The sequence below is a fragment of the Dipteris shenzhenensis genome, chromosome 3, assembly GCF_047967505.1.
Source record: "Dipteris shenzhenensis isolate YYH24624 ecotype China chromosome 3, Dip_SZ_1.0, whole genome shotgun sequence".
NCBI classification, from domain to species: Eukaryota; Viridiplantae; Streptophyta; class Polypodiopsida; order Gleicheniales; family Dipteridaceae; genus Dipteris; species Dipteris shenzhenensis.
In genome coordinates, this window is record NC_141598.1 from 33,919,237 (window position 1) to 34,063,415 (window position 144,179).

Here is a 144,179-nt window from a genome sequence, read left to right on the forward strand (position 1 = left end):
AGCACACAAAATTTTCCTAATGTAAAATTTTGAATTGTTGGAAAAGGGTATATTGATGAGATATGTTAATGAGGATGAAAACAAATGGATAAAAACTATGCCCTTAAGAAAGTACAGAAGACCCCATAAGCCATGGTACAATGTTCCCCTACCTATTTTAGCACAACTTATATTTGGGGTACTTTTGACACAGTTTGTATTTAAGGTAACCTCACACCCTTGTCTTACTGGTTTAGGATTTTAAAATGCCAACCATGGTTTGGTATACTCAAGAATTTCCACTTCTTGATTTTAAAGGGAAGTCACAAAGAAGCATGATGAGGATATTGCAAATTTGACTGCCACACTCACAGCGTGGAACAATTAGAGGAGAGCCACACTATTACCCTAAGCAAAGTATAGGAGAAAGTGAAGACAAAGGGCTATAAGTTGGCTACAGTACCTAATCCATTCATTTGGTGAATGGTTCTTTTAGGCCTTGTTTTCTCTAGATTAGGAAGCTAAGGTCATGACTATTATGGAAGACAACTAGGCAGCAAAGCTGCTCCCAAAAAGTAACATGAATCTTTAATTCTATACCTCTTTGCTTTTTTAAATCTAGTTCTTAAGTTTGTCCTGATGAAGTTGGAACAAAGTAGTGGACATACTTTCAAGTGATCTTAGGACATGATCTTAGGACAAAAATCCTCAAGATGCCAAGAGACAACAAAGAATGGTAAAAATATATGTGCAAGGAGACTTATCAAACATAGATGATAGATCTTGCAAGAGTAGTGGTGAATCTCTCCTTGGATGTGGAAGAAGGACAAGTAAAAGTATGGGTAGACTGTGACGCTTTGATATATTTTAGCTATTGTCAATAGTTGCACTGTAAAGATTGAGCATGAGATGAAGATATCATCACCTCTTGAGAAGCAACCATAGTTGCCAACATCAATGTGTCGATTATTTTTTAGGTAGGATTCGTGGGTGTAGTAGTCATTTAATGCCATCTCCTATGATTTGGTTTTCTCTCTTAAATGATAGGCCCACTCATTAATTTTATACATACTTTCCCTACATCTGTAGGTGGATTATGAAGCTAATGTGAGTAAGACAAGGGAAAACTCTTCCAATTGAGTGTCATGACTAAATTACTAGGGGTAGGCCTTCTTCCATGTATCATGATTTGTGGTTTGAGCATAGTATTACTAATGGAAACCTTTGCCCATGGTAGCCAATGATTGAGAGGATATGTCCATCTGAGGAAGGAGCCAATATAAAGAGGTAATAACCATGCTTACATTTAATCCTAAGAGCCATTTTTCACACTTGGATATAGAACAGTACTTAAGGTAAAAATTTTGTCTTATCATTTCAAACTTTGATGCGACAATACATTGCTCCTTCACAAGGGTCTACTTCAAAGAAGAGTGAATTAAGAACAAAGCATAATGAGGGTAGAGCATTAATGTTAGAAGGGTCCTCTTAGACCTTATAGCTACTTCTACTCATGAAGGTGAGCAAGCAAAAAAGGAACAAGAGAATGATAGTATTGAAGATATGATCCACCCTATGCTTGGGCATGTATATAGATTTATAGGTAGGGAGTTTAAATCAATCATTACTTTGATTCCTATCATATCCACATGAGCGTTTGCATGATTATGGGTGCCTTCTACCACCAAGCCATGAAATTAGATTCCTTGGAAGTGCTTGATGCAATGGAGAAGGGAAAAGGCCACATGTAAATCTATTCTTACTTTACATAATGATGAAAGAAAGTAGAAGGGGCTAACTATATTAGCTACTCTTGTGTAAGATTCTCAAAAAACTATCCAATTTCTTGAAGAAAAATAGGGTAGCAAATTGACATCATGGTGTGGGTAGACTTTTCCATATCACTTCTTGCAAAATATGGGAGAAGAAAAGAGACCTCCTTCTCTCAGAACTTTGCAGGGAAACTTGTAGGGTTGCCACAAATTTATCGTGGATGAGAATTGGATTATCACCACCTCACTTCCACAACACCTACATGTTGTGCAAGCAGTAGCCACATCACGTGGTCTTAAGTTGTTCCACACAACAATGGTTTGCATATAAATTGGATACTTTCCAAAAGATTCCTATGCAAAGGTATGTGTACAATATAAACTTGTTTATGGTAAGTGTTGTGCAAATGAGGTAACACAGCCAATTCATCTCGTCTATCCTGAGATTAATTCCTTTTAATTTTGTAGATTAAGTGATTGGGATGTTTTCATTCAACCAAGAAAGCTTCCAAGTCATGATAAAAGGGAAGCAAAGAAGCAGTTGGGTAATGACCTTGTGTCCACCAAAAGCAAACTTATTGAGAGAGCACCCATCTAAGAAGATGGTGCTCTCAATTAAACAGGCAGACTATTCATGGTGGTGGAAGGGCCAAATGGTCTTAAGCAGGTTGGGCTTTAGCTCTCAAAATTAAAGAGGCAAGTCATTCGTGGTGGTGCAAAGGGCCAAATGGACTTAAGCAAGTTGGTTTTTAAACATATCGTGCAGCTATATATGCCATGCAAATCTAAAAACGTTGTACTTTGTCTATATATATTACAGTTTATGAATTCTGCACATAAGGGGACATCGCCTAGAGAAAAGTCAATGATATCAAACTCGGTGAATGAGAGGGCTCCAATCCCCTCCAGGGATAATATGGAAGAACGATGGAGATTGGGATTCACAAAAGGGTTGAAAACCACCTTGAGTATTGGGGAAGGCAATGTGTTATCGGAATGATGCTCCCCTTGAGTCTACCCCCTCAATCCCTCTTAAGATGTGGCCCTATGTCTAGTAAAAGGTGTATCATCAAAGGCGCCGTGATTGGAAAGAATAGGTGGAGACATTGGGATGGGAAGTAATGGAAGCATCGACCTATTGCAATCATCATTAGAACTGATCACAATAGTGGGTCAGAAGGAAGCACTCGGTCCCACCTTTTGCTATTTTGGACAACCCTCCTCATGTCATCTGGAATAATTTGAGCCTTCCATTGGAGGTGGACTTGGATAGAGAGGGGCACTAGACCTCATTGTGGATCAAAAGGTTGAAAAAATATCCCCTTCGGAAGTTTGGGCTTGTATTTTTCCTTCTTTCTACCATACCCCCACTGAAAGGGGCAAATCGACAGAAAGAAGTGAAGGGGATGTAATAAGAGGTGGGTTATGTACAACATCGAGGAGAAATGAGAGATACAACATGGGTTGGGATGTCTAAGGCAGAAGGGAGGAGTTTGGTTGCTCTCTAGCAGAGGGAGGGGCTTTGAGATCAAGAAAGAGGGGCGCGGGCGGCGAAAAGGGGGGGGGGGTTGCATTGAGATGGAGATGGGGGGATAAGAAGTAGGGGGGAGGGGGGTGGTTGATAATTTCACAAATTGTTGACTACATTATACTTAATTATGCTGCTAAGTTTATTGATTGCTATCAAACCTCTTTGGGTGCTTCACAGGTTATATCGCAAAAAGGTTGGCAATGTAATTGCCTATGGAGTAAATTGGTCTTGTTGTAAAGGAGTTCACAAGAGGAAAAATTCCTCACATGGCTATATGTTGAGCATGGTCTATGAGGACTTGTTGGAAGCAAAAAAAAAGCCTCCTACAATCAAGGAAAAGCAATCCATAGGAGCTAAATATTTCTTTCATTATTTTAATTTCTCAAAGGTTGCATGACAGTGGAGACAATCCATTTTGTTATTTTTGATGGAACAAATGTTTCTATGAAGAATGAGGGCAACTAAAATCAATTAGATTGAGTGTGACATTTTGGCGCTTTCGCCAATATGTCTATAAAATTTGGGGCTTTTACCTGAAAATGTGCTTTTGCAAACAAACACATTGCCATTCTCCAAAAATCATAGACCTACAAAGACCTATAGGCTCTTTTGTACGTGTTTCTGGGATTTTGCAAGTAATTTCTAGTGCTTTTCAATGCCTTTTGTATTATTTTGCATTCGTTTGAAATGGCACAGAATGCACATGATGTTTTGGAGTCTTGGTCTAGGAGGATTAAGTTGGATGGTAGCCTCCTTGTACCACTAAACCTAGGGGACAGCCTACGTCCTTGTACCCTTCCAAAGCTAGGGTAACTAAGACCTTCCTTATTACCTTGACCAAAACACCTTGTATTCTTCTTGTGACAAAAAGAGTGTTTGTCACATTCATGTAATTGAAAACTGGGAACTCTCCCATGTCACCAAGTTCAATGTTGCAACCAAGGTTCTCATTTGTCCCATGTCACCGTTGATGTTGTGTGTCCAAGGGTCTCGGTCAAGCTTTATCACCGAGGGTGACAAGGGACATTCGAGTGACCATGCATTCCTCATACTTTGCACTACATCGCTCTCTGTTAAGTGGCCTTAAGCCCTCAATAATACTTCCAAAAGCGTCGTTAGCGAGCCTTCGCCATCTTAGACATTTTTTGTGATCACGGTGAGACTATTTTGGTGGATGAGAAGCCAAAGAGTGGATTGATACATGCCACACAATACTATGATGCTAAGGAAGGAATGAGAAGACTAGGAGGTACCTAAGGAGAGTAGAGAAGAGGCTTCCTTAGTCCAAACAAGTGCAAGAAGTGACATGTGAAACGAAAGCTTGGGAAGCCCACAAGTGGGACCAATTCATAGAAGCTCTTGCTGACTTAAACCAACAATAGTGTCGAACCAAAGCCTCAATTCCAAAGGATAGGAAGAGGTACAAAGTGAAGTAAAACAGGAACAAGAAAAGAAAGACAACAATTCTTCAAATGCGGGAGGGATATATCAACGTTTGCTTCTTCAAGTCTAGTAGCCTTTTCCCTTCCTGGTGTGGCAGTGGTACCAAGTATGGAATCAACTTCACCTATGGTTCTCAATTCTAGCCTCTTTTCTTTCCTGAGCATAACTCTAGTCTTTCAAGCTACTTGCAATTCCAACATGAACAACAACTCTGGTAGCAACTCTAATGATTTCTACACTCTCCATGTTTCCACGTCCCCGCCTTTCCCTTCTCTTATCTCCATGTTTTCCCCACCCCTATCCTTCCATCTTCTCTCACGTCATCTTGGACGTCCACATCCTTATTGGTTCCTTCATCAATGTCTATATCGCTTGTTCCTACATCCTATAAGCCCAATACTTTCATGTTCTTTGTGACCATATCTAACCCACCCCCACTATATCCACATAATATATATCTTTTGCACCCTTTATGTCTTCTCCGTCAACATTTGTATTTGTAATGAATTATCTTCCGATATGAACCTCCCCATTACCTCACCATGGATCCCGTACCATCTTTCACCATGTTTTCTGGCCCTCTCAATGTTTGCATGGACCATGGTACCTCCCTTGCATGTAAGACAAGTTGTGGTGGTGCCATGTCCCTTGATTCCATGGAGAGGGGAGCTACTCAACAAGGTTCACATAGAGATACAAAAGTATAAGGGCCAGCTAGACGAGGAAGCACATGTGAGGAAATTTTTGATGGTGCAAGGAAAAGGGAGTAAAGAATGAGCATGCCTTTCTACACATCTTCCCTTCATCCTTGGAGAACACATCACAAATGTCTAGCAATTCTCTCCAAAATATTTTCAAACGTGGCTAGATTTAGGAGAAACTGAGGACTTTCAAGCTCGATGGAGTGATAAGTTGGTTAAACATGCCACTCTCTAGGATCTCTTAAAGAAAGTAGTGGACATAGAGAGGTCACAACTCAACTTTGATCCACCATTTTCGAGATCTCTAGTAGTGACAAAACCCTCATAATAGCAACGCATGAAGAATGAAAGGGGAAGGAAGAGGCAGTCATCCTAGACTAGATGAGGGCCTTAGGCTCCTTGTCAACCAACATGGTGAAACTGTGCCCGATGGATGACCACTTTGCTAAGCCTAGCATTATGCAGGACTTAGCCCAAGGAGATGTTTTTTTACCAAAGCGACGTGAATTGAAGACACTTTATGAGGTGCTAACCTTTGGTCTCTACAATGCACCAAACACATATCAGATGGTCTCACACAAAGTGGAAGGTAATGATGTTCATAGAAAGGTAGATGAGGAAGATCATTAAGGATTAGTAAGATGATGGATAGGTAGATGACAACTTGAAGCTTGTAGCCATGGCTATGGGATCTTGAAGAACTAAAAAAGCATCAAAGGGAGCCCATCTTTTCCCAACAAGAATGGTAGGATAGATAGAAAGCTTGGCATAACTGGAACTTGTGACATTGAGAATTCAAGGGAACCTTCATTGATTATTTCATACTTTTTACTATTTTTAAATTTTATTTTTAAGAGTTGGGACTTTGCTATATTTCCTTTCACGTGAGTTTGTATTGTTTTTTGTAAAGAGAAGAAACTTTCTATTAATGCTTGAAAAACCCATACAAATCAGCTACCAAACTAGGGCTGATGATGGTAAATACAAAGAGAAGACCTAGCTGTCCAATACTAGCCTATCGACAATCCTAGCTCATTGCCTAGGGATTGTCTGGAACAGGGGCTAACAACCAGGATGGTGGCCTATACATCCAACGGATATTGCCTGCAGAGAATGTGTAGAATACGCCTACAAGCCAAGCCTTGCAGAAACGTTCCTGCCTCTCGGCGGTTTCTCGTGAGTCCAGGATACCACACTCCCAACTGGCTCGCAGAGTGAATATAATGTCCCACCAAATGGCTACCAATGTAGCTATCGATGGAACCTGCTGCACTCCCATCACCTGGTTGCAACGGATGACCCAGATATTCCCGGCCGTGATGTTGGCCACTGTCTCCCAAACATTATCCTCCTGCAGAGGCTGCGGGCGGGTGCGGAAGGGGGTACTGCCTTGAGAAACTCCTTTCGGAAGACTTGCTCGCCATGAATACTGCATGTCGGAGACACTGGGTCGATGGAGAAAGTGGTGACCCTCAGTGAGCCACGACACCATCCCCCACGTGAAGTCTCTCCACATCCTCTGCATCCTGTCCACAATCCAAAAAGTTGTTGTCCAAATGCTCTGTGCCGCCGGATAGCTCCACAAGGAGCATGTGATCATCTCCAATGCTCCCTTCGTACAACGAGTGCATCTGCCATCCACTCACATCTGCTCCAGTAGCCAAGGACCAATCGACAGACTCCCATGAGCCACCATTCAAAAGAAGTACGATATGTTCTGTGGTCTCAAGCTGTGGTCCAAAGTCGTGGTGAGAAGCAGCTGACCACCTCCCTGGGAACCTACTACTCTAGCCAGTGTCGCTCCCTCGAGGGGGTCCAAGCTGCTACCCTAACTGGATGTGTCTGCCGATACGTGTCGTGTAAGAAAAGAAGGGCATCTCCTCTATCCTGTCTGAGTGCCCCTATCGTACTACCCAGAGCCACTCTCCTGGGTCCCACTGTATATCTCTAAGCGGCCTACCTCTCACAGCCAAAGATGCCAACAAAATTATATGGCACTACATAAATACCAATTTCTTGTTTTATTTTATATGTTTTCATTCATTTTATATAAATATTTTTTCCTCATTCCATTGGTATTATAGTCCCAAGATAAGGCACCAATTCTCTATTCAAAGTGAATATAAATGCTTCCTTTATTCTCTCATTTGTCTAATTTGCAATTAGAGCTCAACATTTATAAACCTTGGAGGCAAATGTTATATTTTAGTTTTTTACCATTCCATCCTCTGGGCTAGGTGGGACCGTGGTCGGATCAATATGCCACTCTCTGCTCAAGCGACCAACAAACCTGATCCTCTGCCACTCTAAATCCTCCAAGGCTGCCATCTCCTTCGACTCCCTCTCTGACTCACCCTCTAGGAGCCCACAGGTCCCACCCTATAAAACCTGTGGCGGCGGATAAATCCTAGATGCTCCCTAAAGAACTAGACCCTGAGAGACACTCCTCTCCGCGAGAACTGCTGGGTCCCAGTAGTGGGGTGTCCACGGGCTGCGCAGCCCCTCCCACCATGACTCAGGGATCGCTGAATAAATCTCCACCACTCGTGTACTTGTGAGAGAGTGCCAGCGTCCATCTTTGGGAAGCTGTCTCCAGGGCCCGAAGGATCTAGCTCGACCACTGTCCCACTGCGCCCACCCAATGTGTGTCCTCTGCCCTAGCATCTGTCCATATGTCTCATAGACCCATCGGTCTTCCGAAGACTTTAATAAACTTTCTTTCTTTCTTTCTTTCTCTGACCTCTGGATGCCAAAGAAGCGGCTGTCTCTCGAACTCCTCCCTGTAGGAAGGACTGGCCCAGATGAGTCTCCCTAAGACCCTATGCCAAACCCTGATCAAGCTCCTCATGAATGGGGAGCCTCTCCCTGTGAGCGGTGCCTTCGAGAAGATCGACCTATAAGACTCCTGCCACTGGCCATCAGGGTCCGGGGGGTGTTCCCGAGAAGTCCCCTCCGAAGAGTAGCGTCCAAGGCTCTGTGCCTAGTGTGAGGCCTCGAACTACCAACTTGCTTAGGAGGGCCCGACTATGATCCCCAGCCCACCCCTAGACTGTGGGAGGATCACTATCTGCCATGCCACTCTGGCCTTGGTGTTCCGAGTGCCATCCAAGCCCGCCCAGAGAAAGTTCCTTGCCAATCTTTTGAGCTGGCCCATGCATCCTCTATGAAAACACCAGCATGATACAATATACCAGGACGTTGCGAGTAAGACTTGGTTCACCACTAGGGCTCTAGCTGCAAGAGAGAGCTTGGCTGAGCTCCAATAGAGAAGCTTGTGCCTAACACTCTCAAGAACCGAGGTGATCTACTGCTCTGCCGAGATATCCACCCCCACTTGACATCCTAAGTATCTCGTTGTCCACCCCGTGGGATCCACCTGAAGCCAAGGGCTGTGGCCGTGACTTCTCCCATTGGTGGAATCTCTCCTCTCTACTCTCATTGGTTCTCCTCCTATCTCCTAATGACTTTGGATATCTGATTGCCACCGAATCCAATCACTTTTGACTCTTGGGTGGCATCATAACTCGTCCATGTGTATCTCCTACTGCCTCTGCTGAGGTGGACAGATGTCAGCAAACTTGTCCTCCACCATCTGCACCTCCATGTGCATCTCTCTAATGCGTACTCCAGCTGGTGGCTCATCTTGGTCTAACCACATTTTCTCAATTTATGTCTCAGATAAAAAGTCACATTACCAAATGCAACAGTGGGTTACAGTTTCTAAAAGAAAGATAATTTCAAACATCAGGATTTCAAGGCTTCTTAAGCAACTGCACCTTAAAAACAACAGTTAAATTGAAAGTGGGCTCAGTGAATTCATATTGCCTCACTAAGCCCAAGCTGCTCCAAATACTTCTTTCCAACATGCCAATATTACAGAAAAGGAAGACCAGCAGTAATTAAACATAAAATAACTAGACTTAATAATAGGATAATAATATTTTTTTGCTATTCTTAACATGCATGCCAGCAATAATTAAGAGGCTAATCTATGTACAATAACACATTGCCCTCAGATCATTTTGCGGCAACAGACCCTGACACCTCAGCAATCACAAAACGTCACTTTTTCTGTCATGGTCTGACACGTATTCTAGATGAGCCTGTGTGGTTCTTGGAAAAGCATTCTTTGCACACTGCAGCAATTCATGAGGAGTTTCCTCTCAATAAAAGTCAAAATACCTCCATCAGCAATGTTACACTCCATGCACTGTTTAAAATTCAAGAAAGGTCAGTACAGTGGAAGCTACTTTCTGGATCAAGACATATGCCACAGTAAGCTGTACATAAGAACTTTGCCTTCCGACGATGAAACCTCCTTAACAGGTATTTCTGAAGGTACCATGACCCTGTTCCCTATTTCCAGCGTGCAAAGCACCTCTGTAGATCGCACTTTGTTTATGCACTCTATGACCACCAAGCGACTTCAAAGGTAAGCTCCCAAAGGTCTGTTATTAAAAGGATTTTTTTGTTAGTACAGAGCATACAGTCATTTTCAGAATCCTAATCATCAAGAGGGATATATCCAAATCGGATTTAGGATTGACCTCTTTATCGATTCTCAACTGCTGTGAGAATTTGATTCTTTCTGACCTATTTTCTTTGCAATCATGGTCGTTGCATGACAGAAAGTCAAAGAAATCCTCAGCATAAAGAGGCTGGTATACAGTGCACAATAAAACTTCATGAGCTATGGAAAAATCACACCCAAATGCATAACATAGACATTTGAAATCTAAAACCACCTAGCTGCACAAACAACTCCACATTGAAAATTTCACCATCTGTTCATTCAACACCATGCAATGGGAGTATTTCAGTTTGACAACATTATCATTACTTGTTAGATCAACAACTGTTTTGGCACTAATGTCAATCCGAGATTTTGAAGATCTTTTTTTTAAGGTCTCTAGATCGACCCACTTCCGATAAACTGGCCCTTCAAAAAAGATGTGTATCTAGAGCTTTGTAAAATTGTATTTGAGAGGTCACTAATAGAGGCATTGTAGAGACCAACATATTTGACATGGTTCAATCCAGCCCTCCAACTACCATGAATAGACTCTGCTAGATTTGTTTGAGGTATCAAGTACTTCTCGTTATCTAACATACTCTGCAAACCAAGCATTGCAGAGATATTGTAATGGCAAAATTACATTATTAACATGATTAAAAAAAATTCAAGAGAAATACAAAACCAACCTCTATAATGTAGTGGCCCCAATGGGAAATCCTAGCATGCCACCATGCAAACCATTCTCAAGCCGTGGCAAGTCTGAATCACTTGCATGGCCTGCATTCCACCATGCCCTTAGGCTTCTCATTTCGACTTCTGCAGCTTGCTCTGTAGAGGCATCCTTCCAGCGTCTACATCGGATTTTAAATTCCTCTTGGCTGCCAACTTTTATACATGCCTTTGCATGGGAATGAAGACTTTGCTCCCAATGGAAAAGGCAAGAACGCTCTTTCCCTTCCATTATATTGTCAGGGCCACCATTGAAAGTGGCACGTACAGCTCTCCAGTTGGCTTGGGCCTCATCTGCCATGAACCCTTTGAATTCAGCATTGTCAAACCCTTCTGAAACCATTACTTTGTTGAGAGTTTCCCAAAATAGAATTTGTGCGTCAGTATCTTCCACTTTGAAGTCACAAGTTGCAATTGTTTGCAACTCTTGGATAAAAGGATTATACACATGGCAAGCCATGGTAGTCCAATCTTTCATTCGCTTCACAAAGTCAAACAACACACAACAATGACCCAATTCTCCTCCAGGTCTCATTTTATTTACCAAATCAACCCCTGAACCAGAACCTTGGATAGACATTTTAAATACATGACACCTGCTGAATGAACTATGTTGCAATTTTCCGAGAAACACTACACTTTGGAAATAATTATATCTACAATGTCTTTTTAAGTATAAAATTCCATCTAGCCCATCTGACATAGGTCTAGAGTCACGTCGACCCTCCGTTGACACATTTGCTGGGGCCACTCTAATCAATCTCCCATCCCATTGTGTCTCATTCTCTATCCCAATTCTTTTTTTATAACCACAAGTTGCATTTATACAACGGAGGTGACCTCCACATTCCTTTCTACGAACCACACTAGGAAATACTATATTTGTTGTAATAGGATCACTCCAAACATGACCATCAAATTTTGACTCCGTACCTTTTGTGCGATGTTTCATTGAAGTAGCTGGTAGCTCAAAGAAAACATCACCATCATAAGTAGAAGGCAACTCATCCACAGTGACGTGCATTTCAACCTTCTCATAGGCCTCACGCAATCTGTTCTTTATAGGTAGTTGCATAATAATCTCAATGACACTATGTTGTTTGTCATTCTCAATGTTGCTAGCTGAATCATGTTTCCTTGCCTCATCATTTTTGTTGCAAACAGAGTAGAAATCTTTTTTGTTTTCGTGCACTAGAGTCTTCTGAAGTTCATTGTCATCAAGCTTAAATCTTTCTCCCTTCACGGTGAAAGTATCACCAAACTGCGCATCAAGGTGAAACATTTTGTATCCATCGTCATGGACTTCGTATTGCAGCTCCATTGTCAAATCAGACCCATTATCACCAAAGTGCTGATGGACAGATATGGACCCAAGTGTGAATTGAAAATGGCTAGCAAGCACCATCTCTGACAACACTCCTCTACCTACGGAAGTGCGAACAAACATATGCAAAGATCTATCCTCATTCTGAATTGTGACAGATTCCATAAGAACGGAATGGTTGAGCTGTGCAACTCAATGAGATGAAGTCCAAAGGGTGAGATCAAGAGCAGAGTGTTCGTTTCAAGAACTCATTTGAAACAAGAGTCTGCCGCAAGAAAAGTTGCTCACAAATTCTTTGCACACACTGCCCATTGTTTTTACTCACAACTTTGTAAGATAGGTCTTATGAAAGTCGGCACAAGTAAGAAAGGTAGAGGCCAATAGACCCCTTTCTTCGACAAAAGGGGTCTATGGGCCTCTATCTTTCATGAACCATTAATTAAATATAGAGGCTAATAGACCCCTTTCGTTGACGAAAGGGGTCTATTGGCCTCTATATTTAATTATTTTCTCTAAAAGGGGTCTATTGGCCTCTATCTTCCATTAACAATAAATAAAAATTATTTTCTCCAAAAGGGGTCTATTGGCCTCTATCATTAATTGAATATTAATCAAAAAGATATTAAATTGTATGTCGACCTCATGCAGTAAAATTATCAACCTCACACAGTAATGATGTTTAATTAAATGATCACTCATCATTGCTGCATTCTCATTAGCAATCGAATTCGTATGATAATCATAAGTCATGGTTCCTATTAACATCATAGTTTGGTAGCATTTCTATAGCTAGTATGTCGTCCCGTCATGGTGAATAAAATAAACGCATTGATTGTAATGATTTGAAATAATAAAAACGAGTGCTAGCTGATAAAGAGGCAACGTTAAGTACTTGGGTCGATCGAGGACATGTGGTGGTCCCTTGCTAGCAAAGGTGTTCTTTATCATGGAAGAGGGATGATTATTTCTACAAATATCAATGTGAACTTTAATTTTTATGAGAGCCCTTAAGAAAATTAAAGGCCAATAGACCCCTTTCGTCGACGAAAGGGGTCTATTGGCCTTTAATTTTCTTAAGGGCTTAAGGACTCTCATGAAGATTAATTTTCTTAAGGGCTCTCATGAAAACGAAAGGGGTCTATTGGCCTTTAATTTTCTTAAGGGCTCATGAAAATGAAAGGCCAATAAACCCCTTTCGTCGATGAAAGGGGTCTTTTGGCCTTTCATTTTCTTAAGGGCTTAAGAAAATTAAAGGCCCCTCCCTCCCTCGCTCCCTCGCTCTGCCTCCCGCTCTGCCTCGCTCTCCCTCCCGCTCTGCCTCCCGCTCTCCCTCTCGCTCTGCCTCCCGCTCTCCCTTGCTCTCCCTCCCGCTCTGCCTCCCGCTCTCCCTCCCGCTCTGCCTCCCGCTCTCCTCCCGCTCTCCCTCTTGCTCTGCCTCCCGCTCTCCCTCGCTCTCCCTCCCGCTCTACCTCCCTCGCTCTGCCTCCTGCTCTCCCTCCCGCTCTGCCTCCCGCTCTCCCTCGCTCTGCCTCCTGCTCTCCCCCTGCCTTCAAGTCTCTGGTGGCCAAGCTTTTCGATACGATAAACAATGTAATTCATTGGGTTGGATGTCTGTCTGAAATGTTCAACTTTTATTTGGCAGCTTGATTATGCAGCAAGGAGCAAGAGTGTAGCGCAGGCAGAGAAGTATTACACTGAAGCAGTCTCCGCCCTCAACGACGTTCTCGCCAAGCTCAGCTAACTACAGTCTGTGCCGATTGGAGTGTACATATATATCATTCTTGTGCTCGCTTTCAATGCATTTTGCATTTCTCTATGTGGAGCATGGCTTTTAAGGACATCAGCTTTTTCATGGCTTTTAGAACATCAAGCTTTTTATTTAAAAGAGACGTGAGCTTTGAATGCATTTTGCATTTACTTTAAGAATATCACCTTTTCATTTGAAAGTGTCGCTCCCTCCCTTGCTCCCTCGCTCTCCCTCGCTCCAGAATCTAATAGCAAGCTTACACTATGTGGAGGAATGCACCTACCGCCAACTTTTTCTTCAATAAGAATGCAGCTACGTCCATCTAGCTACACTAAAGGGTGCACTTCATCCTGTCAGGCCAAGAAAATCTTGTTCAAAATCCCACCATATCTTGTAAGTTTTTCCCAAAGTAGGCACCTTAGCATCAAAATCCCTTAATGCAAACATGAAAGGTTGACTCACAACAACTTTCATCTTCCACTCCTTTCCAAAATATTGTGTTTGTAATCATAGCCTTCACATCCCAAAGATTTATTTCGTTCTCTTGTTCTCTAAATTTAAACCTCTTTCCCAAGTTATATAATCTTGTGAGTGGGATGTACCTATGATAGCATCTCGATTCTCTAAGATGGATTCCATTGTATAGAAATCAATAACTCTGCAATGTATTTGCCAATTTGGATCTCACCACTTTTTTTGTAAGACTTCTAGAGGGCTTCTCCTTTGGGAGAGACAATCATCACATTGGTGAGAGAGCAATCAGCTATATCCATCCATCCTTTAGAAACAAATGTATAGCCTATTGAAGCTAGATCATTAATTATGGATTCCTTCAATTTGTTTTGCATATCCTTATACGCGACCTCCAACAATGTGGTGCACATGGCATAATAGGATGGAATTATAGAGTTTTTACCATGATTGCAAGGATCTATGCCATGAAGGATAATTAAGAATATTAAATGATAACCTAGAGCAGCATACTATGTTTGCAGCATCAACTTGGATATTTTGAAGTTCGGTACCTCTCAAGGCTTCTATGATTGTTGGTTGCCTATTTTGAGTAGTAGAAGAGACTCAGTAGGAGTTTAATGATCAAGTGTTACGCTCTAGCTGAGGTGGCATGACCTCGGAAGAATCAGTCGACATTTCCCTTAAGGATCTACGTTTGTAATATATTTGTTTGCGCTTCATGTAAATGATCGGGAGGGAATTAATGTCAAGGTCCTAGGTGAGGGCTGATAGCACCAGACTAGGTGGATTTAAGGCTAAGGGCCTAATGCAAGAAATGTGCCTAGGGGCAAAGGATTTCAAAGTATCCCAAGAGAGGGGTAAAAAAAAGATGCATTAGGAAAGGTCCTATAATGATGGCATGTGGCATCTAGATCCATCTAGGGAGATGGGGCTTGTTGGAGTTAGTGAGAGAATGAGAAGGGACCTTCACGTATGTTTCAGATTTTGATTTTCTCTGTGTGTACTCTCATGCTCCAGCAAGGTTGGCTGGGTGGAAAGTTATGGTGCTAGCTCCCGTGATTATCAGTAGTTAGTTGTGAGTATTATTGAAGCGCAAGTTTGAGATGAAGGATTTGGCAGAGCTGCGTTACTTCTTGGGCATTGAGGTGATTAGATCCACAAGTGGAATATGGCTCTTGCAGAGGCAGTATGGATTGGACATGCTGTCCAAATATGGGATGATAGGTTGTAAGCCTATTTCAGTTCCTTTGGAGCAGAATGTGAAGTTGAGTGCAGATGCAGGTGAGCTTCTAGAAGACCCTACTATGTACAGGTGCATAGTAGGAAGTTTGATTTATATGACTATTACCAGGCCAGATTTGAGCTATGCTGTTGGGTTGGTAAGTCAGTTTATGCAGGCTCCAAGGAAACCGCATTTGGATGTGGCTAGACGCATACTGAGGTATGTGAAGTCCACATTGCAATATGGACTATTTTATGAGACTGGGGTGTGAACTACTGGGCGAGACACCTGCTCTCTATTTTGGTGGTGGTTCGTTGATCATCTCTATGGTATCATTGGCAAGATGCAGCTCATCATGGCTTGCAAGAGAATCAAATAGAGGCTACAAGATAGGAAAGCTGAAAAGCTTGGTCAAAGCATAAGCTAGGAATAGATTACGGGGCGAGGAAAGAAATGGCATGTTATCATAACGGAAACAAAAGGCACTTTTGCAACATTTGCAGAGGAAGAAACAATGAGAAAAAGAAGACTCCTTGTAGAGAAGCAGCATGAAGAAGTTGCAGATGCATGCATTTGATCATTCCCATTGGAGCAAAGAACACAAGCTATGGTATCACATTTAGTGGGAGCATTTGAGGCAGCAACATCCGGCCATTTAGCCTTGAGTCTTCACAAGCTTTATCTTGAACCTCGGAGCATCAACAAAGACTAAGGTCGGAAAAAAAAACACAGAATTGACGAATGCCAAAGAAAGCTCCCTGGTTGATTTGCCTTTGCACACAGCTCGCACTGGCTATCAGGATTTTGCTGCGTCAACCGTCACCGAGGTCTAATCACCAGCGCGGGAGGATCACCGAATATCGATTCGTCACCAAATGACACGATCGCTTCAGATTACGCTGCCATCAATTAGCAGCCTGCGCTCTACATATGCCTTGGATACGGGCCTCCCGCACATATGTGCGTCAATTGCATGCAGTCACGTTGTCACATCGTCCACGAGCTTCATGTCACGTCAGACGTTCTGCTCACCGATACCAAGATCACGACGCTGCTGGCTATTGCTCGACTCTCGTCAACCATCCTATGACTCAGTTCGTATGACTTAAGGAGTAGCGGCAAAAGTCTCCCCCATTGGCCATAGTGACTTGCATATCTTAATGTTCCAACACTCAAAGAGGTTTGGCCTCCATAGATAGTAGCATCCAAAGTATCCCTTATTGGCAGCTATACGAGCATGTCATTGAGGCTGGTATTCCTTTCAATTTAGCACAATTTCTCAAGATTTAATAGGGAGACAAGATGGCATGCTAGTTCTTTCAAACCACGAGCCACAACTCAATAACTTCAATGGTAGAGAGTAGATGAGGGATACATGCACTGGGTCTTGGAGATTCTAGGTTCATCCACCACCTTTTACAACCGTTTTTAATAAGTAGATCTCTTTGCTCAGGTGGAGACAGCTCATAGGAGGTCTAGTCACAAAGTTCAGGTGGAGACAGCTCATAGTAGATCTCTTTGCTCAGGTGGAGACAGCTCATAGGAGGTCTTAGTCACAAGTTCCTATGCTGGTCTTCCAAGATATGATGACACACTTGGATGCTAACTTTATGAATGTAAACATACTAGAGGCCTTAGAGCTCTTACTAGGGCAAAAATGCCCTAGGGACAATGTACCCTTCCCCTCTATGAACTTCTAGGACTGGGTATCCACCCCCCTCTGCCTTGCATTCTAGGAGATCACTAACACAAGAATCATGACCTTTCAAATCTCTAGGCTAGATATGCCGCTTCCCCAACAACCTCGACACCATCTACAAGATTTTAGCCAAGGAATTAAGCCTATGCCTCTAGCCATTGCTCCCAAATCTCATGACACGTAGACAAGATATCTTTAGAGGCATGGAAAAGTCATTGATTGGACACAATAGCTTTCTAAGAATCTCGCCGTGTTGCTCTTGGATTTTGCAAAGACCTATGACAAAGTGAAGGGGCTTTTCAAAGGGCACAAAAAGCAAGCATGGTTTCTTTAATCACTGCATTAGAGGCATTTTAGCACTATATTGAAGGAGTCATCTCCTCATTAGGTGAAGTCCTCTTTGTTTGGGACTTAAACACGAGGATGGCTACGTGACAGGTACCAATTCCTGATTTTGGAGAAGATTCTATTTTACAGCATGATGTTGATTTAGATGAGGCAAGGATATCCGAAGTATATGCAGACAGGAAAGCTCCTGCCACCTCACATACGGGCACTCTTTCTTGGACATGGGCAAGATATATGCCCTTATCATTGACAATGGTCTGGATCAATGGCCTCCTCAGTGGATTCACCTACTTTCCACATGAGGGAGGCTCCATAATAAGTTGACCACCTCATGCGGTCCCCTGCCTTTGCTCCACACGTCATTGACTTCTCTATCTCTTTGCCACCACACATACAACTACACACATACCAAAACTCATTAGCCCTAGAGAGCTTCTTGTTAAGTCAAATCACTACCTATAGATATTAGAGGTCTTCATTGACCTGCTAGGCTACAAATGGATCCACCTCCCCCCACTCTTTGAGGATTTTAATTGAGTAATTATGTGTTTCCTCACACCAATTATGCATTGAGAAGGGACGGGCTGAGGGTATACCTAGAGAGGGCCGCATATGTACCCTATGTGATCTCCCTATGTGATCTATAGAAGATTGATTCAAAGAAGTACTTCACCTTCAGATGTCCTGTGTACTATGAGACCCAAGGCTGTCACCGCTGTCTTTTCAGAGATGGATTCGGACCTTATCCAAGCCTATTGGTTCATCCATATCAGAGACGCTAATTGATCTTCATTCATGAGGTTGTAGGACATAGAGATCAACTACTTAGAACACAAAGATGGGATCAGGAGCTTCAGCCAGACTCCACTCGAGGCGTGATTACCAAGTTTTTTCAATCGGATAGCATGGACTAGGAGGATATAGCCGAGACCCAAAGTGAGAGACACGACGGGCCTGCCAGTGTGTTAATGCACAGATGAGGCTTGGGGATCTTCCCTCCATGCTCCCCAGACCAGGGACACGGCCGACAATGTGACAGTGGCACTTGTCCAATAGAGAGCTACTGCTAGGAGACTACAATGGACCACATGGATTGATCGACATCAACGCTCTATCACAGGTATCATGCCCCTACAACACCGGTCACCACTCGAGCGCCTCTCTCTCTGCCAAGATCCTCTTATCCATTCTCAACCACCCAGTGGACTTGGTTTCTCTGACAACATACAAAGGATTGTCACGGTGATACCACACTATAGATCTTTCCTTCTGTTCATGGGTTTAGATATTTAGTGCCCATGTTTGTATTTGTCTTGGGCCACTAAGTGGCTCCACCATATAGCTCATTGTCTCATAGATTTTCGTCTGTATTATTTAAGCAATAAATGATCAAAGCATTGTCAGCTTACTTGCAAATTTAGGTTCACAAGTCGAATTGCAGTGGAGAAATTACTTTTCATGAATAGTGCCGAATGTGGTAGCATTCTTAAGGGTTAGTTCAAAGATACAGTTGCTGAATCAAGCAGAGCCAAAAATCCTCATCCTTGCACATTAGGATTACATTTTAGACGAAAAAAGAACAAGGAAAACTAAAATCACAGGAGGGAAGATATCAACCTTCTTAGAACAATCACACATAGATGCGACCAAGCAATTGGAATTAGTCTCTTTTCCAGAAGTATCAACTGCACTGCCTTCCTCTTCCCTAGTGCTTCTTGGTTTTTTTTGCTCTTCTAATCCCAGCTCCTCCCATACTTCTTTTTTATTAAACTGTTCATTCATAGCTTCAAAGTCAAAATCTTTTGGGAAATTATGTTTTGAACATCCAACCTGCCAAGACAGACGAAAAGATGCAATTTAGGAAAGTCAAGAAGATACACCAAAACAACAATCCATTGTACTTTTCTGCAAAAAGAGATTCCATTATCACATGACTTTTGTCCCCATATGCTAGATCCCAATGGGCAAGGAAGCCATGTCTACCTCCATGAAGCACACAATACCTACTTTTCTTTAACTACAATTTGGAACCTTTTAGAGAACAAATATATTCGTGTTAGGCAAGATGAGATCCTTTTACACAAATAGAATTTGCATCTCTATAGAAGAACTACGAAACCACCGTACTTTCCCATTATCTACTCTTTCCCTTTAATCTTGTAGCCCTTTTGTGCTCTCACCTCTTTTTTCATGCATATCCACTCTCTGTGTTTTCTTCTATCTTTTCCCCTACTTTTACATATCTCTGTATTTCCCTTCAAAGTTGATTCGCCTTTCGTTTTGACGTGGCATCTCCACTCCCTAATCTGCTCTCTCTCCTCTCCATTTCCGAGCTTACACACACATCAGGGAAAAATACAGCAGCAATGCCACCAGCATAAAAACACTGCCGGGGATGCCGGCCCAGCAGCTAGGCGCCTAATAAAGGAAATCCTATGACACCACAACAAAGTCGTTCACAGGGCGCAGCAGCTTAATACATGCTTGCAGCATGGCATAGCAAGCGATATAAAATGTTTTCTCAGATTTTTGGATGTAACGAACCACTATCATCTTGATAGGGGCTACCAGTCCCATGGATCCTGAAGGGTCTCAAAGGACTTTGATACAATCATATCATGTCATATCTCTCTCTCAATCCCTAAGGAGCTGCTCCACCAGCAGCCATAGGCCTCGGGTCAAGGAATCACCAAGAAACATCAGAATCCGCAACGATCACAGATGGAGGACCAAGATTCTGTCAACGACTAACTCCAGCCCCTCCAAACTGACACAGACCTGTCTACATTGCCACAGGGCTGCTGTCCCATTTAGCAGTGGTTAAAAGAAGGCAGGACTGATCTGCTGGACCCTATGGATCATCACTGGCTGCAAGAAAACACACAAACATATGAGGAGAGCAAGTAAACAGCATACTATCTGGTATGTAAAAAAAGGGAGCCCTGTAAAGTTCTCAAGCTGTCAAAGGAATTGCATAACTGTTTTGTACAATGCCTACATGGGGGTGTGTCGAAGAAACATGGGAAACGAGCCTTGGAAGTTTCTATGACCTCCTATACAGCAAGGACACCGCCCAAGGGTCTCTCAGATGTCATCACCCACCTCAACAAAATCTGTCTAGTGCTGATTGAGAAGGTTGATGCCTGGAAGCCACATTGCTTAGAGAGAAAGCACATGTAGACAAAACGTTGGCTTACGCACAGAAACAAGGAGGGTGAATGCAGGAGGAATGGCAGAAGGAGAAACGTAAGAGGGACAAATGGGAGAAAGAGAGGGCACAATGGGAGTCAAAAAAGATCATCCTTAAAGATAAGATTGAAGCGATCGGGACTGACCTGCAACAACTAAGAGACATGCAAGGTGCACCGGAAGTGGCATGCAAAGCAATGGATGAACTAAAAGCAGAAAATGAAATACTAAAAAAAGAGATGGAACCTATGCAGGCCATCATGCAAGAGAAACATGCTGAATTCACAAAGCATCTTACCAAGGGGAAAGCGGGGATGCTGGAGTGGAAAGAGGTGGTTAAAAAAGGTACATCAGCCCCCAAGAAGGAGTTCATATCCGATGCCTTGGAAGAAGATAAGAGACGGAACAGCAAGGCCTTGAATGTCTTGGTTGGAGGACTAGTAGTAGGCGACACCCCTATGGCAGATGCCGAAGCATTGTTCACCAAGATGGGTGTCAACCTTACTTGTGATGCGGCTGGGGAGTGGGCAAGGCCGATGCACCAATCAGGCCATCAGTAATGAGATTCCGGACAGCAACAGATAGATCCGCTCTCATGAGTATGAGGGAAACAATGAAGGGTACTAGGACATTTTTCGATGATGATCTCACGCTCTTGCAACAAGAGCATCGGAGAGAGGGGATGGTACGTGTGATGGCAGCAAGATAAGAGAGGAAGTGGGCTGCCTACAGAGATGGCAAAGTGATTATTCAAGAGAGATCAAAAAGGGAAGAAAAGTAAGGGGGGAAGATGGACAGTCCATGATGGTGTCAGGCCTACGGAACAGGGGCAGAGAATAGATTAGTCTGGCAGTGTGGGACTGCAATGGCATCCTTTGGTCCCATCCAGGGGTTTTCCTTTGAGACAGAACTAATAGAGATGTGATCTGCTACAATGAGACACATGAGAGTCTAAAGAGAGGCTAGATATGTCTAATCATGTCCAGAGGCAGGCTACATATGTCTTCTCATGATATCCTTCAAGGGGTCCCTTCCAGCTAGTCAAAATTGCAGGCTATATGGAGCACGGTACAGATTCATAGTGGTACCTAGATCATGACCTATTCTTCCAGCTCTAAGTTCATGGATACTTTGGGTCTATGGAGGTATCCCCATCAGATCTTTGTAGTGGGACTCTGGAGAATGGGAGTGGTTTGATGAAGGCATAGTTACCGCGGAACGGGAACATTCCGGGAACGTCGGATGCTAGAACGGGAGCGGGAGCAGGAACGGGAACGGGAGCGGATCGGGAACGTCGGGGAACGCCATGTCATATTGCATGTCAGCATATGACATAAAATGACAAAACATTTAAAATATCCAAGATTAAACTTTAAAGTCTTAAACATTAAAAATTCAAAGACTCTAGAATCCAAACTCCAAATTGAAACTCAACAAGCTCAATAAACGAGCCAAAAAACAGTCGCAGCACCTTATCTAACCGCCGCCGCCGTCGTTGCGCAAGAGCACACAGGCCGGGGCGTTCCGCCCTACGTTCCGGCACGTTCCGCCTGATAGACACGTTCTGCTCCCGTTTCGCCCGTTCCGGGCACGCTTGCAGCTCCGGACCGGCGTTCAAGCGTTCTAGGAAGGCGGAACGCCGTTCCGCGGTAACTATGGATGAAGGGCACCTAGAGAAGAGCATCCCCTTCTTTCATTACACAGTTAGTAATGCTAGGAGCTCTTAGTGTAGAGGTTGGAGGCCCTCTAGATCTCCTCATCGGGACAGCTTTCACCTTTCTACAGATGTGCCGAAAAACTTTTGGATCAGACTCTGGAAATCCTTTAGAAATAGAAAACTCACTCTCTTCTTTTGGCTGTCTATTCACGGAGGGATTGCAGTGAACTTGTGGAGGTCTAGGTTCAGGGCTGACCCTACATGTCCTTGTTGCCATTCTGCAATGGAGAAAGTTAGGCATTGCCTTTGGAAGTGCAGACAGGCGAGCACAATCTAGAAGGGTGTTGCTAGGATCTTATGTACTTTCCATACTCCACCCTTCTTTATGACTTGGGACTTAGTTGCTTGGCTATCTCTTACGGGGCCTCAGGTCTTCTTCGAGGGACATGATTCAGATGGGGCTTTTTCGGTTCATCGACACTTAGTAGAGTCATGTTCCCTCCAGGATGTTTCATTCATTCCTTTTAGAGCTGCTCATGCTTCTGTAGACACTTCATGGGAGATTCTGGCTAGTATTGCAGCATGGCATATTTGGAGAGACAAATATACAGAGGCATTGGATAGATCCCAGGTTCACCCCTCTCAGACATTGGCCATTATCTGGACTGATAGTATACATGCCTTCATGGCCATCTAGGCGACGTGCAGGGGTCATCGAGAGCAGCCTTTGCTAGGAGGAACACTTTTTTCAGAGTATGGAGGGGATCTCCTTTCTTCTCTAATTCTATTTCAGGGTTGACATGGCATTTTCAGCCTCAACCCTGGTTATTTGCTAGCTCTTATTGAGCTTTGATTTCTCTCATGTATTATTGGCATAATGTACTCTCGCATTGAGCTTGCTCCCGCGGTTTTCTTTCATATTTAATAGAAGTACTTTTGCAAAAAAAAGGGAAAAAAAAGAGAGGGCTACCCACAGTGATAGGATACACCTTGGAGTTGGCTCATAGGAAGGACATGAGAAGAGAGAATGGGATGTGAGGCTCTTTTCATATCACATCTGAGACTGCATATTTCTATGATGTGGAAGGAGGAGCATGCACAACACATGTGGATATGCGTGTTCACTCGCTTGACACATGCCCGATTTTCATTATGGTATGCTACTTCCCCCCAGATACTGATATCATCCTATGTGCATGAGGTCACCCTAGAGGGTCACAACCCATACGGGATCATAAATGATGATATAATGGAGTCCTCTAGGCTAGGGGCGATCCTCCTTTTAGGTCACTTCAATGCACATGCAGGGAGTAGACAGGTGGGTTTACTTGACTTTGGGTCAAATCCTCTCAGAGTACCAAAGATAGACCCAGTTGAGCTCGGGATAGTGAGACATTATGTGGGCAACACTTATTGGAAATGGGAGCGGTACCTCCCATAGAGAGTCAACCGATGAATGAGCAGCCCTGAAGATAGAGGCCGGAACATCCTCTAGAGAGCACGACTCCACAAGGTGTCGTCAGATGTGAAGAGCCCAAGAGGAGTCAAGTCTCTCAAAGAAGATCTGGGGCCCTGAAAGAGTGAGCCAAGCCACTGATCCCCATGTCATATGGAAGGGTAGGCGAACAAAAGTGCTGAAAAGTCTTGCAATCCCCTTCCATATGATTCTCGCCTGTCTGCAATCCCAAAGGCAGTGCTGTATTGTCTTAGCTAGCATTGCAGCATGGCACATTTGGAGAGCCAGGTGTACTGAGGCTTTGGAGGGTTCTCAGGTTCACCCTTCTCAGATGTTGGCCAGTACTTGGACAAATACGGTACACACTCTGATGGCCATTTGGGCGACCATGTTGGGTTCATCTCGAGTAGCCTCCTCCAGAAGAGTTACTTTTCTCAGAGATTGGAGAGACTCTCCCTTCTTTGCTAAGACTTCTACAGGGTTGAGTTGGCATTTTCAGCCTCAACCTTGGTTTCTTTCTACCTCATTCCTCTGAGGTGTTTTTATTACATGCCTAGCATGTTGTATCATCGCACAGAGCTTGCTCTTGCGAGTTTCTTTCTTACTTAATAGAAGTCTCTTTTTTGCCCCCCCAAAAAAAAAAAAGGGAGCGATACATGACTTGATCATTACATAACGGTTTCTAGAGATAGCCGTTACAAGAAGGGATCACTTGATTTCCACATGGAGGGGGGCCCAGCACAGTGGACTGCTCCATGAGTACATGACTTATTGTCCATCCCCTCCCACTCGACACTGACCACTCCTATGAGGATTTCAACGTTTCAACTACCATGTTGATGTCAGCCAAAGCATGGGACCCTCCTTACCCCACCTGTATCCGGATAAACTTTGACCATGCTCTTGATGCGGTCTATTTGAGCCACATGTCTCATGGGCTACCGACCTTCCTTGCAGATGATGCAAACCGCCTCAACCACTCTTGTATGAGTGGTTCACAATGTGTACACTAGATCCTTCCCCACAACTTGATCCACACCACACCCCCCAACTGGAAAGATGCCACATAACCCATGGTTTGACAATGAGTTCCAAGAGATGAGATCTCACCTCATACCTGAGCGGGCTTTGGGGCACCTGACCACAATGGATCTCACGTCACCTAACAAGCCATAAGAGGGGAGATTTCTTCTCACATAGGATGGATGAGGTGATTAGTATAGCACTCAGCAAGGGCCCTTTGCCTCAGTCTACAGTGGCTTGTATAAGTTACTCTTTGATTGTACGTTTCTCTCATAGGTCCACGAGGTCTCTCTCTCTCTCTCTCTCTCTCTCATAAATAAAAGGAACATGCATGATACAGGAACACATGGCAGAAAAAGTCGGCCTTCATAAAGTGGACAAATACAAAAGATACATGTGGCTGAAAATAGAGCTTGGCAAATGCCCTGTCTTTCTTGCAGGTTGCTACATACCTCACCATGAGTCACCCTTTTACAGTAGACACGGAGTGGACCCTAGTGCTGCGTTTGAAGCACTATGTCTTGATGTGGCTGAACTCAGAGAAAAGGGCCAAGTCATAGTGATGGGAGACCTTAACGCAAGAATTGGTCAACTACAGTTTCAGCCCATTACGCATGATGAAATGGATAAAGAAGCAGTCACAGAAGCGGACATCATGTGGCAGAGAGGATCCGAGGACGACACCATCAACACACAAGGCAGAGCACTCCGATGCATGATTAATGGGCTGCACATGCTAGTCTTGAATGGAATGCAATTATTCCCTAACACCCACAAGATGACGTGTCTCTCAGCCAGCGGAGGACAGAGTGTGCTAGATTATGCCTTGGTACATGTGGATACTATACCCATTATCAAAAGCTTCAACATAGGGATGAAATATCCGGAATCGGACCATCTCCCAATATGGATGGATCTTGACATACACCTTGAACATAGGGAGCAGAAATTTTCAGCACATGCAGGAGGTTTCAAAGTAGACCCAGACAAACACCAAGTTTATGCAGACACTTTGGATGCAAAGCTGAGAGCAATAACCAATCCCACATGGACAGCCTTGCAGGAAGCAATACTTGCCTCAGCCACGCAAACATTTGGAGCAGCAACTACAAGAAAAAAGAAACAGGTCAAAGGCCTACCACACAAGAAATGGTATGATGAGGAATGCAAACAAGTACGCCAAGAGCTGAAATACATACTGGATGCAGATAGGCATAAACAACTGGAGAAGACATACAATGCCCTCACAAGGAAAAAGAAAAGAAAATATATTTTGGAAAGAGAGAAATCTGATTTGGTCACTTTCATCAAAAATCCAAGAAAGCTGGAAACAAGTGAAAGGCAGACGGAAACAGGTCATAGGGGATATATCAGATGCAACCATGCTTAATTATGTTACCAAGTTGTACAATCATGCACTTGCTACTGAAATGGGGAAGGAGGATCTATCGGTCACATGCACTAGTCCTTTCACCTTCGAAGACATTGAAGTTGGACTAAAGAAGATGGCTAATGGCAAAGCATCAGATCACATGAAGATACAGGCGGAATTTGTGAAATGGACAGGAGACCGAGCAAGAACATGGCTCTCACACATCCTAACATATGCTCTACACCATGGTTTCCCTCAGGAATGGCAAGAAAATTGGGTCCAGCCTTTACACAAAGGTGGAGACTAAAATTCAGTCACAAATTACAGAACTATAATGGTCAGCTCTACATTGGCCAAGCTCTTCAGTACAGTGCTTGAAATGAAAATCAGCTCATGGGCAGAAGAGGCACAGAAAAGAGCCACCGGACAGGCAGGCTTTCGCAAGGAGCACAGGACAGCCGACCACCTTATTACCTTAAGGGTCCTCGTGGATGAATGCAGACTGAGAGGACGCACTCTATTTTGTTGTTTTGTGGATTTCAAGAAAGCATTTGACACAGTTCCAAGAGGAGGATTATGGAAGAGAATGCAAGAAATAGGAGTCCCTTTGGCCTTAAGGGTTCAAATCTTCACCATTTCTTTGCAGGAATGCCTCACATAGAACAGAAAGACCTCAAGGGCCCCGACATGTTTTGTGCACATAGATCAATTGGCACCTACAGGCAACCTGTCTACAGAAGAAGAGGGAGCTCTCCCAGACATGTTCGAGGAATTGGGGGATGTGATTAATTTGGCTGACAGGATGAATTACAGCGATAGGTACGCCTGGATGAAGAGGTCCTTGCATCTTGCTCAGCGTATCATGGATGACACTTTCACGCAGCTGGGGACAGCGGTCTTCAATTCCACAGGTTATGCTCATAAGCTCCTCTCCAAGCAACAACATTTGAAGTTAGAATTTGAGAGAGCTCAAGCAGCTCAGCAGCGCGCCACAGAGGTGACACTTTGGCGACAGGAGGAAAGGTGGCAAAAAGAGAAGGACTCATCTATTCACGAGCATGACATCGCTTGGAACATTTAGCGGGCTGCCCTTGAGGATCGCCTCCACAGTCACAAGCAGGAATGGGAAGCAGAAATGACAACACTACGCAGCCAGCATGCAGCAGCTCTGGCAACTTTGCAAAGCCAGCATGTCACAGAGGTGACCAGATTTCAGCAGGAGATCACACAGTTAAAGGAGTCGTTGTCTTCCTCAGAGATTGCTTAGGAAAAAATCAGAACCTGCTGCCCCCCCTCCCCCCCCGCCTGCTGCCCCTGCCTTCCCCGCCCCCTTCCTTCCCCCCCCGCCCCCTCCCTCCCTCCCTCTCCCCCGCCCCCTCTTGCACCCCCGCTTGCTCTCCTCTCCCCCCCCGCCTGCTGCCCCAGCCCTCCCCGCCCCCCTCTCCCCCCTGGCCTGCTGCCCCATCCCTCCCCGCCCCCCTCCTCCCCCCCCGCCTGCTGCCCCTGCCCCCCCTGCCCCTCTCCTCCCCCCCCGCCCCCTCCCTCCCTCTCCCCCGCCCCCTCCTTTACCCCCGCCCACTCCCCTCTCCCCCCATACCTGCTGCCCCTGCCCCTCTCCCGCCCCCCCCTTCCCCCCCCGCCCCCTCCTACACCCCACTTCCTACCCGCACCCCTCCCTCCCTCTCCTCCTCCGCCCCTTCCTACCCCCCTGCTGCCTAAACCCGGCCCCTCCCCTCCACCTGCAGCCTACCCCCACTGCCTCCCCCTTCTCCCCCCCCCCCCCCCCCGCTTTCCTCTTCTCTCTTCTCCTCCCTCCTCACCACCTTTTCCTCCCCTTCTTGCGCCCTTGTTCCAGGGCGTCCTGGGCAGCATTTCCACAGACGGAGTATTTTCAGTGTTTGAATCAGCCTTTTCACTTCGATCAGTGAATGGTACCCATTCAGCCAATCTTCGTCCACTCCCACCAGCCGTGAGAATAGTCATATTTTTAGAAGACGAGTTGCAGCAGCTCAAAAAAGATGTGGAGCTCGAGGGCTCCACATCGCTTTTCACCTGCATCTTTGGGTCACACCCCTCCAGATCACAGGCTAGAGACCGGATGCTGGCGGCGTTACCAGGAGATCTCGCCCCACACCTCAGGGATATTCGACTTTTGGGACGAGGATTCTTCCAGGTGGTTTTTGACTCCCATGAGTCCACAGCCCTTGTTCTCAAAGCTAATCCTTTGGCTTTGGGTTCAAGGAGGATCTTTCTTTTGCCCTATACCTTGGGCTTTGATCCGCCGGTAGAGGAGGACAGTCAGGTCACATCTCTGTTCATCAAGTTCCATGGTCTTTCTCAGGTCTACCTTCGACTTCTTGGTACTATCGGAGCTACTTTCATAGTGGTCACTGAGATCCCCCCCCTTCCTAGCATGCCTTCTTCCTCGGCAGAGGCAGTCAGAGTGGACAGGGTGCCTCGAGTTAGGGTCATTGTATCTGACCCTAACATTTCAGATGACCACATCATGCTTCAGCGTCCAGATGGCTCTCTCTTTCGACAGAGAGTCGAGATTGCAAATAGATAGGACCAGTGCAGGATTTGTAGGACCCTTGGGCACTTTGCTAGAGACTGCCCAAGGAAGAGAAAAAGACCCAAGAGGTCTTCTGGTGCGGCTCCTTCACGTACTACCCCGACTGCACCTCCCCAACACCCTATACCACGCGCTCCAGGACCAACAGGAGCAGCAGGGCACCTTGCTTCACGCACCCCAAGACCACCAGGGGCAGCAGGGTGCCCAAAGCCCGCAGCACACCCAGTACCACGATGGAGAGCTATCAGAGCGGCTCCCTTACCTCAAGAGGAGACTATTGATCCGGTTCACACAGACACCATCCAGACTCCAAAGGTGGATGTTGCTGCAATCCCAAACACTACAGTTCCACATCAGAAGGGGCCTTTAGATGCACCAGCCCCAGTTTCAGACCACGAGGGGGCTACAGATACTTCTTCCCCACATACTATTCTTGCCACAGTCAGGATGACCGAGAAAGTGCATGCACAGATGAGGACTCTAGATTCCTCTTTAGCTTAGCCACAAACCTTCTTAGCCCCCAGCTCCAGTTCTGCTGATAGAGGCTTGGCAGGTCCTTCTCCTCCTAACACGAGTGCAGGTCTTCTTCGCACTCCTCGGCCAGACTTGCATCTCAGGAACTCTTTTTCAGCACTCGCAGATTCGGCGACTTTCATGGATGATGAGGAGTTTGTGCCCTCCACCTTAGGGGTCCCAGTCATTGGGATTCCTTTTGATAGGACCTCCCCCCAGCAGGTGTGGGGATCCTTTCACCTGTTGAGTTTCCTGTCCTCAGCAGGAGTGTTTTGGCCCAAGGGAAGCTGGTCTCCTCTACTAGGTCGGGTAAGCCTTTCCATCCAGCATCCTCCTGTCGATGAGGATAGTCAACTGGAACATACAGGGCCTAGGCAGAGTTCCACATCGTCGCCGTAGGCAGCTTATCCAGAATCAACTTCATCCAGGTGTCACTGGAGGTGCTATTGATATCCTTTTTATCCAGGAACACAAGTTGGATGCCAATGATTGCTCTAAGTCTGGAAAACTGCTTTTAGAACATACCTTCTGGTCGCCTGCTATGGGCACAAGGAAAGGTACTTGCATTTCGGTCTCTCCTTCTATTCTCCCCTTCGTTGCTGGTCACGGTATTATCTCCCCCTCTAGAGCTCAATGGATAATTATTTTGATTGGAGGGCATAAGATTGGTCTTCTCAATCCTTATGCTCCCAACAACAGAGGGGAGCGGGTATCCTTTTGGAAGGAGTTACTCTCTTGGGCCCCCATTGCAGATTCTTGGATCATTGGTGGCGATTTCAACATGGTGGAGTTGTCATCAGACAAAAAGGGAGGCAGATAGGGTGTAATTCATTCTTTGGAGGGGGCAGCCTGGGATGCCTTTCTCTTTCAGTACAGTGGCAGGGACAGTTGGTTTGATGATGCCTTTCATGTTATGCCACAGTCACTCCTGTACTCTTGGTCGAACAGGAGAATACACATGCCCATCCATGCACGTATTGATAGATTTTATGTAGACGATTGGGCACTTGACAGAGGCGGATCTGCATGCATTTCTACTGGGGTTTCCACCTCAAATCATTTTACAGTGGTATTGCAGATTCTTGAGCCTCACCGGAGAGGATGCTCTGCCAGTGTCAGGATTCCGGATGCTTTTTATGCAGAGGAGAGCCTCACGAAGGATATTTTACAGATTTGGGTTTCTCACATACAGGGTGGAGTTGTCTAGCCATCACAGGCAGCTGCAGCCATATCCGGATTTAGTGACTATTATCATACAATCGTTGATTCCAGGAGACGTGAGATTGGTATACGCCAGCAGTTAGTGTCCCTTCAGAGGAAAGAGTAGAAGAGGCCGAGAGATGCTTGGATTCAGGAGCGCCTTGCTACAGCAAGGGCTCATATGCAGACATTGTTGGATCAGAGAGCAAAGTATGCCTTTCATGCACGCGAATCCTTTTGGATTCAGATGGGTGGCAGGGTCAAGAAATGCTTTTTCTCTACTCATGGGCCCATACATAGTAGAGATAGTGTCTCGCAGGTTGTTGACTCAGACAGGGTATTACAGTCAGATCCGGATGCCGTCATGCATGTAGCTTCGGAATTTTTTGCATCCCTTCTTACTGCAGATCCGGGCACACAGGCCATAGATGATGCCAGAGATGTTATTTGGCAGTGTATCCCTGTATTGGTGAAGGATGAGATGTATGTCTCTCTTGATGCACCTTTCACCAATGCAAAATTTAGGACTGCATTACTTGCCCTTCACAAGGGCAAGTACCCAGGTTCAGATGGACTTACCCCTTCCTTTTTCATTACTTTTTGGGAGCAGATTGGTGATCACATTACATCAGCCCTGCAAGGCATGTGGGACTCTGGTGAGATGCCTGACTCACTTACAGATGGTCTCATCAGCCCTTCACAAGGGCAAGTGCCCAGGTTCGGATGGCCTCACCCCTTCTTTTCTTGCCTAATCTCTAATCTAAGCAGGAAATGAGAAAGATCAATTTTTTAGTAATCTTTCGTTTTGGACCGCCCGCCTCAATCCGAGTTATGCATCAAAAGTTATCACCCCTCAAAGTTTTGGCTCTATATAGTCCGATTGCAGCCCTTTCTCCCTGATCTTATTAATGACACTCAGACGGGATTTGTGCATGGCAGAAGCATTTTTGATAACATTTTCTCTTTCTGGGAAGCTTCAGAGTGGGCCATGCAGAGTGGCCAGAATCTAGCCATTCTACTTTTGGATTTTGAGAAAGCTTATGACAGAGTAGATTGGGGTTTTTTGGAGGGCACCCTTCTACGTTTTGGCTTTACTGATGCTTGGATCAGAGGTGTTTCCTCTTTGTACAGATCAGCACAGCCAGGTACTTATTGGTGGGGTAAGGGGTGAGAGATTTCAGATTTCGAGATCAGTCCGTCAGGGATGCCCCCTTGCTTCTTTCCTTTTTTTGTTCGTGGCCGAAGCTATGAGTATCTATGTTAGATCTCAAGCTGACATCTTTGGGCTGAGACTTCCCATCAGAAGGGAAGAGGAGCTACTTGACAGTGAGTTGGCAGATGACACAGCAATTTACTAGGATGCCACTCCACAAACACTCACTTCTTTCAGGACAGCATTGGATTTATTTTGCTTGGCGGCAGGGGCGCAGATAAATTGGCATAAATCCAATGGCTTTTGGATCAATGATGAGGACACTCCAGTTTGGGGGCTTGACATAGGATTCACTCGGGTTCAGAGGGGTGTGCCCATCAAGTATTTGGGCTGCCAGCTTGGATATTTCTTCCACGCAGCAGTTTGCTCCCGTGTTGGAGAGCATCCAGAGGAAGATCCTTTTTTGGAGCTCAGCCAAGCTGGATCTTGCCTCTAGAGTTGTGGTGGTCAGGTCCTCTTGGCCACGGCCTGGTTTGTTTGTTCATGCTGGTGCCGTTCTAGGGACTGCATCATTTAGCTCAGGAGACCGATCAGAAACTTTCTTTGGAGTGGGCTTGATGTGCCGGCACAGCAGATGCCTTAGCCAGGGTGGCTTGGGAGACACTCATCCTCCCTACACAGGAAGGGGGTCTCAATATTATTGATCCAGATTTACAGTGCAGAGCTTTACTATGCAAGATGGTGGTGCGGGGACTTATGCCAAGGCAGGAACCGTGGAAGGACTTTCTTATTAGCAGCATACAGAGGTGCACACCTTCTTCAGGAGGAGACTGGATGAGCAGTATTAGGTGGATCTTCACCACAGCACACCTCAGATCACCTTCGTCCCCTCTCATGGTTGCCATTCTGAAAGCTTGGGCCAGTTTCAGGAGCACTCTTTGGAGGATTCCTCCTTCCTCTCGTGAAGAGATTGATAGGCAACCCATCATGTGGAATGACAGTATTTTAGATGATCATGGCAGACCACTAGGTGCCTCACTCTACATGCAGTGGTCCAGGTGGGAGAGGGGACCTGCATCATCTATGGGGTCTTGGAGAGCTTTCCGCAGGCTTCCAAAGGAGACCAAATCAAGGTTGACAGGACATCTCAGAGGGAGTGCAGGGAGGATCTTGCAGATTGAGGCAGCCCTTCCAGAGGTTTGGGTAGACACAGATGATATGCCACTCACTTGCTCCACTTGGGCAGGTACTTTTACGAGAGGCGGTGTTCCGCTTTAGGTTTTGGCCTTTCGAGATGCACAGGAGGATGCTTTAGTTTTTAGTGTGCAGGATGGTGGCAGATTGTTCAGGTCCACAGAGGACATCTTGCTTGACTCTACTTTTCAGCCTATCAGGGTTGTAGGTCTTTTGGTGCAGGGATCAGATTCAAAGTGGGTTCCTAGACCCAGACCCCCGGCTACTCTCCACCAGGTCTTGGAGGCTTTGGCTCTATGGGGGAGTTCCCATCAAGTATTTGTAGTGGGACCCCGGAGAGTGGGAGTGGATTGACGCAGGGCATCGAGAGAAGAGCATCCCCTTCTTTTGTTACACGGTCAGTAATGCCAGGAGATTTCAGCTCAGTAGTAGAGGTTGGAGACCTTCCAAAGTTCCTCATTGGGAGACATTTGATATCACTGCGGATCTGCACAGGTGCTTCTGGAGGAGACTCTGGAAATCCCACAGGAATAAGAAGATCACTATCTTCTTTTGGCTCTCTATCCATGGTGGGATTGCAGTGAATCTTTGGAGATCCATGTTCGGAGCCGACCCTACTTGCCCTTGTTGCCTCTATGCTTCGGAGACTATTCAGCATTGCTTATGGGATTGCAGACAGGCGAGGATGATTTGGATGGGAGTAGCCAGGATTTTCAGTCACTTTGCCCAATCCCCATTCTTTATGACATGGGGCTCAATGGCTTGGCTTTCTCTTACAGGGCCTTGGGTATTCTATGAGAGATTTGACTCCTCTCGGGCCATTTCGGTTCGACGTCATCAGATTGAGTCCTGTTCATTGGATGTGGTACCACACCTTCCTTTTACAAATGTACATGCCTCTGTGGATACTTCTTGGGAGATTCTAGCGAGCATAGCATCCTGGCATATCTGGAGAGCCAGATGCACAGAGGCTTTGGAGGGTACTCAGATTCATCCCTCGCACACATTGGCTAGTATCTGGACAGACACTATACATACTTTGATGGCCGTATGGACGAGTATGCAGGGAGACTCCCATGCAGTCTCAGCTAGGAGGGCTTCTTTCTTCAAGGAATGGAAGGATTCTCCTTTCTTCTCTGAGACTACTACAGGGTTGAGGTGGCACTTTCAGCCTCAGCCTTGGTTGTTTTCCACCTCACTCTGAGGGGGTTTTATTTATCCTCATGATTTCATGATGTATTCCGCTTTGAGCTTGCTCTCACGGGTTTTTCCTCTTACTTAATAGAAGTCTCTTTCTTGAAAAAATAAATAAATACAATGTTTCAGAACTACTCGGCATAAGACCTCTCTCTAGGACCCTAGATCACCAATTCACTTGTGCTACTCAACACGAGCAGTGTCCCACCTGATCGCCATAAACTGTCTGAGGGGAGGGGTTTCTATCCTTCTGGAGGTGTTACCGGAGACCAAAGGCCATTGGTGTGAGAAGCATGAGTGTTGCAATGCTCTGATGCAATGGATTGTGCAGAGTGCACCGTGTAGTGGTGTGCGAGTATCGTATGTTGTACTGCAGTGAGCAATGACGTACGAGTGCACGTACGAGTGCACTATGCTAAATGACAATCACATGAGAACTCCACAACATAAGCAGAAGAAGAAAAAAAACCTCGTCATACACTAGTGAACAATCCCCATATCAGAAAGAGACAAGAAAAATGAGAAAGTGACCAAGATGGCCAAAGTACATATCACTGGACCAGCGTCTACAGGTCACAAGTCGCAAGTCACAAGAACACACATGTCTATACCCATAGTAGACAGATGGTACACACAAGTCTCTCCAAACTCTCTCCTTGGCGAGCTCGTAGCTCCAGCCTCTATCTCTCGTCACACTCTCCTTTCTCCCACTCTAGTACCGAACTCCAAATGCTCAATGCTGAATCTCCCCTCTCCTCTCCACCTTCACCTTCATCCTCATCCCCCACCTTGGAGGGTCCTTTCTTCGCTGAGAATCTCCCCCTTTCTTCCCATTGTTCATCCTCTTATCTCCTTAGCTGTTGAGGATAGCTGTTGGACCGCTGGCTCTCTTGATGGCTACGGCGACTTCCAGACTCCCTGACTTCCTAACTCGCTAGCCTCTTCTAGTTAGGATGGTGTAAATTCTCCATGTACAGGTGAGTTGGATCACGGCACACTGAACCACTGAACCACTGTGTAACTGTAAATACTCCTGACTGCTCCATGTGCTAAGATCACTCTCCATGTGCGTAGCTCTCGATAAGATCGCCTTGGGCATGATACTCCTGGTTGACCTGTGGTTGATATGTGTCGACGCATGGTTGTTTGCCTCAGATAGTACTCCTGGATGAACCCGTGTGGTCAACTCCTCGTGTCGTGCAGCTAACCTGTGTTGACACATGGTCAACATGTGGTCAACACCTGCCATCATGTCGTCAACGCCTATCGACATGTGGTCAACGCCTCGTCATGTGGTCAGGGATGTTTCTTTTTTTTTTTCCAAAAAAGAGACTTCTATTAAGTAAGAAAGAAACCCACTAGAGCAAGCTCTGTGCGGAAATACACCATGCTAAGCATGTAATAAAAACACCTCAGAGGAATGAGGTAGAAAGAAACCAAGGCTGAGGCTGAAAATGCCATCTCAACCCTATAGAAGTCTCAGCAAAGAAGGTAGAGTCTCTCCAATCTCTGAGAAAAGTAACTCTCCTGGAGGAGGCTGCTCGAGATGATCCTTGCATGGTTGCCCAAATGGCCATCAGAGTGTGTATCATATCTGTCCAAACACTAGCCAAGATCTGAGAAGGGTGAACCTGAGAACCCTCCAAAGCCTCAGTGCACCTGGCTCTCCAAATGTGCCATGCTGCAATGCTAGCTAGGATCTCCCATGGAGAGTCGACTGAGGAGTGAGCAGCCCTGAAAGGAGTGGCCGGAACATCCTCTAGAGAGCACGACTCCACAAGGTGTCGTCGGATGTGAAGAGCCCAAGAGGAGTCAAGTCTCTCAAAAAAAACCTGGGGCCCTGAAAGAGTAAGCCAAGCCACTGATCCCCAGGTCATATAGAAAGGTAGGCGAACAAAAGTGCTGAAAAGTCTTGCAATCCCCTTCCATATGATTCTTGCCTGTCTGCAATCCCATAGGCAGTGCTGTATTGTCTCCAAAGCAGAAAGGCAGCGAGGGCAAGAAGGGTCAGCTCCAAACTTGGATCTCCAATGGTTCACTGCTATCCCACCATGAATAAAAAGCCAAAAGAAGAGAGTGATTTTTCTATTCCGGTGGGATTTCCAGAGCCTCTGCCAAAAAATTCTATGCAAGTCAGCAGAAATCTAAAAGTTCTCCCAATGAGGAGCTCTGGTAGGCTTCCAACCCCTAGAGCTGAGCTGGAATTTCCTAGCATTACTGACCGTGTAACGAAAGAAGGGGATGCCCTTCTCTCGGTGCCCTTCATCTATCCATTCCCATTCCCCAGGGTCCCACTCCAAAAACTTAATTGGGACACCTCCATAGAGCCACAGCCTCCATGAGCCAAGGGCGAGGAGAAGCAGGTCAAGATCCAAGTACCACTGTGAAAGAGAGCCATGCACCATGAAGCCCACTATCCTGACTGGCTGAAACGGTACCTCCAACAAGATATCGTCTGTGGATCTGGACAGCCTGCCCCCCGAAGAAACATCAAATACTAAGGCATCCTCATGTGGGTCAAGAAAAGCAATCACCTGTAAAGGAACTCCCAATCTGGAAAATGCCCCCATCCAGGTGGAGCAAGTAATAGGCATGTCATCTGTGTCCACCCAATCCAAGGGCAAGGCTGCATCAATCTGTTGGACTCTCCCTGCACTCCTCTGAGATTAAGAACCATCTAGGCCTGTTGGTCTGCAGGAAGCTTCCTGAAGGCTTTCCATGCTCCCATTGTAGATGCAGGGCCCCTCTCCCATCTTGGCCACTGCATGTAAGGAGAAGCTCCAAGTGGTCTACCAAGCTCATCCAAAATCCTGTCATTCCACATGATAGGCTGCCTTTCAATCTCTTCACGGGTGGATGGGGGAATCCTGCGAAGAGTACTCCTGAAGCTGGCCCATGCTTTCAGGATAGCAACCATAAGAGGGGAAGAGGGAGACCTGAGGTGGGCTGTGGTGAAAACCCATCTAGTACTGTGTGTCCAATCCTCTCCTGAAGTGGGCGTGCGAGACTGTATGCATCTGATAAAAAAATCCTTCCAAGGCTCTTGTCCTAGCATAAGCCCTCTCACAACGAACTTGCAGAGTAAAGCTCTGCACTGTAGATCTGGGTCGATGATATTCAAACCCCCTTCTCTTGTAGGAAGAATCAAGGTCTCCCAAGCCACCCTGGCTGTAACATCAGTTGTGCCATCTAGACCACTCCATAAAAAGTTTCGTACAGGCCTCTTAAGCTGAGTGATACAATCCCTAGAGTGGCACCAACAAGAGCATACAGACCATGCTGTGGCTAGAAGAACCTGGTTAACCACCACCACCCTCGAGGCCAAGTCAAGTTTGGCTGAGCTCCAGAAAAGGAGCTTTCTTCTGATGCTTTCCAACACCGGAGCAAACTGTTGTGAGGGAGAGATGCCCACCCCAACCTGGCAGCCCAAATATCTGACGGAAAAGCCCCTCTGTACCCAAGTGAAGCCAATATCATTACCCGAATCCGGAGTGTCATCCTCGCAAATCCAAAAACCACTGGATTTATGCCAATTAATGTGTGCACCTGCAGCCGTGCAAAACAAAATCCAAGGCTGTCCGGAAGGAAGTGAGTGTCCTGGGGGAGGCATCCAAAAAAACAGCCGTGTCATCTGCCAACTCACTATCCAGGAGCTCTTCTTCCCGACGGATAGGAAGCCTCAGCCCATAAATATCAGCTTGAGATCTAATGTAGATACTCATAGCTTCTGCCACAAACAGAAAAAGAAACGGGGCAAGAGGACATCCCTGGCGGACGGTCGGATCTGGAAATCTGAAACCTGTCCCCTCTTACCCCCCTAATGAGCAACTGGGTATGGGCTGATCTATAGAGAGAGGATACTCCTCTAATCCATGCATCTGAAAAACCAAAGCGAGATAGAGTACCCTCTAAGAAATCCCAGTCTACTCTCTCGTAAGCTTTCTCAAAGTCCAAGAGTAGAATGGCCAATCTCTGGCGGCTCTGCATGGCCCATTCTGAGGCCTCCCAAAATGAGAAAATATTATCAAAAATACTTCTGCCATGCACAAACCCTGTCTGCGTGTCATGAATCAAATCTGGAAGAAAAACCTGTAGCCGCAGACTGATGGCTTTCGCCAGAATCTTGTAAAAAGTGCCCAAAAGAGTGATGGGTCTCCATTGAGACACAAGATTCCTATTACCCCCCTTTGGGATGAGATGAATGAGACCATCTGTGAGTGAGTCCGGCATCTCACCAGAGTCCCATACGCCCTGCAAGGCTGATGTAATGTGATCACCAATCTGCTCCCAAAAAGTAATAAAAAAGGAGGGGGTAAGTCCATCTGAACCTGGGCACTTGCCCTTGTGAAGGGCAAGTAATGCAGTCTTGAATTCTGCATTCGTGAAAGGTGCATCCAGAGAAACATACATCTCATCCTTCACCAATACAGGGATACACTGCCAAATAACCTCTCTGGCATCATCAATGGCATGTGTGCCTGGATCTGCAGGCAAAAGGGATGCAAAAAAATCTGAAGCTACACGCATGACAGCATCAGGATCTGACTGTAACACCCCGTCTGAGTCAACAAGCTGCGAAACACTATCTCTACTATGTCTGGGCCCATGAGTAGAGAAAAAGTGTTTGTTGACCCTGCCACCCATCTGAATCCAAAAGGATTCCCATGCATGAAAGGCATACTCTGCTCTCTGATCCAACAATGTCTGCAAATGAGCCCTTGCTGCAGCAAGGCGCTCCTGAATCCAAGCAACTGTGGGTCTCTTCTGCTCTTCCCTCTGAAGGGACGCTAACTGCTAGCGTATACCAATCTCACATCTGAGAATGACACGTCTCCTAGAATCAGCAACTGAATGATAATAGTCACTAATTCCGGATAAGGCTGCAGCTACCTGAGATGGATGGACAGCTCCACCCTGTATGTGAGAAACCCAAATCTGTAAAATATCCTCCGTGAGGCTCTCCTCTGCATAAAAAGCATCCGGAATCTTGACACTAGCAGAGCGTCCTCTCCGATGAGGCTCAAGAATCTGCAACACCACTGGAAAATGATCTGAGGTGGAAACCCTAGTAGAAATGTATACAGATCCTCCTCTGTCAAGTGCCCAATCGTCTACATAAAATCTGTCAATCCGTGCATGAATGGGCATGTGTATTCTCCTATTCGACCAAGAGTACAGGAGTGACTGTGGCATAATATGAAAGGCATCATCCAACCAAGTGTCTCTGCCACTGAACTGAAAGAGAAAGGCATCCCAGGCTGCCCTCTCCAAAGAATGAATTCCACCCTGTTTGCCTCCCTTTTTGTCTAAAGGCAACTCAACCATGTTGAAGTCGCCACCAATGATCCAAGAATCTGCAATAGGGGCCCAAGAGAGTAACTCCTTCCAAATCGGAGGATGCTGGATGGAAAGGCTTACCCGACCTAGTAGAGGAGACCCCTGGGCCGAAACACTCCTGCTGAGGGCAGGAAACTCAAGAGGTGAAAGGATCCCCACACCTGCTGAAAGGGAGGCCCTGTCAGAAGGAATCCCAATGACCGGGATCCCTAAGGTGGAGGGCACAAACTCCTCATCATCCATGAAAGTCGCCGAATCTGCCAGTGCCGAAAAAGAATTCCTGATAAGCAATTCTGGCCGAGGAGTGCGAAGAAGACCTGCACTCGTGGAAGATGGAGGAGAAGGACCTGCCAGGCCTCTATCAGCAAAACTGGAGCTGGGGGTTGAGGAGGCCTGTGGCTGGGATGAAGAGGAATCAGGAGCCCTCATCTGCGCCTGCACTTTCTCGGTTGTCCTGACTCTGGCAGGAACAGTCTACGGGGAAGAAGTACCTTTAGTCCCCTCGTGGTCTGAAACCAAGGGGTCAGAGACCAAAGTGACTGGGGCTGGTGGATCTAAAGGCCCCTCCTGATGTGAAACTGTAGTGTATGGGGCTGCAGCAACATCCACCTCTGGAGTCTGGAAGGCGTCTGTCTGAACAGGATTAAAAGTCTCCACCTGAGGTAAGGGAGCCGCTCTGATAGCTCTCCATCGTGGTACTGGGTGTGCTGCGGGCATTGGGCGCCCTGCTGCCCCTGGTGGTCCAAGGGTGCGCGAAGCAGGGCGCCCTGTTGCTCTTGGTGATCTTGGAGTGCGTGGTACAGGGTGCTGGGGAGGTGCAGTCGTGGTAGTACGTGAAGGAGCCGCACCAGAAGACCTCTTGGGTCTTTTTCTCTTCCTTGGGCAGTCTCTAGCAAAGTGCCCAGGGGTCCTGCAAATCCTGCACTGGTCCTGTCTACCTGAAATCTTGACTCTCTGTCGAAAGAGAGAGCCGTCTGGACGCTGAAGCATGATGTGGTCATCTGAGATGTTAGGGTCAGAGACAATGACCCTAACATGAGGCACCCCGTCTACACTGACTGCCTCTGCCAAGGAAGAAGGCATGCCAGGAAGGGAGGGGATCTCCGTGACCACTCCGAATGTGGCTCCGATAGTGGCAAGCAGTCGATGGTAGACCTGAGGAAGACCAGGAAACCTAATGAACAATGATGTGACCTGCCTGTCCTCCTCGACTGGATCGAAGCCCAAGGTGTAGGGCAAAAGAAAGATCCTCCTCGAACCCAAAGCAAGGGGATTAGCTTTGAGAACAAGGGTTGTGGACTCGTGGGAGTCGAAAACCACTTGGAAGAATCCACATCCCAAAAGTCGAATATCCCTGAGGTGAGGGGCGAGGTCTCCTGGTAACGCCGCCAGCATCCAGTCTCTAGCCTGTGATCTGGAAGGGTGTGACCCAAAGATGTGGGCGAAAAGTGATGTGGAGCCCTCTAATTCCACATCTTTCTTGAGCTGCTGCAGCTCGTCTTTTGAAAAAATGAAAGTTCTCGCGGCCGGTGGAGGTGGATGGAGATTGGTTGAATGGGGATCCATTCACCAATCGATGTGAAAAGGCCGATTCCAACACTGAAAAAGCTCCGTTCGTGAAACTACTGCCAAGGACGCCCTGAACGCGGGCACAGGAAGAAGGAGAAAGAGAGGGTAGGAGAGAGGGGAAGGGAAGGGAAAGAGAGGGGCAGGAAGAAGGAGAAAGAGAGGGGAGACGGAGGTAGGCTGAGGGGGAGGCGTGGGGAGCTGAGATAGGGAGGAAGGGGGCAGGTAGGGAGAGGGAGGAGGTTTTTTTTTTTTTCACCTTGGGGGGGAGAGCAGCGGGGGGGGGGGAGAGCGTGGGGGAGGGAGGGGGGCGGGGGAGGAGAAGGGGGCGGGGGGGCTGGCGGGGGAGAGGGAGGGTGGAGGAGAAGGGGGTAGCGGGGAGGGGGAAAGCAGAGGGGGGGGGAGAGGGAGGGCGAGGGGGGGGGGGGCGGGGGAGGAGAAGGGGGCGGGGGGGCTAGCGGGGGAGAGGGAGGGCGGAGGAGAAGGGGGCAGCGGGGAGGGGGGCAGCGGGGGAGGGGAGAGGAGAAAGGGGCAGTGGGGAGGGGGGCAGCGGGGGGGGGGGGGCTGGCAAGGGAGAGGGATGACGGGGGAGGGGACGAGGGAGGAGAAGGGGGGCGGGGGGGCTGACGGGCGGGGGAGAGGTTGGGCGGGGAGGGAGAGGTAGGGGGTAGCGGGGGGGGGAGAGGGAGGGCGGGGAGGAGGAAGGGGAGAGGGAGGGTGAGGGAGGAGGGAGAGGGGGCTGGCGAGAGGGGAGGGAGAGGAGGAGCAGCAAGGGGGGAAGGGGGGGGGGCAGCGAGGGAGAGGGAGAGGGAGAGGGGGCTGGCTGAGAGAGGGAGAGGGAGAGGGAGAGGGGGCTGGCTGAGAGAGGGAGAGGGGAGGGCAGTAGCTCATGGGGAGGAGCAGCAGCTCACTAGGATTGTTTGATCATATGCCTTTTTGATAGTTTTGGACATTTGATGCTAGAGTGGTCAGGGGTGTTTCTATTGTAACACCAACCCAACCTGGCATCCCAGATATCTGACGGAGACTCCCCTCTAAATCCAAGTGAGCCCAGTGTCAATCCCCCAGACTGGAGTGTCCTCATCACTGATCCAAAAGCCATTGAATTTGTTCGAATTAATGTGTGCACTTGCCGCAATGCAAAACAAATCCAATGCCGTCTTGAATGAATTCAGTGTCTGTGGAGTGGCATTAAAAAAATCAGCCATGTCATCTGCCAACGCACTATCTAAGAGCTCATCCTCCTGCCTTAGAGGAAGCCTCAGCCCTACGATCCCAGCTTGAGCTCTAATGCAATAGCTTATAGCCTCAGCCACAACAAGGAATAAAAAGGGGGCTAGGGGGCATCCCTGACGGACTGATCTAGTAATCTCAAACATGTCCCCCCTGACTACACCAATAAAAACTTGTGGCTGTGGGCTGATCTGTAGAGGGCTAACACCCCTCTGATCCATGCATCTGAGAAGCCAAAACGAGTAAGTGTGCCCTCTAGAAAGTCCCAGACTACCCTGTCATAAGATTTCTTAAAGTCCAAGAGTAGAATGGCCAGCCTGTGGCCATTATGCATGGCCCAATCTGAAGCCTACCAAAATGAGAAGATGTTATCAAAGATGCTCCTGCCATGCACAAAACCCGTCTGCGTATCATTAATAAGATCTGGTAGAAAGGGCTGTAGACGAAGGGTGATAGCTTTAGCCATTGAGACACTAAATTCCTGCAACCCCCTTTCGGAATCAAATGAATGAGACCCTCCGTAAGTGAGTTTGGCATCTCACCCGAGTCCCATACACCCTGCAGGGATGAGGTAATGTGATTCCCAATCTGATCCCAAAAAGTAATAAAAAATAAGGGGGTAAGTCCATCTGAACTAGGACACTTGCCCTTGTGAAGGGCAGAGAGAGCAGTCCTAAACTCTATGTTGGTGAAGGGTGCATTAAGTGAAACAATCATTTCCCCTGTCACCAACCCAGGTAAGTGTCACCAAATAACCACTCTACCCATCTGTGGCCTGAGTGTCAGGCTTTGCTGTGAGAAGGGAGGCATAGAAATCGGTGGCAACCTGCAACCTGCATAGAAATTGGTGGCAACCTGCAAGACGACATCTGGATGTGTCTGAAGAACTCCGCCTGAGTCAACAAGCTGTGAGACGCTCTCCCTACTATGTCTGGGGCCAAGAGTAGAGAAGAACTGCTTGTTGACCCTACCTCCCTTCTGTGTCCAAAATGACTCTCTGGCATGAAAGGCATACTCTGCTCTCTGATCTAAGAGTGACTGCTGCTGAGCCCTTGCTGCAGCAAGGCGCTCCTAAATCCAAGCATCTGTAGGCCTCTTCTGCTCCTCCCTTTGGAGGGCAGTCAACTGCTAGCGGATACCTATCTCACGCCTGAGGATCTCACCCCTCTTGATACGAGCAACTGAAAGATAAAAGTCACTAATATCAGAGAGGGTTGCGGCTAAGTCTGAAGGAGAAAGCTGCCCACCCTACAAATGAGATACCCAGGTCCTCAACACTATCTCTGTAAGGCCCTCCTCTGCATAAAAGGTATTTGGAATCCTAACACTGGCAGAGCGGCGCCTCACGTGGGGATCTGAGACCATCAAAACCACTAGAAAATGATCCGAAGTAGACACCCCAACTTTAATGCAAACAGTACCACCTCTGTCAAGAGCCCAATCATCCACATAAAATGTGTCAATCCATGCATGTATAGGCATCTGCAATCTCCTGTTCGACCAAGAAAACAGGAGAGAATGTGGCTCAGTGTGAAAAGCATCATCATGCCAAGCATCCCTGCCACTGTAATGAAAAAGGAAGGCATCCCACGCTGCTCTCTCTAGGGAGTGAATGCCACCTTTCCTACCACCCCTTTTGTCTGAGGGCATTTCAACCATGTTGAAATCGCCCCCTATAATCCAAGCATTTGCAATATGTGACCACGAGAGGAGGAGGCCAGATGGAAGATCCTACCGGACTTGGTAGCGGAGATAGCCCTCTCCTGCGAAAAATTCCTCCTATCAAGAGGAGGGAAGTCAACTGGGGAAAGCACACCCACATCTGCTGAGGGGGAAACTCTATCCACGGATGTCTGGAAGATGTGCTCCCCGAGCGTAGATGTTTGGAAGATGTACAAACTCCTCCTCAGCCAAGTCTGCCAAAATTGAAAATGAATTCCTGCGAAATACCTCTAGCGCAGGAGTGCGAAGGAGTATCTCTGGCGCAGGAGTGCAAAGGAGCCCTGTGAAAGGAGGAGTGGAACCAATAACCCCCTTACCTCTGTCAGGTGTAGATAGGCATGTAAGAGAAGAAGGGGGGTGCCGCTGCATGATCTCGGCATGAAACTGCATGACCTCAGCCATGATTTTGGCATTCCTTTCAAGTAAGGCACGGGTCTCTGCAGAAAGGTTCTCCCTAGGTGAGTGTTCCTGTATTTGAACAGGGACAGGAGCAGTCTCATCTGCACATGGAACCAGAACAGGAATGTCTCCTGCCTGAAGAGACGGGTCCACGGCCTCGTCAGTGGTAGCCTGAGGTACTGGCTCCCCAACTCTAACAGGCACCCAACGGGCGACAACCAAAGCAGGACATGCTGATTGTCCTGTTCACGCTGTAGAAGTACCAGGACGAGAGGCTGATGGTCCTGGATGTGAAGCCGGTCTACCAGCGCGTGAAGCAGTAGGAACTAGTCGTGAGGAAGGTCCGGGTCAGGTGAAGCTATGAGGCGCACCCGTGGATCTTTTAGGTCTTTTCTTTTTCCTTGGGCAATCTCTGGCAAAGTGCCCAAGGGTCCTGCGAATCCTACACTGATCCTGTCTCCCTGCAATCTCGACTCTCTATCTGAAGGAGCCATTTGGACGCTGAAGCATAATGTGGTCATCCGAGATGTTAGGGTCAGAGACAATGACCCTAACATGCGGTACCCCATCGGACCTAACTGCCTCTGCTGCTGAAGTAGGCATCTCATGGAGAGGGGGAATCTCAGTAACCACTCCAAAGGCGGCTCCAATGGAATGTAGCAATCGATGGTACACTTGAGGAAGGCCTGGAAATTTGATAAAGAGTGGCGTCGTCCAGCTGTTTTCCTCGACAGGATCAAACCCCAATGAAAAAGGGGTCAGAAAAATCCTCCTAGAGCCCAGTGCTAACAGACAAGCCTGAAACAATGTACGTGCCACCTTCGAGGAGTCGAAAACAATCTGGAAGAAACCTCGCCCAAGTAGATGAACATCTGAGAAATGCCCTGCCAGGTCTCCAGGTAGAGCGGCGAGCATCCAGTCCCTGGACTGTAACCTAGAAGGGTGGGACCCATGGATGCGAGTAAAGAGTGAAGTCGAGCTCTCCTACTCTGTATCTTTTTTGAGCTGCTGCAACTCGTCTTTTGAGAAAATCTTGGTTTTTGCGGCCGGTGGAAGTGGGCAAGGATTGGCTGAAGGCTAAGCCATCGTCAATCAAGGTGGAAAGGTGGACGCGAACACAGTTGAACTCCGTCCGACTAAAATGCTACAAGGAAGAAGAAGGAGAAGGGTGAAGGGAGGAGACAGGAAGGGGAGAGAGTTGAGGTAGGTAGGGAGAGGCTGAGGGGAGGAGAAGAGATAAAGGAGGGTGGAGGGGTGAGGATAGGGACAGGGGAAAGGAGGTGGAAGAGGGGCTGAAGGGCGAGGGTAGAGGAGAAAGAAAGAAAGAAAGAAGGTTTATTAAAGTCTTCAAAAGACCGATGGGTCTATGAGACTGTAAAAATCCTGATACAAGAAGTTGTGGTAGTGGAGCTACTAAACGAGTGTCCATACCAATGCAAAATGCAAAAATGCAGAATGGCAGTACTAAGTCCTAAGTACAACATAGTCATGTTGATGGTCGACTATATATCAATCTCAGCATCGTCATCAATATCATCATCATTATCGGCAGCAACACGATATAAGGATGGATGAGGTAGTGGAGGCATGAAGTCGGCAATAGAGTGCTGTCGGCCACTCAGAGGTGCGGTCCTGGCACATCTCCTGGTCGTAGCTCTGCATCTGACCAGGGCTACTGTGACCCCCGTCGGTCGGCGGGCTCCGACTCTAAACAAGGAGGGGATGTCCCCCAGCGTGATCTGTGTGTCAACCCTTTGTCTGAGTTGTCGGGTCACATGCTCCGAGTCACGATCATGTCGAGGCCTCGTCTCATGGGGGTCCATGTGATCTAGCTGAAAGAACTCCGTGGTAGAGCTCTGAGAGGGATCAAAAGGAGGAAGAAGTTTACTCCTGTCTCCGTGCTCGGAGTATCCTCTCACGGTGTCTAAGTGCCTCATGAATGAAACCTGCCAAACACCGCTGGTCTGGGTAGGAGAGAAAAAAGGCCAAAATCCCATACTATCCCTCAAGAGGTAGTGGAAATGCCCTCGGATCTCATAGTACACAAGACACCTGAAGATGAAATGCTCCTCTGTCTCAACCTCCTGCATGTCACACAGTGTGCATATGTGCCTCTCCCTGGGTAGTCGCTCTGCTCTGCTGCTCTTGATGCGAAGTCTGTGTGAAGAGACCCGGAACTGCCCAAGAGAGATCCTCAGCGAGTGGGGTAGGTGAATCTGCATGTATCTTGGTGGGTCAATGAAGCCCTCCGCTGTAATATGTAAGAAGTGATCTCTGTAGAAGCTAAGCTTCACTGGGAGTTCACTCGGTCCCAACCAACCAGGTCCAAAATGTGTGTAGCTGTAGTAGATCCTCACGGATAACTTGGTTGACCTCGTGTGATAAGAGGGGAGAAAACGGAGCATCCATGTTGTACTGAAAGGGAGGTAGTCTATCCATGTGGAGCCCCGATCGCTCAAACCATCTCTCTGTACGTGCATACCAGCACCTCTGGTCTCCTCCTGCTGCAAGTGTCATAGAAGAGGATAGAGCTATCCATGGTAGCTTGCTACGTCTCGAGGTATAATCCCCATATTCCCTAACTCGGTACAGATACGTGATGACCTGAAATGCAGCATCTAGTTGTAAAGGGGGTGACCCAAACTCAGCCTGAATGATCTGGTGAGGAACGGATGACTTACCACGAATCATCTGTGATAACATGAGAACATGTAGCCGCTCCACACGGGCCCACTCTGTATCCGACAAGTCTGGCCCCCAACAAGGGCTACCGTACATCCCCGCTGGACGAACTAAGAAGTCAAAAAACAACCCCTTGGTACGTGGATGCTGAAAGTGCGAGCGGAAGCACTGCCTCTCTAGTCTGGCCAATGAGGCATACCCTCTACTCAAGCGTGCCTGCATTGTGGGTCTCATAGTGAAGCTGGGTCCGGAGAAGATAACCCCAAGATAAGTGTATGATGAAACTATCTCAATAGATGACCCCGCAAATGTGAACTGCTTCTGACGCATGATGGCTCGAGATATATTGAAGATCATGACCTTGGTTTTACCCAGGTTGACCTTCAAATCATGAGACTCACAAAAGGACTGTAGTGCGTCTAGGTGTCTCTGAAGCCCCTCTGCTAAGAAAGACAAGAGAGCCACGTCATCTACGTAGAGCAAAATATGGATCAGCATGCCCGCAAGAGAGCAACCTACACCCCCCTGTGTTTGCATCACTGTCTCAAGCTCGTCAATGTAGAGGCCAAACAAGGTAGGCAACAAAGGACACCCTTGTTTGACCCCGATGGTACTCATGATCTCGTTTGTCCACCCGGGTCCTGCCTGAACTCTGCCTGAAACTCTCTCGTAAAGTGCCATGACAGCCCAAATGATCTCCTGGTCATAACCCAAGTCCTGTAGGTACCATATGAGGCGGGATCTCGGAACCATGTCAAATGCCTTGTAGAAATCCACAAAACAACAATAAACCCTCTGCTTTCGTGACCTCATCCCCTCGATGATACATCTGAGCGTGAGAATGTGGTCCATGGTTCCATGATCACGTCGGAATCCGGCCTGTCCTGCTGCTCTAAGTCCTCGGCACTCTGCAAGTCTGATAACCTTGGAGTCAAGTACTAATGCATAGATCTTGGACATGACATGTCCAATCATAATTGTCCTGTAGTTCTCCAGGCTCATGGGATCCCCTGCCTTGTCGATGGGTGAGATAGTGTTAATGGTCCAAGTGTGTGGAAATCCCAAACGCTTTGCTAAGATCAAGGCTAGGAGGTTAATCCCATATGCAATGAACTCAGTGCATAGCCCCTCATGATCCTTCGCTTGGCCATTATGAAGTTTCATTACGGCATCCTTTACCCCTCCTCTAGTGAAGAGGGTGTAGGATGTGGGACGAGGCATGTGTGAGAGGTTAGGTACTAGCTGATTTGGGATGTCATAAAGTGTGCGTGCATAATCAAACCAGATTTGAGTGTCAGTGAGTGGCAGAGGGGACCGTCCTTCTAGAAATCTCCGCCAGAAGTCCTTAGAGTTGTTACTAAACAAAATGTTCAGTAGCTCCTCCTCATTCTGACGAACGAAGTCTAGTTTCTTCCTCCGTACTAGTCTACGGTATTCAAATAGTGTATCTAGTGCGCTCGGAAGACTATTTTTGGTTTCGAATCTGAGTTGACGGCATAAAGCCTTACACTCATCATCGTACCAGCTATTACAAGGTACGGTTCCAGCCCTCTCGTACCACTGTCCACTTCTCCTCCTTCCGGGCCTAATCCCGCTGCTGCAGCAACGAGCGCCTCGGAGATTTTCTTTTCACCTCAACCTTACAAGTGTCTTTGAGACCTCTCATGAAACCCCTCCTCAACCTATAGAGGTGTGAGGTCCTCATCCATAGAGATCGCTGGCTGATCTTGAAGGATTGACCTACATCGTAGAGCTGAAAGTCATGCCTGAGTGTCATGGAACTGTATGATCAGGGGTTGCTCTCGGTTGGGATCTCTCCCTACCCGCCACGCCCTCTCTATCCTGTGCTCAACCACACCCAGGGTAGCGGCCACATGCTGGCTCTCTACTGCTGCTCCATGAGGGTAGCCGAAACAGTTACCCTTGCGAGTTCCCGTTTGGCCATGTCAACCCATCTGGAAGTCTCCTCAATAGCAGATTGCATGCTTGCAATTTGTGCCTCGACCACCGGGGTACTCTCTGAGACAGTGTGTATGGTTGTGACCTCCTATCGGAGCTGCATGATATCCTGTCTGAGTCCCTGAATAAGACCCGCCTGCTCCGAATGGCCCTAGCTTGCTCCTGTATGATGCGGCTCTGCTCCTGGTTGAAGCGGACCTGCTCCCGTGCGAAGCGAGTCAGCTCCATCTCACACTCACGGAAACTATGTATCTCCATGAGCAAGGTCTCACGGGCCTCTGGTGTATCAGCCCACCCATGTCCATGCTGAAACTGTGGTGACTGTGGCATGAAAGTGTGGAACTCGGTCCGAAAACTGGACGGTGGCTGGGTGAACTGGCTGAGGAACGGAGATGACAGTGGAATGGATGACACAGTCCCAACAGGGTGTGGGAGCGTGGGCTGATTGAGAGGGAGAGGGGAGAGTGAAGTGTAATGCGGAACAATGTATGACACCTCCGAAGTAGGGGTCATAAGCCGTGCGAGAGCGGTAACAGGAGAGGAGGGGAAGGGAACAACAACCGGCGCCATGGGCATGAGTATGTCATTGATTGTAGATGTAGAGGGAGCTGAGCCTCGAACTGGAGCTGAGCCTGAAGCGGGGGCTGAAGTCCAAGTAGAGATAGAGATAGAGGGAGCTGAGGCTGGAGCTGAAACCGAAACTGAAACTGTAGCGGGAGCTGAGGTTGAGGTAGAGATGGAGGCTAAAGAAGCTGAGGCGGGTCCTGCCTTTGCCTTGCTGTCTACCCCGAGTCCACTTCGGTTGTAACGTGTGTTCACATCCTCCAATTTCAGTTGTGGCGTTTGCTTTCTTTTGTTGTTGTTGTCGTCTTTCTTGGCTTTGTCCCCCATTTCTCTTGGACCTTTTTTTTATTTTTTTTGGTGTGGGTGCACGTCTTAGTGTTCGACCAGGAGTGGGAGCACCGGCTCCCCCCCCATAATGGGAGGCACATCCAGTGTGAGGTGGTGGCGAGGCGGGGTGGAAGCCTGAGGTGGAGAGGCAGCCAGGAGGTGGAGAAGGAGATGCTAAGATGGCGAGGAGGGTTTTTTTTTTTTAATGTAAAAAAAAAAGGGGGCGGTAGGTGGCGAAGGTGGCGAGGGGCTGAAGCGGGAGCGGGAGGAGCACAGAGGGGGGTGGCTAGGTAGGCTAAGCGTAGGGAGGGGGGTAGGGGGCGTAGGGCGTAGGCATAGGAGTAGGCGTAGGATGAGTGTAGGGCGTAGGCATAGGGGGCGTAGGAGTAGGTGTAGGATGAGCGTAGGGGGCGTAGGGGTAGGCTGAGCGAAGGGGTAGGCTGAGCGGGGTGCGTAGAGCGTAGGCTGAGCGGGGTATGAGTGTAGCTGAGCGTAGGGAGGGGGTGGCTAGGTAGGCTGAGCGTAGGGAGCGTAGGGGGCGTAGGGAGAGGCTGAGCGTAAGGAAGGGGCAAAGCGTAGAGGAGAGGGTAGGCGGGGGTGAGAGAGGGGGCTGTAGAGGGCGGAGTAGAGGGGGGCTAGGAGCGGGGGTAGGGGCTGAGAGTAGAGGTGGGGATAGGGGCGGGGAAGGGGCAGGGGTAGGGCGGAAGTAGAGGCGGGGGTAGGGGCTGAGAGAGGGGGCTGTGGAGAGGCGGGGGTAGGGGCAAGGGGGGGGGGGGGGGGGGAAGGTGCAGGGATAGGGGTGGGGAAAGGGGGCGGGGAAGGGAAGGTAGGGAGGGGGCTGAGGAGAGAGGGGCGGGGAAGTGAGGCAGAGGGCAGCGGGGAAGGGAGGCAGAGGGCAGCACCGAAGGCGGGGAGGAGCAGCAGCTCTCGTCAGAGAGTCTTGTTTGCATCTGCTCTATCTTATACTAGGATCTTCTCGTGATGTATTTTTCCACATCCTATTTTGGGATAGTGATTCTGTAATATAAAGCAACAAATTTTCTCACCAAAAAAACAAGTGTGTGTTCATACATGTCTATTACATACATACAAACACACATGCGAGTACAAAGAGTGAGTGTGCACATGGAAGTGTGAAAAAACAGCAAGGGAAGTACATTTTGGGGATAAGAGGAGCTGTTCACAAGTTCTGATAATACCTAAACAATGCACCTTACCGCTAGGTTAGTGACAGTCTCGTAAAATTCAGAAACTAGGAATCTACTTGAAGCTACAATTTTTCATCCTGCTAAAACAAAGATTTTGGATCATATCAGGTAACATTCCATTTAACTCAACCAACACGTACAACAATCGTACACTTTGTGGCCTTTCATTCAAGGTCTTCCTATTATCTTGTAACTCTAAATTTTGTTATATATATGAAATTGCTTGTCTCTAGAGGATTCACGCAACTTTTAAAAAATAAAACGAGAGATTATTAAATGCAATTACTGTGGTAATTGAGAACAAATCAAAGCAAGAACTGGGAACGACCTCAGTGAGCATTTTGTTACCACTGCCTGTTCTGCTTCTACTTCTACTTCCTCTGGCTCTTCCTCTTGTGCTGTCTCTTTCTCTTCCTTCAGTTCTTCCGTTTCTCATATACTTTGATTTCCCAAAAGATGTATTTTCCTATTCAGTCACAGATCGAGTGTCCAATTAGGATGAATTTTATGCAAAGAAGGCACAGAAACATCATGCAAGGACTAGGCAGTTGTGTTTCACCTTGATGAATCTCCTGTATTGAGTCTCAGAGACAGGGAGAGGCAGAAGAGGTTGCATTGATGGCGGAAGTGCATCTGAGACTTTAGGTTGTAAAATATTTTCTGTAGCCAAAGTATTTTGCTTCAGTTCTTCTGTTAATTGTTTCCCAGGAGCACAGACTGAAATAGGAAGCTGCTGTTGGATGGAGCACGCCTGTGGAGAATCGGAAAATCTACTTGTATTTATTGCTGAAATTTGCTTAGACTTCAAGCACTGTGCTTGAGAATGAGTGAGTAAAGGACTAAAAAGTATTTGCGAAGGTGCGGGCAAGACAGTGTGCTTGTCCAGTTGTATATCTGGAGAAAACGTTGTAGTTGGCAATGGATATCCAATCATTCTTGAAAATGGCAAAGGACGATCCCACGACCAGCTTGTGCCACCTTGTGAAAGATTGGAAGGAAACATTGCATCAATAATAGGGCCATCTGGATCATGTACACTATCGTTACTTGAGCCGGAAGCAGACTGTTACAAAGCCACCCCCAAAAACAACAGCATACTTAGTAGTCAACTCCTTAATAAGTTAAATGGCACAATTAACGTCAATCACACAGTACTATCAGTACTATCACTTTCCCCTCCTAGCTCTACGAGTCACAACCCATTTTTGTTAGGTCCCGACTCTTCTCACTTCAGCTGTGAAAAGTAGAAGAAGTCAGCAGGGAGGTCAGAGGTATTTTATATCTGTGTGAATTGAAAATATCTTCTTTACTGGCATCAGACCTTCAAGTAAGCTTCTTTTTCGGATGTAAAAACAGTAAACAAATGTTTAAAATGTGAGAAACAATTATGCTTGCCATATACATCAATGTCATTGAAAACACTTTATTGAGCCTTGCAAATATGTGAATTTCCAGATCTCAGGTACCTTCAAGTACGTGCAATTATTTATGGATCTCAGATATTTTTGAATATGTGCCTGATTCGAAAAAATATTGGTAACATATTCCTCTTTGTTTAATTTTTTATTATCTTTCTTTCTCGAGAAAAAGGAGCTTAGATTATGTTTTGTAGGTGCAGTAGCGAGAGGTGAGTGCCACAAGTATGTAGGAGAGCAAAGAACTCAGTTGTCTTTGGTAAAAAATGAAAGTACATGCACTAAGAACTTTCTTGGCTGCATTAACAGTGGGGATTCCTTTTGTTTCATGAATGAAGCCTTTTTAAAACTTCAAAACATGAGCTTCCTAGTACCCTAGCCGCTCGTACTGCTAGGTGGAGAGAAAAACGTCAATCCAAGACCTCTCAAAAAATTAGCTTGAAAGGTGGGAGATGATCCCAAAAAACCCTCACTACAACAATAGGGGTGCGTGAGTAATCTCCATCCCAAAAACCCCTCACAAAACCCCGCTCTCAATCCACAAACTTTTTCCCACATACAAAACCCTCTATCAGATAGAAGAGTGTGACGGATTGCCCCGAACGCAGCAAAGGGGAACCAGCCTTTTGGAAACAGCAACCTGCCGTCCTCCCACATTAGACCTGCAGGAGCAACAAGGGGTACTCAAATCAGAAAAACCCAGAAAGAAGGAGAAGATGCTGCCATTGACGAGGGCACCACCAAATAACCGGAAAGGGAGCAAGCATGAAGCCACCAAGAACCTCCAATGTGTTATGGGGAGTGGTAAAAACACAACCATTGTCACATCAGGAGCGATTGGAAAAGGAAAAAGGGAGGAACAACTTCTAGGAAAAAGGCTACAGGGGAGAGGAGGAGGAGGAGAGCGGGAGGGCCGGCGGTCGTCATTGTCACTTGCCCAATCAAAGTCTGTATATTGTGCTGTATATATTTTTTCATGTTAAGATGTTACATTGGGACACTTCATGAATTGAGAAAGCAACCTAGTGGCACATGCCATGTCATGCCTAGTAGAGCATAGATAAATGAGACTTCCCACCAACTGCCTGTAAAGAGTGCCATCAAATTTTTTTGCATCATCAATTTTGCAAGTTCGAGCCCCTTCTCCATAGGAGTGGAGTACCAGTCCTCCATTTTGAATTTCTGTAATGTACTCGAGGCATACTTAGATTGAGAAATGGAGATTCCTTCTTGATTTTGCCAAAATTCCAATCCTAAACAGTAATGTAGCAGACCAAGATCAGTCATCTCAAACTGAGAGAAAAGCATTTGTTTCACCACTGATTTTTTTTGCTCACCATTGCCTGTGAATATAGCATCATCCACTTACAAAATGAGGATGATAAAAACGCACTGTTCTTGTGGAACATATAAATTTGGCTCAGTGGGAATATTGCAAAACTGCCTGGATAGTAAAAAAGTGTGTATCATCTGATACCAAGCCCGTGCGGCTTGCTTTAGACCATACAAGACATTCTTGAGCTTGCATGCTTTGCCATCTTGTCCACCAATAACAAAACCAGGTGGTTGCTTCACATACACCTCCTTTTTAAGGTCTTCATTAAAGAAAGCAGTCTTGTTCCCTCCGGGATGTTTCCTTCACTCCTTTGAGAGCTGCTCATGCCTTTGTAGACACGTCTTGGGAGATTTTGGCTAGCATTGCAGCTTGGCATATTTGAAGAGCCAGGTGTACAGAGGCGATGGAGGGTATTCAAGTTCACCCTTCCTAGGCTATGGCCAGTATTTGGACTGACACAGTACACACTCTGATGGCCATATGGGCAAGCATGCAGGGATCCTCCAGAGCAGTCACTGCCAGGAAAGTTACTTTTTTCAGAGCTTGGAGAGGATCTCCTTTCTTCTCTGAGTCTCCCTCAGGGTTGAGATGGCATTTTCAGCCTCCGCCTTGGTTTTTTATTAGCTCATTTTGAGCTGTTTTTTCCTCATGCATTGCATGATGTACTCCCGCATTTGAGCTTGCTCTTGCGGTTTTCATTCATACTTAATGAAGTAATTTTCCTAGAAAAAAAAAAAAAAACAGTCTTTCCATCCATCGGGTACACTGACCATCTATGAATTGTAGGAAGAGAAACAATGCAATACATTGTGATCATTTTAGCAACGGCAGCAACTGTTTGCTCATATAGCCTTGCGCTACAAGTCTTTCTTTATACTTTTCCACTTCGCTACAGGCATGGTATTTGACCTTGTACACCCATTTGGTGCCAAACATAGAGCTTCCCATTTTAAGCTTTATAAGATCCCAAGTGTCATTCTTCCAAATAGATCACATTTATGATTCCATTGCATCCATCCATAATGAATTGCTCATAGCATTTTTTAAACATGTAGGCTCTCATAGAGCTTGCATCATTATGCTCATTAGTGCAAAGTTGACCTGATCTTTTTTTCTTTTTTTTTCAAAGAAAGGAACCTTCTATTAATGCTTGAAAAACCGCATACAAAACAGCAGCCCCAAAGGTGCTGAGACTGGAAAAAACCGAGAAAAGGCTGAAAGAAAAACCAGCTTGTTCCAGAGAAACCTAGCTCACTGCCTAGGGGATCTCTGGTATTGGGGCTAACAGCCAGGTGGGGGGACTATACAACCAGTGAATCCCTCGCGGAGTGAAATCCAAACCTTGCAGAATCGAGCATGTCTCGTGACAGTCGCCCTAGAGCCTGGGGTCCACGCTCCCAGGTGGAGCGGAGGGTGTAGATGATATCCTACCAGACATTAGCCACATTAGAAATCCCTTTTGCATTAAGAAAATAAGAGCGCCAGGGCTCCTGCAAGGCCAAGGGAGGAGAAAGAACCCGTGACCAGTGGATGCTCTCAGCTCGCAAAGAGTTACCCTGTAGAAAATCTCGTCCATTCCAGTGCAAATGTGAAAGAATATGCTTCCAATCCAGAAACGTCTGAGAAACCATAGGGCACCCTTTGATTTTTCCTTCAATGCAGCCCAAAAGAAAATACCACTGCGTGGGGTGCCAAAACAAACACACACACACACACACACACATGTATCTATAGATACATTTATACATACATGCATACATATATGTATATGTATGTATGTATGTATGTATGTATGTATGTACAAGCTTGTAAGAGAGCAGAAGATGCAGGAGCCACATCCTTCCCTTGATCAATGATAGGTGTGTAGAAAACTAAAGTGGAAGGGGGATGCTCAAGAGGGAGGCTAGCATCTGGAGAAGGATCTAAAGTAGCATCATCACTCGCCACCATGGATGAGAGAAGGGGCCTCCATCTATAGGTGGTGGAGGAGCACCAATTCTAACTAGAACCCAATGGCGAGCAGCAGGTACAGGATATGCAACCGGTGCTAGAAGTGCAAGAGGTGCCGAAGGAGAGCTACGAAGAGGGACCACACGAGAAGACTTCTTGGGCCTTTTCTTCTTCTTTGGGTAGTCTCTAGCAAAATACCCAAAGGTTCTGCAAATATGGCATTGATCCTATATGCCTACGATCTCAATTCTTTGCCAAAAAAGTGAGTTATCTGAACGCTAAAGCATAATGTGGTCATTTGAAATGTTAGAGTTAGAGACGATGACTCTAACTCTGGGAACCCATTAGACCTGATTGCCGAGTCCACCTGAAGAGCATGAACCAGGGAGCTACCTAACCTGCCTCTCAGCCCTTCCCCTCCCTTCTCACTCCCTCTCAACCCCTCCCCTCCGCTCTCTTTTCCTTTCAGCCCTCCTCTCAACCCCTCTCTAATCCCTCTTAGCCTCGCCCTTCAACCTCTCCTTCCTCCCCCCCCTAGCAGCTCCCTACTTCTTTCTTTGTCTAGCAACGGATGGATCTTCCAATTGTTTGAGTTGGCCTTCCACATCCGAAAGCCAATCATCGACCACTTATGCTGGCCATTGAGAACTTGTACTTTCTCAAAAGATGAGTTGATACAGCTCCAAAAGGATGTGGAGTTCGAGAGCTCCACCATCCTCTTTGCATGCATCCACGGGTCCCCCCCATCCAAGTCACATGCTAGGAACGGATGCTTGTTGTCTTCCTTCAAACCTCACCCTCGAGATTTCCAATATTCGATTATTGGTTTTCAGGTGGCTTTTGATTCTCTTGGGGCCTCGAGCACAATGCTCGAGGGTAGCCCCTTATTGCTTGGTTCCAGGAGGATCTTTCATTACACCTTTCATGTTGGGTTTTGGCCTTGTAGGGGAGGACAGACAGGGTCACATTACTCTTCGAGAAAACAGAAGGGCAGCAAGGCGAGACAGAGTGGAGGGAGCTAGCAAAGCAGGGAGGAGGGACAGTGAGGTGAGGGAGAGAGATGGAGTGGAAGGAGCAACTGCGAGGAGCAGGGAAGGCAAGGTGAAGGAGCAGCGGAGGAAGGTGCAGGCTGCAGAGGGGGGGGGGGGGGGGAGAGAGAGAGAGAGAGAGAGAGAGAGCAAGGCAGAAGTAGGAGGAGCGAGGGAAGAGAACAAGGCCAGCAAGAGGGATGGGGAGAGGTAGAGCAAGGGGGGGGGCACGACCGGGAGGAGCTGCAGCTAGAAAATCTTTTGTGCCATGTCTGCTAGAAAGATACAGACCTGTTTTTCCCCCCCAGAAAAAGGACTTCTATTAAGTAAGAAAGAAACTCCAAGAGCAAAGCTCAATGGAGGAGTACATCATGTAAGACATGAGAAAACAACCACCCTAGAAGGGTAAAATCAAGCTCCTATAAGAAATCTTTTAAAAATCCAAGGTTGAGGCTGAAAGTGCCACCTCTACCTTGCAGCGGACTCCGAAAAGAACAAGGAGCCACTCCACTCCCTCCATTAATCTGAAGCATGTGAATTTCACGGTTTGAGCTTGTTCAAAAATCTCAAATGAAAATGACCTAATAAATTATCCAAGGTATGTGACAAAGCAACTTGAACAACACAGACATGCAAAAAGTGTCACCAAGTCAACTAATATGGTAAAATGGGATTTTTCAACAAAAACTTCACCGCTGATTTTAACATCAGAGAGATTTACTTGATAACTGAAGTAAGCATATTATCATCTAAAACACAACAAAAACTACTTAAGGTTAATAATAAATCAACACTGAGATCATAAATCTTCGTCACCCTATAAACAACGTTCAGCCATAGAAATAATATGCTAATATCTTCTTACTTTGCTAGTATTAATTGGATTGCCGATCACATTGAAGAATACTTTTGCAAGGCCAGTACCCCCTAGAGGAATCGATTTAACGATCAAATCCTACAAAATAGCCACATATTAGTCTCATGCAGCTGAAGTCATTTGGAAGCTTACATGCCCGTGAGAGTGGCATGTGAAGGTGCACTTACTTTGATATCCGAGTCACGAAAGATAATGTATTCGTAAACTTTATCACCAGCTGGAATTTGTAAAATGTTGTTTCCTCTACCTTCTGTTCCAAATGAGCGCACTGTACAAAAGTAAGTCTTGGATAAGCTACATCTAATTGATCTTTGTAAGGGATGACTACAATATTGCTTAACAACAAATATTGCAATGTTCTTGTTGAAGAGTATGAAAAAAATCTAATCACTTGAGAAGTCAAGGAGCCAAAAGAACGTTTCTTCCCCTAAGGAGGCAATTAGAATAGGTGATCATTTGGCAAGACAACTACCAGCTTGCTGTTCATTGCTTTTCCTTTTTGGTAATCTTTGATACAAATTGGAAAGTGAATCTTCAATTTTTATTGGTGCAACCATAGAACACGTCTAAATTCTTTAAGAAGGTATGTTAAGATATATATGAGAACTTGAATTTGACAAATAAGTAAGCATCTAAGGTGCAGCTTCAGAAGCACACTATGATGTCAAAACCTATTATATGAAGTTTGGACAGTGTGCAGCGCAACCTGCTGCCCACCCCTTCTCTGCCCTTCTCCTCTCACCTGTGATCACCCTCCTCCCCAACCTCTCTACCCACCTTCCAAGCCCCCCTACCCTCCCTCTCCTCTCCTCTGGTCGCCCTCTTTCCCAGCCCCTCCTCCCACCTTCCCAGCCCACCCTCTCTGCCCCCTTTGGTCGCCCTCCTCTGCTCTCCTTCCAGCCCTTCTCCTCCCCCTCTATTTTTTCACTTCCCCGGCCGTCCAATTCTCTCCCCTCTTCTCTCCTCCTCTCCACCTCTCCCTCTCAAGCTACAGAGATGAGATCATGAGGCCCAGTTGGAGTCCAGATAGAGGGTGATTACTGATTTTTTTCAATCAAGGCATCGACCAGCAATTCCTAAGGAGGTGACGTAGCCAAGACCCGAAGAGGGTGACACAACAAACCGGCTAGTGCGTTGATCCACACATGAGATCTTTCCTGTATGTTTACCGGCTCAAGGAGACAGTCAACCAGGAGGTAATAATGGCACTGTGAGGCAGCCATAAAGGACTACCCAAGTCGATTGCTAGAAGCCTTCAATCATGGGTTTTATCTCTCAACGATGCCAGCCTTTGCCATAGTCAACGTCCTCCGAGACCCTCCTCCATTCTTAGCTAGCTAGTGGACCCAGTCCCTCAAACAACATAGAGAGGACCCACCACATAGATGGACAGCCAGTTTTTTTTGCCTTATGCTTCCTTCCCCTAGTAGTGAGCATTCCAGGGCATTTCCCTACTCATTGATGTGATATGATATGATACGATACGCCGTGTCCTCCCTCCCATGGTTACATCACATTGTATATCTACTTTGCATGGGTTTTAGATTTAGTATTAGTCTTGGGTGTGGATGCCCGCTTCGTGGCCTTACCCCTTCAGGTTTTCTCATTGTATCTGGTTTTTTTAGTCTTATCGACCCTTCAATCTTCCAAAAACTCTAATACACTTTTTTTCTCTCTCTCTCTTTGTAACAAACCATGAGGGCATTTTTGCTCTTCTCTTCCCCCAAGCCACCCTGTGGACCTATTGAAAGCTCCCTACATAAACTCTCTTCTCTTTTTGTTCTTCTTAGTTGGAGCTTCCTCTAAACCCTCCCTCCAATCCCCATACTTACATGTAGATTACTCCCATGGTGCTATGTATCCTACAAAGGACCTTATCGCATCACCCCTCTCATGGGCCTACCTATGCACCCTTCCATTATATATGCCTAGACAGAGAAATATTCTTAGGTCTTATCCCTTATTTTTGCAAGCACTATCAAGCTCTCTTGGTTTCCCCCTTATACCATGGTCCCGTTATTATAGTTGACATAACATTCCCTTGCTTTTAAAAAATGCTTATGTTCTTGAAAGCAAAAAACTCAAGAGATTACTTATCCTTTTCCATGTCGAACTCTCTTCTAACCTAACCTTCCAGTTAACTAAACATTCCTGATATACTGTATGTCTTATCCTTTATTCTTGTCTATCTAAATCCTTTTGGTAGGGCTAATTTATAAGCAATTTCTCCAATTCTCTTAAGTATTAGAAATAGTCCACAATTACCAACATCATCTATCTTGATGGTTTTTGAAAAGTTTGACAACCTAAGATATTCAAACTCCAAATTTCTACGGTGTGGGTTTAAAAGAGAAAGTGATATATTCCATTCAAAACGAATCATACAACAGGTGGGAGAGAAAGTACTCTATCCCTAGCCTCAACAATGTGGCAAAAAAGCCATGGTGGTGGTCTAAAATGCCACGACATCCCAAAAGGGGTCAAATGAAAAAATAATGAGCAGTCCCATGTCCTCATGAAGGATAAAAGTTTCCCACGAGCTGCCAAAGAGGTGCCTGTACACCGCTCCCACTGACTCCTGAGAGTGAAGATAATCTCCGCCCAAATGGAAGCAAGAGTGTCAGCCTCCGTGCATAAATGGCCCCCAAGGACAAAAGAACATCTCGAACACCATATCTGCCATAGGGTAATGCTAGAAATCACCTCCCAGGCTGACCCTGCAGGTGAAGTAGGCCTGGAATCCTGAGCTGGTACTGGTACCAAAAGTAAGTCCTGCGGCTCCATGATGCTAACATCTGTGGGACCCCGTCTCTGGCGACACTGCATGAAGAAACCATGGTCTCCTGGCTCTGACTCATAGAGGGCAAAGGCTCCAGAGCCTCTCCCCCAAAGGGCAGCACCCCATGTCATCAGAAAGGACTCAGATGTAACATATGAGAACAACCTGAAGATACCTGTCCAAACCACTCTAGAGTTGGGGCAGCTCCATAAACAATGCTTACTAGATTCCTCTGCAAGCTGACAACGCATACACAAGGAGGGTCTACCCATCTGCTGAAGCCAAGTACCCACAGGTATACCCCTATGAATAGTGAGCCAAAGAAAGTAGGAGACTTTCCTGGCTCTATCGATGCCCCAAAAGTGAGTCCAGTAGCTCAGCAAGAGCTCTGCAGTAAGTCCCTGTGCGTGCCAATGCTGTGAGGCAGATGGTAGGTGATGAGAGTCTCTCTGCTGAAGCCTGTAACCTGCCCTCGTAGAGTACTGGAAAAAAGAAAGAGGACGAGCACCTGCCACCGGAGCAGGCCACGCCCACTCACCTGGGTCCCAGTCGAGCTCCGCAAGAGGTCGACCCTGAAAGATCCAAAGTCTCCATCTAGGATCCTCTGCAATGGTCAACCTGGACGGAGCTGTAGCCCATTCCTTACCCAGGCAACCAATGACCCTGACTCTCTGCCAAAGGAGCTCCTGTCGATCCAGGGGCTGAGTGGGATACAATATGTGAGAGGAGTCCGTCTCAAAATAAGTAAACGGTGCCGGTCCTAAAAGAACTCCAATGCATAGCCCAGCCTCACTAAAACAACCTGACCAAGTAAAGATGGGATGAACATAGGCTGGATCTGTAAGCATGTCCCTCCACCCCTGAGGAATAGCTCTCATGATCAGTAATCTGGTGGCAGCAATCTGTCCAAGTGGCCCGTGTCTATCTCTGATCTCCTCCTTTGACATCTCCACACCTCCCCTGAACCAATCTCCAACTGTCACAACCCCCTGAGCATGCCATCTGGCCAAGGGAGTCCTAAGTTCTGTACCAGGGCAAGATCCCTGATACCGAACCAGGGGGTTATGATAAAGTGGCTGTTGGGCAATTTCCTCTTTGGAGGAGGGAATTGCTTTGATGAGGTGTTGACGAAAATGATCCCATATCTGAATAAGCCTTTTCACAAGTGGTGAGAAAGGCTGAGAATGCTGGTCCGTCAGGAAGATCCAACTGACTCTTCCTGCCCACTGGCCTTCTGCTCTGGGGGTGCACTGGTGAATCCCATGCAGTAGGAACTGCTTCCACGGCTGATCTCCTGGAGTCAAACCTCTAACAAGAAGTTTGACTAAAAGGGCTCTGCTCTGCATCTCAGGATCAAGAACTCCAAGTCCTCCCTGCGAGGCGGGTAAAGTGATAGTATCCCATGAAACCCTGGCCCTAGTGTCCTCAGAACCATCACCACCACTCCACATGAAGTTCTGGAGCAATCTCCTCACCTGACGGATCGAGTCAGCATGAAAGCACCAACATGACGCAACGTACCACATAGTCGCTAGTAGAACCTGAGTACCAGCGCTCTTCCCCTCTGATGATATCTGGCAGCATAGGCTTTAGGCGAAGAGCCAAGGTCTTCGCTAGGATCTTGTAGGCTGTCCCTAGAAGTGTAATGGGTCTCCAATTACGTAGGACTGTCTTGTCTCCCCCTTTCGGGATGAGACAAATCATACCTGTGCATAATGTCTCGCCCAAAGATCCTGTATCAAGAGCCTCTGAAAAGGCAGAGAGTAGATGAGGCCCAATCGTATCCCAAAGAGCTCTAAAAAGAAGTGGCGACAAACTGTCCTCCCCAGGGCATCTGTCTCTTGGCAGCTCATGTAACGCATCCGTGATCTCTAGGAGTGATAGTGGGCTATCAAAAACATGACTCATCCTATCTGAGACCATCAGGGGGACATGGCTCCAAATCTCCTCTCTGGCTCTGATCATCTCCTCGGTGACTGGATCAGCGGTGTAAAGAGTGGAATAGAAATCAGAAGTGATCTCAACAAGACGGTGAGGGTACATCTGAAGAGACCCGGCCTCATCCACAAGTCTACGAAGACTGTCCGAAGAGTATTTCTGACCCACTGCCTTGAAGAACTCTCTAGAACATCTATCCCCTTTCTGAATCCAGAAAGTCTGCTGAGAGTAAAACCTGAACTGGGCCCTCCTGCCCTGAATCTCCTCTAGTCTCTCCTGAGCCTCCGAAAGCTGCCCTCTGATGAAAAGAGAATGAGGAAAACTCTGAATCATTCTCTGAAGTCTGGATACCTCCGCTCTTGCATTCCGATCTCTGATTCTGAGCTTTTCCTTCTCCTCTTTTGCCCTCAACTGGCAGGCCCTACTGACTCTAGCCAAAGCCCCCTCTACCCACAACAACTAGCCCTGATCCAAAGGAGTGTCCACTGACAACCAAGTCTCTCTCAACCATTCCACGAACTCTGTATCCTGAAAAACAAAGTCCGGAACTCTGACAGAGCCTGTGCTCTCCAATCGAGAGGTAGGAAGAATCTTTAATAGGATTGGAGCATGGTCAGATAAAACATAACCCGGGTGGATCCCAATCTGTCCTCCTCTGGCCTGCTGACCCCAATGGCCAATATAAAACCTGTCAAGTCTGACCAAAGAAAGAGAGCCATGGAAAACCCCAGACCAAGAGAACTGAAGGCTGTCTGCCAACTGACGAAAGTCATCCAATCGAGCAGCATCATGAAGTCCAGCATGCAAAACAAAACTATCCCATTCCACTCTCTTCCTATCGGAAAGGCCACCCTCTGTCTGACCCGACTTGTCTTCAGCGAATTCAACCATGTTGAAATCACCTCCAACAATCCAGGTGTCTGCCTGAGGAAGGGACTCTCTAAGCTGTCTCCAAAAAGCACGTCTGTGAGCTGGATCCGTGGGAGCATACACATTGAGAACACCAACTGCTGTGTTCTCAATATGAAGAATAACATAGCATGCTCTGCTCTCCACTAGTGTACCCTCTTGGGTGATCTCTGAGGCCCACCTAGCTGAAACTGAAATGCAAACTCCTCCCCTCCTGCCATCCGCTGAGCTCCAATAAGTCTGGCTCTGTCCTCTGAGTAAGGATCTGCATCTGTCAATCCTGTCCTGGGAGAGCTTATGCTCCTGGATAAGCACGATGTCTGGAGGGGAACCTGAGGAAATAAACCGAAGGGAGTCCCTAAGCAACTGCAATCTAGGAACTCCCAATCTACGACCATCTGCATCTGAGGTAAATCTGCGGCCGTTCAGTCCTCTCACATTCCAAGAAATGATGGACAACCTAGACATCGGATGGAAGTGAGGGTGTGCCAGTGGCAACGGCACAAAACTCTCTCTCTGACGGTGCAATCCAAAGTCAGTCTCTGAGGCACCACCGGGTCCTCTGATTCCACTGGAGGCTCCCCTAGAGGAGACTCCTCTCGTTTTGCTGAATGAGTCGAAGCAGGCTCAGAGACCCCTGGAGGCTGAACTGAAGGCTCTGGGTCTTTCGTAGGATGAGAAGGATCTGGAGTCTCTGATCTTGGCCGACGACTGGGGCAATCCCTAATAAAGTGACCTCTCTTCCAACAGAAAAGACACTGATTAGGAAGCCCCTCGTACAAAACCCTCTGCTGCATCTGGACCCCATCTCCCGTGGAGTACGAAATCAAAGTAGGCAAAGGTCGAGGACGGGGGAACTCTGAAGTGAGTGTGACTCTCGTAACACCTGTACCAGTTTTAGTGTCCTCCATTGTCTCAGCTTGCGCTGTCCTGAGGGGAGGAGCTGCCTCTGCTGAAAAAACCACCAAGAACTCGCAACCAACCACTAGAAACCCCAAAAAACCCCCTGGTTAGAGAATGCTCCCAACTTCAGCCTGCGTGGAATGACAGCAGACCGCTCAAAACAGAAGCAGAAAGCTCCGCAATTGCCTAGAAGTAGCCCAGGAACACAACTCCCCGGAACACATGCAGAACAGTCCCGGAAGAGGGCCCTGAAGCCCAACCTGAAGCGCAAGGGAGGGGGCAGACGACAGCTACTGGCGGCCTAAAGGGCGGCCTAGAAGGTAGCCTAAAGGGGCGACCTGCAGGGGCAAGGGGAGCTCGACCAGCAGGTCGTGACCTGCAACAGCCAGTCGGGCTGAAGGGGGGGCGCAATGCGAAAAGGCTAAAGGGGGGGGCTCGACCACCAGGCGCACCTGCAGCAGCCAAACGGGCTGAAGGGAGGCGCGGCACGAGCAGGCAAGGGAGGTGACCTGAGCAGATACAAGGACGATCTTGGAGGAGCTCCGCCTGCTGCTGCCCCCCGCCTCGTCCGTCACCATCAGCCACCCCTGGCAGTGCCCTGCCCCTTGGCCGCGACCTGTTTCCTTGGCAGCACCCTGGTGCCTAGGCCACGCAGGTTTCCCTTGGCAGAGCTCCCTACGGTGTGGGTTTCCATAACTTCTTGCTCTATCTTGATCCTTTCGAACGCTATCTTCAGCTAAGAATTTCTTACCATACAAGCGAGGCTCTAGGTTAAATCCATGCATCATCATGAATGGACTAAAACATGTGGTTGAATTTTTGGCACTATTATATGAAAATTCTATTATGGGCACATATTTTGTTCCCACTGACACTTTCAATTTGACCACCGCTCTGTGGGGACAGTCCGCAATACTCATATTCAAAGTAGTTTTCAACCTCATAAAACAGCCTTCCAAAAAAAAAGGTTAAATTTGCTTCCCGATCATTAAAAATACCAGCTGGTAGCCCATACATATTACAATCTATAAATATGCTTCACATATACTTTGCTAATTCAGGAGTTTTAACCTTATCATTGTTTGGAATGATCGAGCCATCTTGGTCAACCGATCCACATAGAGTCATGCCCACTCTATATCCTAGGTAATCCAACAATAAAAGATACTTTCCCATTTGCCAGATGGGATCTCCAAGGATGTAGTGGATTGCCTACCTTACAACGTTTAGGTTTATAGACCTTGCATTTGTGGCATTTTAATATAATCTTGGACGTCCTTATCTATTCCAAGACAAAAGGATTGTCTTTCAGAAGTGCATGCATCTTCTGAATTCCCAATTGTCTTGCACTAGGACTATCATGATACTCAAAAAGAATTTTGCATCTAATGTCATCATTGTCCCGGACACATACTCTCCCTTTGTAGAGCAAGTATCTTTTCCACATGAGTCCTTTATCACCAAGCTATGGTGTGTTACCATTACTATGTGGCTCCTCAATGAAGCTCCTCGACATGTTGGACCCCTCCTCATAATTGCTTTCAATATTTCAGAAAAGTGAGGATCACACTTCATTTTTTTCATGAAAAAGACTTCTATCAAGTATGCAAGAAACCCGTGTGAGCCAAGCTTGAAGCAAAAATACATCATGCTGGGCATGAGGAAAATAAATGCTCTGGAGAAGTAAATAAAAAACTCTGAAAGAGCTGGAAAGAAACCAAGCTCTGTTTCCAGATCAGGGGAAGGTGTAAGTTGCAGCTCCCAAAATTTGCCATTTGTTCTAGAGCTTGCTCCATCATCAGCATCCGATTTGTGCTTCAACAGGTTGATATTCTCATAAGGCTAATCTCATGCAGTTCTCAGAGCAACTAGCTAAGCCCCTCACTCTATCTCAGCCCCTAGTCTCCCTGCCTTTCCCCTCTCAGCTTTTTCCTATCCTCAGCCCATCCTTCTCCCTCTAAGATTCTCCCTCTCCCGCAGCCCCTTCCTCTCCCTCTCAGCTTTTCCTCTACCTCATCCCTTCCCTATCCTTAGCTCTCCTTTAGGTTTCCACGTTTAGCCTCTCTCTAGCCTCAGCAAAATGACGGACGGATCTTCTTGATGTTTAAGTTGGCCTTCCATTTTTTTGAATGTCTACAGCTCAAGAAGGATGTGGAGGTTGAAAGCTCCACCACTCTCTTTGCATGTGTCCATGGGTCCCACCCTTCCAGGTCACAAGCCAGGGAGTGCTCTCTTCTTTACCTTCACACATTGCCCTCCACCTTTCGGCTATTCGAGGCTTCTTTCAAGTGGTTTTCAACTCTCCATAGGCCGTTACCACAGTACTACAAGCTAGTTCTTTGGCACTTGGTTCCTATAGGATTTTGTTCAGCCCATTCGCTTTGGGCTTTGATCTGTAGAGGAAGACAAGCGAGTTACTTTGCTTTTGATCAGATTCCCTGGTTTTTGCCTCAAGTTTATTAGCAACTTCTTGCCACAATCAAAGCATACTTTGGGCAAGTCTCAGAGATCCCCCCCTCTCTCTGGTTTGCCTTCTTGCGTAGCAAAGGCGATTACGCCTAATTGGGTCCCCGGAGTTAAGGTCATTGTTTTTTGTTCTAACATTATAGATGACCACATTATGCTCCAGTGACCAAATGGCTCTCTTTTTTAGCAAAGAGTTGAGATACTTGGTAGACACGATCATTGTCAGATTTGCAGGACCTTTGGGCATTTTGCTAGAGATTGCCCAAAGAAGAAGAAAAGGCCCAAGAAAGCTTATGATGAGGCCTCTCCTCATTTGTGATAGAGAGGCCCTGCGGCACCTTCTACACATTTGGCACTAGTGCACGTCCACCAACTTCTCTTCTTGCACCAGCCGCCCTACAATGGGTTGCAATCAAAGTTGCTACTGCTATTCCACCCGCAGATCAGGAGGGCACCTTCTCTTTCCACAGATACTTCATCTATCGGGGTTAGTAATATCCCAGTTTTGGTTGCAACTAGTGATGTCCATGAGCCTTTTCAAGTCACGGCCAACTATGCCTCAGGCGTAGCTGTGGACGAGTCCATTGATGCAGCTCCTTCAGATCCTCTTCAAGGCCCTTGTCCTTTGTCCGAGCAGCCCCCTTCCATTTCAGCTCATCATTCTCTCCTCATTGATCAAGGGAAGGGAGCAGTTCCTGTCTCCTATTCATCCTTACAGACAGGGATTTTAGGCACTCCAGCACCGTTCTTGGCTTAGAGAAACTCCTTCTGTCCCCCTGCAGATCTTGGAGAGATGGGGTTTGTACCCTCTACTTATGGGGACTTAGTTATTGGTATTCTTTTTGATAGGGCGTCATCCTCCACAGGTGTTGAGGTTCTTTCCCTCGTGGATTTCCCTTCTCTGCATTGTATGCAAAAGGGAGTTATTTCCATCACTAGGTCAAGTAAGGTGTTCCAATCTCCTTCCTCCCATCGATGAGGATTCTTGGCTAGAACACATAGGGCCTTGGTGGTGTACCTCATCAGCGCCACAGGCAGTTGATTTGGAATCAGCTTCATCCAGTTGTTACTAGAGGATCTATTGATGTTCTTTTTATCCAAGAACACAAACTAGATGCCAGAGATTGCCCAAAGTCTTTCAGGTCATACTTTTTGGTCTCTTGGTGCCACCAGGAGGGAACATCATTTCAATGTCAAATTTCATTTTTTCTCGTCATGGTCGGACATGGTGTCATTATACCCTCCAGAGCACAGTGGATCATTTTGTTGATTGGAGTACAGAGGTTTGGTGTTCTCAATCTTTATGCCCCGAACAATAGAGGGGACTATGACCTCTTCCGGTAGGAACTTCTCTCTTGGGCACCCATTGCAGAGAAGTCATGGATTATTGGAGGCAACTTCAACATGGTGGAGCTGCCTACAGAGATAGAAGGTGGCATTCATTACTAGAGGGAGCAGCTTGGGATGCCTTTCTTTTTCAATACAATGGTAGAGATGCTTGGATATACGATGCCTTTCACACTATGCCACATTTGCTCCTATTCTCTTGGTCGAAAAGGAGGTTATAGATGCCCATCGATGCACGGATAGATAGATTCTATGTTGATGATTAACAAAGGTGGTTCACTATGCATTGCATCAGGGGTTTCCACTTCATATCATTTTCCAGTGGCATATGGTGAATTCTGAGACTCACTTGAGACGCCACTCTACTAGTATCAGGATTCCAAACGCCTTGTACATGAAGGAGGGACCATAGAGGATGTTTTGTAGATTTGGGTGTCTCATTTGCAGGGTGGAGTGGGATTTCCTTCGCTTGTGTCACCAGCCCTTTCTGGCATTAGTGACTTTTACCACGCTATTGCTAGGACCAGAAGAGCTAAGATTCTCAGACAAGAAATTTGCAGAGGAAAAAGAAAAAACGGCCGACGGTGCTTGGATTCAGTAGCGCCTAGCTGCAACAAGGGCTCATCAACAAGTTTTGCTAGATCAAAAAGCAGAGTATGCTCTTCATGCTTGTGAGTCCTTTTGGATACGGATTGGGAAAGACTCAATAAGAATTTTTTCTCTAGCATCTCCTAAGGCATGGTAGAGAAAGTGTTTCTTAGCTTATTGACTTAGACAGGGTGCTACAATCAGATCGTGATGCCGTCTTACACATAGCTATAGGTTTTTATGCACCCCTCCTTTTAGCAGATCTTAATACACCTATCAGAGATGATGCCAAATATAGAGTTTGACAAAGTATTCCAGCATTGGTAAAACCAAATATGAGAGTCTTACTGAATACACCTTCACTAACCTGGAATTTAGGACTGCACTTCTTGCAAGTGCCCAGGCTTAGATAGGTTAACAACCTCGTTTTTCATTGCTTTTTTAGACATAATTGGGGACCATGTTATCTCAGCCCTGCAGGGTATTTGGGACTCTGCTTTTATCCTGATTCATGCACAAAGGGTCTGATTCATCTTATCCCAAAAGGAGGCTGCAAAATTTTAATCTCTCAATGAAGGTCAATTACTCTCTTGGGCACCTTTTATAAAATTTTGGCCAAAGCTATCAGTTTGCATTTGCAGCCCATCCTTTCAAACCTCATCCATGATACACAAGCGGGCTTTGTTCATGGTCGAAGTATCTTTGATAATATATTCTAATGTCGGGAGGCTTCAAATTGGGCTACACAAAGTGGCCAAGGGCTTGCCATTCTGCTCTTGGATTTTGAGAAAGCTTATGACAGAGTAGATTGGGGTTCTTTGGAGGGTACTCTTCTATGCTTTGGTTTCTCAAATACTTGGATTAGAGGGGTTTCCTACTTGTTCAGATCAGCCCAATATCAGGTGCTTATTCGAGGAGAAAGAGGAGAGAGGTTTCAGATTTTTAGATCTTTTCGCCTTCTTACCCCTCTCTTGTATTTATTTGTGGCTGAAGCAATGAGCATATTTTGAAAAACTCAGAAAAATGTTATTTGGCTGAGACGTCTCCTTAGACAAAATGAGGACCTCGTGGATTATGAGCTGGCTAATGATACTGATGTTCTTTTGGATGCCACTCCACAAAAGCTCACTTGTTTCTTGATAGTGTTGGATATATTTTGTTCGGCAGGCCGTGCACATATTGATTGGAATAAATCCAATGGCCTTTGGATCAGTGACCAGGACAATCAAGTTGGGGGGGATGATTTCAGTTTCACTCGGATTCAAAGGGGTGTTTATTTCAGCTGCTAGGTCAATATGGACATCTCTCCTTCACAGCAATCCACCCGTGTTGGAGAGTATGAGGAGGGACCTACTTTTTTGGAGCTCAGCCAAACTTTACCTTGCTTCCAAGGTGGTGGTGGTCAACCAAGTGCTGCTGGCCACGGCATGGTTTGTTTGCTCTTGTTGGTGCCATTTCTAGGGACTGCATCACTCAACTCAAAAGGCTGATAAGGAATTTTCTTTGGAGTAGTCTAGATGGTTCAACAGACACCGGAGCCAGAGTGGCTTGGGAGACTTTGATCCTACATATGTGGGAAGGAGGCCTCAATATAGTAGATCCAGACTTGCAGAGTAGAGATTTATTATGCAAGATGGGTCAAAGGACTCTTGCCAAGACAGGAGTACCAGGTGGATATTTACCTCAGCCCATCTGCGAGCTCCCTCCTCCTTGCTTATGGCAATCTTTTGTGGAATGATAGTAAAATTGATAATCATGGCAACCACTTGGTACTCTTCAATACATGCAGTGGTCTAGATGGGAGAGAGGTCATGCTTCCTCAGTGAGTTCCTGGAAGATCTTCAAAAGGCTTCAAATGATCGCAGACTCCAGTTAGCAACTCACTTCAGAGGGAGGGCAGGGAGAATTCAGTAGAATAGCCACGAAGGTGTATACCAATACTGTCCAAATACTGGCCATGGTATGAGTTGGGTAATAGCCTTTGTGCGTCCAGATCTACATATGTACTAGCCGGTGACACTCGCTACAATCTCCAAGGAAGTCTCCATTGATGCATATGTAGGTCTATACTCAAGGCATGAAGTTGACAGAACTGGTACCAAACCGTGATAGCTAAGGGGATTCTTGACTCTCATAACATACATGAGTTCCAATAATTGATAGCCAGGCCACTGAACCCCAAATCATTAAGGAAGTAGAGGAGGAAAATGCCCATAAGTTCAATGATTCCAATCCAGATGATCATGGCTTGTCTGAGCTCTCAACGGCAATGCTTAATAGACTCATTAGCTCAAAAGCACTGTGGACAAGAAGGATCAGCTGCAAAGATAATACAACACTTATTTTACTGCAATCCCTCCATGAACAATAGAAGACGAGAGTGACTTCCCCAAGCCTCCTCCAAAATGATTTCCATATCTCCAAGGTGATCTAAAAGCTCCCCCAATGGTGGGCTCTAGATGGTCTCTAGCAATCTGAAATTTTCTGGCATTACTAACTATGAAGCCTTCCTTGACTCTTTGAGTGGTTGTCTACTACAATCCACTCCCACTCCCTTGGATCCCAATGAAGATACTTATGGCAACACCCCCAAAAAAGCCAAAGCCTCCAAGTACCAATTGGGATATCCTTCGGACGAGGGTCTACGTACCAGCTAGAAGGCAAATGATAGTGCTCAACTAGGCCCACTACTCTGACTGGCTCCACATGCGCATCAAGAACCACATCGAAATCACGAGATTTGACCAATTTCCCTCTAGATCGCATGTTAAAGATCGAAATATCCTAACCCCTATCACACAAGACTCAAGTGACCTATGACTTGAGAGGGATACATTGCCTGAGAAAGCACCCATCCACTTGATACGTATATGATGTCCCCCATCTCTAGTGGCCCCATAGTTGCATTTATTCAGCAATTCTCTAACCATACCCTTTGAGGTTATTAGTCAATTCAGGTCTATGTTTTTTTCATGAACATCCTTGAAAACCTTCCAAGAACCCACGGATGAAGTAGAACCTCTCTCTATCTAGACCATTGTATATATCTTGAGGTACCAAGAGGTCTATCAAGCTCATCCATTATGAAATCATTCCACATGACGGGCTGTTTATCTATCTCATCCTACATAATGTGGGAAACCCTTCGTAAACGAGCTCTTGAAGCTCCAGCAAGCTCTAACAACGGCAGCCATGAGGGGAAGGAAGGGATTTTGATATTTGCTGAAGAAACGATCCTTCAAAATCCCATCCATACAATCACTGCCTAAAGAAGGATTGCAAGACTCAATGCATTGATGGGAAAAATATTTCCGAAGACTCCTAACCTGGCATAAGTCCACTGACCACAAGTTTGCAAAGCAAAGCTCTGCATTCACTATCAGGATCAATAATGTTTAGCCTTCCCTCTGAGGTTGGAAGAATCAAGGTCTCCCAAGCCACTCTGGCGCTTGCATCTATGGACCAATCAAGTCCACTCCAAAGAAAGTGCCTGATAGGCCTCATAAGCTATGAAATGCAGTCCATAGAGTGGCAACAACAAAAGCAAACCAGGCAGTGGCCAGCAACAATTGGTTGATAACTATGTCTCTAGAGGCGAGATCTAGCCTGGCTGAATCCAAAAAAGAGTAACCTCCTAATCTAGCCTAGGTTCAGATGGATTGACCCCTTCTTTCTTCCTTTTTTTTTGGGAGGAAATTGGCGATTATGTCACTTCATCCCTGTAAAGCATATGGGACTCTAGTATTATGCCCGCTTCAGTTACTAAGGTTTCATTCATCTTATCCCTAAGGGGGGTGCAAAAACTTGATAAAACAGTTGAAGACAATCATACTTTTGGGCACTGGGCACCACATACCAAATCTTACCAAAGGCAATCAGCTTGCATTGACAATCTCTACTCCCTGACTTGATCCATAACAAATAGATTGACTTTGTGCATGGGTACATAATTTTTTATAATATAATTTTCCTTTTGGGAGGCCTCGGAGTGGGCCTAAGAGACTGGCCAAGGCCTTGCTATTCTACTCTTGGACTTTGAAAAAGCTTGACAAAGTAGGTTGGGGTTTCTTGGAGGGTACACTTCTGCCTCTTAGTCTCTCTAATTCATGGATCATAGGTGTGTCCTCTCTTTACAGATCAGTCCACAGTCATGTTCTTATCAAAAGTGCCAAGGAGAGAGATGTTAGATTACTAGATCAGTCCAATCGGGATGCCCACTTGCTCCCCTGTTATAGTTATTTATGGCAGGGGCTATGATTGTCTGCATTAGATATCAGGCGGACAACCTTGGTTTGAGACCCCCCTCAAACGAGATGAGGAGCTATTAGATAGTGGACTTGCAAATGACATGGCAGTTTAATTGGATGCCACTCATCAGACACAGCGTTTAGGACAACTTAAAATTTGTTTTGCACAGATTAATTGGTGTATATCTAATGACTTGGATCAATGGTGAAAATTTCTCCTGGCTGAGGTTTGGATTTCAGCTTCACATGGGTTCAGAGAAATCTCTTTGTTAGAAATTTAGGTTGTCAGGTTGGCATGGGCATTTCTCATTCAGAGCAATCATGTGCCATTTATGGTTGTTCCTTTAGGAGAGAAGATGTCATTCTGGGAATCCCTTGGCATAACATAATCAATCCTTGCATGTATCACCAAAAGAGTTTGATCACTGCACAACATAGAGGCCATAACATTTCAATGTCAACAAGTCACAAGCAACACCATTTTATTGGTAAGTCTTAGCCAAGTTCTAAAAGTAATGGAAGGATGTTTGTTCACATTTGGTCTTTGTTCAAGACCACCCAATCTTCTCAACGAAGGCGAACTGTCTTTTCTTCAAGTCACCTGAAGTGTCCCTTGTCAGCCTCCATTTCAGAATTCAGGTCACATACCTTGGTGACAGAGAGCAAATTCTTATGCAACCTCATAGTAAAATATGTCAGATAGAGGCTTAACATAAACATCCAAAGAAGTTTGCATGTTCATCTGCAATCTCATACTTCAATTAATCTGCAATTTGTGTTGCAGTAAATGCAGATTTGGGGTCAGCAACATTGTGGGTGCATGGGGATGGGAGGGATTATCTGCCAGGTTTAGATCACAGTCACAGATCCTGAGGGAACCCATCTAGTTCTCCCCTTCAGGAGGCAAGCGACAAGGCCCCCAGTATAAAATGAGAGCATTCCCATCTATTTTAAAAAAAAAGCTTTGTACTTTATGACTTGTCATCTATTGACCTTTTACTAAATGTTGAGACAAGAATTACAGTGGTAAATTCAGCCTTTGCCAAACAATGGTGATAATCTGTAACAGGAACATAAAAGATTAATCATGAACTCCAGGAAGACCAGAACCTTCATTTGAAAGAACTGCTGTCCTGCTCTCTCGCGTATTTTAGTGAATTTGAAACAATAAGACTATACAATTGCCAATCGGCATCCTGCTGCCCATTTTGATGCTTGCTGCTTTCCTTATCTTTGCTCTCAGATCTCCAATCTTTCTACACCTTGCGTGCATCTGATAATGAGATAGGAATGTATACACTTGGAAGATCTTATCCCCCATCTCCTGGGCAGAGTGGGGAACCCGGGAAAGTGACACGAGAGTTGTAGTTCTTTCAAACCTAATCAGCTGAAAATCAACACATTCGAATGCTACAACCAGTGTTGGAGAATAAACACATTCCAAATCAGATATGACATGCAGATTGATCCAGAGCTCTCAAATAAAGTCTTCCACACTCCCACACAAAGTGCGTCCTATATCTGATTATCCAGATTGTTTTAACAAGTGCAGTCTTTCATTCTAGACTGTTTCGTCTTGCTTAAAGTGATCAAACCTTGGTTTTCCAAATCAACTAAGAAAATTGATTATAAAAATAAGTTTCTGGTTTGATGCTCATCTCCACATTAAAGTACATTAAATTGTCATTAAGTATGCCATTTAAAAACTCGCAAGCGAATTTCGGTTTCAGAGCGCTGCGCTGCTTAAATTATCGCCATCCTCTTCATACTTTGATGTGAGTAGATAGAAGAATTGGAATTGGTAGGGACGGACAAGAACAGAAACTATGAAATAGGGACGGACAAGAACAGAAACTATGAAATTTGGGTATCTACAAGAGCCATGGGTCGAAACCAGGATTATCGCTTATACTCAGTCTTTGTGCATGTGACTACCGGCTAATTGTGGGGTTATTTGTCTTGAATACAAAATCAGCGACACGTACCATCCTTGAGCACAATGGTAGACTTTTCAGGGTCGAGGATGAAGAGCTCGCCCTCGTAGCGAATCTCGCTCTTGGAAGTAAGGCTGATGACGCTACCAATGTAGGAATGAGCGGGAGCAGACACCTTCTTGTCCATGCCAATTAAGGGGCAATTAAGAATGAAGTGAACTGCATGCGGCAAGAATTTTATACTACGAGAGACAGGACACCCCCACCGGAACTAGCGCAAAATAAAGGCTTGTCGTAGTCTTACGATAGTGAGAGTGAAGGTAAGACGGCTGGACAACAGAGAGCCTATGTATCAGCATTCAGCAGGAGAAAGGAAGACTAATTGATCAAAAGTTTCTGATTTGGAGTGTACTGGGGTCAGTGCTAAGCATCGTAAAGATCAACGCCAATCCAAAAAGAGTGATCGGCACTGAAACATCAACGATGGGCGAAGTAAAGCGCTAGTGGAGCGCCGAATATAACAAGGCGGTGATTTGGAGAGAGACTCTTTCTTGGATGCTATCGATCTGCAAGAGGACTTTCTTGGGCGCTCTCTCTCTCGCTCGCTATCAATCTGGGCGCTCTCTCGCTCGCTCGCTCTCGCCTATGGTGTCTCTCTCCCTCTCTCCGCTGCTCGCTTGGATTTTGCTCGCTTTTATATCCTGTCTCGCGACCCAACTCTCCTCCGATGCTCTCGCTCTTCTAATACCAGTCTCTCTCTCATCTATGAGCTGCGTCACGTCCTGCTCTCCGCCTCTCTTCTGCTGTCTCTAGCTCATCGTATCGAGTTCTTTACGTCTCTCCACCTTTTCAGCTCATTCTATCAGCCTCTATTCTGCTGTCTCTTCACCCTTTCAGCTCATTCGATCTCTCTGCACCCTTTCAGCTCATTGTATCCAAAGATCCTTCAGTGCGCGTCCTAATTTAGTGGAAAGTAACAGCAAAAGTAAAAGAGGGAACAAAAGACTTTAAAAGGGAGTTGAGAATTATACAAATTTGAATCACAAAGATTACTTATTTATTTTTAAAATTTTAGCACTCCCTCTCCGGAGGTAGTGCTAACAAACTTTCTTTCCCCAACTCAAGATTCTTAAAGCAGTTTGCCAACTCCGGATTCTTAAAGAAACACTTCTTGTGACCTTTAATGAATTTCCAAGTGTAATTTTAAAATAATTTAATTAAGTTGTGTAAATAACTTTTGCTATCCAAAATCAAGTGTGGAGTAAAATGGTCTCATCATCGGAGCAAATGCAAGCCTAAAATTTTGAGCAAAAGTTAGCACAATACTTGAGGTTAATGATTTACCCTAATTCATTTTGGGATTCAAAAATGAGATCATCTATAAAATTGCCTCTTAATAGCCCAACTCCCTTTAAAAATCATTTGTGAAATCTTTCCCATCCAAAAGCACTTGCTTTATCACTATACTAGGAGGCAATGCCCTCTTGCTCTTGTGCACTCTTATCAAAGTATTTGAAAGACCTAAGGGTTCTTGTGTGTGTGTGAGATGCCAACTCTCAATTAAAGTGATTTTTTCAGTGAGAGAGAGAGAGAGAGAAAGAGAGAGAGTGTATGTGTGCATGTGCATGCTTACCTGCGCACGTCTCCTACCACCCGTATCTCAGGCCTAAGAGAGGGCAACCATACCTCTCATAACAGTATGGTTTAGCTCACATCCCTCATATCCTCAAGACAACTATAGTCTCTTACTATGGCAGTCTTCAAAACTGCTGCCTCCAAGATTTGAATATGTGACCTAAGCATTTGAAGCATCGGAGGTGCTTGTATAGGTTTTCATGGTATAGCATCCAAGAACAAGGAGGTCTTGTAAGCCTCTATTTGCAACCAAAAGCATTCTTTCCCTCAGGGTGCTCAATCTAACCCCACGCATCATCGGTCAAAATGCCATTATATTCCTCTTCCATGGGATGTATCATTCTTTGGACGTCAATACTTCTTACAAGCTGATAGATGCTTTAATAAAAGCTTATTGTCTTCATAGCTTCATCTCCTTAATATTGCCTTCAGCCTCATCCACAAGCTTCTTTGCCCATTTTGGCACGTCTCTCCTTCTCCTTGTTAGTGTTGCTCCAATTTTGTTGAACCTGCTTAGTATTTCTAACCTTTTTTCCTCCCCTCTTTGGACAACTAAGACTCCAAAATGCTATATTGAACACTATCGAAATCCAAGCAACAAAACTCTCATTTTAAAAATAAATTACATGTGAGATATTATTAGGGAATCCTACACCGTTCCAAATGTCAGGCTACCAAAAGTTCATCCCAAATGTCAAGCTACTAAAGGTTCATATCCCAAATTTGAGTTCTCATCCTTTGTAATTGTATCCTCTTCATAACAAACTACTTTTGTTGGCACTCTTACTCATCATGACAATCTCTTATTTCATCCTCTAGCTTATCAGACCTTTGCATCTCCTTAAGCTCTCCACTTTTTCCATTTTTAAAACCATTAAATTTACATTGCTTATTTGAGTTATGGGCACAACTTAGAATCCTACTTTGTTCGCTCTTTTTTTACTAGTGCCTTGCTATGAAGTTATGTCAAACATCTCTCTCTCTCTCTCTCTCTCTCTCTCTCTCATTCTCATTGTTGCACGTGTTGAGTTAAATCCCAAGGATTGAGGCCTGATGACCTCGTCAGGGACTTGCCTTATGGCCTGATGTTTAAAAAAATCTTCCTCTTCTTCTTCCTCTCTCTCTTTCTCTCTCTCTCTCTCTCTCTCTCTCTCTCTCTCTCTCTCACACACACACACACATACACACACTTATACATTTGTTGCCTTACTTCTTTCCCTCCCCTTTGTCCTTCATTTACCTTTATTGAGTGGTGGTGCACAATGTCTTTTCCTATGTTCTCATCCACTCCTTTGTGTTTGTCATCTTTTTCTTCCCTCTTTCCCCCCTTAGTTTTACTTTTGAATAAGTGAGTTGGTATCTCACTTTTGACTCTTTATCCCTTCAATATCTAATGATCTTTACATCAACGTCAAGTCATTGCGTGCTTCATACCTTATACCTCTTCAAACTACTTTGCACTGTATCCACTCCAATCAATGCCTCTTGCTTTATATCCAACAAAGATACCAAGCTACATTTGCAATTATTGTACTAGTACTGACTCGTGCATAATTTTCACGTAGAAGATGCCCTTTGAAAAACCGAGCTAAAATATGGAATCTTCCTAAAGCATCCAAACAAACTCTCTTTGCCTATAGAGCTACAAAGGTATGCTAGGTAGTTCACCTAATCAAGTGAGTAATGTATGTTATGGCATTTATAGTCCTCTTCATGATGAAAATGTCATATGGAGTTGAAAGTTTAAGCCACAAGTTTTTCTTAAGTAAGAAAATTATGCACGGTCCTCTTCATGATGAGAATGTCATATGGACTTGAAAGTGTTTTTCTTAAATAAGAAGATTATACATGTTTGGAGACCTTTTAGCTCTTAGCATGATATGGAATCCAAATGTGATGCATGTTGCATTACATCTTCTTGCACCACTCACCTCCAAAATGCAAATAAGCAATTGTGATCACCAATGCTCGGGGTAATCACTACCTCAATATGTACACATTATGTTTTGCACTTGGCAAAATGTTATTTGTCAAGAGAAATGCTTTAACAATTGTAAGAAACATATATGTAAGAAACTCATTCTCATCAGCACTTTATCTTCTTGATAATATTTGGCAAATGTCATAGAGAAAAACATCCAAACCTTTCGAATCCCACTAATGTGTGTTGAGACTATAACATTCAAATACACGTTAACATGTGTTGACATTGTAACTAGTTCACATGGCTAAGATCCTATATTACCAAATATATCAAAGTGAGTATTAAACAAGGGATACTATCTCCACATGAAACCTTAATCTTAGATGTATGCCATCATGACTATTAACATCAAAGAATGTGAAGGATGGAAAAAGATAAAGTAATGTGCATGTACCTTAATGGGAATCCTAGTTGTACTATCATTGTATTGAGGATATCTATGAGTTAAAGAAATTCCTTGTTTGGATGAAAGAAGTGCCCCGAAAAAGATAAATTCACTTAAAGAAAGCTAAGAAAATATTCAAAGAGATTTCATCTCTCATGCTAAAGTAAATGTATTAATAGTACTCTACTCAATATCAAATTCAAAATTAAACATACTTGAGGACATAATATCTATTTACTTCACTATTGCATCAATCATTTGCAAGATTATGTGTAAATTAAACCTTACTATTTAAAACATTAATTTTTACATGAGATGGGTGAAGAGAGTGGTATATTATGTGCTCCCTTTTTGCTTTTTTCTAAATACATTATCTTCTTTCTACCATAGCTTTTTATTCAATGGCATATAAAAGTGAAATGTGATCTCTCTCTCTCTCTCTCTCTCTCTCTCTCTCTCTCTCTCTCTCTCTCTCTCTCTATATATATATATATATATATATATGTTTAGCTCCACTTTGCCCTCTCAAGTGTTGTTCTCCTCCCCCTTCCCCTCTTGTCTCTTTCCATGTGATGTTCTTTTTCCATGTAACATCAAGTCTCACTCCATTTCCCATATAAAATTTTAAAATTTTAAATTATGAAGACCATGGTATGAATAGAAAATATTATGGACCCACAAATAGATTTTAAAACAATTCATCAGCCTAATAGGGACCCCCAAATGGAATTTGGGGCCATTAATTAAATTGTTCGTGGAGGGATGGAGAAATTAACCTAAGGCCAGGGGCCTCCAAATGGAACTTGGGGCTATTAATTAAATTGTTTGCACAGGGCTGAAGAAATTAACCTAATGCGAGGGGTGCAATGGCAAAATTAATCTAAGATGAGGGCGCATATAAGAGAAGGAAGGGGGGCGCGATGGCAAAATTAATCTAAGGCAAGGGCGATTGACATGACTGTGGCTTCTTCGATAAGCTACCAAATCTCGAAGCTTCTACTACGGCATATAAGGGGGGAAGGGGGGGCGACAGATAGGGAGGGGGGCTGTGAAGCCCTCCTAACACAAGCAAAAAGAAGGGGAGGAGGGAGAAGAGAGCAGTGGGAGGGAGGAGCGGTGAGGAGGGAGAAAGCCACTGAGGAGGAAGAGGAAGGGGGAGAGAGAGTGGAGGAGTGGGAAGGAGGAGGAAGAGGAAGGGGGAGAGAGAGTGGAGGAGTGGGAAGGAGGAGGAAGGAGGGAGGGAGGAGCGGTGAGGAGGGAGAACGAGAGAGCGGTTGAGGAGGGAGAGAGGACGACAACCCTAATGGAGGGAGGCGATGGTGAGTGTTTTAGTTTAGGTTAATCGGGAAAAGGGGGTGGCAGAGCACGGTAGATTAATTAATTAATTGAATAGATAAAGGAGCTGAATAGCCTATTAACATGAAGGGGAAATGTATGAGTTGTTAAAATCTAGATCATTGATGTTTAATTCTAAGGAATGATGTGCCTTTAGGTTTTTTGCTCTTATAGATGTACAATCTTCATTCTAAGGACATTTTACATGGGAGTATCCATGACTTCTTTGATTATATGAATGAGATCCACTCATGTGGGACATCACAAATAATCAAAGTCACCACCCCAATCTGCCACAATATATGTATTGCTAATATGTTGGAATGCTAACGCATATAGGTTAAGTTCATAAAGATATTGGGGTATATAATGACTACTTTCCCACCAAATTCTTCATGAAGATATTTGGGTATATAATGACTACTTTCCCACCAAATTGTTGAAGGTTCCCTAGCTTTTTTGTCGCATGTGCATGATCTTATTGTCCTTCCCACCCACTTGGCACTCATCACTACTATCTAGTGTTCAACATCTCAACCACCACACTAACCACAGGATGGGACCCTCTAGCCCCCATTCATGTTGAGATGCACTTTGATCATGCCCTTAATGTGCCTTACATGAGCCACGTGTCCCATGAACTACCAACCTGCCTCAAGGATGATGCAAACATTGCTCTTAGACAATTATGTATCAATGGTCCAAAATGATGTCGCCAAATCATTCCCCATGATTGGATCTGTAGAGTGCCCCTTGGTTATGCCCCAAAAACTTTAATTTAATTATGAGTGCCCAGAGATGAGATCTCATCTCATACGTGAGTAGGCTTTGGGACACCCTACAACACTTGAGGTGTACCAGATATTATGTCGCTTCAAACACTATCTCTACACCATAAGAGACATGCTTTCCTCTCGCATAGGATGGATGAGGTGATCATATCTTTTTGAGGAGGGCATCGCAATATTTTATTTTTTTTGGGCAAAAAAAGGAGAGATTATATTATCTTTGAGTAACCTTTGTACATCATTAGAGTTTAGCCAATAGAACTGTGCTATCCCTGGACAGAACTAACATCTTACAGAAAGAGTAGTAGCAGAAAATAAAACAAGATCCTCAGTATTTGTTGTGTGAACCAAAAGGAAGTTGAAAAGAGAAGCTGGTAGCCTTTTCATTAAGACCTTCTCTGTGAGTAGAGGTAGTAGTAGTAGGAACACCTTGAACAGGGTCAATAGACATCTCATCAGAAGAATGAGAAAAAGGTTGAAAAGAGGGAGCAACATCATCATGACTTTGGGTAGAAGGGTTCTGTGTAGAAGGTCCAACAACAGTAGGGTTGGGTTCAGCTATGGGAGGTCTTCTCTGCAGATAATGAGGTAGCTTGGCATGTTCATAAGAGATAAAACAACAACGCTTGTGTTTTGTAGTGTCGGCATTCCAACCTTGTGTGTTCCAGATTGTAGGGCCCTATCTAAAATTCAACTCTTCTTTTTTCTTGTCACACCATGAAGCAAACAAAGCATCGGTACATAAATCTTTATGATTAAACTGAAAATTATTTCTAGAGATCCATATGAACCATAGAGCATGTGCCCTTATTTGGAACCAAGGCTCATGCTTGGTTTTGCACGCATCTCCTAACAGTATAGCTTTCTAGCTAATTGCCTCTCCACATTCTATTTGTATGAATTTCCAAACTCTTCTGGCATGAGGACAATCTATAAATAAATGAAAAATATCCTCTAGAGGGCCAAGGCATCTTTTACAATTCCCATCTCCCTTGCTCACCACACTTAAGCCTACGTCTCTCACCGCAATACGACTCGAGGTCCTAAGCTACATGTATACTACAAATGACAACCCCTATATATCTGTAGGTGACAAAAAGCCTCGGAACCCTGCATACTAAGAATACCCTACTCTTCTTGTAGAATCCGTGGCCCCTTTCCCTCTTTCTCTCTTCCCCTTCTCCCTCTCTTATCCCATCTCCCCTTTCCCTCTTTCTCTCGTGGAAACACCGTGGAAACACATTGCAACAATCCAGGAGCCGCTTGAGTGACACTTGCAGATGACTTGTGCTTTGCATTGCTCTCACAAGGAATAGCTTGGAGTGGAGGCTCCATCAGCATTCCTTCAAGATCCTCATGACATGTGAGTCACTGTTGAGACTACACATCTTTGGCACCGCTGCTGGGGAGTTTAAGGTATGCTTTTGCATTGCACTTGATTTCTCTCATCATCTACCCATTGCTCATTGTTTCAAGCTTAACTTAGAGCTTTGTTAGTGGAGTTGTAGGAGAGGAATGAGTGAAGGAAGTGTGTGTTTAGGAAGAGAAAAGAAGAAGCTGTCATTTTCTTTTTGGAAAGCATTTTGGATCATTTGAAGTTTGGTTTTTATGTTTTTTAGTGTTTTGAGTTGGTAGGAAGATAGTTTAGAAGATTGCTAAGGAGTGTATGGTGTCAAAACTCACAAAAAACAACTAAGAATGAGGGATCATGTGAAAATCAAAGTGGTTTTAGTGTTGACAGTTACCTCTTTAAGAAATCTCTCATTTTCTATTGTTCTTTTTTCTTGTTTTATGCATTGAGTAGGTTGACTAGGTAGTTTAGCATCCCCTATCACCAAAAACCTAAACGGAAATTTCAAAACCATGAAAAATCATGAAAAACCAATCACAAAACTGCGAGTTCCTATCCCCAACCCACAACCCATTGCCATAGCTCGATATCCCCATGACCCATCACCTTAGGCCTCTATCCCATTGGTCAAACATGCATTGACCTAGTGCCATAATGCTATCCCTTCGGATTGACACATGTCAGTACCTAATCTGCCCCCCAAATTAATTACTATCAGTCAGCTATCCCACCGGTTAAACAGATGTTGACTCGGTGCCATGGTGCTATCCTGTAGGGTTATTGCCTTAGCTCTATCCCCATGGGTCATTGCCTTAGCTCTATCCCCACGGTTCATTGCTTTAGCTCTATCCCCATAGGTCGTTGCTTTACCTCTATCCCCACGAGTCGTTGCCTTAGCTCTATCCCCACAGGTCGTTGCTTTAGCTCTATCCCCATAGGTTGTTGCTTTAGCTCTATCCCCACGGGTCGTTGCCTTAGCTCTATCCCGTTGGTTGGTGCCTTAGCTCTATCCCGTTGGTTGGTGCCTTAGCTCTATCCTGCCGATTGGAGGGATAGCTTTGGGAACACAAAAAATAGATTAAGCAAGGATATAAGTGCAATCTAGCAACTGAAAGTAGGGACCTCGAGCATCGGGAAATGATGAAATTACTTGCAAATCGCATTGAAATAAACCCCATTTTGCAAAAAAAAGCCATAGGGGGCTACCACCCCTTGACCTCGCATCGAGGCGGGACTCAACCTAGAATCGGGGCATCAACCACATAGACTAACACATGCACTTGAGATCAAGAAGAATCCTAGGAGTTGAACTAGAGCACAAAGATAGTGCCTCAAACAACGTTTTGTCTAGCTACGTGCCGAGTTTCACAAGTATTTAGTTAGGATCCTCAATACTTAGTGCCCACTCAGTGCGCACGGACCATCCCAAGCTGAGTTGTCCAACTCTGAAGATTCAATGAGCTTTGATGGAGAGATGGGTGAAAATCCCAACCCTAGAGCATCTGTAGCTCCAAACTCTAGTTTAGTATGCCCTCAATTACCTACTCCTTCCACAGCATCTCAAATATGGGACTCATTTGTAAACATGCTAGGAAGGTTTGGGCTCAGTGACCCACCCGTAGAAAAGGTCAACCCATTTATTGGGTAGACTAGGGCAACGTTATCACAAGCAATACTCAGGGAACCAAGTCCCACAATACCTACTGGCAATCAACCCCCATTGTACCATATTCCTTGATGATAAACAATTCTATGGGGATGAATTTGGACTCAAATCCTCACAAGGGTCCCAAATGCTAGAACAAAGGAGGTAGAGGGGCAACTTCACAGACCCACAATTAAGCCCCTCCACCTCAGAAGCCCCCATGATTCCTCCTCAGCAATAAAACATGGGAGATATTCCCTACCCAACTACTGCCCCTTATAGGCCTATGCCTACAGGGAACATACCACTCCCTAGAGGACCTCCAGTGCATCCTATTAGGCCCAACCAAACCCAAGTCACAATGCAATGCTGGATAATCCTATCCCAATCTTGTGCCATCAAATCCTTGGAACCCTTCATCAGGACCAACAATGTATGGGACAGGGCCCACCGTTCCACAACCTCCTCCTGTATCGCAAACAGTCCTTACAGATGAAGCTAGGAGAATCTTGGTGCAAGCGCTAGGAAGGGGGGCCGTTGCTCCACCACCAATATTTCCAGCAAGGGATACCAATCCCTCAAGGAGCAAGCTTGTCACAATCTCCAAGCTAATCACCAAGTTTCTAGGAGGAGGAGACACAGTCTCCCATGTTGAGAGATTTGAATAAATATGTGAGACCTTGTGTGATTTTGTGGATCTAGACAAGATTAATGCTTTTGGCTTGAGTCTTGATGGCAAGGCTAGACAATGGTTCAGAGCCTTAAACCTGAGGAGAAAATAAATTGGGACACAGTGCGTAATCGTTCATTGTGGGGTTTGCCCCCAATGGTCCTAAATGAAGATAGATTAACCAACTTTATGAGGTGAAGCAGAAGGAGAATGAATCCTTAAGAGACTATATCCCTAGGATTAAACATTTGAACTCGCAATCTAAACCCCATGAGACGATGAGTGATGCGCAGCTTTTGCCATGCTTCCTCATAAGGCTAGGGGATGCTAAGCTGCATGATCATCTGTTTACTATGAATCCCACATCATTTGAGCTATGTAGCAAGACGACGATATGCCTAGGGCATAACATGAGGGAGAAGTCCCAAAAGGATAAATCCTTAGCTTCTTCTGATGTGTCCCAAACGATAAAGGATTCAACCTCAGAAGCAACTAAGGATACAAGCATGATTCCCAAAGTGCTAAACATGGAAGAGTTGGCCACATATCTATTAAACAAGTTGAGCCAACAATGGAAGATAGAAGGACCAAAAGATGCTCCTAGGAACCCCCATCTATTTCCATAAAGAGATAACATAAGGTGTGGGGTATGCAATGGAAATCATCCCACTAAGGAGTGCCCTCATCTTAGGGCAAGTCTGGCACTCTATTGTGCCCATTGTGTTCATTGGGGAAATCATGATACATCTCAATGTCGTTATCCTAGGGTCATTCTACAACCCATGTATCAACAAAGGCCACATCTACCATTTCTTGCACCGCCCGATCCATCCAATTAGGCACAATTGGCAATACAAGGAGCCACATCAGCCAATCTAGGGCTCAAAATATTCCATTACCCTCGCCAGTACTGGGACCTCAACCACCACCACCACCACCACGAATTACTCCCCTGAATCAAGTATTAGTGAAGAGATACCTAGTGATTAGTGATACCTTGAATCTACCTTTAGTGAAAATAACTATCCCCAATATGGTGGCAATGCAAATAGGTCCAACATTATAAGTCGCTACATTATACAAGATGGCCAATACATTCTGGTCTACCAAACGGCACTGATTTCTCAAACAATGGGAAATAGGAACAACTTGACTAAGACACAACCCCTTCAATGCCATATGTGTCAAGGGCCACACCCAACCAATGAGTGTCCATATAAGGGGCAATCTAAGCAACCAATCATATGTGCACCAGCATCTAATACACCACCACCATTGTGCTCTGGCTATGGAATGGACCATCTTTTTAAGGATTGTTTAATGCGAAGGCCATCTAAGACCACAAGCCTTACCTCGTTAAGCATTGAGAGAGGCCAAGTGTCTTCAGTATCCTTGAATGTAATCATGAGGTCACAAACTAAAGCCCTTAATAAAGAGCTTTGCAAACAAGCCAAAATGGATAAAGCTAGCACATCACAGCCTAAGGATCCAGCTAAATCTGCACAAGTAAGCACCAAGGGTGCAACGAAGATCGAGAAGGGACACAATAAGCTCATCATACAAGATGGGTTGGATTAAGACATGGCCTCACTTCTAGCAACATCCTCTTCCTCTTGTGGTACTTTCTCAAATAGTAGTAGCAACAAACACCTACATGAGGAAAATAAGGGAACAATAAGGGCCTCAGCCCATGGCTAAGCCACAACACCCAAGGGTCACAATGAATATCCCAAACCATGGGTGGGGAAACAATGTCTCAGTGAGGCTCAAAAATTGGTATGCAAGTGCTAAGAGAAATGTGATCAAAGGCTCATGGCAACCAAGAGTGTCGATACAATTCATCCAAGACATTAGATAACCACTCGAGCCTTGCAAATACTTGAAAGGGTAGATGAAGAAGGTGTGACATGCCCTTCAATAGAGGCATCCACCCTAATGCAACGGATGTTTAAAGAAGACCCCACCTTGCAACAACTAAAGGGGGATGACAACATGTCCTTATATGGCTTAGAAGAGTCAAAATCAATAGGCAGGGAACCTATCACAAGTCCTCAAGACATCGCAGGATTAGCCTTATTCCTGTCCACTGAGATCAAGATGACCATCGCGACACTATTACAAGGTAATCCTACTCTATGGAGAGACCTCTTGGATTGGATGAATGGGCAAATAGTGACACCCCAATCCACTAATCTTGAGAATGCTGAATCTCCTAATTAAGCTCAAGACCTTCCAAGGGTGCTAGTCAACAAACTAGGCCCATACTTTGAGAGTGATGACACAAATGTAGTGTTACCCATCTCCTTCTGTGATTAAAAGGCAATGGCAATCTCAGACAGAGGAGTAGGTGTTAGCATCGTCACGAAACAATGTTGGAAAAAAATGGGGAAGTCCCGACCGAGAGAGTACTTCCTTGGTAGTTAAATTAGCTAATGGAGACACGGCTCATCCCGTAGGATTACTCAAGGACATTAAAATCAAAACCTTTGGTCTCACATATCGGGTGTGCATTGTTGTAATGGATTTCCAAAACAACACTGGGTATGAGGCTATACTAGGGAGACCTTTCTTGAGTATGCCAGGATTGATCCACGATTGGCAATCCAACAACATTTATCTAAGGAAAGATCAGCAAGTCGTAAGGGTTGATCTCCAAACATGGAAGGCTTACACTATGTCTGGAAATCTATTTGCAGTTGAATCGAGTTGAATCGGATATACCACCAACAGGTATGTGGTGGTAAATATGGTTAAAAAATATGAGGAATAGGAAAATGAGAAGAGTCTTGATTAACCTTGGTGTGCCCCTTTACCAAAACTAGAAGACTCACTTAATTGGATGCATACACTAGCGGCAATAGATCTACCAACTGCTAAGGGCACTTAGACAATATACCTTGATGAGATGAACAAGTTAACTCCATTACATCTTTTTACACCATAAGAGCAAATTGAGCTAGGAATTGACAATGCCATTGATCCTAACAAGATAGATATGACTCCATCTCAACTTTGGGTAGAGTTGACATTAGCAGTAGCAGTAGGTGCAACATGTCGAATATAGGCCATGGCAGATTGATGAGCAAGCCATAACCTCATCTCATGGGAGACATTAAAGCATCTTGGCCAAGTACACCTTGGAGTATGTGATTCTAAAATTCAATCCAAAGAGGGTACATCTATTAAGGTTATTGGTTCTTTAACATTGAATGTTTCCTTGGACAACTATGTTGTGCCTTGCAAGCTTTTTGTAACTCCATTAGGTACCTTAATGGATGCCGCAATTATTGTTAAAAGTTGGATGCAAGACACTTACATAGGGTTGTTTGGTGATGAATCCACCCAACAAGATGTGCTAAGAACTACCAACTGGCCCAACATTCAAGCATCAACATCAACATCCACTTCCACTTCTCAACCTTAGCAAGTGCCTCACCAACAAAGAAAACAAAGTAGAAGAGCCACCAAGCAAATATGGGTCCAGAATCTACTAGAGGCTCAAGGATACTTTAAGGGTGAATCATATTTTTGGATGTCAAGGAAACCTCAACATATAAAGCCACCCCCTCCTCTAAACTTCAAGCCTCACCATCGCCAACCACCTCCTCATGTAAACAACAAACCTCAATATCAAAGAAGACGAAGATGATGCCAGCTACATTACCAATGGGTACTCGAGGCCCATGGATAATACCTTGGCAACTCTTATATATGGGTACCCAAGCTTTGCCAAAGCAATCAGTAGCCCATCCATGCTTGTCCTAAGCCTAAATGTACACCATGTCCATCGCAAAAGTAGGAGCAAAGCCCCAAATCTATCAATACATGCACCAGGATAGTCACACAAGAACCTACTCTGCAAAGATGCCAAGAACACTGAGAACCTGCTTGCAAGGACAAGGGAACAGCACCAATTTAGGAGGACCATATGAAAGGACTTCATCTACCTCCTCTCGAGTATTTACACAAGAACGTCTAAAAAAGGGAGACATTAACAAAAGAACCTACTTGACCACAAGTCTATCAAAAGGCATGTCAATTTATTGCATCATCTTTAAGGCAACTGGTAGTAACACAAGGACCTATCTTGAAAAAAGAGACAATAACACAAGAACCTATCAAGACACAAATAGAATCCACTTTGAGAGCCACACAAGAACCTTCCTTACTGAGAAATTTAACATCTATCATCAAGGAAGCTACGCAAGAATCGGCCATACCAGTATTGCCCATTACAATGGAAGTCCCACAAGAACCTTCCAATGTGAACAATGAATTATCTTCATCACCGACAACTTTCTCAACTGAAATTTGGGCTCAACAAAAGCAAAATATCTTTGAGACATTGCAATCCTACTCACATTTGATACATAAAACATATATCACTTTATTACAGTGAGTATCATAGAAGTGCTACATGCAATGGTGTAACACTAACAACAAGGAACATGCCAATAGTAGATACACAAGAACCTGCTCCTAAAAATGGAATAGCTCCATAAGAACCTGCTGCTGCAATTAAAGATCTCAAAGAACTTCAAGCAACGTTGTTGCCAACGGGATGACAACTACTTGCCAACAAAGATCTCCATTGATGTCTTACTGCTTCTCCTTCGAAGTGATTATCAGACTTACATGAGGTCTTAAATAGCGATACAATTTCCTTTGGTGGTCTACAAAATGATGTTCTTGCTAGGTCTGGGTCACAATTGGTCAATGTGTCACTGCACTCACCTTTTGATGCACTCACATGTACTAGGCCATTTAGGTGAATATGAACTCACTTCCAAGTGTGAGGTCTAGGTGTGAATAAAGAGCAATAAAGATATAACATGAAGGATTCTTGCCTCTCTACTTATTTAGGGCAAGTCCTAGATGAAAATAGGCCTTCAATCCTCTTCAGGTCCTTAGCATGGTACACTCAGCAAATCACAACTACATCAGCCCAAGGGCTCCTTGGTCGAGAAGATAAGCTACAAACACTATGGAAACTTGGTACACCACTCATCATCAACAAGTCCCATCAACAGTGCCAAAACAGAATGACTTATGCCTAAGTCAGCAGGGTCTTAAATTTGAGTTCACACATGGAATGACAAGTGGTTCTCTATAAGCAGCTCTCGAGGATGCATTCAATTGGTGATTACACCAATATGGAAGGGTACACCTCATCCTTGATTGAGGGATTGATATCTCTCCATCTCTATAAAATGGAGGGTAGCCTTGTACCTTGTAAGGTTGAAAAATCAATTGGCTAAAACCTTTTGATTGTTGTAAGGTTGTCTTGACTTCTTTGTGGCCTTATCCTTGTCTCTCCTTCCTTTTGGATTCACCTTCCTTTGCGCTCTGAAGCTTCTTGACATGGTATCAAAGCCATGTACATTCATGCATTAAGGGGAGTGGTTAGAATATCCCTCTCATAGGATAGGGTGTAAAGAGTTCCTATAGGTGTGTGGCCAAGATGGAAGAATCATGGGTGGAAAAAAAGGGTACACCTGATCCTTGATTGAGGGATTGATCGCTCTCCATCTCTATGAAATGGAGGGTCGCCTTGTACTTTGTATGGCTGAAAAATCAATTGTCTAAGACCTTTTGATTGTATGGTTGTCTTTCCTCCTTTGTGGTCTTATCATTATCTCTCCTTCCTTATGGCTTCACCTTTTGTTGCACTCTCAAGCTTATCTACATGGTATCAAAGCCATGTACATTCCATAGCCTAGAGAGTCTTCTCCTTCTTCTTTGATTGCCAAGTAGTAGCATGCAACTCATGATAGTTGTCGCCCAGCCTTGAAGAATATGTCAGTGTCATGGTCAACCAAATTTTGCAAAGATGCTTTCCTTTTTAGTAGAAGTGTTCTATTTTCTTGGAAGTTAGTATTTATAAAGGTGAATTGTCTCAAGCAACTTGTCAATGGTAAAGATAGCATAGTATAGGCAGCTTGTTGGGAGCTTAATTCTTGAGTGTTTATCAATGTGTTATCAAGAGAATAAAAATGGTCGAGGTAATAAATATGAGCGAAACTTTCTAACTGAAAACACCAAAGAGAGAGCTTGCTGCTCCATTTCTTCATACCTTGTTTCCACCTCTGTAAGCTATTGGATGATATAATAGATGGGTTGCATTCTACCTGCCTCTTCCTTTTGTAGCAATACAGCACCAACTGAATGCAAAGATACACTTGGATTCACATTCCTTTACTAACACCACCATTAACTATCTAACTCCGAATCGTCTGCTTCTCTTTATTTTGACTTCCTCTTTTTTTATTACTTCTAGCTTAGAAGCCTTTCCTAGATCCCACATGCTACAAACCTCTAACCATAGTCCTCATTTTAGGATTTTGTATGGTGTATTATCAGAATCCTCTAGATTTGATGACTTAAACAAAATAAAGCTCTAGATGGTGCCACAACCTTGTTGGGCTCAAATAATTCCAAGCAAAGCCCTCAATGAAATATTGAAAGAACTTCAAACAAAGAAGCAAGGAAAAATGCCATTAAAAACTTTGGAATTACAAGCATGGCAAGTCAAAGACAGTCAAATGAGAATCCAATAAAAGTTCCACTAAAATAAAATAAGGGACTTAAGGAGGGCATGAGAATACACTATACTTACACTGCTAACACTAACACCACTAGGATCTTACATCAACCCTACTAAGTTCACCTTCTTCCTAATAACTTACCCCTTAGATTTTTCTTTTTCTTTTTCTTCTTCCTTCTTTGAATGGTCACAAGTACTCAACTCGGATCATTCAAACCATAAGGTTCTAGTTCCCAAAGAATCACTCATCCATACCAGCAACAATTCCATAGCAAGCAGCCCAGTGCACAAGAAAGACTACTTTGAAGGATCTTCACCTGCTGACAAATGAACCAACAACCATGATCTTTGCACAATCCATAGGACTGGATCAAGGTCAAGAAGGGGGCATGTTAACCGTTTGGATAACAATATGCCATTGTCGGTTAGCAATGTCATTTGATGGATGATGCCAAGCTCATGGAGCTAGGATTGTGCCTTAGGGCGAGATGGGCCCAAGAGAATGGTTAAAGAATGAGAAGAGAGAGTGATAAGGGTTGGCCCTCCCTTCAAAAGGTGACATGTATAAAAGGCCAAGTTGTTGACTTTGGTTTTCATTGTTTGATGCACAAGTTGGAATACAAGCTGCCTCTTCTCTTCTAAGAGTGTTTTTGGGAGTTCTCTTGTTTCTTTGTAGTGCCTTTGTGTTTGCCACTCCATCCCCCTTCATTCTCCTCTTCTCCCCTTCTCCCTCTCTTCTCCCATCTCCCCTTCCCCTCTTTCTCTCATGGAAACACATTGCAATAATCTGGGAGCCGTTTGAGTGACACTTGTAGATGGATTTTGCTTTGCATTGCTCTCACAAGGAGTAGCTTGGAGTGGAGACTCTATCATCATTCTGTCAAGATCTCCATGACACATGAGTCACCGTTGAGACTACACAAGATTACACACTCTTTAAGGCCTTGTGCATGTTTTTAGGTCATGGTATGAGATTGGCACCACTGCCATTCTCCACTGGTGGCATTCTCCACAGAGATTGACACAAATCCATATGATCTTTGCACATGTGAATTTATGCTTCTCAATGCCATTTCTTAGGGCCTAATAAGAGATTGGCACCATTGCCATTCTCCATTTCTACAAATGTTTACCCTACTATTCTAGGAGGGGTATTCCAGTGATCATAGAAGAGTGGTGTCCTATTCCCTTCCACATGTGAGTTTGATGATCTCAATGTCATTATGTAGTTGCCAGCATGAGATTGGCATCACTGCCATTCTCCGCTAGTGGTAATCTAGACAAACTATACCTATAGATTGACATTCCAGTAATTTTATTGGCTGCAGTAGGATAATGGCAAAAGAGCCAATGCACATGTGAGTTTAGGATTCCTTGTGCATGTTTTGAGGTCATGGTATGAGATTGGCACCACTACCATTCTCCACTGGTGGCATTCTCCACAGAGATTGACACAACTCCATATGATCTCTACACAGCGGAGATAGTGATCACTACATAGAAGAATGCACATGTGAGTTTAGGCTTCTCAATGCCATTTCTTAGGGCCTAATAAGAGATTGGCACCACTACCATTCTCCACTTGTACAAATGTTTACCCTACTATTCTAGGAGGGGTCTTCCAGTGATCATAGGAGAGTGGTGTCCGATTCCATTCCACACTAGTGGCAGTCTAGACAGCATGAGATTGGCATCACTGCCATTCTCTGATAGTGGTAATCTAGACAAACTGAACCTATAGATTGACATTCTATTAATTTTATTGGATGCAGTAGGATAATGGCAAAAGTGCCAATGCACATGTGAGTTTAGGATTCCTTGTGCATGTTTTTAGGTCATGGTATGAGATTGGCACCACTGCCATTCTCCACTGGTGGCATTCTCCATAGAGATTGACACAATTCCATATGATCTCTACACATTGGAGACTGTGATCTTTACATAGAAGAATGCACATTACCACTAGCAGAGAAAGGCAATAGGATAATGGCAAAAGTGCCAATGCACATGTGAGTTTAGGATTCCTTATGCATGTTTTTAGGTCATGGTATGAGATTGGCACCACTTCACATGAAACGTATCTAATATGGCTTCCCTCCTATTTTTTGCTACTTGACTATTACACCAAGTAAAACCACCATCTGTACTAGCATCTACCATTTGCCAGTGCTCTTTGCATTCTTCCCAGGACAATAGCATAGAACCTCTGATGATTGTGCCCTTTTCTAGCCATATGTCTCTCTTCATCTCAACCATATTGAAATCCCCCATAGTGAAAAAGTTGCCATCTACACACAACAGTAAAGAATCCCATAAGAGTTTTTTGTCTACTGCTGAGTTGGGGGCATACACAAAAATTACTGTAAATTTTATCTCCTTGATAAGACACTTGAGCATCACCTATTTTGGTCATCTGTAATGACTTGAGTGACACCTCCATTGTAATAAGACAAGGCTCCAATGGAAGTCCCACCCTTACCCTCCACATGTGAGGTGCAATACCAAACTCTTCTTTTATCTATAGTTTTCAACCTAGACTCTAGCAAGTCTCCACAAGCCTTGACTTATTGTAATGCTAGAAAAAGAGGGGATAAAGAATTAGCCCTCAACTAGAAAACTAACTCTTCACCTCTAATAGGTCCATTAACCCTCTAACATTAAGAGTCAAGAAGGATACTAGTTTATCTGGAATCTACCCCCTCTTAGCCCTGGGGTTGGGGTTGTTTACTTGCACAGTAGCTTCTTTTGTGTTGAACCATAATGAAGGATTTTCCTTGACTAGAGTCCCCTTGGTTAACTGGAGTACCCTTGAGTTGTTCTCCTTTGGATTCCTCTTCACTCTCCTCTACCCCTTCTCTGTTAACATCCTCTTCAAACTCCTTTGACCAACCAGCTTCTATAATCATGTTGTCATCTTGGCTCAATCTATTGCTTCCTTCAATGGCATCCTCTTTGTCCCTAAGAGGTAAAAAAGAGTTCTTGTTGACTATAGTTGACATGACAATATCCTTACTGTTTCCATTGTTCCCATTGAAGTTTTGATAATCTTGCTGAGTATTCAAAGATGTAAGAGGCTTGGGAATCCATCTCTCTGTAGGGGTAGCTTGCTTAACAATAGAGGGCTCAACCTCTTTGGTCTTGCCCCTCTTTAGAGGATAATTTTTAACAACATGTGTGGAAAGACCACACAAAAAGCAGGCGCGTTAGGCAGATTTTTGTAAATCAAGGGTTGCTCCCTAAAAGTGCTACCATTTCTATTCAGAATAATGAGGCTCTTATGCATCTCCTCAGCTATATCCATCTTGATATAGATTTGGGGATTACCCATGGGATTGATGAAATTTTCGTACTCCACACCAAGTACTTCACCTAGCCCCCACAACTATATAAGAAAGGCAACTAGTTACAAAGATGTAGCTCTACCCATACTGCAATTTTGATAGACTGACGAACATCTGGAGAAACTCCTTGGACCACCACTCTAGGTATAATGTTTGATTTCTAATAGTCCATAGGCCATGTTGCATGGCTCTTGCAGCCATTTTAGGTTTCTCCAATAAAAAGACAAAAAAAGCCTTTTTTTTAAAACCTCACATTTAGTACATTCATTCTCGTCCTAACCCAATTGGTTCTAATCCAAGATTCTATGAAAGCCATAGGAGGTCTAACACTAGGGAGAAATCCTACTAGTGCATGAGTGCGCAGCCATAGGACTAAGTCATGCAGCAAGATGTCATCCAAAAAAGCCATAATTGACTTACCTGGGCTAGCAGCTTCACTCTCTCCATTAGGTGGTTGTGCTCCTCTAGCATTTTGTTGTGTAGTAGTTTCACATTCAGCATTTTCCTAGGACGTCTGGTCTTTAGATTTCTTGTGGCTGGTTACGGGGAGCCTCAACTCACTCGAAGTCAGCTCAAGATCTTTGTAATTTGATCTACCCTACTCAATGGGGAGACTTTGCTCAATCCATTGTTGCTCTACTATGACAAAACAGTGATTGAGAACTATAATGGAAGCGCATCTTGTATTTTCCCTCATTCCTTAGTCTGATTGTGGACTACAGAGGTATAATGTATGCCTGAAGAGCCCTGGAAAGGACCCAATGGGTTGGAGGATCACTGTTTGTATTCTCTTTGTTATCCCTTTGTCGACAAGCTTCATGGTGTCGATTGCTCTTTACACATTTGCTTTATTTGGTCATGCATTTCCTTTGCAGTGTAAGGGAGGTTTTGCAACATTGCTAAGGGGATTTTTTTCCTGAGTCATTGCATACGAGTGATACTCTCATTAATTGTGGACATCATGGGAAATGAGTACTGGTTTGGACAAGCTTGGTAGCCAGTCGTTGCTTCATGACCCGTGGGATCAGAACTTTTGTAGCTTTATTGGAACTTCTGGTCATTCTCCTTTCTAAAGTGTAGGGTGGGTGGCCTCTTCATTGAGTGGCAGAGTGAGCCTTGCAGGCTAAGAATTTGAAATGGTAGGGAGCCTCGATTTTTTGGAATGCGGCATTGTCTCTCACAAACTAACTATATTGTAAATGAGCATGTGAGCTTAATTTGCAGGCTGTGGAGCTTAGGATACAGCTTAAAGCTGTCCTTTACTTTAAATTTTACTAGGACTTTACTCTAGTATTCATGGAAAAAGAAAATGAGGGAATTTCCTTTTGAGAATAGTTTACTTAAGTGTCTTATACTCGGAAGGATTTCTTTTACAACTTGGTATTTCAAGTATATTAGATACTAGATAAAGAATAGTAGCCCAACAAAAGGAAAACCTTATTGTTTGCATTTCAAGACCATAACGTGGTTCCATGTATTGAAATAAATTCATTTCATGGATCTATGTCAAAATATATTCATTTATATACTTGAAAAATTCCCAGTGAATGGTGAATGCCTTGGTTCTTGACACATGGATTCGTAGCGTTTGACTGAAACTTTCTATACTTTGAAGGTTTCTCTAAGATCTCTCTATAATTATTTAGGACTAGGACTTAAAGATCTGAGGCAAGATTCTACAATTCTATGACTCTTTATTAGCCCTTGGACTAATACAACATGCTAGAAGAACTATATACCAAGGACCTAAAAAGTTTTGAGACTATTTTTCTAATTTTTCATAATGGAAATATTATGATTAGGATAATATTGGACCATTGGCTTTTAGAAAAAATTTGCCTTATGTTATAGATTATTTAAATGAATCATGGGATATGAGTTGAGTTAAGACATGTTTTACCCTTTGGTTCTATATGATGCTAGTTTCTATGCATCATTTGGTCTTCTTGTTTGTAGGTCTAACATGATACAATATCATGATTGGTTGAGAATTGATCAAAGGACAATGGGGCCTTTGATTAGTCTATTTATTTTATTGAAAATTATTCTAACATTTTATAAGCATTTCATTATCTATTCGAATGTCAACCGCTAATTATTTTTTGAGTATTAAGATTGCCAAGATTTGTTTATGCTAATCTAGATAGAGTGACATGGATAACAATTGTGTACTGGCGTTGAAGCCTAGCTACCACAGCTTGAATGAATTGTTCTAACTTTCATTTGGTTGTGATGGTGCCAGGTGAGTTAGCATACCTCTCCATCGAGTTTGCATTGAAAAATCTAAGGCATGAAGATATGATATTGGAAACTTCGAGGAGTACTCAATGGTGGATTTTCTCCAACTACTGATAAATAAGATTGGTTGGAGACTAGTCATGAGTATTGTTGTACTTTGTGCAATTTACTGACATGAATGTGAGTATGTAAGTTGACTCCCAATTTGACACTTTGTCAAAAGGGATAGCATGGTAATAGATTATTCTCACTTATGGGTTGTTAAGGTCAATGGTATATGGTTGTATTTGGTTTACTAGTACATTGAGAATCGTTGGAGTAGGGTAGTTGATAGAACAAACACACACTAGTATATCCATTGTAAGATAATAAAAATCCTATGACTAATGGGTATACTTGATTGGATTTTAGGCCCAATTTTAGCACTGGGACTAGAGAACGAATAACTCTCTCCCTTGATTATTAGACTTGGAGGTTGGGATCAACACCAAATTAACTAAAAAGGTTCTAGGGTAACTCTTTGAGAGTTGAGAGCATCCACTAGTCACGGGTTTTTTCTCAACCATAGGCTTTATAGGAACCCAGACGCTCATATTTTTTTAATTCAAAAGGGATTTCCTATGTGGTAGATGTCATTCATGATGATGGAACTCTTTTATCCTTCCCTTTGGTTGCTAGAAAATATGATTTAGGAATGCACTATCGTCCTGTATGCCAAATCATTACCTGAATGCTTTAGCCATTTCAGCGAGTACCGCCTTTAGAACTTCAAGCTAGGCTTCATGATTGGACTCTTCTTCCAATATACTCGTCCATTCGTCCTTTGAAGCTGTGTGAGGCAATCTCAAATTTGATAGGATAGAAGCTGCACATCTCTTTGATCGTCTCTTCGATCTCCAAGGCGATACTACCTCCTTGGTATGTGCTCTAGATTAGCGTATGATGCTCCATGCTAAGCCATTTATTGATTGGCAAATGTACCATCAGATGCGCAACATTCAAATACCTCCATGGACAGTGCAAAATGCATCCTCACTGCTATAAAATATTATGGCCATTGTTCAAGTTTCAATATTTGTTTCTCAACACAGTCTTCACCGATCTCAAATAGAAACGGATCAAGCGGAGGAGAAAAAAGAAGAAAGCACCATCGAGCACCTCCATGCCTTGTAAACGCCTCTTTTGAGGTACTACCCCCTATAGCGTCGCACCTAGTACTTTGTTACCATCTGCAATAATTTTCTAATATTCCTGTGGTTTCTTGGTCTCCTTGTAGGTGGTTGTACTCCATATAAGTTTGTCTGCGATTCGATAGTTCCTACTCTACAATATCCCTACTCCTAGCTCCACCAGCCAGCTACCCCTTCCCCTCCCTCTGTAGCTCTCTGGGTCCCCTCTCCTCCCCCTCCATGTACTCTCTTAGCCACATCCCACACTCCATATCTTTTGTCCTTTTCTTTTGTCCTTCTTCGACCTATTGGCGATATTGCTACAACGCATGCAACTCTCCCATGTGCAGTCTTGCTTTAAGAGTATCTTCTTTTCGAAAATTTTTATCGAATTCCCAATTACATCACCATACAAAGAGAGAGGACATTCTTAAGAAGGTATGAAGAAATAATATAAATTTACATCACCACATAGAGAGAGAGGACACTCTTAAGAGTTATTTTCCCATGTTTTAAATTTACTCATTTTATGTATTTGTGTAAATCCATGATCAAGGAATTATCCAAGCAAGGAAAGAACCTAAAGAAAGCAGGATGCTCTTTGAAGTCAAGATAATGCAAACTTAATGCAAAGTTTCACTTTCTCGGTTTTATGGGAGAGGAGAATGAAATCTGTCAGTAACTTATAGAAATTCTCTTGCTCAATTGCTGTCATGATTTTGCAAAACCTCAGCATTCCAAGTGCTCACTGAGTGAGCAAGCTTGAGTGAAGGTGATAAGCTAAAATCTCTTCTTACCTCTTTTGTCTGAGGCAATCTCAAATCTGATAGGATAGAAGCTGCACATCTCTTCAGTCATATCTTTGATCTCCAAGGTGATATTGCCTCCTTGGTACGTGCTCTAGATTAGCGTACGATGCTCCATGCTGAGCCATTTATTCATTAGCAGATGTACCACCAAATGCGCAACACTAATCATTTTTGGATGCTCGACGTGCTATTCTAGAAGACCTCCCTGGACGGTTCGCAACGCATTCTCGCTATAAAGATTCTGGCCATTGTTCAAGTTTTAATATTTGTTTCTCAACACAGTCTTCACCGATCTCAAACAGAAACGGATCAAGCGGAGGAGAAAAAAGAAGAAAGCACCATCAAGTGCCTCCATGCCTTGTAAACGCCACTTTTGAGGTACTATAGATCGCCACTAGATAGATATGCCATGTCGATATGGCCCTTGCCCCTAAAGGGGACCCCTTAAGGGCTCGACAATTGCATTTTCCTTAGTTGCACAAGAAAATACATTTTCCAATGAGGTGTTCTAGCTGAACTATGCTCTTTGGAGTTTTTGATTCGCAATCTGTTGGTTGCCAAGGGTGTATGGGATTATGTTATAGGTGATGAGGCCCATCCCAATCCTATAGCACCAGGTACTTCTACACATCAAGAGGGGGGGGTCGTGGTGGTGGTGCAAGTCATGGGCAACATGGACAATAAGTTGTACTAGTTGGGCAAGCACATGTAGGTATTACTCCTAGCAAAGGAGGTGGGATACATGTAATGCTCAAGCCTTGTTGTCTTTGATTTCACTGAACATCAAGAGGTTCATTGACCCTCGTATTAGCAGGTCCTCCCAAACTGCTAAAGATGCATGGGATGTTTTCAAAAATATGTATCAAGCTCGTAATGAGGCGAGAGTCTCATGTTTCAATGGAGAGCTGGATAGCATGCACATGGATGAGGGTGACTCTATGCAAGAACATGTCACCAAGATTCAAGATTTGCAAGAGAATCTCTTGAACATAAACGAGGTCATTCCGGACTCACATCTTGTTACCATGACTTTGAACTCCTCCCTGGAGTCTTATCTTTCATTTCATATGTCTCCCAACTTTTAGATGGGAGGGAGTCAGAATCACCTCACATTTTAAGAGTTGGTAGCACTCTTGTTGTAGGAGGAGCAGACACTAAAGAATATGGCTTCATATTCTTGTAGTGGGAAACATGCTTTTTCAACAAAGGATAAGTGCAAAAGGAAAGTTAAGCCAAGTCATGCCTCTAGCAATGGTTTTGGACATGCACATGTTGGTGGGAAAGATAAAAAGGATGCCTCAAAGCATTTCAAGAAAGGCAAGTACCATTATTTCAAAAAGCCTAGTCATCACATCAATAAATGCCCCAAGTGGCTTGTAAGAGAGAACAATAAATAGGCTAGTATGGCACTTTTAGGCTTACCTCAACATGCATGTTCTGATGATACTTTTGCTCATTTTGTTAGCATGATTAGGATTTCTTTACTTGCAACTATGATGTTTCTCAAGAGTCACACCTTTTTAGCATGAATGAGATGGCTAAGACATGGTACTTTGATAGCAGTGCTTCCTGCCATATGACCTCACATAAATCATTCTTTGATAAGTTATCTAGTACACTAGTTTGCAAGTTAATTAAAATGCCAATGATGCTTCTTATCTAGCTAAAGGGACTCGAAAAATTTCTCTTATAGCCATGGATGGTCTAGATCTTTGCATCCAAGATGTTTTGTATGTCCCTGGGATTAAGAAGAATTTACTTTCTATCTCTTCTTTCTCTCAAAGAGGTTACTAGGTCATCTTTGAGGATGACTGATGTATGGTTTGTGATAGGGAGATAGATTATGCCTTTGTTTCAATAGTGCATTATGTCAAGGGTTATTTCAGCACGATGCATATGAGAAAGAGCATGTTCATATTTTGTGGCTTCTACCTCTACATTGCAGGATGCAGAGTTATCGCATGCTAGGTTTGGGCATGTAAATTATGACAGCCTTTTGTTATTGCATAAGTTTAATATGGTTAATGCCTTGCCTTGTCTAGATACTCCTCCAAACAAAATATGTGAGGGATATATTTTGGGCAAAATGCATCATTTTTCTTTTCCCAAGGATGTTGCAATCCTCCCCTATATTGATGTTTGTGGACCCATGTGCACTCTGTCTCTTGGGTTATGTTACATTTATAGATGACTTCACATGTTTTACTTGGGTCTTTACTCTTAAGCAAATGTATGAAGTTTGCCATGTGGTCAAACAATTTGTGGCCTTGGTTGAGAGTCAATCAAAATGTAGAATAGCTTGCATGAGAGCACCCTCTATATCAAAAAGGAAGGGGGGGAATTTGCTCGTCATTGTTCTCTATGTCGATGACATGGTGCTCATCACTGGTACTAATGCTACAGTGTTCTCTATGTCAATGACATGCTACTCAGTGTTCTCTATGTTGATGACATGCTGCTCATTGGTACCTATGCTACAAAAATAATAGATTTCAATGCTGAATTATACAAATGTTTGAGATGTCAGATTTGGGGTTGCTTCACTACAGTTTATATAGGATGATAGAGGTATCAGGATATTGTAGTCAAAGTATATTGGTAAGCTCTTGGAATGGTTCAGATTTCAGAATTGCAAGCCCATCTCTACTCCAATGGAGCCGGGGCTTAAGCTGTCCGTTCACGATCCCATTGAACCTTTTGATGGCTCTGTTTAGAGCCAGGCTATGGGTTGCCTTATTTATTTATGCAATAGATGTCCTAACATTCAGGGTGTAATGTCCCGTTTGAGCAAGTTTATGCAAGCCCAAAGACTTCACATTGGCAAGCTATGAAGTGTGTATCCTATTATCTAAGGACACCCAATCTCTTGGTTTGCTCTTTCCCACGGGGGTGACTTTCACTTACATGCTTACAACAATTTACATTGGGTTGATTATTTTGATACCCGATAGTCCACTAGTGGTAACTGTTTTTTTCTTGGACACTCATGCAGGCCTTGCATTAAAGTGTTAAGCTATTTCCACAACTTTGCAACTTCATCTAGGACCTTGCACTAAAGTGTTTAACTACTTCCACAATTTTGCAACTTCATCTAGGACATGATAAAAAAGGTAAGTGTTATTATTTTGTTGAATGGAGCATAAATAACTCTATTCTTAATAAAACACTAATATCACTTAGCATCTTTGTTGAGGGATTTCTAATAATTGGTAATAGAGCCACAAAATTATTGGTATTGGTAATAGAGCATCTTCATTGAGGGATTTCTAATAATTGGTTATAGAGCCTCAAAAATATAATTATGCCAAAAGACATCCATCATTGTCTAGATAGTTCTCCATGTGAATATAACAAGTGACACTATTCCAAGGACAATAAGTGACATTAGGCTTTTTAAAAATTTAAGCAAATTTCCATATATCACTTAGCAGTTGTTGATATTAGCAATTTGTATCATTTAACAATTATAGATAGGCTTTACTAATAGTCACTAAAATTTCATCTATGCTAACTAGAAGGGGAAAATCATAATAAAAAATGCATTACAAAGCAAGGATAATTTTTTTGGAAAAACAATCCTCAAGTATTTGTTGTGACATGTGTGTTTTTTGATCATGAATGCATCCTTACAACTCTAGTCATTGCTACTAATGACTTTTGCAACATGTACTAGTTGACATGTGTTTTTTTAAATCATGTAAGCATCCTTCCAACACTAGTCTTGGCCAATGGATCAATTTGGTAATCATGATTACTTTTGCCATTGTAGTACATAGCTTACATGAAGGGAGTAATTCTATAGACAAAGGCAACATTGGAAAAATAAAGGTATGGTGGATTATGCAAAAAGTTTTCAAATGTAATCTGCTTGATTACACTAATCAAAAATCCAAAAATACTATTTCTCTAAGATTTCTTACATTTTGTATGCTTTTTTTAGTTGGACCATGTTGGTTCCTCTCTAGACTACATGAAAGAAATTAAAAATCAGAGAAGGAATGCCCTTGTATGGTAGAATACTTCCACCAAAAGTTATGACTTTTTATCAAAATATAAAAAAATATATGAGTTCTTGGAGAAACCACTCATTTGAACACTTATTATGCTTAGACCAATGGAGAGGTTGAAAACAACATTTTCTACACACACACACACACACACACACACACACACACACACACACACACACAAACACACACACACACACACACACACACACACACACACACACACACACACACACACACACACAAGTATGCTTGTGTATGCTTTTTGGGTCGAAAAAGCAATCAAAGCTAAACCTTGATGATCTTTCCTTATTCAAGCATCTGTTAGGTCATACTCCTATCATGCATTAGGAAATCCATGATATACTAACATGTTATACAACCTATGTTAAGATAATATATCGAGATTAATTATGGACTCATAATATACTATTGATTTCTCCCCTGGTGGATCATCCGTGATGGACAGCTCAAGATGTGGTAACACAGGATATGATACAGAGGAGGGTAGTAAAAACTCTTCCAGAATATCTCTAATAGAGGATGGGGATCCTACTAAAAGGATTCTTTTTTGACACAGGTTCACAGATATATCTCTTTTTTGGTTCATGGGAGGAAGTTGTTGGAAAGTACAAGAGAAAATGACTTTTCACAATTCATCCATGTTCTTTTTTATAACCCCTTACTTGAAGGCATAATTTTGAGAGTCTTTTTTCTAAATGCATGTAATTTTTGCAAGGTGATAGTGGAAAATACTATCTTTGATGAAATCTTGTTAACTTGGAAACTCCACAAAAATCTACTTGGGTACATATATTCTCCTAAAGAGACCTTTTGCAATGCTACTGAGTTACAATGCTCCTGCCACAAATTTGGTAAATTTATCAATAAAAAATGGAATCATGTGGTTACTTATGATTTGAGTATAATTGACTACGAACCTTTAAGACATGAGCTCAAAAAAGGACTTAACCACATACCGGTTAAAAGGCCTTGTATACGTGATGCTTATAAAGCACTTGAACAAGCTTGGAAAAATTTGTGCCACATACTTGGCATTTCCCTATGAGCTACTTTGAAATCTTTCAGAAATTTCTCTTATGATTGGCTATGGGACCAATACAGAAAGTTACCTAACCATAAGAAATTCATGAAAGATGTATGGGGTGAAATATTTTTGGGAAAATTTGAGAACTCTCAAGGACTATTTTTTCATGCATGGTATTTGATAAGGTTTCTAATTGTTAGAGTTAGCTCAAATGTCCACCTCTCATGTAACCCACCAATATTCTGTGTACCCAATGTTGTAAGGCCCCCATATGAGGAGAAGCCATGATGGGTATCGGATATTGGGAGGGATCCCCAGTTTAGACACTGGAAGGGGTCTTAGAGTAGACCAGATGGTTATGAGACGGCTTAGGAGCCAAGAGTAGATACCCGTCTACAAAAAGGGGGGGTTCGGGGGGGCGATAGCCCCCCCGATAGCAGGGGTCCGCGGGGCGCAGGCCCCCGGTGGGGGTCTGGGGGCAAAGCCCCCAACGGCAGGGTCCGGGGGCTGCCGGTAGCCCCAGGCCCGACGGTATGACCATTGCGCGATCCTTTATCTGCCCGCCAGCATGTTTTCTAAAGGGTCGGCTGGTCTTCTAGGCCGACTGTCTATTAGGCCGACTGCCTATTACAAGGCCGACCGTCAACCGACTTACACTATATAATAGTGGCCACCCCCTATCATCAGATCACCAGTTCTTCACGCTCATAGTCCTCCGTCCAGCATCTGTCTAGATCACCATCGAAGCTCTGTCTGTAGAGCGCACGGGTGGACAGCCAACCATCAGTTGTATCAGCAGTTTGGTATATCAGAATTTTTGTATTCTCTCCAGCTTTCCATCGTGTACTTGCGTTTTGTTGTTATCTTCCGCTGCGTACTATTTTCTTACACTAATAACATTGCATTGGTGTGTCGAAAATTTGCGCGTGACTCAGCCTTCGAAAGACTTAATGATGGAGATTTCGAATTAGTTAATACATTAAATTTAGATGTGAAAATTAAAGCCGAACTCCATGCATTTTCTGTAACGCCTCTATCCACTAAATTGCCATTTATTATTGGTATATACAAAGCCCATAAGAACACTTTTAGATGGATTACCAATGCTGCTGGTTGCACTTATGATGAAATTGGACTTATCAATACATGCATATTGAAAACTTGCGTTTCACAACTTAAAAGTAAATGCGCTAAAATGCAACATGAGCTCTTTCTCAGAGGAGGAGTCAATTGTTCTTATTGGTGGGGGATTGATTCCCTCTACAACTACACTTTAAATCTTCCCAACAAAATATTTAGTATTTTTTTCGCTGACATAGCACAATGCTATGAAAACATTCCCCTAGAAGGGGAACTTGGTTTAGTTAACATAATAAGGAAGGTAATCATTATGACATTTAAGGATAGTAGCTTCAATTTTCTCTCTTTTCGTGAAAAGCCTCAATCTCCAATTGAAGGTATATGAACTTTAACAGGTGGACTTGAGCTAAACTATGACATGGAGGCAGTCATTAAAATTAATTCATGGCTCATTTCCAACATGAACGTTCAACTTAAGAACATGACCTGGAGGCAAAAGAAGGGAATTCCTATGGGCTTATCTTGCTCACCCATTGGGTGCAATCTTTACCTGTTTTACTTTGAGTACAATTTATGCATCAATTTGGCAAGACAAGGCAGATGGAATATTTTGAAATGGTTTCAATATCCCTTTAGATAATCGATGATATTTGCTTGGTCAATATACCTAACCCTATGATATTTTGTTCCCTTGGAGATAATTGTATTTACCCTCTTGAGTTCGTGGAGATTATTGCTGATACCACAACTTTTTGTCGACTGGAGAATGGTTGTATTGGAACTAGTGCTAAATTTCTTAGCACAGAGATCATTATCACATCAGTACATGAGGGGACCTTTGTCATCCTAAAATATGACAAAAGGGAGTCCCTCCCTTTTAAGGTTTCAAGATTCATCAAGGTGGATAGCAATAGACCAACAAAACTTTGCTATATGGGTATATGCTCTCAGATTATGCCTATCATGTACATTTGTAACAATGAAAAACAGGCAGCTTATTTTATCCGTAAACTTTTCAGATACTTTTCTAAAAATGGTTGTAATAGCTTGAGGCTCAAGAGGATTGTTTCTAACTTCCTTAACAATGATTTTCCTGGGACTTCAATCAACACTCAAGATCTTATAAAATTTATTTGATATCACTCAAAACAAATGCTCATTTTTTTGTCTATATTCTTTCCCTTCAAAAGGCGGGCACCATGACCCCTCTCTACGAGGGGCATGGTGACCCTCGTAGAGTGTGGGATTGTCATTGTGCGGGTGGATGGTTGGGCACACATACACACACACACACAAGTACGCCTGTGTACGCTTTTTGGGTCGAAAAAGCAATCAAAGCTAAACCATGATGATTTTTCCTTATTCAAGCATCTGTTAGGTCGTACTGCTATCATGCATTAGGAAATCCGTGATATACTAACAGGTTATACAACCTATGTTAAGACAATATATCGAGATTAATTACGGACTCACAATAGGTTAATGACAACTGTCTAATAGTGTATATTACTTTGAAAGGGCCAAAAAGCCCAAAAGATATTGATATAATCTCTTGGAGGTGTATTGCAACCCGTGAGAGACATCACTATCAACAAATAACATTGATATATAAAAATGGGGACCTATGATGGATAGGTAAGAGGATTAGTCATCGGGATTCTTTTTTTTTGTTCCATAGTACATTACAAAGACTTTCTAAAAAGGCGCTGAGTTTTATGTAGTGTAAATATCAAAAGCTTTTTTTTCGTACGTGAAATGCCTATTTAAACCAGCCATTCGAACCATTTCTACTCATCGCGCAGTCTCTCCCTCGCATAATTAAGACGTATACATTCTCAATTCTCTTTGTCCCGCACCACAACCGATAGTCTCGTAGAATTCTACGCTAAGTGCCAATTCTGCACTAAATGCCAGTAATTCTGCACATAGAGGCTACCACCATAGCTGCCTCCCGATTGTATCTTCCACTCTTATTTTGAAAGCATCCACAGGGAGTTTCCAGTTTTACGGACGGCCATAACAGCCTGCGTTGCATAGTATATGGAGAGAGAAAAGACCACCGAAAGATCATAAACGGGGAGTCATGGCAAAGTACCGCGGAAGCTAAAAATAGCTAAACAAAGCATGATCGCTTGGTTGTGAATATTTGTAGTCAAAGAGTGACTTGCTATGCATCTAAATATTTTTTAAATTATACTGTGTATTAAGAGTAGTCGGGGAATTCTGACAATGCCCACTCTTCACGAAAGACTTCACAAGCATGGGCATTACCATCTTACATAGACACTTTAGGAGCTTGGTAATACACACACAAAGTGTGGAGGAGGTCGAGTCAGCGAATTTGGAACAACCACGGAACATTCTGATTGAGGTTAGTCGCTCCCAAGGTTACCATTTCATAGCTCCTTATGCTCATTTCTCTCTTCGGCCCCTTATTTACCTCTATGTCTTTAGGGGACAGCTCATACACTCACGTAATTTACTACGTATATGCTATCATACCATCCTACTAAGCAGGTGACTATGGAGCTTCTTGGATATAGGAAATTTGTCCTAACTTGGTTTTTTTATCGAATGATATGTGTGTGTAGTATTAGACTTGAAGGGCGTGTCTAAGTATTTATCTTATTGTTTTTATAAAAAAAAGCAAATACCTTAGCAAAAAGAGGCAGTTAGGAAAAACAACTATGACCTCCACAGAGGAATATGATCCTATATTATGAGGACCTTAACTCTCTTTTTTTATAATGGACAAGATGGCCATTTTTTCTTAGGAAGGGTTAACATTCAAAAAATGACATGAAGTCTCTTATGACCCCCTACTTGGAAAATTTGTGATATGACAATCCAGAAAGAAGGAATTACATACATCATTCACATGGAGCATTTGGATACCTGTGAGTCAAATATTGAGATACCACACAATGTACCTCCATCAAAGGTTGATATATTTTTACCATTATAAATGACTTATGATATTGTGACATCGATAACAAGTGGAGCTATGCTATGAAGCTTGCAGTCCCACAAATAAAGATGGTTGTTCTAACTTGTCTTTGTTGTGGATGGATGTAGGTGAGTGGAGCTCCTTCAATATCATTTGGTATTTATAATTGAGCAAAATTATATAATTTTTTCATAAACTTTCTTTGTAGAGATTATCTTCTCTAAGGTCAGGGTCCACTTGACTGCCACCATCCAAATAAGCCATATGTTAGAATAGTATATCTTAATTGGGTAGACAGGTAATGCGTGTTTCCCCTGGCTTGTTATCACATTACCTAGGAACAAGGACATCCCTCCAAATTCTAGCCTATAAAAGTATATGATTTATCAAAGGAAAGCACCAATAAATAATGCATTAACTCGGGTCTAAAGGAAATGTACTAATAGACTAAAGTGTATTTAAAGAAGTAAATTAATTAAAGAAGAAATTAATTTAAAAAGCTTTTATGTAATTGTGTGTGTGTATGTGTGTGTGTGTGTGTGTGCTTTTATTGATCAAAATGTGTGTATGTGTGTGTGTGTGTGTGCGCGTGTGTGCATGTGTACACACACACACCTATATCTAGATGAACTCAACCTGAATGGGTAAACATATATCTACATATATATACCTATATCTACATGAACTCAAGCTATATAGAGGTGTATTCCAACATTATTTTTGATACATATACTATGGCGCATTTAAGTGGTGGCACAAACTCAAGCTATATGGGGTTGCATTCATTGTTGATACATATATTGTGGCACATTTGGATGGTGGCTTTGATTATAATTCAATGGTGCTCCAGTTTTCTTATTTACTCTATAAAATAGGCAATTACCTTCTCATACTATAGAGAATTGGTTATTGATGGTATAAAGGCATTTGTGGAAAATCCTGATATAGATTTATTTCCTGGTCTACATGGATGAGGAATTAATTTTATGATAAAAACACTTATCCCTAAAAAGCCAAAATAGAATGGGCATATACATAGGAAGTACACCTCTATCTCCACCTCCTCCAATTTACATAGCTTATAAATCCATTGCACTTTAGGTGTGCCTATGGCTCCACCTATATCAATCCTTCAACAAGTGGGATTGGACTGGTAGCTACATGGCAACCCTCAATGCATGTGATGCTTTAGGTACTAGGGTTTTATAATCACTCCATCCTTGGATACTCTCAAGAAGTGATATGGGGTCTGATAATTACTCCATCTTTTGATATTCTTAAAAAGTAATCATTATAATATTGGATCTTGGTGGGAAACTCTAGACTCCCCCTCCCCCCAAGTTTGTGATGTATAGAGCTGGAGGAGACCCAATCATATGATAGAGCTTTTTGAGATCCAACCATATGGACAGTTGACCTCATCTTATGGGATTAAAGAGGATGGGGCATATAAACTATCCTAAAAGGATGGGAGTTGGTCCATTGAATACCTAGATTAGAAAAATATCTAGATATACATGCATACCATGCATTGTTGACCCCTCTATCTGCTAGTCATTTGGATGACTTTAGTGCCAATCTCAAAAGTCTATCTCATCACTTAAAAAATGAAATCAATCTAGAGTGGCTTCATGGAAAACTTTTAATGTACTATCTAATGAGGGACTAAGAGCATTCGAGATCCCATAATCACTTATAGCCTCTCAAATCTCCTCCAATTAGTGGTTGAGATGTCACTCCCCTAGAATGGTGATGCATACATGGCTATTTGCCCTACTAATGTATCAAACAATCATCCCTTCATCAAGGGGTCTTAGAAGTGTTCCTAAAAGCACTATTATCTTGGCTCCCTAACCTCTTATAAGCCATGCCTTAATTGCATGAATCATTGTGGAAATTCATCCTATAAAAGCTACCCTTAGGAAAGTGTAAGACTGCATGATAGATGTAGGGCTACACAATCTTCATCACTTACATGGTAAGTGAAAGTATGTCGATGCAATACCACCCATGAGATTTTGAAAATATCACCACCTTGGTCTTATCAATGTCTCTCTCCTTGAAAAACACCTTAGGGCCTCTGGTGGATGTCTCTATAAGATTCTAATGAGGAGGATATGAGGACTATATTAGCTATGTATATAATATAGGCAACATCAAGTTAGCAAGAAATGACTCCTATTATCCAAGGAAATCAATGAAGGTGTGCTCTCATCAATGTAAAGCCTAAAAAATATCTATGAGACAGGGAATCCTTGCCTGACTCTAATCGTGCTCTCAATCCAATTTGACAGGTTATTTGGGGCACATACTCTCCCTCTGATTGACTCATAGAGACTCATCACTTCCCAAATCATGAATTCAAGGATCTATAACTCAAGTCTCTTAATCATATGAGATCATGGAACTGTGGCTCATCACGCCCCAGATCATGAATCCTAGGATTTACATCTCAAGTCTCCTAGTCATGCAAGGTCATGGACCTTTGTGAAAGGCTTTCCAAAAGTCTACAAAGTAAGCATCAAATTTTTTGGATCTCTCTCACCTCATTGATAATGGCTCATAGTGATGTGATCTAGAGTAGAGTGTTGTCTTTAGAATCTAGCCTATCCCTAAACCCACTACCCATGTGCCTTTGTGAAGGTATTGATCTCTCTCTTTAATACAAACCCATATATCTTGACCAGTGTTTGTACAACTAATGTGTGGTACAATCATGAGAGTGTCCATGAGATCCCCTACTTTGTGTATCAAAACTATGGTGGTGGTACTCCAAGCTAGGTGGGAGCCATGACGTGCTCTTTAAGGATTTTCAGTCCCCTGAGAAGGACTTCAAGGATTTCTAGTCCCCTGGAAGGGTCTATGATTGAACATTTATTCTAAGATTGATGAGGCCAAGACTTCCAGTTCATGTGCAAAGTAATTTGTTTGTAACTCCTTGTGTCCTTACACTCTCCTATTATGGAGTCAGTGCAATGCAGCCCACACATTCCATGTGCCAACCAAGGTGGATGTAGTGAGTTGCACAAGAAGGACTTATAAGGTGGTGTATCAGCTAGGACATTATAGAGCGATGTGGCATATGTGTGCCAAATAGCTAGGTACATGATGGGGATGGGTGGCTTCCCATTTGAAAGAAGCCCCCATGTGATATGGAGTCCCCTCCTTGAAAAGAGCAAATCACCCCTGAATCCAACCTATATGAGAGGAAAGCCCACCTCTTACAGTGTCTATGACAACATGAGACCTAATGCACCTCGTAGAGTAGACACACCAACACTGATAATAAACAGTACAATCTTATCTTTAATAGATAAAAGGGAAGACTTCATAAATAAACATACACAAGTGTTGGAGCAAGTACTAAGAATTAGCAATGCCATCATCATACTCAAAGAGAGTTGTCAAACTACCAGAACTACAATGACCGAGCTCTGCATCATCTCCAATGGAGATCGATAACTCACGAGACAAGTGGCTTGCATATATTGCATAAAGGGCATGGTTGAAATATGTCTAAACATGAGTGGGGAGACAAGAAGATTATGCCCTATGTCTACCATACCAGACAAGATGGTGAATGCCAAGTAGGAATGGTTAGCACCAAGTGGGGGGGATGGGTTGTAGAATGCACCCATGACATAAAGGCTAGGAGACCCATCACTTAGTCCATGTACTTGCCCTCCCAACATGTCAAAAACAAGGGAGCCTTTTAGATAACGGCCATCTCTGAACTCTCAATGACCTTGCTATTTCTCTAGGAAAAATGTTCTCAGTGATGCGTTTTTAAGGCAAAAGAAGGACCAGAAAGAAAAATTAAAATTAAAAAGTGGCATGTGGTATAACTCCGTTTGGGTTCCAAACCACAAATAACCATGTTCTCTAGTGACTAAAATTGTAAAGGATATTCCCTTGAATCCTGCAACTCTCTAAGTCTAAACATCTAGGCACATAGATTAGGTCCACAAACACACACACACACACACACACACACACAAGATTTTTCATTTTAGACACAGTAGTAGCACCAATAAAACCCCATTGCATAGGGAAAGGACCAATAAAGTCAAGCACTCAATCTCCAAATCTAGGCACAATCCTCGAGCTTCCTTAAAATAGGTGATCATATTGAATATCTGCTTTAGGTAGCACATGGCACCCAATAAGCTCCAAGTATGCACTTGCACAATACCTAGGTGAAAATAGGAAGTTGTTCAGCACAAATTCACCTATGAGCTCCAACCCCATGTATGCAAGTCCTAAGCCTCCTCATCAATAGGATATGTAAGCAAGTCCTAAGCCTCATCACCGATAGCCTAATCCTTTTCTCTTATATAAATTTTTCTTTTGTCAAACAAAGAAACACATGTTAGGATACAACAGGACATGTGCAAGTTGAGTACATAAAGAAAAGAGTATGCTTTTGTGAACTAACTTGGATGCTAAACAAAATGGTCACAACATGTGTATCTACATACCACGTGCATGACAAAGAAGAGAAGCACCATATTATTAGTTAGGAAGGTCAGAAAAAGGAGCTCAACAACAATATGCAACAAAAGACAAGAACTGCTCTGACAACTACAATCACATCAAAGAAATTTTCATCAACCCTGGAATAGTACACCTTGACAACCACAAACTCCATTAATGGAGCACAATGCAAAAACTTCCCACTCGAAACATTAGATACCAAAGGAAGGGTACTCAAATCGGTCCAAGTGAGTTGTTAACCTTGTGGCAACAAGGTCCAAAAGTACAATCTAGAGCAACAAAGATGACATCATTGTGTGTGTAGAGAAATGGCAAAGTTTTGCTTGTAATATCTTGAGCTTAAAAGATGGTATGATGAATCTTAAAGGAGGAGGATAGCCAAAATCCTCTCTAGAAGAGATCAAATCATACTTGCAAAATGAAGATCTAGAGAGAAAGAGACTAAAACTAGAGAGAAAAAGACTAAAAGCCTAGACTTTGTGAGGTCCCCCAAAAAGTGGAGGGACTCAAGAGGTCCCCCCACAAAGTGGGGGAGTGAAGAGGTTCCCCCACAAAGTGGGGGGACTCAAGAGGTTTCCCCTAAAAGTGCAAATACCCAAGAGGTCCCCTACAAAAGAGGTCCCACCCTAAAGGTACCTACAAATTGTGTACAGACCAACATGTATAAATATCTCTCAATGGAATGAAGATCCCACTCTTTGGGGTTCAATGTTCAAGTTCACTATGTCTTCCTTCTATTGCTTCTATTCTAAGGACTTAAAAAATATCTTGTTCACACATATCAATGCTGGCATATTTTCAACAAATATCAACTTCTAATTTGTAGACCATAAAGAGTGCTACATTATGATGAGTTTTTTTAGTACGAAATGATGAGTTTTTCTTAATTTAACAAAATATAGTTGACAATCATCTCCCAATGAAAAGTGCATTTCAAGATTGAACCTCGATTGAAGCTCAATTGAAGCCCTTTCTTTTTTTTTTAAAGAAAAGAATAAATTGCAAAGAATTGCAATCAATGCATAAGAAAGTGTTCAAGCAAAATCCTAAGAAACCAATATTGGCAAAAGCCTTTTCTATTGTATTAAAGGTACCCTCTAGAGGAACAAGTAGCCAAACTAAGACTAGAAATTGACACACCAAAATTTCTTTGAGTTTGGAGAAATAGTAGAAAGCAATATAGTCAATCAATCCATTAGATAAGTTAAAATGCTATTGTTAAACATGTTGCAAGTCATACTTTAATTCAACTAGTGGATGCTCCATTTTTGAAAAAATAAACATGCAATTCAGTTTATCGTTTGAGAAAACATCCAAAACTATCTTCAAATTTAAGATGTCTTCAATATTTTTCTAAGTCTCCAAATTTGATTCTTTATATCTAAACTATGAGTAATTGCATTCCCTTTGATAAACAAACATGGTAGTGAAATTGAAAATACATGCTACAAAAAATGGAACAAATGAAAGAAACTTTATAGCTTTTTGTAATAAAGTGACCTTGAAATATACATACAATATACCTAAATCATTCTAAGAATCATGCTAATCTGACAAGTTTTACTCATGGCATATTTTTAAATTCATCTCATACTCAAAATTTTCATAGGTACTATTACCAAAGGGAGTTGGCACCCCAAGGTCAAAATCGTGATGCTAGTAAATGTAGACAACAAGGATGGCATACCACTTTTGTTTGTTGATAAGGGTAAGATTACAGCAAATGAGGATTGCACTTTGGTTGAGGATGGAGAGGTTGAATGCTCTAAGTGCTCAAAGGATATCTTAAGAAAACAATTTACGTGAAAAAATATTGAGGTGCACTCTAAGATCAATTATTGTGGATAGACACATAGTCAAGGCTGATGAGCATCATGTTGTTAGGCAACTTCCTACTTATTATAATGGGATAATTGTCTTTGATTTTCCATAGGTGGATTCTAATGCTAGTGGTATGGATGGAATGCAACAATTATATGATCCTCACAATTGGTCTAGAACCAATCCTACCTCTATAGTGTCCTTGGCGAGATTTCAAAGGTGAGGCTAAGGCATTGTTTGAATGTAGAAATCCTCTATGTGGCTATCTTTTGAATCATGATAGGGTAAATTATCGACAATGGAAAGCTAAAAAAAATGAATTTTATGGATGTTGGAGAGCTCAGACCCGAACATGGAAGTTTTGAGTGTTTGCACTGTGGTGAGCAATGTTTTTGCAGATCAAGATGTGGTGTAAACATATATTACTGTGGACCTAAAGATGTTGGCTTGACGCAATTAGAGATACATGTTAGGTATGATAGCCATCCCATTGGCCAAGTGGATAATAGGAAGCGGTTAGCAAAGGCCAAATGACTAGTTCAAGATACGATGAATGAAATGCCAAATGTTGCGGCTAGAAAAGTAGAGAAGGAGTTGGCTAGAGAAATCGTACCCCAAAACCTCTTGTCTGCAATGAAAATCGATCACAGCTCCAGTGCAATGCCAACAAACATGTGGGAGGACATTCTTTTCCAATTGCAGGCAAGCACAAACCAAAGAAGGTGATTTAAAATTTCTTATTGTTCGCATATTTATCTGCATGTTTTGTGGTGTTTGTCACAAGTAAGGATATGGGACATTGCTTTGAGGTTTCAAAGATGGATGCATGAAGCACTGAATTCTTTGCATTCTAAGAGAGATTCCCTTGATTCCATCGTATACTTAAAAGAACACTTGAGATATGATTTCCTACAAGGTTTCATGTTCCCAGGACAATCAATAGATGATTCATAATCTTGTCATGTCATGAAAATGTCCACAAAGGGTAGATGCTTTGGGGTTGATATAGTTAATCACATGCATCTTGGAGGTCATCTTGAGAAATCTTGGGTGCATTTTGACCATGTTCATAGAGTTCATCGTTGGACCAATATGGGAGCTCATGTATATGATCCAAGGTTTGGACCTTCATCCCCAGTATCTCCTTCGTATGAGCTTTATTCACATGGAACCAAATTCTTATTTTATTTTGAACATGTTTTTGCAGTGTGCGAGAGCTTCAAACCATTGCATCTTGTGAGTTCAAAAAGGAGGGCACAGCTTCCCAAGTACTATTTTGGACTATGCTAAATGATGTTGTTGGAAAGTGTGGATTTAGAAAACCACAATTCTATGGGTTCATGGCTGATGAAGCACAAGCCATTAGCAGGCTATTTGCATTGTTTATAATAGGTGGCCTGAAAATGTGATGGATGGGAGAGAACGCTCATGTATTTTTCATTGGGAATAAGGTTTACAAAGAGTCACAAAAAAGTACATCTACCATAGATTTCAAGATACACATCTTTGAATCTGTAGAGCATGGAGAGATGCAAAGACAAAGGGTGCAGGCCATGAACAAACACGTGTTGTGAGAACGTCATGGAGAAATGCCCATGGCGATACAAATGACATTACATTCCTTGACCAGTGTATGTCATGGTGGGAGGATAGGATAGCCTATTGGGGTGCTTTTATGGTGCAAGCAAGTGTCATTAAGTTGAATTATTTCTTCATTTTTTCCTTCATGAAAATTTTGGGATTGCATTCTAAAAGGATAACTTGTTGAGTGATGGGCTTAGAAATTGAAGCCAATACTCCATGACCAACTCATCTAAATCCAAGCATGGGAGTTGGTTAGAATCAAAAGGGTACACTCAACAGATCTCTTTGTATGATGCATGCATTGGGGACTTGTCTATTGCATTATTGCAAATTGCTAGGTGTGAGTAGCATGTGAAAGGATTGCCTGTTGGATTTGGCCCAAGCTTGGAGTACTTGTTTCATTACATTAGCCAAACTAGGTCAAGCAATATCAACCCACAATAGGTTATCAAGCTTACTAACTCTGCCATTAATATTTTGGGTGTTGATATGGATCCAAATCATCTTCTAGGGGGTGTTGAAAGTGTCCGACAAAGGAAGAGGATTGGAGAAGGGTCTGGAATGAATGACACCCATCAGCATGAATACAAGTATGACGGTTCATCCAAAAACAAGGAGTCACACAATTGCCGATGGAGGAGGATTACCAAAAAGCGAGCAAGCCAAAAGAAGCGAGCGATAAAAAATAATAAAAAGTTATAAATCCCCCATTTTAGTAGCAAAAAATAATAACTTATTCAAAAGTGCATATGTTCCCTCAATGCTAGAAGGTTAAACATGCCTATAACTTTAAAACCATTAACACTAATTTCACATCATCCATGAGACAGTTTGTATGTTTAATTTCCAAGTCATTATTTGTATCAAAGACAAACCCTACTGCAATCAAGTTCTCTCTTTCCACTAGAGTAATTGAGATCATCTTTCCAAGGACTCCTTGCATGGATTAGTCTAGATTCCATGCATATGTAAATGCTTAGTTGTTTTAACTCTGTTCACTCTTGGAACAAAACCCATGTTTCTTTGTTACTGCAAAATAATCCTTTCCTAATGATTTATTCTTACCTCCCACTAATCTTGCCAATGTAGCAAATTGACCACAAATTCATATTTTGGTGCATTAAATTTTACTAGATGGTGCACAAAGACATGATAATCATCTAAAGTACACCTTGCCATTTGATTTGATATGTAACATGACCCCATTTGGACTTGTAAATCAAAAGATACAGGTTAATGTGCTCCCTGTTTTGGCCCAAAAGAGGACATTTTCACATCCCTATATTTTGGCAAGATGTCAACATTTAATTGTTTTGGCCCAAAAGATGAGTTTTTAACATCCCTGCATCTTTTGATTATCAAATATAAATGGCATAATGTTACATATCAAATCAAATGACAAGGCATGATTTAGATGAATATCATGCCTATTTGCACCATCTAAAAAACTTGTGTGCATCAGAATATAAATTTTGTGACACATAACTACCTTTTTGAATACTTTGTACTTCAAGCAATTATTTTATTTCTTTGCTTGCTTGATTTTCCAACCACTTCAACTAATTATCGCTCGCTTTTTTGGGCTCACTCGCTTTTTCTCGCTCGCTCTATTGACTGCCTCCCGATGGAGAAATGCAAAAATGCAATCTGATGATTTACTGGAGAAGCAACCATATACCCATAAATCTCAAAGGGAGAAGGAAGCGTGTGAAGTACATCTCACAGTGGAAGAGCAAGAAATCCATGATGTCCTTTGGGCCATCCACCATTGTGAGCATGGAAGTAAAGTTTGTTGTCAAGCTTGGTTGTCTAGTGAGGGACACAAATGTGTAAAGCTTATTAATAAGAATAATTTGAGTGAGTGTGCAGCCTTGTGTTTTAAGGGAACAATAAATCATAGCCAAGGACAGAGGGTGCAATTATTTTGGTTCTATGGAGATGATGTTTCACATGCTTGGACTCCAAGCAATGAGATTGTTGAAGTTCCAAGGGTACCAACCATATGGCCTATCCAAAAAAGAGTTGGATTGGTAGGTACAGAATTGTGAAAACTACAAAGATCAAGCCACTTAGAGATCCCAAATGATAGCAATAATGTTGGGATATCATCTACCCGCACTCAAGTTAGTACACCTAATTCAGCTCATCGTAAAATGAAATGATGCTCAAGTATCTCTATGACTTGCTCTGAACATACTAACTGCTCCTTGCACATGAGAGCTATAATAAACATTGGATGAGTGTGGCATGTGGACGAGGATGAGGAATTCTTGGTTATGAGCTTTGATTGTGACATTTTTGCATCATCATCTTCAACACATGCTCCCAGTGCCTATAGCCACTTCAACAATGCTTGCATCCAATTTAGGTGAGTACCCAGCAGATCACTGTCCACCATCTGGAGTCCAAACAATTCTTATTTCAAAACAATCTTTGAATTTTTTACTTTGGACCCAAATAGAGACTCTACCATGTAGTTGTTTTGGACACATCAATATGGTAATAATAGTCAACTCTAAGTTACCCTGGACCTCTCTCATTCTTCAACTCCCAGGCGTGTATTTTATCTACTCCTTGATTTTCAAGCAATATCAACCCACAATAGGCCATCAAGAATGCTAACTCTGCCATCAATATTATAGGTGTTGATATGGATCCAAGTCATCTTCTAGGGGATGTTAAAAGGATTGGAGAAGGGTCTGGGATGAATGACACCCATCACCATGAATACAAGTATGTGGTTCATCCAAGAAGAGGGAGTCACACAATTGCCGGTGGAGAAATGCAATCTGATGATTTACTAGAGAAGCAACCATCTACCCATAAATCTCAAAGGGAGAAGGAAGCGTGTGAAGTAGAACTTTCTCACAAAAGCCTCCCTCATGAGAAGTTTGAAAAGTTATAAAACTATTTATCGTTGACATAGAGACCATCCAATGACAGGGAGTGTAGAGGTATGGGTCATTCGGATGGTCATCAACACCCATGTACATATGGTGGGACATATGTATATATGTGTGCACATGAGATAGATGGTCACGAGCATAGTGAACTTAAAAAGGACCTAAGTCCAAGTATGAATAATTCTTATAGACATAGGGCAACCCACGTCAGGGCTCTATATATATATTGTATCATGTTCATCATTTTAAGGTGAAATGAATAGTGTATGTTTTGCATAGCCAATAGGTTGTTTTCTTGCCCCTCATCACTGTGGGTGTTGAGAAATGAGTATGTGAGTTATGTGTTCACTTTCACATGATGCCACTGCATGTTTATACATGGCTAAGTATTGGATTGTCTATTTGAGAGGAAATAGTATAAACTAGAAATCCCAAAGGTGCACTCTTTTTTTTGCATCATGGTATTACAATTCAAAAACCTAAAATGGGGTTGTGAAACAAAGCAGCCAGGGAATAAAAACTAGCAATTGTATTTATGCCATATTAATATCCAAACTTTCAAAGTTTAAAGTTTGAATTTACATTAGTCAAAAATCATATTCTCAATTAATTTAAGACACTTGAACATAAAAGTTCAATTTGGGAGTGTAAAATCTCACTTATTCAATAATTCACATTCCAAGATAATCCTTCAAATGATCAAACATGGAACTTGGCTTACTTTTACAGCATTGATTAATTTGAGGCTTAAATAATAGAGAAAAAGAATTTGATATATCATCACCTTAAACCTGATGGCCTTCATACACTTCAAGCAAGCATATTGATTGCTCTTCCAAATATTGTAAGAATCTGATTGAGAATTTTAATGTCTTCTAACATAAAATGATTATTATTGTCTACGAAAGGTACATGCATTCAATTAATATTGATTTATCATCAAATTTTGAAGAAAATAAAGCCCATGAATCTCATTTTAGAAAAAGAAAATAGTGAAATGATTGTTTGCATTGGCATACCAAGGGTAACAAGGAGATAAACAAAGGAAGGAATGATTGATCACACTTATAAACCTGTCAATCAAGGTCTTAATGGAAAGTGCATTAGACTTCAAATCAAGGTTTAATATGCATGGAAGGCTAAAATATATATTATCCTTGTATTTTCCCTAAGGTTTTGTGTAGCAAAATTGAGCTACGCGTGTAGTGAATTGTGTCCATTTCAAGGGAATCAAGAACTTGATAAGCAAGAATATCAGATTTTGTGCCTGATGGTCACTTATATGAACACATATGTGATATGCAATAGTTAAGTGTGCTTGATGTTCCCACCATATTCGTAATTATTCTCACATGATAGTCATAACTATGCTATACAATTGTTGCAACTATGTTTGATGTTCTCACTCCTTAAAAAATGTTGTATGCAATACAAAAAGGAAGATGATGTTCTAATCAGGTAAGGAAGAATCTAGATTTTGCACTACTTGTGGAAGATATTATACCTTTTCACTATATGTAGGTTCATATTTATATTCATGAGTTTTCAAAATTTAACTCCACTACTAGGATAGGTACCCAAGGCTCTAGCCCTATAACAAAAATTATAAATTAGTGAAAAGGATATGAGAGGAGAGTTAGGGAGATCAAATATGTATACTAGTCATGGAAGTCCACAACAAATTTTTGCATTGAGGCATCTTGTCAAACATCACAAGACATCATTTAGGCTACTAATCTTGGCATAAATATTTAGCAAGAAGTCCCCCATAAATAGATTTGACATGAAACCAAAACCACAAGGGACATACTGATCTTGGAAGTCCTTTATAAATTATTACGCTTGGGCATGTTGTCAAACATCTCCTAGACATCATTTAGCCTACCACTCATGAAGTCCCCATAAACATCACCTAGACATCATTTAGCCTACCACTCTTGGCATACACTTGTTTAAAGTGAAGTCCCCATAAATAGATTTCACACAAAACCACAACTCAAGATCCTCTTGCCCTGGATAATATTATCTTGCTAGAATACATTGGGAGAGCAAACATATGTAACCTTATATGCACTAATTCTTCTTGAGCATTTATCCTAAAGCATGCTCCCTCATGCCCTTGGTGAATATAGGCTACAATCATTGTGCCCCACAAGACCATTACTCTCTCTCTCTCTCTCTCTCTCTCTCTCTCTCTCTCTCTCTCTCCACACACACACACACACGCACGCATGCATGCATGCACAAGTACACATGTTTGCATGCATGCATACAAATAAACAAACAAACAAATAAGCAAATAAATGTGCGTAGGTACATATGCATGCATATGCTTACCTGAAGCCCAGTCATACGAGCAAGTGTTGCCCTTTTTCATGGTTTTAAATGTCCTTTCATGGCTTAGTCTCTCAAACAAGTGGAGGCATTATATTTTGACAATGATTATTGGGACCTATATGAAAGCCATAGACCAAGTACGAAACAAATGATAAAGAAGAGAAGAATTATTTTTTTTTGGTTGGGATGAAGATGATCACAAGGGGACATAAGAGGAGAGTTGAATACACGCATGCATTGGAAGAGGGCATTACACACCTTAGCAATTGAGCCACTACTTGGGCCACATGTCCACAACTTCTTAAAATATGCAAATTCCCTCCCACTTGCCTAAAGTCACAATTCCCACAAGGTAGACTACCCAATTATTTGTTGTGTAGAACCATTCAACTGTCACCCTAGAGCAACCCTTGTTTAAGAAGACTTGAGAGTCAAGAAGTGGCGCGATAATGCATGTGGTAGATGTTTGATGATGTGTGAGTTTTGAATGTCAAGATGTGTGAGTTTTGAATGTCAAGGGTCTTTCTAGTGTGTGCTAGATGTAGTAGGCGATGAGAGGTAAGCATGGAAAAAGTGATTGATGTGTTTCGAATGACACGAGCACGTGACTTTGTGTGAAGAGTAGTAGGATATAGTGAGGCTTGACTTACAATAGCAAATTTAATTTTCATTGTGTGTGTGTGTATGTGTGTGTGGTAGGAAGGCAGTGAGGGGGCACATCTCCTGAGATAGCTTTAAAACACACACTTCCTTTTATAGCTTAAAAACACACTTTTTTGTATAATTCAGAAACAAGTACATTTGTAGGTATCCAAAGTGGAACATCTACTATACTCAGAACACACACACGTGCACGCATGTGAACAAACAGAGGGAAGATTCGGGTTTGAAGTATGCAATGGTGAAGGGGGGTATGATGCCACCCCTTTGGTCATTTCCTTATGTCATTATAGAATCAATCTCTCTCTCTCTCTCTCTCTCTCTCTCTCTCTCTCTCTCTCTCTCTCTCTCTCTCTCTCTCTCTCTCTCTCTCTCAGTTTGTTTGTTTGTCAATCTCTATATTCTATGCAAATTTTCAAACCAAATGAATAATTAATTTAAAAAACGAAAGATCCACTCGAAAAAACAAAAGCTCTATAGATTTCATCCTTCTCACTGTGTAGTTTTTAAAAAACAAAAGATCCACTCGAAAAACAAAAGATACTTATAAAAGCTGGTGTCTGTCGTCGTCCATAGCTCTTTACATAGATGATCTGATTGTGAGAAGTAATGATAGCTTCATCAGCAAGTTGAAACAAGACTTATCTATAAAGTTCGACATGACAGGATTTATGCACTATTGTCTTGGAATTGAGTTATGGAGAGACTCAAACAACACCTTCATGAGGCAGTAGAAATATGTTGATAGTCTATTGAAAAAGTTTCATATGGCACATTGCAAGATTGTAGCCACTCCCATGGAATAGAGTTTGAAACTTACCAAAGATCCAAGAAAGCCTATAGTCAATGACAAGTACTATCGGTAGCTCATCGGATCTCTTATATATTTTAACTATCACAAGGTAGATATTTGTTGTGCAGTAAGTTCAATTGCATAGTTTATGGCAAATCCAAAACAATCTCACTGGAATGCAACCAAAATAGTCTTGAGATACATCAGAGGTACGAGACAATTTGGAATAGAATACAGCGGAAGTCATCTAAGGTTGCATGGATACTATGAGAGTGTGACTATGCAGGAGATCATGAGACCAGAACATCCACACAAGGATATGCATTTTCCTTGGTAAAGGTGCTATATCATGGTTGTCAAATAAATAGCCAATTGTATCTTTGTCTTCAATAGAAGTAGAATATAGGGCACTCACAACAGGTGCATGTGAGGCTATAGGGCTTAGAAGACTATTGTCAGAAATAGATTACTTTCACTTATCAAAGCTAAAATATACTGTGATCAATCAACTCAAGCATTAGCCAAGAATCTAGTATATCACTCCAGGACAAAACACATTGATGTCTGAGAGAACTTCATCAGAGAAAGAGTGTTACTTGGCAACATCACATTGCAACATTGTGACAGTAAAGAGACTTTTGCATACATCTTTACCAAACCACTTGGGAAAGAGCTTTTCAAGAAGCATCGACAAGATCTTCGTTTTGACACAGAGGAAGGATATTCCCATTAAAGGGGTGTGATGGAATGTAATGCTCAGTCCTTCTTCATACCCCATATTCATCATCTTGAAGGAAGGCCTACTTCATGATGTTGATCTTGAAAGAAGGTGTTGAGGATTCATCTCAACATCATGTTATCATATGTGCATAGCACTAACCCAAAAGAGTGCAAAAAAAAGAAAGGGTTGGAAACCCTAACTTGAACCCTAACCCTAATGGGGTTTGTATATATTCTTTATTTTCAACTAAATCTAGTCATTTGTGGTGTGCTCTCTAGCTGTGCCATCTCTCCTCATCTCCACTCTTCTCCTCTCCTCTCTCCATATTTTCTCACCGCAACCACCGAAGAGCATATTCTAACACAATTATAGACCTTGTATAGCTAATTCCTTACAATTTATTGACCATCACCTGTAGGGTTGTTGGATTAGTTTGACCTTGGATTTAGAGGAACTTGATGTTCCACTTTTCCTTGCAATTTATTGACCATCACCTATAAGGATACAGGTCCATCATCACCTAGTTAATGTGAACTCATAGAGGTCCATCATCACCTATAAGCAACTTGGGATACAGGTCCCAACTCTCTGCTTCATGCCTCAAAAAAAACTTCATAGATCAATGCCAATACTTGGGCATCCTATAAGTACATAGTTAAGGGACTCGATTGTTCAATTTTTCTATTTGTAACTCAAGGATCCCATCAATGGGTAGTTTAAAATTTAGAGTTACAACTCTAAGCACTATGCTCGCTAGATTATCTTCCCAATCCAGATGCGTTAGAGTGTTTTTTGTATTCAATCTAGGAAAGTTGGATCTAGCTTTAAAGCGTAGCTACTAGATAGCTTGGAATACGCATGCAAAAGAAGAGAACTACCATGCCACACTTAGAAATCAATTGAAAATACAATCCAATGACAACTTCTTAATATATTACCTCAAGAAGACATGATCCCATGATCAAAAAGTCATTTAAGAAAGAGCTAGAGGCATACAAGATCACATTGAGAAAAAAGCTAGAGACAACGCTACATGCCAAATAAAGAAAGGAGAAAAGAAAAGCCCAACTAGCAAAAGAGATATGCAAGGAGAAGTGTTGAATCATCACCTAGTTAATGTGAACTCATAGAGGTTTGACTATTATAAAGATAACACTCACACACTCCTATATTTAAATTACTTGTAAGGGTGGAACAAAGTTTCCTATCTACCTTTTCAAGGCATGAACTTAATTTAGACTACCTACTCCAACCATGAATACAAAAAATATTAAGAAGTTGTAGAGGGAGAACCAAGCTAAGAAAGCATGACCAAACCTATAGGCATCCATCATCTACACTTACAAGGGGTTATCTCCTCATTACAAATGATTAACTTCTCTTAAAATCCAATCTTCATAACTCTTAGCTTGAAAAGTCATAAAAGGACTGGCATTATGTGCTAAGAAACACTAAAAGCCTATTTCAAAGCTATATTCTCATAAATCTCATTTAAAACATTATCTCCAATGAGAAACCTTATAAATAACATAGAAAAGTTTAAAAGGTACCGGTGCCATAAGGTCAAACAACCCAGCTAATCCTTATGATACAACATTAAACAAAATGCTAACCATTAAATAAGTTGGAAGCACTACATACACTATGAAAATTCATAAACTCGCTCAAGCTATATCAACCAAAATTTAATAAATAACACTAACACTTAATAGCAATCAAGGTAGATCAAAGACTTTGTATGAGTGCAATACTTATCAAGTTTATTTTGGCAAACCACATATGGTTGTCACATGCCTCCTCCATTTTGAAAGTAGGCCCAATTACTTGCCACCATCTCACTAACATGAAAGTTAGAACCATGCATGATGCAAGGGAAAGGTAGGATTTAGGGAAGACATATGATTGTTATCAATGTGACTAAAATCTAGGAGCATACCACAGCTATAGAATTGCCATCAATTATCAAATGAAAAGAAAATTGTAGCCTATACTAGCTCAATTAGTGCTAATAATTCACTATAGAAATTTATCAATAATGCAATAACCCATAGGGACCTTCAATTGTTCAAGAGATTAGATAATTAAAATGAGAAGTTCTTAAATAGTAAATAGAAATTAATTGTAATTGGAATTACACCAATAGTGCCATATGGAAGAGTGATGAATCCTTGCAACTAAATACATCAATAGAAGGAAACATTTGTAAGTACACTTTATGGTCAAAATCTCTCCAATAGAAACACTTAGCTACAAAATCATTAGAGAAACATTTGCAAGTAGATTCTAAATGCTAAAATAGAAAAAGTCATGAATCAAAAACATAGAACAAAACCCAACACATGCAAACAACAAAAACCATAACACTCACACCAACAAACCCCAACCCAATGCTTGGACTGATGAGGGAGGATAAAAATCTCCAAATATTATCCCAAAGATTCCTAAGTAATTCATTAAGCTTTATGGATAAGAACAATGCTTTGTATCTTTAGATGTGAAGAGCCACTTGTGTTAGGGTGTGACTCTTAAATTCTCACATGCCATAAGTATTAGTGGTTCAAGTTGTAATAAGTTGTATTTGTCATGTTCCCACGCTAATTGATATTCATATACATAATTTTTCATGTTTATAATATTCTGTTTCTGGAATATGAATTCTATATCTCTGTAGTTATGCAATCTACAGTAGATCTCATTCAATTCAACTATTCTTTGCGCAAATCTAAAATTCTTTACAATGTTGATCTGATAAGAATGCGATATCAAGTTCCAAATTCTACTTACTATGCGTAGTATCCATTCTAAAAATGTAGTCTTAGTTCATATATTCTAGGAGTCTTGTGAGCCATTAACATTAGCAATCCTATAGATTCGAAGACTCAACCAAACCTAGTGAATGAAGATGCCTCCAAACATCAGGAACATGGACCAAAGACCATGATTCAGCATGTACTGCAATAATGGGATGTTGCACTCTAGAGAAGGTGGAAATGAAGCCAAGATGTGTTGACATGAGAATGGCAATTCTAGACATGAAGATTCATAGCAACACAGTTGGTGATGCAGTCATCAACTAGGAGCACTGTCGTTGTCACTTTGGTGGTCATAAACCAACTTCCAATTGTGAGAGGAAGATCATCCCAACCCACATTTCTAGAAAGAGGTTGGTACTCAACAGTCTCAGTGGTAGAAACTAATACTGTTTCAAATCTCCCCCTATCCAAAGCCCATCTAGAAGAAGTGCATTGGTATGGACAGAGAAATGTCAAAGATTCCATGTCAGATGGATTATGATGGTCAAGGGTTTGGATCCTATTACATGAGACACTAAGCTTGACTCATGCAAGAACGAATCTCACAACAACGAATTTCTGTTGTAGACTCATGCAAGAACGAATCTCACAACAACGAATTTCTCTCGTACTGGTACTAGACGTCGAAATTCAATCCAACAAATTACCATAGGTTGATGAAGAAATCTAGATGGCTACCCCAAATGTTGATGAAGAGGGCAGACGACTACTCAAAGGGTCCAATTGAGACTAGATCTGAATTATGGGGCCTAGTTGAGAGCACAACCAGACTTCACGACCATTGTCATAATTGTTGTATTGGTCAAATAGAGGGCCAATCGCCAGCTATAGTTCAATCCTCTATAGGTAGGGAGGCCAAATGTATCTAGAAGTAGCATTGAAAGCAAATCCGCAAACGTCATCTGAGGATGAGGAAGATAAACAACTGTTTCTCGTAATTCCACCTACAAGTCTATAACAAAATTAACAACAACAACAAATCAATAAAACCGCAGTAGCAAAAACCACAGGTGATTCCACTAGTAGGTGCACAGTAGCCAAATTTGGTTATGCCTCATGCTCTAGCCGAGATATATATTCCTCCAAGTGCAATGCAAATCTCTATTCAAAACCCCTTGCAAAAGTATTCACTAAGCAAAATGAATAGGAAGAAATCAAAGAAATTAAGTGCTGTGTTAGATAGTGATTCAAATTTTTGATCTGTAAGATTTTGATTCCAAGTCTCACAAAGATTCAAATTCTAAGACCAATTCATCAGACGCTAATTTTGATAATGATGAGACGAGAACCAAAAGAAAAAGAAAGGCACGAAAAAGAGAAACAAGTCAAAGAAATCAAAAAAGAAGCACAAATCTAAGAAGACAGCCACATTGTCAAAGGTGGAGTAATTCATGCAAGAGAAGCTGAAGAAATTGGGGGTCACCAAGGGCAATCTGAAACTGAGATGCCATATTTTGCAAGAATAAGCCCACGGGGTACGTTCATATAAGGATGAATCCAATTGAAGAAGCACAAACCGTGGCAACTAGAGCAAATCAAATTGCCTTGGAACCAAATGCAAGACCTCAACGACCTCAATAAATAAATAATTAAAATTCACAAAGAGATAATTGGAACACATAAAGGAATGTATGGGGCTAAAGTTTGGGAGTCAACAAAGTTTGCAATTACTGCTTAGTAAATGGACACTGAGCAAGACCAGATTGCCTTCTATAGGTCAAGCACAGAAAGGAGATGGGAATTATGATAATATGATATGGCAACAATGCTAAGAGGCAAGGACCATCAAATCGGGAGGAGAAACCAACCTACAAGCCAATCCCCTAAGCATTCAAGAGTTGCCAACTACATCTGGTAAGCAAGAGCAGTGTGACTGCTTAGGATGTATGCAAATAGAATAAGTTTGGGAGGATTTGAAAAAGGTCTATATGCTCGTAGTTCCGTGATCCAAGGGTCCCTTTCGAGAGCTTGCAAACCATTTGCAAAAGATAAATAACCCCAATGGAAAGACTAGGAAGAAGTAAAAATATGAGTTCTTTAGGAGATCTAGAGCTTGCAAGGAAAAGATAAGATCAATGTGGTTTGGCATTTTGTAACGACATCTATAGAGAATGAGTTGATGTCAAAAATCGAGTCCCGAAAGAAATCCATGGATTACCAATTTGGAGGTAAGCCCACTACATCAAATAATTTGTTCATTGATCTATTTATAGCCTTGAAGAAGGCACAAATCAAGATAACACTTGACTAGTTGCCAAGCATGGTGCTAAAATTTTGCAAAGAGCTCATAAAGAAACTCTTGTCAAAAAATCATCCAAAAGACATAGACAAATCCGATCAAGAGCTAGAACAAACATTAAACAACCTGTTAGTATTCCAAGTTGAACCAAGAAGACATGGACTATAAGGTCTCAACTTTAAAGGTGCAATATAATGGTACAGAGCTACTTGCATGATGAAGATATCTAAGTTGTGTATTAGAAGCTAGCCTATCAATACCTACAGATATGCAGGTGCAAGACCTCTAATCCAAAGATGATAGGCTATCTCCCATGCTTAGATAGGTGCATGGTGAAGATATCCAAGTTGTGTATTGGAAGGGGAGGGGGGGTGAACAGTGAGAGGCGGGAAGGTTAAGCTCCATTAATCCTTAATTCTCATCAAAACAACTATCTTTGCATAGTCATGCATGTAAACAGACCTAAGACAAATAATTTTTATTAACTTTCCTTAGCATATAACAAATTCTTGCAGAGAAACATAAATTGTCTACGCAAGTGCTCCAGATGCTCGTCTTTCATTTTGCTATAATGAGGATATCAACTAAGAAAATCACAACAAACTTACCTCAATAAGGTCATAGGACACTATCCATTAAGTGTTGTAAAAGTCACTAGGGGCTTACTTAACTGAAATGGCATGACCAAGAATTCATAATGCTCGAACTTTGTATGAAAAGCAATTTTTAAGGCATCTACTTTGCATATGCATACCTAGTGGTAGCGAGAACACAGGTCTATCATTGTAAAGTATCACACACCTGGGTTGCCTTTATTAATTAAAATGATTACAATGGTAAAAGAAAATGTTGTGCACTTTTTTAAAACAAACAATATCTAGCCTCCTATTTACTTTAGGGGTTGGTTAGTTGAGAAATATTATTAATGTGGCTTCTTATTTTTGAGGTTGTAAAGAGTCGATGTGTAGCTAAACAACTTGACTCTTGGAATAATGAGGTAACCCCTTTGCCATTAGAACCTCTTACTCATGGCACATTGAACTCTCAAGTACAAAGTACATGCTTATATCAAGATTGATTAGTATTAGGAAAGACCAATAATTATATGGGAAAATTGAATGCTTCCAACATATGCCATCATGTCCACAATTCTTTTCTTGAAAATTTTGGATTCAAGAGAGAGAGAATAGACATGTACACATACTTTTCTCCTTTTATTATAATTAGCTATCTTTTTACATGCTAGTGATTCTTCATGAGATTGATTTTTGTATTCAATTGTCAAGAAGTTGAATATAAGGACATATGTGGAAAAGGCATGCTAATGTATATTGGGGGTGCTAGTATGTGTGTTGAGCCTGTATCACAATGTTCTACACAGGATAATGACATTGGTCGGATGGCATAGTAGATAATCATGTTGTTTTTAGGGGATACATTTGTGTAGGTATAAGATTCATCAAGATTTTTTGGTGCAAGGATTTAAGGTTGTCCACAACTAATCTAAACTAATATAAGCGACTATGAATATATAGACTGTATGCATTTTACTTGCTAAGAGGTAGTGATATGGATATCCCATATCACATGGAAGATTTTAATAGTAAACTATATATTTGGTACAAGAATGTTTGAATTGTAGTTACTAATATTCCATGGAAATATAAGTTGACTTCAACTTAAATGTGATTATGCATTTAGGTTGAACATATACGACAAGCAAATAAGTGAAAAGTGCAACCATTGAGTATCATTTAAAACCAGATCAAGATCCAAGCTTGATTTTTTATGTTAACTCTGTCGTCCTAAAAATGGAGTAAGGCAACTCATTGTATCCAATGCTCCTAGGCAAACGGTGGTTAGAAGCAGCTTGCGTCAAACAAGACTGGGGTGCATCCAATATCACTATTTGAAGTGGAAAGAAAAAGATGAAATTGTAGATAATATCAAAAGTGCTATTGAAGAAGGAATAGTATCTATTAATGGCTCAAGGTGTCAACATGGTCACAGTTATATGATGATGAGGAGCAACAATTTCTAGATGCCAATCCATCCATTTTCTCGCTTTATGAAGTCGAAATGACCCACATCATTCAGTGATATGTTCAAGGGGAGCAGGACCTAGTTTAGGCATTTACTATTTCTATGGCCAAATTTAAACAAAAACAAAAGAAAATAAGAAAAATCGGTGATAGATTTAGAACCAGAATTCGATACCAAGGAAGTCTCTCATGAACAGAAGTGGGTCATCACAAAAGCCAAGGTGACATATGAAGAACAAATGTGGTGAACATTATGCATCAAAGAAGATCTTGAAGAGCTTAATTTGGGTATGGAGGAGAATCCCAAACAATGTTCATGCCAAGGGACAATTCTGGAATGACCTAATAATAATGCTTAAAGCGTTCAATGAAGTTTTTGCCTAGGAGTATGCCGACACAAAAGGTATCGATCTAAATGTCTATGTCCAATGGATCAATTTGAAAAGGATGCAATCCTAGTAGTCTAGCATTGATACGATATGAATCCAAAATTTCTAGAGTAGTTCAAGCAAGAAATCGACATATTGTTGAAGGTTAGTTACATTTATCCACTTGAAAAAAGTGACATGGATTTGACCCATTGTAATAGTCCCAAAGAAGAATGGAAAGTTGCACATTTGTGTGAATTCTAGGAAACATAACGTAGCCACAATATTGAGTCCATTTCCATTGCCATGTTGTGACACACTAGTTGATGCGAGACGTGAATTTTACAAATTCTTTAATGGGTTCATTGGATAAAATCAGATTCAAATGGCAAAAGAAGATAAAGACAAAATCACATTTTTGATAGAATTGAGAGTCTTTGCTAGTCATGTCATGGGTTAATACTGAAGAATGCACCTCCAACACTTTAGAGTTGGATACAAAAGGTGTATGCCCCATTTTCATGAGTGCCCTTTTGGATGATTTCAGTGTGTTTGAGAAAAGGGATAAGCACCTTGACTTTGCTTTGACTAAGTGCATATCTTCTAGACTAAGCAGCTAAGTGGGGTACGTAAAGTTGTTCTCACTATGCGATATTATTTTTATAGGAGTGGTGATTGATTCAAGGAAAATAGAGGCTATCAATAGCACCAAAGCACCTAAAAACATCAAAGAAATGATGCAGTTCATTAGGGACGTGAAGGGGCATAACAAATCTCTTTCGTACTTATCGTATGTTTGCCAACCTCTCACACAACTTACCAAAGAGGATATTCCTTAGTTTTGGATGGAAGAGCAAGAAAAGGCATTCCGATTGCCAAAAAAAATATTGGTCATTGCCCCAATACTACAACCATCAGACTAGAGTTTGGATGTCCATGTCTTTGTAGATGTATTTCATATTGCCAACTGAGGATTGTTATTGCAAATGGTACCGAGTAGTGCCAAACCCTAACATCAATACTTAGGTATGGTGTGTGCAATCAATAAGTTTAGTCACTATGTGTCGGGAAGTAAGATTGTGTTTCATATAAGTCATCAAGAATTATTATATCTAGTAAACAAGCCACAGCCCACAAGGAGACCTGCAAGATGGACTTTACTCCTATAGCATTTGATTATATGATGATTCGCACACTAGGAAATCAACATCTCATGCAAGTTATCTAAGCATATTGGAATCCAAAGAGATACCAACGGAAGGCACACCGCATGACTTGCTATATGCATAGAAGTTTGAGGTGGAAGCTATGTGTGGGACGTACTCGCATGATCAAATATTCCAATTTCTCACCGATGATGCCTAGGGATGGTGTCTAATGTGCTCACTATGTTTAAAAAAACCGTATCACATGCATTCAAATAAAAGGCTTTTAAGGGGCTATTAAGTACCTCTTTATCAGTATTTTTTGTAACTTTAAAATAAAACAAAACCCTTCCATTTAACTCGCAAGCTATCTTACAAATTGTGTGGTGAAACTCCCAAGGAGATGGTGTTTTTTCAAAATCCATGTCAAAAAAAACACATACATTCTGGTCATGACACATTACTTACGAGGTGGGTTAAGGCATAAGCTCTTTAAAATAATTTCCCGGATAGTGTTGCAAAGTTCATGTATCAAAATATCATGACTCCGTTTGGATGCCCCATCACACTAGTTTCAAATCAAGGAGACCATTGCGTAAATAAGGTGAATAAAAGTTTAACAGAAGTGCATATGATTTCACACAAGAAATCTATGTCGTATCACCCGTAGGCAAATTGCTAGGTAGGAAGCAACAGCAACCTAGCGAATAGGATTTAAATTGATAATATTCAAAAAATTTAAAAATTGGGACACCTTGTTGGATTCTGCATTATGGGCATTCTATATAGTATTCAACACAGGCATGACGATATTTCGGATAGTATGTGGATTAGAGGCTATAGTTCTGATAAAGTTCATTTCATCCAATTTACGGATTGTAAGTCTAGAGGAGTCACCACTAGAATTTAAAGGGGGAAGGGAAAGGGGGGGGAGGGGAAGGGTAAAGGGAAAGGGGGGGGTGGGGGTGAAAAGGGGGGGGAGGGGGGAAAAGGAGAAAGGTGGGAGGGGAATGGGGGGAGATGGCAGTCCAAATAGCAAGTACAACAACAAAATGCAATAAATTGGTCTATTAGAGAATAGCATATTTTTCCAAAAGCATGTCAAGGCCTCTGACAGGGCAGTGCTGGTAACAGCTACAACATTTATTATCCACAATAGTCACCCAATCACAAAACATTGACGAGTAGTGACAGCTCCTATGGACTATCCATAGCACAAGTCCTTTGCTGGGTCTTGAGGTCTAAAAACCATTGATCGGGTGTAAAGAGAACCTACGGACTCGAGGCCAAATCAAAGCCTGAACAAAAGGATGGCTTGAAAAGTCCACGTGACTAATGGTTTTTCTGTGATGCGGAAGATAGCCAAGGAAGCCCTCATATATATGCTAGTTGGGTGGTGAGGTTCTTGTGGCTGCTGTGAAGTACTAAGCTTCGGGGATGGGGGCAGATCATTGCTCTCATAGATGCACATGACCGGGAGATCATTGCCCTCATACATGTACATGACCGGGAGATCATTGCACTCATACATGCACATGACCACCCCCACGAGCTTGAGCATACATTCAAACAAGTCTCTAGAAGAGTGTTTCAGAGAGCAAAGCAAACTAAGTCAAAATGAAGACTTCCCCTCAAGGAGAATGCTAATCCAAAGTCAGCTTCGCAAATTCAAAAAGCTTGCAGAGTACAGAAAGAAGATTCCCCTAGTTTCCAATGACAAACAAGCAGCAATAATCCAGTCTTTTGCAAAACAAGGATCCATTCATGTCGAACTTTCAATATATACTTTTGTACGACTAGAATATATCCAATCGTAAAAATTTAGAAATTTTGTTGTTCTAAATCGAACTTTCAATATACCCTGATCACATCAAAAGCCACTACCCGACAGACAACAAAACAAACCAATTCATGAACGCAGACATCACCCATGAGCTTTTCAATAATCAACTCTTTTCTAGATCACAAATCCACGACTCAAAATGTCTGATCAGCGACCATCCCTGAAGTCTGTTTAAACTTCATAGTAAACCCTCATATCATAAACAGCCTTCTACAGGGCCATCTTCAAGTCAGTAAATTATCCTCATTTCCCAATAAAAGAGGGACATTAGGATTAATGATAGCCTTCTCACGATAAATTCGTCCAACATCTCGTCTAGTAGATATTTACTTCCATTCTTGCCTGATAAACAGTTACTGCAGATTGCAAAAAATAAAGATAGTCAACCATAAAGTTCCAACAATTAAAAACTCAGTGCTAGAAGGCTGAGGGTGCATTGAGATGAATGGCCCTAGTCTAGCAAGTGCACCTAATAATATTAAAAATTCAGCCCAACACTTCAATTCAAAGCACTTACCTCTGCATCCTCGACCTTTCCAGGATCTTCAACTTTGGGCTCATCACCTGTTGGAAAGCCATTTATAAAATCAGATCTTGACAACTCCAGGGATCACCCACAAAAACTCCAGTAAGTGCAAAAGGCACTCTTCCAATAAAACTTAATTCATTAATGCATCATAGAATAAAATCTAAAACGGCAAATAGAGATTATAAACTCACATTGATTCAACTAAAAACATATAAAATTTGCATCCTCGGCTACCATTACAATTGTGATGCAATGAGGAAAAAATCATCCATTGAAAAAAACAGGACCACCAAAAAAGCTCATACTTTCATGAATCGTTGTACAGATATTGACAGCACAGAGAAGGCCACTTTGAAAATACATTTACAATTATTGCAATTGAAAAGCTTAGTGTACTAATGCCAACAGATCCCATACACCCACTTGCATAAAGTGCATCCTCGATCACATCATGGGTACATAATACGTACATTGTATATTAGTATGAGATAGCCAAAATTTCAGACCACCATTATCTTCTGGCAACAAACAGAAGACTAACCAATGCAGCCCCCACTGCTCCCTGCCCCCCCAACCCAAAAAAAAAAGGCAGTCACTTCAAAATGCAAATATAGATTTGCCAACTAACCTCCGTCCTCCTGGAGGTCAGATGTCCAAAGGGTCAGATTATCTCGCAAAAGCTGCATGATGAGAGTACTGTCTTTGTACGACTCTTCACTAAGCGTATCGAGTTCAGCAATTGCTTCATCAAATGCCTGCTTGGCTAAGTGGCATGCTCTGGATGAAACACAAATGAAACAAGCTTTAGAACAAAGCCCAAAACATGCAGACTGAATTCATATACTTTATTGATGCACAAGAAAAACTGTCTCACCGCTCAGGCGAGTTCAAAATTTCATAATAGAAGACTGAGAAATTCAATGCTAGTCCCAAACGGATTGGATGAGTTGGTGGCAGGTCTGTCGATGCAGTGTTGGAGGCAGCCTAGGTAAACAAATTAACATTCCCAATTACCAAACAACAAGTCAGAAAAGAACTTTTAAAAAAACGAGTAAGAAAAGGCAGGCAAGGCCAATCCATGCACCTTGTTTCATCTACTATCTTAAACCAGCTTTCAACGACAAGCTACATGAATAACCAGATCCAGGCAGCATTTGGACTTCTTTCAAAGAATTTCATCCTACTGGCATTTTTCAAAGAACGTCATCCTACTAGCATTTTTCGAGTAACGTTTCTAGGTAGTTACATGTCCTTTCTAAAAATTTCACCATAACGCAGAGCCATACCAGCACCCAGTGAAAGAAGCATTCTCAAGTCACCAAAAATGACGTATCACAAAAAAGCTATCCACAACATCAAGAGGAGAAAATAATTTGCACAGCACCTGATATGCTTTGAGTGACTGATCTGCAGCCTCTTTCCGTTCATTTCCAGTTTTAAACTCTGCTAGATAGCGGAAGTAGTCACCTTTCCTGATTCATGACATAAAATCTGATGTTAGCCTTGCTAAATCAGCGATTGAAGACAGAACAAAAACCCCTAATAAAAGGGGATAACAAACAAAAAAACATCTAGTAAAATTGCTAATAAATAAAGGTATGGTGCAAGGTATTCTTCAAGCAAACCAATATTTTTATACCAAATTCAGAAGAAAACATCAACATCTGTCGTGCAATCCCCAGCAAGACAATATAGCGAAAGTAAAGCATAGAACTGCAGAAAGAAAGTTACATTTTGTAGTAAAACACAGTTGATTCCCCAGTGCCGCAAGATGGGATGAGATGCTCATCAATTATGGTTAATATATCATTGCATATCTGAGACAGTTCGTCCTCAACCTTTTGGCGATACTCCTTAATTCGCTTCACATTAACCTCATTGCCCTTTGCCTCCTCTTTTTGTTCAATGGATGACATGATGCGCCATGAGGCACGGCGGGCACCAATAACATTCTTATACCCTACCGATAGTAGATTCCTCTCTTCAACTGTCAGCTCTACATCCAGCTTAGCGACCTTCTTCATCGATTCCACCATTTCTGTCAAAGGCCGTACTATGTCAGACCTAGGCTTAAACAGGCAGTAAATAGTACAATCATCATATTTTGCAGTCTTATCACCTCCAGAACAATCCGATCCTAACCGCTCTGATACTTGGGAAGCTCTGAAGAGATCAAGTTCACATTTTCGAAGAAAGCACAAAGTTTGAAGGAGCAGGACAAGCTTAAAGGAAAACACAAGACCGTGCTCAGGCGTCTGAAAGCCAGCAACCAGGCCAAAGCAAGACGCAAGTGTACACGAGAAGAACAGAAAAATGAATGAAAATGCCGAATCTTGGCAAGATATGTCCTTCACCAGAGACAACATATACGAATCTTTGCGGATCGCCTAATCGGGGGTATAGAATGCGTAACCAGCGCAAGGATAACAAACCTTGTGACAATGCCAGGGAAGCAGAGAGAGAGAGAGAGAGAAGAAACCCCAGGAGAGATGGATGGAGGCATCTAAGTAGTTACCATCGTAACGCTCGGCCTGCTCGGCGAGCTTGGCCATGTAGACATGACTGTCCCGCTCCTTCTCGGTGCCCATAAGGGGAGGGAGAGGGGGGCGATCCGCGATGAGGGAGGGCAAATGAGGGCTCAAAATGGAGAGGGGGAGGAGGAGAGGGAGATGGAGGGAAGGGGAAGAGGGATGGAAGGGAGGGATGGGAGAGGGAGGGGGCGGTGGCGATGACTATAGCTATGGCTATGGCTATGGCTATGGCGATGGAAGGCAAAAGAGGGCGAAAGGAAACATAACTTCAACAATGTCGCCCTTTTTCAACGGACACACCGGAGACGATGACGCACATCCAACGGCTCCCTTTCCTGCCGCGTGTCCCTTCCCTCTCCATCCTGGCCGTCCGTTTCCTCGAACATTTTTTTCCCCCGTCATCCCCAAAAAAGTCGCCCACGTGGCACCGCCACGTGGTGCATGGATGACACCCTGCGGCACCGCTCGTGATGCCGTGTGGCACACGCTTGAACAGCCGAGGGACGGGGGGCCGGACACCGACAATCCGGGTGTGCATTTCGCTCGTCAAGTCACACGAGAGAGAGAGTTGATCTCGTGCTTTCACTTGTTGCTCTCATCGGTGGCGCCGCATGTTGTGCATGGACTTGTAGTCAAAACGACAAAAAGCATCGTGTGGCAAAATGCAAGAGGTGGTCAATTATCTCATGTTTTCGCTTGTCGCTCTCATCATTTGCAATGCCACGCTGGTGGTGCCGCGTGGTGCATGGCCTTGTAGTTACAAGACAAGGCGTCATGGCAGACTGCAAGACGTGGTCAATCCTCTCTCATGCTTTCGCTTGCTACTCATCGAACAAGTGGTGGTGCCACGTGGTGCATGGCCTGACAATCAAGAGACAAGGTGTCATGATGGAATGCAAGAGGTGGTCGATCATCTCATGCTTTTGCTTGTCCACAGTAGTGGTGCCACGTGATGCACGGCCTCACAATCACAAGACACAAGTTGTGGACTTCTCAAATTGAGCATACTGTGATATGAGAACTTTGTGTTGATAGGCAGGCAAGAGTTGTCTTCATCATAGGCCTATTGGGCAGATTGCCGTTGATGATGGTTGCCTGTGCGAGAGTTGTTTATCTAGATTGCCTTGGGTAAATCCCTTTGTTTCTTTTTCACATTGTGGTTCCCAATGGCATGGGATGCCCACAATAGTTGTAGTTTCCCTCTCATCTAGGAGTACTTCCTTGGTTTCCTCCTCTCCTAGAGTTGCTAGAATGCAAAGAGGTGGTCAATCATCTCATGCTTGCGCTTGTTGCTTCTCATTGAGCAATGCCACATTGGTGGTACCACATGCATAGTCACAAGACACAAGGCATCGTGGTAGAATGCAAGAGGTGGTCAATCATCTCATGCTTTCACTTGTTGCTCATCGGTCGACAATGCCACATTACTTGATACCATTCACCAACTATGCCACGTGGTGCAATTTTGTACCACATGCTTTCGTTTGTTGCTCGTCAAGCAATGACACATTGCTTGAAACCTCATTCACCAACTATGCCATGTGGTGTAATTCTACATAACCACGTTCAAAACACAATGAGGAAACATGGAAACTCGTTGTGAAACTTGGGAAATGGTTGAAGCACATTCCCATGCTCTTCACAACTTCAGTGTTGGAGGTTTTTAAGACTACCAAAATGGAGAAGTGTAAGAAACGAGCCCTCCCAATATAGTAAAGTGTTGTAGGGAAGCATCCCTCGATGAAGCCCGTCTCATTCGTTAAGATGATTTTTGGCTTGCCCTTCCTCGAGGAGGGGGAGGGGGGTGGCGCGCCTTATTGAAGATTTTCCACGCTAGAAACGAAAAAAATACAATTTAGGAATGTTGAAAATCAGTCTCTGCCAATCAAAACTTCGCACGTGGCTTCATGCCCCTAATTTCCTGGTCCATCTCGCTCTCTTCCGCCCATCCTGATGTTGTGCTAGCGGTGCTCCCGTTTTTAAAGTCCTTGTGCTCGCAATTGTTTGGGCGGTTCTTGATTGCCATAAGAAGGTGAGATGCACATCCTCGTCGCGCAAACTCGAAGCCCTCGTTCGGCCGAGGTCCGTATATTCTCCTCAATTCGTATTCGACTTTCTCAGTTCCTTTAACTTTTCTTGTATGACCAGCGTATTCCCTGCATGCAGAGCTAAAGAAGATCGGTTGTAAGAAGACATACACTTTCACTGAAGACGCTACATCCCGTTTGTACGGAAGCATATTTGTGAGTGTCATGTTGAACCGAGAGTTCTCAGATTCCTTTCTTCTTCTGTTCTGTGTTGACGTGCTCAAATTTGTTTTGGTCGCCGATGGTTAGCGTGGGCATTTGATTGGAATCCAAGAACATTGTTGGAAGCATTGGATTGTTTGTAACACCTGCAACTGCTGGGCATCCCTCCAGATTTCGTGACATTCCTTTGTGTATTGAAGGCATGTAGCAGCATAGAAGCCATAGACAAAGGGCAAGAGATACACAAGGAGATCACCCAAAAGGGGTTTCAAAGGGATCCTTTTGTTGGCAGAACGTGTATGCTAAATGTGGCTCTCTTTTAGAGGCATGGGTAGTTTGACAGGTGGCCAAGTGGAGACGTTGTATTATGGAATGCAATGATTAATTGATATGGCATAAACCATGAGAGTAACATGGCTTTACGATGTTTTAAGGACATGCAAGCATAGGGTGTGAAGGGGCAGGAGTACTTTAAGGTGATGAGAGAAGAATACGTGTTTGCACCAACAGTATATCACTATACTGCATAGTTAATCTTCTTGCCTGGTCAAGACATCTTTATCAAGCAAAAGATTTTCTTGAAGATATGCAATATCTGCCATCTGAAGAAATGTGGATAGCTTTGCTCATTGCTTGAAAAACTAATGGGGAGGTAGAAATAGGAGGGAGATGCTTTATGCAACTTGTCCGAATGAACCAATTTCATGCTTCATATGTGCTCGTCAAGCATCTATTCAAGCACTGGCAGGCTGCTTGTTTGCCCCCTCATGCTTTCAGAGCTCCTCTACTTAATGCGTATCATCCCACCTACAAGTGCCTTATAAAAGTGAACAAGATGGTGCATGAGTTTGTGGTAGGTAACAACGTACACTAATGGGGATCTTGACTTTGCACATGAAGGGGATAGGGCATGTCTCAAATGTAAGTCTGATCTTGAGCGTGATGGAAACAAAGCTATATTCCACAAGCACAAAACGCTATGTGTGACTTAAAATCTAAGGGATGCAAAATTCATTTAGGATTAAAAGACACCAAAGCATCTATTGTAGCCATTCTATGGATGTATGTTATTTTCTGGACATATAATCGTGATCTCTTCCTCTTTTCCCTCCAAACATGGACCTCTCTTTATTATGCTTGAAAGTCGGCTCAAATCAATTGTTTGTGCAAGCTCTTACAACGTTCAAGAGACACTGGAGCCTGTTTCTCATGGTAACAGCTCAACTACCTAATGGAACCAGGGAGCATGTTTTGCCCTCACTACTTCCTATATGTAGTGGAAGCTGTAGATAATATCAAGCCAGATGCTAGCTAGGGTAGCAGCATGTTGAATCTGCTAGCTCTACCCGGATATGCCATGTTATGACTAGACATCTTCATTTGATGGATGAGAGTTGCCTCCTCGCTCATCCCATGAATCGGTGAATGCCTCCATATGGAAGGCATGCCAATAGCTACCATCCCCATGTGTCGCAAATATAAGATGATCTTGAGCGAACATGTTCAAATCCGTTGAGCCGTGGGATAGCTCCAAAAGCAATGCGAGATTGTCTCGTGAGCTCTTTTATGTAGCAAGCAACAAATGCACTTTCTACCTGTCTACTTAAGCTAGGGACCCACGAAGAACCTCCATGGGCCACAACCTAAAAGTAGGAGCCTTTTGTGGTTGGGTGCTGATCCTGGATCAAAGCCATGGCTAAAATGGACAGGAGTGTGTATATGTACACACACACACACACACACATATGCACCATCTTCTTTGTTAGTAGTTTGTTTGTTTTCTACGTTGGTCTTTATTATTTGTGGTTTGTTGTCTTATTATTCATGGTCATTTGTCTTATAAAATTTGTTTGGATGGTCATTTTCGTGTATTTCAAGCATCATGTCTAGATTGTCTAATGTTATTATTCCATGTTAATTGATATGTGATTTTGTCTATTCTCATTGTTGTGTGGCTACATCAACCAGTGTTTTATGTTCATTTCCATGAGTCACATCCATATTGTTGTGAATATTGTTGAGGTTCTACATTCCTATTATGTGGGAGAGTCCATTATCATTCTTGTGAATTTTCTCATGTGTTCTATTTGTTTTGGGCATGTTTTGTTGGTTTGTGTCATACTATATTATTGCATGTTTTGTTGCCGGGGGGGAAGGGGGTCATGTATCTATTGTTTATCATGTTGTGTTTTTAGTTTTGTGTTTGTGATTGCATTGTACTATGTTGGGTGAGTTATAGGTTGTGGACATGCATTTGATTTGCCACTATCATGTTTTAATTTGTTGGGAGTGCACTATGGAATTGTGTTGTTCGCTATATCATTATGTTTTCTTTCTTGTGTTTTGTGTATGTGTGTGCTTTTATTTATTTGCACTATGTTTTCCTCATTGTCTATTTTGTTTGTAGTCCATGTTAACAAGGTACAAGACCGAGAATATATAAACCAAAACTACATTTTGCAATGCATAATATACATAGAATATAGAATTCTAACTTGATATCTCAATCTTATTGGATCAACATTGTGAAGACGTTTAGATTATTGAAGAGAATAGTAGGGTTGAATGAGATCTATCATAGCTTGCATAAGTACAAAAATATAGAATTCATAGAGAGCTATGAACATGAACGACTGTATATGTGAATATCGTTCTTCTTCCAAACATGCCAAAAACAAATGGTTACATCGTGAACCACCAATACTCATGACATTTGAGAATTCAAGAATCACATCCGAACACAAGTGGCTCTTCACATTTGAGAATTCAAACCACTGTTCTCATCCATTAATCTTAATGCATTACTTATGAATATTTGAAGTAAAATTTGGAGTATAATTATCCTCCCTCATCAATGGCACACCTAGTAGATGGGATTTGGTAAAAATTATAGGTTTGAACCCACCAATGATCTTGATTTTAGTCTAGTGGAATTTAGCAGGCCCCCTTTATGATTTAATCATCAACCCAAGACTATGCTGGAAAATAGAGTGAAAAGCTTGGTGTAATACCGAGGTTCAAACTACCCCTATACATAGCTATCTACTAATGTCCAAAAGAAAGAAACCTACAATGCGAAATAGGGTGCTAGTAAAATATCAAAAAGACAACACGATTTTCATTTTCAAAACATGTATTTCTATAAGCACATTGGTAGAAACTCTTTTGTATTTAGAAATCCATTTGGGCTAAACCAATAACATCAAAGAAAGATATTGTTGAATATAAATCTTAAATACTATAGGTTGTTCTACCATTTGATCTTAATTCTCCGTCAGTTGTTGAGGGCTTTGAACTGTATATTTTGTCATATCTGGGTTGTCCAATTCGAATTACTCATAATCAACTAACTGCACAATTGAAACTTTCTTTGATAAATCCACAACAGCGTTATTAAAATACTATAACTTTTTGAGTATTCTCTTTAGAGAAATTCTATCAAGAACAAATTAATTGTGTGTCCAATGCATAATAAAGCCACATTTTGTTCTTGATCAATAGTATGAGACTTTTCCTTTACACAACAATATCTTATATAGCCATAAGTAAAACATGTACTGCCTATGAGTTAGCAGTAAGATTATCAAATTCATCATCAAAACAATCTTAACTTGCCAGGAATTTAGTGGGAGATGGGAAAGTAAACTTATTTTCACTTTCAATCTCTTGTTGAGAGCAAATGCTTTGTGGAGAACTCCCTTCCCTAGGGGAACAGTTTCCTCAGACGCATTTGGTTTAGAAAAATGATGGGCTCTTAAGACAAATTTCTTTCTAGAGTTCTTTCACAAACTTCTGCAATTTTCTTCTTCTCTAACATGCTTTGCAAAAGAGATGCACCACTAGCTTTTGTCATAACTCTTGCATGTGTGCTTTCAATTGAGTGACAATTCTGTATTAATAATGAAACATCTAGCTACATTCATAGAATTTTCATCAACCATATTTCAATGCAAGGCTCTCTTTTAGTATAGCCTTTTTCACCATTGTTGGTGCAATGTCTTCAAGTTTACTAAAAATTTATTTTTTAATCTCAAATAACCAAGAAGTAATTTGTGATTCCATATAAACTCTCTACTCCAATGTTTCTTTCAATCTGGAGACATGAGTCCATCTCCTCTTCATGTCCATGTACTTGTTGAACTACAACTTTGTGCTCCTACACTTTTAAATCCAACTTCTGCTGAAGTTTGTGCTTATCAGCCACAAACTATTGATTTTCTTATTTCAATGTTTTGTTTTCATTCCTCAATTTTATATTCTCTTGATTCAAGACTTTACTCTCCAAATGACTCTATTTCATTGCCTACTTCTTCTTCTCCTGTTGGTCTTTGAAATCCTTAAGCAAATATATTGCTTTAGTGGCATTTGCAATGTATTATTTTAGTGGCATCTACAATAGAAATGTTTGCATCCTCTTCTGATTATGATGCATGCTGTGCTGTAACCTAGGTTACTTTAGTTTCATGTGACTTAGTATCTACATCAAAAAGCATTTGAATACTAGAAAATGTGCTTCTCATAGCTCCCTCACCCAAGAAATCATTGACCAATGGTAGTTTGATTGCTCCACACATCTTGGATTAATGGAGTCGAAGGTGAAAGTTTGCTCAGACAAAAGGAGACACGACAATCAAAATTGATGATGGCTTTGAATGACATGGCAAATTGAACTAGGTGAGTTCAAATGTCCACATGTGTGACTTATCATTCACCCAAGTCCAACAAATTTCACCTCTTTTATTTTGAGTACACATCCAACAACTATCGATTGTGTGGGATCTCCTCGGATCTTGAGATATAATTTCAGATGACATCTATTCACTATTGTTTTTTGCCACATTCCCATGAAGATCACTGGTCCAAAATGCTCCCTCTCTGAGACCTTGAATGATTCAAAATATTATGTTGTATCAGAGTTTAAGCTTTTTGAGAAATCTTCCCAATTTGGAATTATACATCAACACCAAATATCCTTCTTGAAATTTTTGAACTTAATATTTTGGTATACCCCCAAGCCTTGCTTCTCTCTTGGATCATCTGAGTTGTGTATTGACTGAACAATTGGTCTTCATCTAGCTGTAGTAATTGTTGTTGCCAAAATTCTACTAACTCCTCTAGACTTATAATCAATAAATTGGATGAAATGAACTTTATCAAAACTATAGCCTCTAATCCACATACTATCCGAAATCCAGTCATGCCTATCTTGACTTTGAATCATAATGCAGAATCCAACTTGGTGTCCCAATCTTTTTATTTTTGAAAACTATCAATTTAAAAATCCTCTTCACTAGGTTGTTGTTGCTTCCTACCTAGCAATTTACCTACAGGTGATACGTCATAGATTTCTTGTGTGAAATCATATGCACTTTTGTTAAGTTTTTAAACACCTTATTAAAGAAATGG

General features: G+C 42.9%; 2 protein-coding genes and 1 long non-coding RNA gene across 3 annotated transcripts; 1 reads left to right on the forward strand and 2 right to left on the reverse strand.

The window, feature by feature from the left end:
* Positions 1 to 9,455: 9,455 nt before the first annotated feature.
* Positions 9,456 to 75,654, reverse strand: LOC147903692 (uncharacterized). Its single transcript, XM_087372641.1, has 8 exons — positions 74,777 to 75,654; positions 57,782 to 57,882; positions 57,603 to 57,692; positions 51,568 to 52,071; positions 51,337 to 51,474; positions 19,103 to 19,315; positions 9,974 to 10,084; positions 9,456 to 9,874 (listed from the first exon to the last, which is right to left on the reverse strand). The coding sequence occupies exons 1-8, from the start codon at positions 74,910 to 74,912 to the stop codon at positions 9,746 to 9,748; spliced, it is 1,422 nt and encodes a 473-aa protein (XP_087228767.1). The 5' UTR covers positions 74,913 to 75,654; the 3' UTR covers positions 9,456 to 9,745.
* A 57,732-nt stretch (positions 75,655 to 133,386) lies between these two features.
* Positions 133,387 to 136,777, reverse strand: LOC147903693 (14-3-3 protein 7-like). The gene is made up of 7 exons (XM_087400625.1): positions 136,509 to 136,777; positions 135,725 to 136,031; positions 135,378 to 135,465; positions 134,868 to 134,977; positions 134,622 to 134,770; positions 133,982 to 134,028; positions 133,387 to 133,820 (listed from the first exon to the last, which is right to left on the reverse strand). The coding sequence occupies exons 1-7, from the start codon at positions 136,579 to 136,581 to the stop codon at positions 133,818 to 133,820; spliced, it is 777 nt and encodes a 258-aa protein (XP_087256751.1). The 5' UTR covers positions 136,582 to 136,777; the 3' UTR covers positions 133,387 to 133,817.
* A 1,717-nt stretch (positions 136,778 to 138,494) lies between these two features.
* LOC147903694 (uncharacterized) lies at positions 138,495 to 139,516 on the forward strand. Its single transcript, XR_015540804.1, has 3 exons — positions 138,495 to 138,556; positions 138,691 to 138,767; positions 138,945 to 139,516. It is a non-coding gene; the product is annotated as an uncharacterized LOC147903694 (long non-coding RNA).
* The last annotated feature ends 4,663 nt before the right edge of the window (positions 139,517 to 144,179 follow it).

Bases quoted from the DNA above. Each gene is read 5' to 3' on its own strand.
- LOC147903692 (XM_087372641.1), bottom strand. From the start codon at position 74,912: ATGGACAAGAAGGTGTCTGCTCCCGCTCATTCCTACATTGGTAGCGTC. The intron at 57,883-74,776 runs GTACGTGTCGCT...ACTTTTGTACAG, and splicing joins TACCATTGTGCTCAAGGATG to TGCGCTCATTTGGAACAGAA. The intron at 19,316-51,336 runs GTCGTTCCCAGT...CTGTCTTGGCAG, and splicing joins GTAACAAAATGCTCACTGAG to GTTGGATGTTCAAAACATAA.
- LOC147903693 (XM_087400625.1), bottom strand. From the start codon at position 136,581: ATGGGCACCGAGAAGGAGCGGGACAGTCATGTCTACATGGCCAAGCTC. The intron at 134,978-135,377 runs GTGCTGTGCAAA...TTGTTTACCTAG, and splicing joins AGTCACTCAAAGCATATCAG to GCTGCCTCCAACACTGCATC. The intron at 134,029-134,621 runs GTTAGTTGGCAA...GCTTTCCAACAG, and splicing joins TGACCTCCAGGAGGACGGAG to GTGATGAGCCCAAAGTTGAA.